The 144,179-nt window shown below is 39.5% G+C and overlaps 3 protein-coding genes, 1 long non-coding RNA gene and 1 pseudogene across 4 annotated transcripts in view; 2 read left to right on the forward strand and 3 right to left on the reverse strand.

Moving 5' to 3' along the window:
- Positions 1–15,581, reverse strand: part of LOC109430237 (T-box transcription factor TBX6) — a 436,935-nt gene extending 421,354 nt beyond the window's left edge. Inside the window, exon 1 of the mRNA XM_062852882.1 lies at positions 14,619–15,581. Coding sequence (XP_062708866.1) covers positions 14,619–14,700 — 82 coding nt within the window. The 5' untranslated portion in view covers positions 14,701–15,581. The remainder of the gene's footprint in view (positions 1–14,618) is intronic.
- A 12,360-nt stretch (positions 15,582–27,941) lies between these two features.
- On the forward strand, positions 27,942–114,827 carry LOC109622636 (adenylate kinase-like; annotated as a pseudogene).
- A 3,110-nt stretch (positions 114,828–117,937) lies between these two features.
- LOC134286769 (uncharacterized) lies at positions 117,938–120,204 on the reverse strand. Its single transcript, XM_062848440.1, has 2 exons — positions 118,052–120,204; positions 117,938–117,991 (listed from the first exon to the last, which is right to left on the reverse strand). Exon 1 carries the CDS (start codon positions 120,202–120,204, stop codon positions 118,231–118,233), a length of 1,974 nt encoding a protein of 657 aa, XP_062704424.1. The 3' UTR covers positions 117,938–117,991; positions 118,052–118,230.
- Positions 120,205–121,053: 849 nt separating this feature from the next.
- On the forward strand, positions 121,054–123,543 carry LOC134287249 (uncharacterized). The gene is made up of 2 exons (XM_062848917.1): positions 121,054–123,313; positions 123,374–123,543. The coding sequence occupies exon 1, from the start codon at positions 121,161–121,163 to the stop codon at positions 123,132–123,134; it is 1,974 nt and encodes a 657-aa protein (XP_062704901.1). The 5' UTR covers positions 121,054–121,160; the 3' UTR covers positions 123,135–123,313; positions 123,374–123,543.
- A 10,330-nt stretch (positions 123,544–133,873) lies between these two features.
- On the reverse strand, positions 133,874–135,263 carry LOC115263326 (uncharacterized). The gene is made up of 2 exons (XR_009997151.1): positions 134,804–135,263; positions 133,874–134,737 (listed from the first exon to the last, which is right to left on the reverse strand). It is a non-coding gene; the product is annotated as an uncharacterized LOC115263326 (long non-coding RNA).
- Positions 135,264–144,179: the final 8,916 nt, after the last annotated feature.

The following is a 144,179-nucleotide window of genomic DNA, read 5'->3' on the forward strand; positions in this document are numbered from 1 at the left end:
AATAAATCCTTTCATGTAAATCTGAATGAATTGAATCTGATTCTAATCCTAATATTTACGTACCGTCAAGTCGCCATTCACCGTGGGCCTTCGAATATGTTTTCAATATTTCCATATTACAATGGAATCGTATGATAATTTCACTTTAATTTAATACAACACTAATGAATTATTACCATGTCAAAACGCGGGTTAGAAACTTTTTTTAGTACCATTTTGACACTAAAGTGTGTTTACATTTATTAATATTTTCCTCGTTCACTGCATTCGTAATAAAAAAAAAACAAAAACTGCGCTTACGTGATTCAAGTGATTAACTAAATGCAGTTACGAAATTATGTCTTCAAGAAGCAATTAAATTCACCTATCAGGTATGTATTTTGCATTATCGAAGCAAGTTTACCAAGAAAGTACGATTCCACTTATTTTTTTAATTGAAACAAAAGGGCACGGTAAATGGGTACCCTAAAAATCAATGGTCTCCATTCACCGTGCCCCATAATGCCCCATGTAAGTATAGAAAAAAAATGAAAATTTGAATATTCGTTTTTCTTAATAATTCTTACAAGTTATTACTCAAAATGAATATAAACGAAAAAAATTGGCTTTGCCACGCCATATTGCACACATATTCCCATCAGTTTATACATTAACAGATTGCTCTCAGTTCGAAGCTCATATTCAACATTCTATGCAGAAAAATTCTTCAATGTAAAGTTCTGGGAAATTGAATAGAAATGTATATGTTTTTTTTTTACGTCGGATGTAATTTTTAGAAATTTTTGGTGTGCAAATATTGTGCTGATTTTTAACCTTCTTCTGGCACTTGGCCATGCAATCAAACCAACAAACGGAGCTTTTTCATGTGCACCTTCGAGAATTCCAAACTTTATTAAGTCAATAACGGTGCCGGACAAGTCCTTACGGTCATCGAGGAAGGTAAAGAATATTAGTGTAACGAGTGTTACTACTATAAACCGAGATCACCTCTACTTCTCCACAACTGACACGGGATTAGTTTTTGTTAGTGAGGAGGATGTCTTACTTTTTTAACAAAACAATTGATAAAAATGATTGTAGAATTCATTTTGTTCCGTCATTATAAGGCAAAGATTAGCAATTATCCCATATAACTTGCGAAGGAACAAGAAATTGTTCGTACACTCATTACAGAAGTAACTACAACACAATGAACCTCGCATATGACCGTAGTTTTCCGGCGTCAAGCGGCACTCTCTGCTGTTACTCTGTGATACAATTATTGTGGAAGCCATATTTTCGTCGGTTGTAATTACTTGCGTTTGCAATATTGTTGAGCTGTGTTTCTGTGGGCACAAAGGAAGCGGTGCGGCGGTGAGAGGTATGCTTTCTCATCGCAACAAAAACGCATGTAACATTACCGCCACCACGCTCGGTCCGTCCACGGAAGATTGTTACGAAAACGACGACGCGACAACGCATCAATGGAAAGCTTACCCCAAAGACCACCGACGACAAGACAGCAGGGGATGGCCGAGGCCTGGCTGCCGTGGCACCTTTCTTCCCGTGTTCAACACGTCATTTTTCCGGCTTTAACTCTTTTCTTTTAGCGGTGTGACCTCTGGCCTGGCGAGCACGAGTGCGCGCGCTCACATTTTGTCACATAATGAGTGACGAGAGGAAATGAGATGTTTCTTTTAATTATCTACGGGAAATTGAAAACCACGCATGACGTTCTAACACTGCCACCGAGTGCGTTTTTCCGCAAGATGCCGCGCAAGGTTTTCGAGTTTATTTTTCGCGTCCCATCGTTACTCACTAATGGGTTGTTAGTTTTTAGCACATGGTTGTTGTTTCACGTTTAGGCATGTGAAGTTAGCATAGTGAGAGAACATTTGGCAGGATGACGATAATGTGACAGGTTGATTGAAGCGTTCAAGTGCGATTGGCGCTTACATAATTGTGCGAATATTGTCAACATATTACTCACAGGATTATGCAGAATGAAGCATTCGGGCTCGGGCCCACTTGGTTTCGGTCCTGGGCCAAGCGCTTCCAGTAGTCCTGAACGTTTAGACTCCTTAGACCTTCCTCAATTGCATAAAGCCAACGTCTGCGCGGCCTTCCACGAAGTCAACGATTTCTTCAAGGTTCTCTGCTGAATATGGTTTTGACTTTAATCGTTTCTTCGGCATATGAGCTACGTAACCAGCCCACCGCAGCCTGCCGTGTTTTATTCGCTTCACTACATCCATCCGTCGTTGATTGACCTTCTGGAAAACTAGCCTGATATTCGCTGACGAAGAACTTCTTAATCGACCCAAGCCTGTTAAACAGAATTCCGGAGGAAATGTTGTACGCTGGATTGAGAATTGTTATATATTTTTCTTTAATTCGTGTAATCAATCAGGGACTCAAAATTCAAAAAGTTCAAAACATCAACTTAGAATTTCACATTGCAACATGTACCTGGGAAAAGGTACAAAACCTAAGAGGACGAAACTAGCAAATCGACATTCCTGTGTATGTAATCTCGTTCTGAATTGATATATCATCAATCAAAACTTCACTGTCCCCAGTCAAAAATTAATCACGAAACAAAAGTCAATCTCACGCCCGCATAAAGCGATCCCATCCCCGGGGGACATGGCGTCACAGTAATTTTCGAGTTGACCTATCAAGATCCTTGCCACGTCAAAAATTTGTTCACCCTCCATCAAGATTGACATTTCAACCTGTTAAAATTCTCTTCAGACGTGTTCATCGCTCACACGTTTGCCCTTTCACCCTTCTCTCTGATGCTAGAACAAATGATACCCGAGAAAGAACACAATATTAATTATCCCTCCGACACACTGTCAGTCTGTTTGCCTAGCCAAAGTGAATGAATTCTGGTTCTATTTCTTCGACCGTCCTGACTCCTGACACTAGGACCCTCACCCTTGATGTACCAAATTCCTGCTCTATCGAACGAATTCTTCTCGTTCGACACTCGATGCTCTAGATTCCCGAACAAACTGACGTGCATCCTTCGAATCGAACCATGCGTGCATGTTCGCATGCAACCCAACAAACCTCACCCCCTCAATTTTTCTTATTCCTCAAAACCTAAAACTAAATACCATTAATCATCTCCTGCGGTGAGGATCGCCATCATCATCGTCCGCATATAAGACTGCAACAACGTAAGCATAAGGCATGTCAAGCAACTAAAATATGCTCGATTTTGGGACCGAAACTCTTAAAATCAACAACAGATGAAAGATTGGGACGGGACTAATTTTCCGTTAAAACAAACAGATCCGGGACCCATGCGAGCGTACATTTATAAGGAAAAGGAACAACGGCTGACGCCAATTCGATTGGGTCTGGCGGTTTTTCTGGGTTGATCCTGTTCGATCCATCAATTATAGGAGAATGGTTGTACGTTTTCCGTAATCTTTGAGTGTAGGGAACTCACTTTTTTTTATTAAAACACCTATTTTCGAAGTGACGATGATATCAGTATAAAATTTAGCTAGTATAAAAAAAAAACAGTTTCACATTTTGTAACATTTTTGTTAGAATTACTTTCACACTCCGAATACCGTGATGAAAAACGTTACGCGGAATACCGTGATCAGAAAAAAGTGGGATCTAAAAGTTTGAGCAACTTGTTCTCAGTCGCCTGTGAACCGATTTTCAATTTTCTTTCAGGGATCTTTTACCAAATTGTTATTCTTTTATTTTATACAAAATTCATGTTTTTAGTGATGCTCATTTTTCCTCCACAATAGCGTGAGTAATGAACGTTTTTAAAAAATCAGAACTACATTCTTACGTCCTCAGTTTTGATCTAGATCTGCTGAAACTGAACTAGATAAAGGTCCCATTAGACATGACAAATGTTTGGCCAAACAAGCCCAACACCACGGCATAAATATCATAAGGCAAGCTAGTAACCTATGTAAACATCATTTTTGGATGTAAACATGTGACGTCGTTCTTATCGTTTTACGTTGATCGAATTGGTGAGGAGTACTATTAGAATAACTAACCACAGAAGTCCAATGTCGCGACTGTTCGTGTGACTAACATCTAATTTGCCACGCCCTTACAGCGTGAGTAGCGGTACTAGAAGTGTCAAATCAATTTTGTTTACCAAAACAAATGATCCTCTACAAGCTAAACTCTGAAAAATAATCAATTAATACAATTGAAGTTATTAATTTAATTAAATAGGAAAAGGGACTACAGCGCCATTGGAGTTTTAGTGTATTTCTATTGGAGTACTAGATCATTGTGTAAACGCCTATGAACGATTTGAATTACGTCATTAAAAAACTGTCAGATTTCCGGAAGGTATCACCTTCTAAATATTGTACACCGTGGCCCAACACATGACCAACACAAGGTAAATCATGGCAACCTCGGATGAATGCCGGACTAGAATGAAAAATATTTGTCATTATGACAAACAGTCTCATGGCCCATTAAGTTTTATCTCTCAATATGACGCTCTTGTATTATTGTTATGCATCTTAGTGGAATCTTCGACATAATGCTTTGGATTGGTTGGTACTAGATTCTTACGTCTTTGATTTTGATCTAGATCTGTTGAAATTGATCGAGATAAGTTTTATCTTTCGACACGACGCTCTAGTGTTAAACAGTTAAACAACGATAGTAAAATAAAAAAAATGTTGCTAGAATCGCTTTAACTTCTTGAGTTTACCGATCAAGCCCAAAATTGTACAATTTATAGCTAACTTTTTAAGGAACTAGCAGTTAAATTTATGTTGATAGTATTGGAGAGGTTGAGAATGTAAATCACTGTCTCGACGAAATTGTTAGGAAATACAACCTCATACGTGATCAATGTACCGTAAAACGGGGTATCTTTGATAATGCGGGTAACTTTGATAGTGCGGCAGGCATTGTATAGTTTATCTTATTGCGGATTTTTAGAAAAATTTCCACTCTGCGGTAGCCGCCGAGTTCTACCGCAGCTGTCAAAGTCCTACCGCAGGCTTGAAAATCATTCTATCATTGAAGCTAAAGGCTAAATCAAAGCATGCTTGCAAGGTGAATTGAACTGAAAACCAACAACAAACAATGATCATCGGCGTCGTATCCAAGGCTATCCAAGGCATCGCTAGGGCTCGCTAGGGTAGATCGATGATACATAAGTGAAAATCAGTAGTTTGACAGCTGCGGTAGCTTTTCGTTCTACCGTAAAACGGAAAGTTTTCTCTAAATTAGCAATATAACTATGATTCCTTCAACCAGTTAAGAAAAAGGCAAACGTAGATCAATTCTATACATATGAAAGATCATCTTAGATGAATTTTCATTAAAACCTAAATTAAATACAACTTTTTGGACAAAAAATAAAAATTGTTGATATTTTTGTCATTTGTCAACCCCTTCAAACAATCTGCTATACGACTTCGTTACAACTATTTTTTCAATGAATGGACTATTATTAACGATAGATTCATCATAGTAGATTCCAAATCTGGCCTTGAATTTCTTAACGAAGTGTGTTTTTACGAAATGGAAGCAATTTTGTAAATTGGGACATAAATCTTCATACATCGATAAACGCCTAAAAGTATGCAACGCTCTTGTAATATCATGAAGATAAATCTATGTTATTCAAAATTTGTTATTAAAACATTAAAAAACAATCCAAAATAAGAGAACTCACCATGAATAGCATGTAATCATATGTTGATGCACCGTTAAACATATTTTTTTACAAAGATAATGATTTTTGATAGCTAGTTTCACTGTGCTTTCCACTCAGTACTACACAAATACATTTCTATATGTAAAATTTAGTAAAAAATCAATGTTTTGATATAAAAATGCTATCTGATATATTTCACAAGGCTTCTCTCATCATGTTCATACTCCTAAGATTTCAATATGTGATTATTTTTCAAGATTTGATATATTTTTTCAGGACATTATCAAAGTTACCCCAAAATGAAAATCTGATTCTCGCTCATATCTAAAACTAAAAGTCACCCAAAATATTTCAGATTATCGAATCTTTTAATTGCAATTGATAACTGATACCCCAGCACTTGTTTTGAAAATATAAAACTTGGGGAAATACTGTTACATGGAAAAATATTAAGAAAATTCGCTGAAAAACTATCAAAGTTACCCCATTTTACGGTACTAAAATAGTGACAAGAGAAGTTAAAATAAAAGGGGTGCAATGTCCCTGGATGACTTTTAATTCATGTTATTTCTCGGGGATTTCGGCTTTCAGTCAAAGAAAAGCGTTGATTTTCTTATCTCATCGCCAACGTTTCGATCCAGATGTTGGGATTTTCTTCAGGGCCTGCGGTTTATTCGTTTAATTTGTTTAATTAGGAAGGTTTTACAAACTACATCTAGACTACACTTACTCGAAATTAATCAATTTGTCTGTTCCCGTGTACATCTCACGGTTGATTGTCTTGTTTTGAATTTGCACTGCACAAGTCTCACTGTGGATTTAAAGCCGTTAGAGAAGTAGTTTTGGGAACACGGGATATAAGGGTACAAACTTTACTGCCAGCACCCTCGAAGGTAGTGAGTGGGTGGTACAAAATGGGAGCTCTACACAAGGAGGATCCATGACACTTCCTTTAAGCAGTAGACGTAGTCTAAAAAGGCTCCAGACTGTGATAACATTCCTGTTAGCTTGCTAAAAGACAATAGTGCTACTTTTTCTAAAATTTTGTCTCAATGTTTCAACATCATGATCGAAACGGGTCAATATTGAGATTGCTTGAAAGTTGCTAGGTTGATTCTTGTATTCAAATCGGATAATACTCATTTACCTGATAACTATCGATCAATTGCTACGTTGTATGTATTAATTAAAAAAATTGAAAAAATGCTAGTAAATCCCCTATTGTCTTTTTTTTTTTTAAATAGCGTGATTTATAACTTGCAATATGGTTTTAGACAGGGTTGTAGTACCACAACTGCTAGCGCTAGTTGATTTTCGGATTAATGAAATTGATGCTAAAAAAAACTGTAGGAGCTCTATTTATTGACTAGAAGAAAGCGTTCGATACGCTAAATCATGACATTCTTCTGGGAAAACTAGAACGTTATGGCGTCAGAGGAGTTGCACTAAACCTAATCAAGAATTATTTAACTAATAGGCAACATTATGTTTCGATAGGTGATTGCGAAAGTACGTAACTGCAAACATCAATTGGTGTCCCACAGGAAAGTAATATAGGGCCTCTTCTTTTTTGGATTTATATCAATGATTTAGGCAATTTAAGGTTAAAAGGAGTTCCTTGTCTATTTGCTGATGACACGGCATTATTCTTCCCCTGTGAAAACCCCAGTGCAATTATTGATCATATCAACGAAGACTTGGTGATACTACAACAACTTTTACGTAACAATTTATTGACTCTCAATCTAGCCAAAACAAAATATATGGTTTTTTGGTCAGCTCGCAAATCATTACCTCAATTTTCTGATCCAATAGTTGGATCAACAAACATTCAACGCGTTTGCTCTTTTAAATACTTAAAGATTCATCTGGATTATATCTTGTCATGGGAATTTCATATTAAACATGTTGAAAAGGGTTCTATAACATTTACCTGAAAACCATTTACCCGAAAGACATTTACCCGAATGCGACAAATACCCGAATGCGACAAATACCTGAATGTGACATTTACCCGAATACGACATTTACCCGAATGCAACACTTACCCGAAAAATTAAAAAAAATGGTGTACTTAATCCCCATATAATTTGTCAATAATAAATAATATCATTTAGCAGGCTTTGGTTAGACCTAATAATCATCAGACTGAGTGATCATCAAGCACTCTGATACAGGATTGGGGCATCCATTTAGTACGTCACGCTAAAAATGGGAATTTTCAACCCCCCCTCCCCCCTTCGTACGGGGTTTTCCTATACTTAATACTTTGCTTGTCACACTTTTCAGAACCCCCCTCCCCCCTCTGAGCGTGACGTACTTTATGGATGCCCCCTAACTGGCGGTCACAATGCTGTTTTAATCAGAGGATTTTTTTTTTTAATATTCTGTTCTTTTACGGCTCCAACCAATTAACCCGAAAATAGAAATACACTAGAACTCCAATGGCACTGTAGTCATATTTCGTATTTAATTATTTTAATAACTTTAATTGCATTAATTTACTATTTTCAAGTGTCCATCTTGTAGAGGACCTTTTGTTATCAGTCACATGAACAGTCACGACATTGGACTTCTGTGGCTAGTTATTCTATTAGCCCAAACGCCAATCTGAATCAATCAGGAGATCGCCCAAAAAATGCTCGCTGTGGATAGCTTATTAAAAGTTGAAGAAAAAATAAGTTAGAAAAGGGTAATCCTTGGGGTAATCTGTAACAACGTTGTGTTTCATGAACAAGAAAGTTTTGCGGAAACGTTTTTAGCATAACTGAAGAACATCTGAATGTGATGACTTTTTCATTACCAAGCTATTACATTTTTTTTTAACACAGGCTGCTTTGAGCTACTTTTATACACGGTCATAAACTGGCAGCCATACTGCAAGTATTCTCCACTTCTTCTAAGATTTGCCTTCTTTTTAAAATCGGCTGTTCTTTCGAATTTACATTGTCCACCCGTGAACTGTTGATGAGTTGGTCGGCTGGTACTGGCTAAACTGGTAATTTCTCCATAGAAGTTATTCCTTCTATTCATGAGAGGCTACTTTTTCGAGTTAGAATGTTATATAGTTTGCTTGCAGACGAACTAAGTACTAACTCCATAGGAGATTTGTCCTTCTTTGAATAATAAGCTGTTCTTTAAGTTAAGATTTTCACAATTGACTGGTGGCCAAATTAGCAACTTTATCCGATATTTCCCTTTCTTTTAACAATAGAATGTTCTTTCGAGGTCTGCTAATCGATCGATCTTTTCGGATTCATTCGGCCTAATAACAATGATTGCTATGTTTGTATGCTGGGCTGCTATGATTCACTTGACATATAAACTCATTATTTTGATTGAGTCTATCAGTAAGCATTAACTGTGGTCCTATTATGATGAACTGCCCTGTGCTGAATCACATTTAAGTTAAAATTCTCTGCTTATTTTATAATTTTATTGAAAGTGCGAAAAAAAATGAGAGAGTGATAAAAAGGGAACCCGTGAATTCATCTTTTTACCTATATCCTTAAGGGAACTAAAATACTTATCTATCGGGGCAATGACTCATTCGGGGTAATGGCTTTTGGGATAATGTCCTATTCGAGGTTATGATGGCATTCTGGGAAATGTGGTAGAGTTTCTTTTACATAAATAGTGTCACTGAGTTGTTTGGTGGCCACACTATTACCTATTGTGCTGGATGAGTACAACTGGAATATATTGATTCCAGAATGCTGGCTTTCTCAGTCTTCGGTAAATCAAAACGGCAAGGGAAAGGCAAAACTTGCAGTTTTTATTTACCCAAGACTGAGAAATTATTACCTATCCTTCGAAGATTTTTTTTTCTTCTCTTCAAAGGCTGTTCTTCCGAGTTGCACTGCTGCATATTTTGTTGGTTTTCGAACTACTAGCTGCCCAACAATCATTGTTGCTGTACAATAGACGAATAAGCCATTTATAAGCTTATTTTTGAATTTTTGTTGAATAAGCTGTTATTTAGCTATCATTGTTAGGATGTACATTTTCAATTACACCTACATGTTTGAGTGATGGATTCCAAGTCAACATCTAAGATTTTTTCTTTCTTTCAGTAATAGGATGTTCTGATGGTGAACAATCTGCAAACTTCTCTGTCAAAAATGTTTTTCTCATGATATGTTGATTTTCCAAGGCCTGTTTTCTAATCGTTTTGAGCTAATGACCACTTGGCCTACAAACAGAGATTTCCCCTTTTTAAAATCATAAACTGTTCTTTACTTATCAAAAAACAGCTTATGAATCTAAGAAGGGTAAATATCTAGAGTGAATGCTAACAGCGTTAACACAAAAAAAATAAGATGCAGTGATTAGTTTCATTCAAGCATATGCTCTGTGAATTCCTATCGTGGGTCATTTCAGAGAAAATTTTATAAAATGGGTTCTTGAGGAACTTTATATTTAAATTGATTTTCTGATTCACAATACAAAATAATACATGTACATTTTGAATTGAACAAAATAAATGATCTTTATTCACAAAATCATAATTTGTTCATAGTAATAAACTATTCGGGTAAATGTCGCATTCGGGTAAGTGTCGCATTCGGGTAAATGTCGCGTTCGGGTAAATGTCGCATTCGGGTATTTGTCATTCGGGTATATGTTACATTCGGGTAAATGGTTTTCGGGTAAATGTCTTTCGGGTAAATGGTTTTCGGGTAAATGTTATAGAACCCACAATACCAGACAATTTGGACATTTATCACGCATAAGGGCTGCAACCAATTTAGGTCAGAAACGCATTTCATGTATTGGTCCATTTAAATATAATACCTTACCATTTGAGCTGAAACAAGTCGTCAATTGAAATCTGTTCAAAAGTCGCTTAAAGATGTACTTAAAATCTAAAATGAATGAATTTCTTCTCTAATATCCAAACCATCACAAAACTTTTAATTGAAACTTTTGATTATATCTGATAATTATTGAATTTTGTTTTACATTTGCTTTATTTTTGGTTTGTTGATGCTATTGAATCAGTTGCAAACGTAACTTGAGTAAACAAATTTGATGGCAAAAAAAAAAATACATTATCAAATTCCTGATTGATTATGTTTAACTGTCAAACAGCACTTTCCAAAATTAGTAGAAGACTGCAGTCAATTGAATGTTTTTATTATAAATGTGAAGCAGCAAGAATCAAGTGCTTTTGTATCCTGATGATTAATAATTAACATTTGCAGCTGGTATCTTTTGCTGTACATGGTGTTGCCTATATGTCCATCTGAGGTAGAAACTCGGCAGTCCAACACAACCGAGGAGTGTGAGCTTATGTACAAGCCGGCGACGCGCTGAACTGTTGCAGTAAAATTACACGAGTTAAACATTTTCCTATAAAATTTACAACTTTTCAGAGTTGACCGTTGTTTTTTTTTATTTTATTCACACTTTACCCCTGGGAGCATCTATCCCATTTGGTTCTTCAGATTTGTAGTTTAGGAGACAAGGATGGCATTGCACACAAAAAATGCGCACAGTGCAGCTCATTTTCATATTAAAACCGCTCACTATTGCTTCGTGGCCGTGCGGTTAGCAGCGGCAGCCGTCTAGGTGTATCGCAAGCTTTGAAGTGTGGGTTCGATTCCCGCTCCAGTCGGTGGATACTTTTCGTCAAACGAAAAATTCATCACTGGACTACTGGGTGTTTTATGTGTTGTGCGTTGTCTAGTGTAAGTAGTGTGTTCAGTCGGTGCAGCCTCTGGCTGAAGACGGTGTGAATTGTCTTTTGTATCTTTTTATGCACCATTTCATAATGTAGTTTTGATATTTCTTTATTCAGCAGCAAGAATGAAATTCATGAAGCAAGAAAAGATAATAGAACTATACATGAAATTATTAGAATTAGAAACATTCGCGTTCAAATTCAATTTCTTAATTTTGGAAACTGAAATAGTTTATAGAGCACATTATGAATTTAAAACAATTAGGCATAAAAGTTTCAAAAACTAGATCATTTTTATGAAAATTCACAAAAATCATACTGTGTCATAATGTATACCTTTTGAAATTCGTATGCTCAGTTGTCTGAGTGTTCAACACATAGGTGACAAGAATTGTTTTGATTTCGAATTTAATATAGTCGCATAAGATGCTCTATTACATCGCAATGCTGAACACCGAAAATCACATAAGATATCGCTTCCAGTCACAAAGCATTATATTGCCCTCTCAATGCACGTATATCACCTCCACTTTTGTATGCATTAGTTACTTTTGCTGCATCTTATACGATGTAACTTTCCCATATAACCCAGTCAAAGATACATAACCTTATTATTACTAAGTGTAGATATATACAATTCAAGATTATGTTATAAACTAGTGGGAAACAATCTTTGGTCCTCTGATTGAGAACTACGCGTTATCACTATTATATTGACTACATTGCCATTATATCTTATTAAAATTATATATGAAAGGGTTAGAAGAAAAGGGGTGTAAGGACTGTTCAATTTATAAAACGGACAACTTGCTTGTGAGATATCTTTTTTATTTTTCAATAAAATCATTATCAGTTTTTTGCATAACTTTCTATAGCTATTCTCATATGTAGGAAAAATATAACGTTAAGCAAAATGTTCTTTATTGTGTAACTGAAGCGGTTTTCGTAAAACATCAATAAAAACCCATTTCTCAAAATTCGACATAACTTTCCACATACTTAACATGCACATTTTCACGAGGTTTTTAATGAATTGGAAGCTTATACAATTCTACTAAAGGTAAAGCTCATTAGTTGTTCAAAAATAACGCACCAAGCAGTCTCCAGCTTGACATAGTGGATTAGTTTGTTTTCATAGAAATTATTAAAAAATGTTTATTTAAGTCCTGTGTTGCAATAGCATCACGGATTCGGTCAAAAATTTGTCCAGAGTAGTAGAATATTGCTCTCTGAATGATACAGAAGAAAAATTTACTTTTAACTGCATTTTTCATCAAGAATTTAATCCATTGCTCCATTGATGCAGATTTTCGACTCTAGCGAATCTTGTTATTATATATTTTCAACAAAGTTGATCCTATGTTATTGTACACCTTATTTAATAATAATCGGATGCAAACTTTTTATTTCCAACATTATTGTTATGCAAAATTGAATTGCAGCTCGAATTTTCAAGAGCACAAATCAAAAGAACCGAATGTCATTTTGCGCTGAAAAGTTGATCGATTCGTCACCACCAGCAGGTTACCAATCGATCAACTTTTCAGTACAAACGAACATTCGGTTCTTCAGATTTGTGCGTTTGAATAATCGAGGTGTAGCTTCGTTATATATTCACCTTAATCAAAATAAAGGCAAATCTCTAATAAACATGTCCACAGTAATATTGCCAAATAGGAACAACATCTAGGTTAAACCGATAAGTAAAAGCTAAAGCTAACACCATTCTACAAGTCAAGCCGAGCGTTTTTCAAAAGTTTAAGCCTAATTATTAGGTGCTGATGAATTAACTCTGTTGGTATGCTCTTCATACTGTTACAGTATCGTAGAGTTTGGTTCGAATCCAGATGAAAACGTTTATTTTTTCATAGTTGTCATTTCCGTGGTGGCTATATTGGTACTACTCAGTGCTTTCATTAAGGTAAAATGGTGCCATCCCCATCTCTATTCCAGTAAAATCAAATTTCTAGCATGAACAAATCACTGTTATTCCGCGGTCTCGCGCCCATAACTACAGAATGCAAAAGATGTCAACCCTGTGTATGGGAAATTGCGTGCAAACGAGCGTCTTCTATGATCAGGTATTTCCATTTTCGGGCCCGGCGCCTCTTTGTATAGTCATTTTTTAGGATTCCGTTGACCATGTTCTATTTAACGATAATGCCAATGAAGAAAAACTGTGAAATGACCACCTGACTGACTGATATAATTTGAACCAAAATATTCAACTGCAGCTGGTTGATTGAAGAAAATTGTAGTACAGGCCGGACTCGATTATCCGGAGTCGGGTTTTGAAGCTTCCCATCCAAATGTCTGGCAAACGGAATACTGAACTAAGCTATTTTTACTGTTTACTAATCTAAGTTAGCTTAAGTACAAGGTATTTGGAGTATTCTAGAGCAACGTTTTTTAGAACCGTTGAACGGATTTGGATCGAGTGAAATTTTGAGCAATGTACTCCAAATACCTTGTCCTCAACAAAACTTCAAAATTTCAGCATTATACAACATTTCGTTCTCCAGATATATGTTTGGTAAGCCTCAGCAGAACCCGACTCCGGATAATCGAGTTTTCACTAGTGAGTCTTTTTCTGTCCATTAAACTGTTTACAAGGCTGCTTTTAATATTTATCTGGCACTTAACTAGCTATTTCATTAAAAAAAATTCGGGACTTCGGCAGCTACTTGTCCATAAATTCAAACAATATTTTTCTTAAGAGATTTGCCTTGGTTGCCTTGGAGATTTTTATGGGAAACATCGGTGAGAACCCTGGCAATGAGTTTCGGGGAGACTTATTTTTCTTATGTCGAATTCGTTTTTGATTCAGTTCCAACCTGGGTTGGAACTGGATGAGATCACAGTTTCAACCCCAACTCGACTTCGGTTTCGCTTGTACTAAAGTTTGTTTGAGTTTGTTTGACGTTTGTTTGTTTACACATTTTCCGCCAATCCAGTTCCAACCCAGGTTCAAAAACGAATTCGACATTACTAAACTAATAAAAGGGCTGCACACCAAGAACATCTCGGGTCTGGGGCCATTTGGACAGAAAGACCTATTTTGGGCACTTGTTGCTATAACTTTGTCATTTTTTTAACCGATTGACTTGATTATTGAAATACGGTGAGGTTGTACAGTATCTAACAATGTCCAAAAATTGGAATCAGTTGATTAAAAATCAACTAAATTAACTTATGTTATCAACTAACTTTTGGGCACTTGTAGCTGCCCAAAATATGCCCCCCTGTCCAAGTGGTCCCAGACTCCATGGTAAAATTTCAACTCACCAGGAATCCTTTGCAGCATCTGCTGCCGGTAGATCTCGTGTGCAATATGCTGATGCATCCTTAGGTCAATCATGTCTGTCATTCTGATTACACCAATCGTATCCACCGATCAAAAGCTATTTGTTTATCCTTCTGTCAACACAGCACACCTGTCACTGGATTACGTGCGCATTCTCGTAATTGATATCACCAATATAACTCAGCGAGGCAGAATAAACGTGTATACACTCAATCATTCACAGTATTATTATGATAATTGTGTAATTCTTCCCTCGGTTTAGATATATCACCTCGACACTTGAAACTACATTCATAAAAATTCAAAAATAATCATTTGTCACGCTGACAGTCACACGCGCGCTACATACGTCCCCGAACCACAACGCCGTAGCCAAAGCACAATACTCTTCACACCAAATGCGACGATGAGACGACGTGCAACAATTGCCGCGATTGTTTTTGTTGGTTTATTTACTTCCAACGCACACCCACGCCTTCAACAAACCGAGCCGTCGCACATTAGTCCGAACCGCCAGCGCCAGCCGCATACGGGTTTCTTCTTTGCCTTCTTCCCGTTCGTCGCCTTTTTCGTTCCCGCCCGATTCGCGGTCCCTGATGCGACGGTCTATATTCTCGCCCTTTTGCAAAACACGCGTCCAGTCAGCGAAAAAATCGCTTCGCAACTGCTGCGCCAATAAAATAGCTTCACTTGCCATCCATGCTTGTGTACAATGCTCACGCTCACTCTGAGCTGCACCACAACGACACGGCGGCGACGACGACGACGATGGACGATGCGACGCTCGCGAAAAACTACTAAAAAGAGGCAGAAAACACAACAATAACAACCTGGTCAGTTTTCAGCACCATCAGCCTGCGGCCGTACAGGTTTAAGTGGCCGAAACCCTACGAAAAACCGCCCGGACGAAGTTGCTCATCAAAACGAAACGGACAATGAAAGGTGTGCGAGGTGCAGAGAGTAAAACCACACGGCCGTGCACCAACACAAAAGCACATGTGCGCAACCAAACTGTGCACTGTGCACAGACGAAATTCTCTTCGTAGTCACCATTGCCCTCAGCAGTCTCTCCCTCCACCACATCAACGCGAACACCACTGATTGGTCGAGCTAGGAACCGCCTTCTCTTTTCGCTTCTCCTTTTCACATTTCGTTTACACGCGACGGTCCATTCATGAAAATAACCACACAAACGCACAAAACTTGTGCACGAGTGGAACCCTTTTCTGATGCGTTCACCTCTTTCCGCGATGCTCTCGAGCAACGATGACCCCCCATCATTCTTCGGCAGACGAGAAAGGAACGAAATGGCGTGAAATTTGAAACGCTTTGCGCGCGATCCGCTGTACAGCAAGCAGCAACCGAATCGGTGTGCATTGGTCGGTAAGCCGACCACGATAATCGTTCGTCACCTCTTTCTTCTGATGTGTATAGTTTGATGGAAAAACGTGCCACGATGACGTTGGAATACAATATGGCGGTTTTATACGAATGCCGCCGATGATTGAATCGTGTTGCGGGAATTGGATCAATAATTAATTGGATTATTTGGTGTTTTGGGGCTTGCCTGGATGACTTTGTAACGTATGCTGTTGTGTACTGCTACAGTCGAGTATCGGCAAGCTGATTTATAGGGTTTGGGCTTTTTATTGATGGCTCGTCGAGTGTGATTTGTTCCGACAGCAGAGACGTGATTTTTACGGCTCGTAAAATTTCAATTAAGATACTACCCGAGCAGAGGAAAATATCAAAATAATAACAACGGAATCACAAAACCTGTTTTTATATCTCGGTTTGTTATTATTAACTTATTAAGTCATCACCGTTCCATAACATGTTCTGTTGGCTCTTGGTATATTTTCTTTAAATTACATTTCAATAACATGTTTTGTTGTAGCACAAATTCAGTTGTTATTGTGTCATTGAGACTGTACAAATATTTGATCATTAATATTACAACATGACTAGCTTTGCAATCAAAACTACACCATTCGAGATTTTCGATGTTCACAGCATTTCGTGAGGAATTGTAAGAGAAAATATTATTTTGTCATCAGTTCTTCTTCTTACTGACATTACGTTTTAACTGTGACAGTGCCAACTTATCAGCCTTTTGTTTTATAAGCACTTCGAAAAGTATACCTGTTTTTTGTTCCAGTTTCAGTTAGGCATGAATACGAAAATGGAGAGTGTTAGCCATTTTATGAAACATTTTGGATCAACTGGTGTAATTTAACGACGAACAACACATTTTCGACAAACACGTAAAAAAATAAGTCATCAAGAACTCCATTGATTATTTTTAGACATTTTTTTATTGATTTCACTGCATCGAGCCCTCTTAGTGAATGGATAAATGTGTCAATCAATGAGGTAATACTATAAATTAATCTTATAAACAATGAACCGCCTAATAAAGAGTTTCAAAACGACGGTAGCTTTTCATCGTAAGTTGTTTGGAAAATAAACGAAAACTATTGTTTCTCTCTGTTTTCGATAATAAATCGCTTGCGACAACAATAGCGTCCCAATTATGAATGAAACATTTAACAATATATCCTATTGTTGCGTATCCCATTGAATGCATATGGGACTTTGGAGGAGTTCCTATGCAACAGAAAAAAAGCAAATTTTGTTTTCAGATTGTTATCAATATCGTATTCATAACAAAATTTGTTATTGAAATATTTCAAAAATTCGCTGTTATTAAGTTGCTATTGAAACTAACAAAACATGTTATTAAACAGGTCTTCCAGGGACATTTTTTTGTTATAATTTTTGTTATTTTGCCGCTTATGACAGACAACTTTATAACAGGATATGTTATGTAAATAACATGAAAATAACTCTTTCCGCTACGCAGTTATTTTTCCAAAATAACACATTTTATTATGCTGTTGCTAATCCCTTCTGCTCGGGTAGGCCTAGAGCATAAAAATGAAATAGAAATGTCACTTTGTTTAGCTTTTCCCGACACCATGATTCTTCTGACTTAGTGGGTAATCGTACACATGCATAGTTATTAGTTTTTTAAATTAGGGAAACATATTGTGGATTTACCGGCTACTTGTATTCTACCGGTTACTTAAGGCGAAACTGGCTCCATTTCCTCACTTTTTCGTTTTTGATTTTTTATTAAATAACGAAGCGATATTTTCAAAATCGGTTTTCGTGCACATGTAGAGTATGGATCAGGGTATCTTCTGATTTTTTTACGCGAGAGAAAATGTTTTTCGTTTTTGCAGAAACCATTTTTGAACAAAATTTCACTAAAAATGGTTTCTGCAAAAACGAAAAACATTTTCTATAGCGTAAAAAATTCAGAAGATACTCTGATCCATACTCTACATGTGCACGAAAACCGATTTTAAAAATATTGCTTCGTTATTTAATAAAAAATCAAAAACCAAAAAAATGAGGAAATGCTTCCAGTTTCGCCTTAAGTAGCCGTTTTCATATAAAAATCAACTTGATTGTAAAAAAATGAATGTCGCTGAGGAATAGCGCATACAATAAAAATGTGTAAAATCATTTTTAAGTAACACTTAATATAAAACGGTTACTTTGGGAGGCCATACTGAAGCGACCGGTAGAATACAAGTAGCCGGTAAATCCACAATATAATTCTTATACAAAACACTCCATTTTTATGTAAAACCATGAATATTCTAAAGTGTGTCTATGTTCCTAATTCTGCGCACCCTTTTTTGGAATGTTCCTTATTCTGCGCATTTATGTTCCTAATACTGCGAACATGGAAAGAGCTCTAAAAAGATATCATATTGTAATGAAAACATGATAAATAGATCAAATTCAATTGAATTCTTCATTTTTAACTTTCATGTGACATTACGACCGTATTGGAACTTTGCATGTTTCCAACTACTCACTTTGATTATTAAGCAAATTGAATTTTAATCATGATATACAAAAGGATTTGATAGCATATTCGAATACTATACTATGTCAAGTTTTTTAGTTATCCGCATAATGTACACATTCATTAAGTTTTAGTAAAATATACTTTCATTTCTAAAGGCAACATAAACTTTTTCGCCATGACAAAGTGGCACAATCTTTGCTTGCAAAATGAGACTTGTCAAACTTCAGGGTTTCCTTTATTTAAGAAAATTCCATGTAATCTCACATCATATGTAGCATTTGACGAAAGCTTGCATGAATACATAAAATTTTCCCCGGGGTTGATGGAAAATGTTTGAAACAATTGTTTAATCCGGCTGAACTATCATATCAAAAAAGCAAGTAGCGTGAATAAGCCTTTAAAGTTTCACCGGATTGCTAGAAACTTAGAATATCCTAGTTATAACTTTGATGGCATTTATATGATGTGTGTTTATTATTTATATGTTCAAAACTTAGTGTTGAAATGTCTGAGCAGAATTAGGACCACCATTTGAAACCGGTTCCTAATTCTACGCACCCAAGAAGAACAATAACATGAAGAAAACAAGAATAAAACTCAATTGTTTTTTGCCGATTCTGATTCCTCGAAGACAGCAGTACAAGATGCGCATGGAAAAGTAGACATTATCTTCATTATATATTGCATTTAGCGCCTTCAAATGATGTTTTAGACAAATATGGCCTTCTACAAAGTTGTTCCTCATAATAAGCCCCTCTTTCCAATGTATATTAAAATTAGGGTGGTCGATTTTTTTACAGATATTAAAAATCAAACTTTTTTATTTGCAACAATAGCTATATGCATTCTTTGGAAAAGTTGTAGATCTATTAATTTTGAGCAAGTTAGAGTGATAAAACTATTTGTTCTAGCGTCACTCTATGAAAACTATGGGAAAACGCTCAAAATTTGGGCAAAACAGTTTTTTTGCTTTATTTTTTTCATTTTAATTTTCTTGTCAAAGTCGTCAAAGAACCATTTTTAGATCTTTCAAAAACGCATAGCAACATTCTCGTGCGCTGAGAATGTTGCTACGTCATTCCGCTCAAAAGATATTGATGATTTTCTAGAAAATATATTCACTTTTCTACTATTTTTTTCGTGAGTAACAAAAATAACACCTCTCTAATTTTTTGATATGTTTCATAATAATATTTCTTCTTTTGAATGCTGGCAAAAGATATTTTTCACCTTTGCCCCATCCTGTAATATCACCTTTTGAATAAACCATGATTTTTGAGGCAAAACGCTCATTACTTTTGAACCAAAAGAGATAACGATCGTCTCAGCGCACGAAACGACGCGTTTTCGAATGCTCTACAAGTGTTTCTTGATCGATTTTGATGAGAAATTGAAACTGAAAACGTTAAAGCCATAAAATTGTTTTTTTCCTAAATCACCCAAAGCTAATTCAAAATATATCTCTAGATCGGTCAATTTGAAAGCTACAAAAAAACTGTCTTCAGCAAACTTGCTCAAAATTGATAGGTAACTTTTCCGAAGAATGTATATAGTTAATCTTGCAAATAAAAAAAGTTCGGTATCCAATTTCTGTGAAAATATGAACCACCCTAATTTTCATGTACATTGGAAAGAGGGCCTTATTATGAGGAACAACTTTGTAGAAGTCCATATTTGTCTAGAAAAACATTTGAAGGCGTTGCATGCATCTTTTCTCGTAAATCTGGTTCGTGGACCATTGTGCATTGTTTCAACATCAATTTTTATCTTGTACCGACTTTTCGAACCCTCTAAGCAGAACACCCTCTTTGAATGAGTGTAATCAGTTTCGTACCTTTTAATTCCGCCCTATGTTGCTTATCCTTTGACAGATACGCGTATTTCGACTACCACTTGTAGTCTTCCTCAGTGTCATTTTTTAGATAATTTTTAAAAATGTAAATATGGTATCGCGCCACTTGGGCGGTGGCTTCTATATTCGTCTGTTTTCCACTATAACTCAGTCAATTTGTTTTCTTGAATGTATCAAGATTTCTCTATTTATAGTACTTAAATTTGATGATGTATTTTTACGTTCTGCATTCATGAAGAATCAGATTTCTCTAGATTATTTTGAGTATTTCTTCTGAATTTCTTGCTAGGTTTCCTTCAGAAAATCTTTCAAAAATTCTTTCAGAAATTCCTCTAGGAATTTCTTTGAGACAATCTTCCACAATGCCTCCAGAAATTCTAACAGAAACTCCTTCAGGAATGCTTAAAAAAAGAAATCAAAAATTCTTCTGAAGACTCCTCTCGAAATTTCTATAGAATTTCCAGGAGTTATCTAGGAATTTATTAAGAAATTGATCAAAGGTTTCCTTTCGAAGCTTCCATAGTTTCCTAAAGAAAATTCTTTTAAAAAATCCTTCAGGGATAAATTTGGGAATTTTCTTTAAGGACACCGTCAGAAATTTCTCCTCCAGATCGTCTAAGGGTTCATGCTTCTACTTCTCAATACTTTTATTTCACATTTGTGCCTTATTTCCCATAGAAAATCCTTTAGAGATTCCTTTAGAAAACCCTCCACGGATTCCCGCAGAAATGCCTCTCAGAATAAATCTCTCATATCGCTTAGAAAATCTTCCAATGATTTCTTTCGATTTTTCCATGTTCACTAACAAGTTTTACATAAATTTCTGCTGGAATCCCTCCAAAAAATCGTTAACCCTCTAATACCCAAATTTTTGATTTTGATCTAAATATCATTTTTCATCATCTAAAATCGATTTAAACATGTTTTGGAAGATGATTCTTTTTAATTCTCGATTTTGTGAATTTTAGTTTTTGATTTTTCTAATTTTTATTTTTGAACATCCCCACACTTTTATATTTTTCCTGGAAGCCAATTTGGGGAACGGATTTTTTGAAATGAAAACATTTTGAGATTTTATGATAATTGTTAAAATATTATTATTTTAAATTTTTTTCAAACAAAATTTTATTTTCCGTGTAATTTTAAGGAAAATAATTTTAGAGTGTATTCGATTCCCTTAAACTATTAAACAAGGATAGAATGATTTGGGAAAAATTTAAAATATGTTAATTGTAGCGATTCAATACAAAATAAACAATGACTTCTAAAAGGTGACTAAAACATCAATTTTTCAATGATTTTTAAAAAATGTAAATACGCTTTAAAATACACCAAAAACTATTTTGAGATATACAGAACAGTCCTAAATATCAGCCAAAAATATAAAAAAATTGATTTGCCGCGAAACAAAAATTACAAAAATGCTCAAACTATACCCCGTCTAAAGGCGGGATTGGGTATTAGAGGGTTAATTTGGAACTATTTCAGAAGTTTTCCCAGGCATTCCGTTAGAAAATCCGCCATTGATCATCAACAATTTTTCAAAAGGTTTATTTTGAAAGCTTTACATAAATTCCTTCAGAAATTCCTCTAGAGATTACTTCGTAAAACCTTCTGGGAAATAAAACAAACTCCAGAAATTCCTTATGATTTTTTTTCAGAAATTCCTTCGAAAAGTTGGAAGACATTCTATCAGAAATACTTCCAGTGGGTCTCTCCTAATTCTTATAGACATTCCTTCAAGGATTTCTTCACAAACTGTACCAGAAATTCCCGCATGAATTCCATTGAAAATTCTTGCTGAAATGTTTCCCGGATTTTCATCAGGTATTTCTCCGAATATTCCTGCAGAAACTCCAGAGATTTTTGCAGAACTTCATTCAGTGATTCCAGAAGGAATTCATCTATAGATTCTAACAAAAAACTCATAATGAAAGTTCTTTGGGAATTCCTCCCGGTATTCATCCATGTCCTTAAAATTAACTTTCTGCTGGGAAATATTTTGATTAATCTTCAGAGGAAACCTTTGGTATAGATATTTGGTAATGCGAATCAAAATTTGAATAACAATAAAGGTGAATCAAAAATATACAAAGTCGGATTCCTGGAAACCCTTGAAGACAACTAAATATTTTTGGAAACAAAAATCAGTTGAACAAAAAATCCTGCAAATAAAAAAAAACTGAACGGTTTCTTGAAGGAATTCATGCATAGTTATTGTTGGCAATCTGAAATGTAATTTCAAATTGTTTTGCTGGTGGTTATCAAATTATTTAAATTTAAAATGTGTTTGTACTTATATTCGAGAAAGAGAAATAAACTGTGGAAAATGTTTTGGTTATTCTCTAAAGAAATACACGAAAGAAAAACGCTCTAAGAAAAAAAAAAACATCGAGGAAAATTTGTTTCTTCGGGTAACCAAAATCTAAAGAAACTTAAAAAAAATAATAGCTACATTTTTTGCAAATTAAGGATATCCAATTGTCATGGGGCGCTAATCTGGATGCTTGCCAAGGGCGCCATGCGACCACGCTACGGCTCTTGTACGAAATACATGTTTATTGCAAGTTACTCCATCTTGCAACATATAGCATGAAACCCAAACTACCTACGATTAAACTATACTATCGCTCTAACACATTGCCATATCATGAGTTTTTAAAGTAATCGATGAAAAATTTATGGAAAATTATGTATACTAGACAACTGAAAGATGTCTTTCCATGATAGGGCTGATTGTTATTACAAGCGGAAGAGTATATCGTTTCACAACAGGTTCCAATACCCCTCAAATGTAAAATATTCATCGATATCGTGACACAGTACTGGTAAGAAAATGTAAAAAATGCTTAATGTATTTCCACGACAAGGTAGAATAAGCCTTTTATTGATACTCTCCAGTTTAAAGATTTTTTTGGGTACTACAGCTTAAATACAATATTTTAAACACTATTAAATTTTTTAAATACCAAAACCGTTAGCTTGGGCAATCTGATGAAATCAGGTTCAAAATTGATGTTGAAGGTTGTTTTAAAATGTCCATAAACTGACTTAAACTTCCAAAAAGGAGAACCAAGACTATAATTTGAATATATGACAGTCTTAGCAACTTTACAATATCAAATACAAAAAATAGTAAAATTGAGCGGGAATGTTGAAATGACTACATAACGGATTTGTTAAACGATCTATTATGATTGTTGAAAGTTACTCTATGGTGGTAGTCGAACATGATATTAATTGTTTGAGGTAGGGGGATTAGGGGCATAATGGACACCCGGGGCGAAATGGACACCCCTGTTTTTGCCGAAACCGTTGACTTTTATGTTAAAATTTTAATGTGTAAGTGTAAACGAACAAGTCATGGTTCTATTTTTCAAAAGTACCATATGTATTGCTCCAAAATAACCAAAATATCATTGAAATTGAAATATGTTTTTCATATGGTGAAATTCTTATAATTTCGAAGCAGCATCAAATAGGGTATAACGAGTGTTTAAGTGTATTTACCATAAAAACAAATGAATTGTTATCTTATCTACATGTATACGTAGATTTAGCAATGGATGAAGTATTTTATTTTTGATCAGAATTTACTTAAAATAGCAATTTTAATGTTATAGTCGATTCGGGGCGAAATGAACACTGGCAATTACGAATGGACGTACGCGCATTGCATACTGTTAGGCGTTTTAGATCGTTTGAAAATAATCAATCCGATTATTTTAGCCTAAAGTTTATTTAAGTAACTAAGATGTTATGTAAACTCGTCTAAGATAGAGTATTATATCTGTGGTATTGGTCTCCGTAGGCAAATTACTTAACTGGTCGATGTAACCAAAGAATTAGCATAAAATATGCAGGGGTGTCCATTATGCCCCGAAGGGTGTCCAATTCGCCCCGTACCTTTCCTGCCAGTCCTGAAAAACACACGGTTTACAATTCGTTATTTCTTCACAATGAAGACATTCTACTTGCTGTAAATGATTGAAAGACGTAGGAAACAAGTTAGAGGTGTAAGTCAACTGATAATATGTTAAGTTTTACTCTGTTATACAGGCCTAACGCACTCATTTGCTTAGGGTGTCCATTATGCCCCTAATACCCCTACTTAATCGACAAGTTTATCAAACTTTTGTGTTGCAGATACATCTACTATTATGTACCCTAGCTGCAAGAAAAGTCATCAGACTAAACGCACTAACAATAGGAAAGAGGTAAAGCACAATTTTCATACTAAGTTATCCCGTTTGATGGTAAGAAATCGTAATTTGAACTAGTCAAATTGTAATCTAAATTTGAACCTGAGTGGTAGTATTAACTTTAAAAGCAGTCAATAAAGCTCCCAGTAAACCACGTATCGTATAAAGATGTGCATACCACATCACATATTCATTCATCAGAAATCAAAATCATTTAAAATGACATCTCTTGCTAAAAAAAATGTTAAAACTTGCTGTATATGAATCATCCTTGAGATTTGTTTACGATTACATGAACTATGAGTAAAACAAGTTGTAAATAACGCAACTCAAACTCGTTCCAATTTATACTGACCGATAGATCATACACCGCGTCAGAATAGCGTCGAACGTAATCACAAAGACTTGGTGCACACTTTCCCCCAAAAGTCGCAAGTGGTGATTGACAAAGCACTTCTGATTAATAAACTTAGAGCCCTTGAAAACACTTTTTTAAAGCACATAGATAAAATAAAAAAATCCGGTGGTCCGAACTTGCCTTCTGTGTGCCGTGTTGGCTAAATTTTAAAGTTCATCGGCCACTAGTTTTGACTTCACTTGCACACATTCTTCAAAAACATTGAACCTCCCCCGTTCACCAAAATGCATCAAATCTCCGTAACAATCGTCCACTAGTTTGATATGGCTGGAACAAATCACTCCTTTTGGGTCTTTATTGATAGCAGCTCCAAATCGACGGTGCCGTCGGTGCTGGTAATGATCTGGGTGTGCTGCGGGATGCTTCGGGTTGATACTTACCGATGTTTGCGGATCTGCATCGCGCATCTCGGCGGGGTGTTATCCCCTTGTTCGCATCTCATCTGTTGGTTTTCCCGGTGAAGATGCTGCTGATCATGCTGATGAAAATTCACTGCATAGTCTAATTAATCGTTTAATAACCGGATTTCCACGGATTTCACCATGTTTTTGCGCGACGACGACGAAGACGACGGACGGACGACGACCCGCACGCAACGCTAATATTTTGATGTAAACAAAACTATGCTGCATATATCGCAAATCAAATTCGCTACAAGTTGTACAAATTGACAGCTCAAAATATGGTATGGTGCAAATATGTCTGCAGAGTTTCAGACAGCATCGCAATGACTTTGGCAAAATTATCACCAAATCAACGCATCAGCATTTTTAGAAAACCAACAAGGCAGAGTTAGCTGGTGTAGTGGTAGAGTATCGGACTAAGAATCTTGAGATCGTATGTTCGACTTAGATGTTAAATTTTTTTTTAATTTTTTTTTTTTTCGATCGATACGGAATGTCGTAGTGCTAATCATGAGAAGTCATTTATATTGTAATTTACGACATCGTATTATTTGTCAGATGAAGTTGAGAAAAGTCGTCAGAGGTATGTATATGGCCTCCACTTTGGTACGTATATAGCAGTTTTCTGCGTTTTATGCGATTGAATTGGTTTTTATATGGAGATGTATAGCGAAAATTATTCAGACCAAAATGTTTACTGGGCTTTCTCATTCAAAATAAATAATTGAAAAATCACTGTGATTTAACTCTTTTTCTCCCATAGGAAGCACAATTTCGGTACACTCCAAAAGCTCACGATACAATGCACGCGCAGTAAGAGAGCAAGTCAAATGAAAGCCTATTTTGCGTAGAATCGACCAACCGAATATGAAACCGAATTGAAATAAAGTTAATGTGAATCAGTGAGAAATACCCCAGAAATGGACAGACATGTGATATAAGTATAATAGGGTAAGTGTTCCACTTATGTTTATAGAACGAATTATTCGCCATAGTTGGTTTTCACCCTTTAACGATGTAAATCAACAAATAAAAAAAAATGTGAACAACAAATCACGTTCACAAAAGATGGTTGCACTCATGTAAACTTCACGTTTTGCTCAAATTATGGTAGAAATAAATCATTTTCCTTAAAATTTCAGCTTCCTTGCACCCTTTTTCGCCATAGTGTACCAATTATGGCTTATCCCATAAGAAATGCATGCAAATAGTGCGAAAAGGAACCGAACTTAAAAAATGCAGCCGTAACTGGTACATGGTTCCTATCATTGGCACATGCTGTAATAAATACTAAAAGTAGTTTTGGCTACGTTTCTATATTTTTCCTGTAAAGTATGGAAACTAAGCTATCTTTTAACATATTGATGATATTCGTTGGTCTTCTCGTTATTTTTGTATAAATAGTTTTCCTTAGGTAGTGCCATAATTGGTACAAGCACCCTATATTCACTGTATTTCATTCCTCAACTACTTCCAAATGTTTAATGATGTCGATGATTTTAAAGAGGATTTATTCAATGTGATACCAAAGTATGTAATGTAAGTAAATCTCGAAGGTTAAGATTCTGAATGGAAAGAGCGAGTAAAGGCGGTTAAGCCTAGACTTTATAGCCAGGGCACAAGGATTAAATTTATTTATTCTTGTATACTTGTGTCCCATCTTAGGAGAAACAGCATCAACATCATTGGAATGTACATTAATCCGCTTAGCTACATCGGTTCCAGCAATTCTTCAAATAAACCAAATCCCCCAAAAATAAAACGGTTGATACGGCTGTCCCCGTTTCTTCCGCTATTGCATTAAAAAAAATCGTCAATCATGTAAATCATAAGTGAATGATCTGATTGCCGTAGATTTTTGGATTAATAATTACCATGAGTCTGCACACTGGGCATGACCATTTTAATATTTATACCGTATCATCGCTGGTAGGGTCTTGTACCATTTGGGCAGGTGTACCTATTTTGGGCACTTGCCGCTATAACTAAGTCAATTTCAAACCGATTGATTTGGTTTTTTGTATGGAGTTAGATACTGTACGTGGCCAACTCTGTACAAAAATTCAAATAAATTGGTTTGAAATTGACTTAGTTATAGCGGCGAGTGCCCAAAATAGGTACACTTGCCCAAATGGTACAAGACCCTATGTTGCAAAATATATCAGAATAAAAATTGATATTTCCAGGATGCTTTTCAATACTGGCTGTGCAAGCACTGAAATAGAAAAATAAAGAATAGATCATAAATGTGTAAAGAATGAAAATAAGACACCCGAAATAAGTTGATAAATGTAAGTAAACAGCATAATGAATTCAACATCATCTTCTCAATAATCAACAATGCAACAGGAAACCAATAATTTTGTATATCGCTCACCGATGATGCAATGGTTTAAAATTTATTGGAAAAACCTTGCATTAAGTCATATACCTTCGAAACATAAATTGTCTCAGATGTCCTTAGGAACGATCTATTGCTATCATAAATCAATCTTCTCAAGTATATGAACCCATTCTACGAAATTCACAAACCCACAAAGAAGCAATGCGCGCTTCACAACATCCCACTCGATTCGCACCTGCCTTGCTGGCTGCCTACAATCTACATCCCGCGGAGTTGAACAAGCCGACCATCAGCCAGCAACCGAGCGCATCAGCCGGCAAAGCAAGAGGCCTCCCTATAATGTTTGTTTTTATCTAGATCGCTGTAAACTGTCCCAGAAGCGCCTTTTTTCACGATGAACGCCAAATTGACTCAATCTTCTCTTTGAACACGTTGACGAAAAAAAATGCTCAAAGGCGACACGCACCCCAATTTATGCTTCGCAGTCCCTCGCGTTGACTGACTCTCTCTGAATGGCTGCCAGCCACCGTTTGCCGAGGGTAATTGATTATAAATTTCATTTCAAGCGAGACCCTCTGGGCGCAGGAAGAGGGTTCTCCACTCTAAGCGCGCACCCATAAAATCAAACGACCAGATAATAGAAATTAGCTAATAAATTTTCCATTTTTTCCAAGTTGAAGAGGCTACAGCCAGCAGCGACTAGGTCATTCGTTAGTCTCGCTACAGGACCATTTTGGGACTTTGGGAGTGGATAATGAAGCCACCGAAAATTTCACCGAAACCACGGAACCGATTGAGTGGTTTGGCCTACACAGCTGCCCTCCCTGGTTTATTGGGAGAAGGGCAGACCACCTGCGCATGTGGTTATCTCTGGAGTGCCTAATTCAAAGCGCACGCACCGATCGATGATGGCGGCACATTTCCAGTAAAGTCATCATAACTGCAGCTTTGAAAGAGTTTTTTCGAAAGGATTTGTTTGATGCGCCGATTGCATCACCGCGCGCCGTGCCGACCGACGACGATTCAAGTGGGATAATCTCCGGTACAAATCGCTCATAAGTAGCGGAGAAGTTTTACATGTGTAATGATTAGACCATTACAAACTGGAAGCACCTTTCACCGACTGTGCGACTCCGGTATGGCACTTGAACGCGACGACTCAAGGCGGTACATTTCATCGCAGTACCTACGTTGTCAATGGCGCTGCTATATGACGGCCGGTCGCCATCGGTGTTGGCGTCTAGAAGTAATAATTTTCTCCGGAGAAATTGAAGTGGCTATGACAAGGAGATACATAAAATGTCTTTTTTAATATGTCACACAGCTACTACATGGATACATGAATACATTTCTGTGATATCAAAGACAAGCAGACGTAACATTGACGAAAATTCCGTACCATATATTTCACGATGTATCTCACAATCACTCACATATTCGACAACTCAGTAGGTAAATACTCACCACCCAATAATTACTCAACTACTTAACCGATTATTGAGAAAATATGAAGTTGAAGTCAGACTTACTTCGACTTTCGGCTCCGTTATGCCTTCAGACATCCGAGCCACATACATGAAAATCTTATAGAACGTTTCCAGGTCAACAACAAAAAAAACTAGCCGTTTTTTGACTCGATAATTTAAAAATTTGAATGAGTATTTGTTCATGCGCTGGATTTCATGAATCATTTACTTTTGCATCAACAAATAAACATTTCTCCTCGCCCAACTTTTGAGAAAGGACGTAAAAAACGTATTTTCTTCTTCAAATAATTATAACTGTTTATTTGATTGAAATAATGTCTTCGAAGATGTTTGAGCTTATTTTAAGAACTTTCAGAAAAAAAATGCACTGATAGTAATGTTCATCGCGGTTCTATGTAAGATGTAAAATAATTTCAATTATCCAAAAACCTCGCTCTTTGATTTTTTTTTCTATTTTTCTGACTTCAGCCTCAAAATTAGCCAAGTAGCCAAGGATAATTGAATGCTTTTAACCCAGGATTGCTAAATGCTTTCACTTTCTCGAATTTTTATTTTCCTTCGATTTTTAAAATAAGCAAAAGGAAAAAAACAGATTTTTTATGTAAAAAAGAAAGTCGCGTTAAGTACTGTTCCTTTGAATTCCACTAAGAATTTGCATCCTTTGACAGATACGTATTTCGACCTCAACTATAAGGTCGTCTTCAGTGTCTTGTACTTGACTCGACCTTTTATATCAAAAACAGATGCTACGCACAAGTTTTAATGAAAAAGCTTGACACCATTTTTTCTGCATTCAACCATACTTCTGAGGCATTGCCCATCTACAATCCGTAGGGACAAATTCACTTATATCTCAGGAATGTTATCCCGACCAGAAGCACATAACCAGATCATAACAAAAATATTATAACTGTTGTTATAAATAACAATAGTTTATATGATTCTGTTAAAAGTATTTATTAATGTGAATATCCATAACAAAATTATATTAACATTTGTTACAATTTCAGTAACATAATTATAACAAAACTTGTTTTATTATTTCAAACATAACAACTTTTGTTACATTATAAGATAATAACCTCTAACATAATTTCGTAACACGTTAATTGCAATATTTGTAATATTTTTTTAACAAAATTATTTCAGAATTTATAAGATTTTTTGTGTTGTTGCGAAAAAGATTGATATTTTTTGTTATTTCAGTCTCTCGAGCCAAGAGATTTATAACAAAACTTGTAACGTGTGTAATATATAACAGAGCTTGTTCTAATTTTGTTATGATTTCGCAAGTATAGTCTAACAAAATTTGATATAATCTTGTTATGATCGTATCTCAATGTTTTTTTTTTTTTTTTTTTGTCTGTATTAACGAGATTTTTAGCCCTGGGCTAGTTCATCTCGGGACCCACGTTTTACTTCCCTTCCGAAGGAAGAACTCACATTTTGTGAGTTTGTCGGGAGTGGGATTCGATCCCAGGTCCTCGGCGTGATAGTCAAGTGTTCTAACAGATATCTCAATGTATTATACATATTTTTGTTTTAATTGAAACGAGTTTTGATAGATTTTTTGTCTACTAACGGTACATGTTTAATAACAACCGTTGTAACACAATAACACAACCTGTAATAACTTTGTTTTTTCCCATTTAGTCAGGATAACAAACAGAAAGGTTCGGTCAAAACAAAGATAATTGATGTTTATTCAAGAAAATATATCATTGAAGCTATTTGTTTATGTTCTTCATACATTTTCTTTTTTTTTCGTGTTAACTTTCTTATAGATCTACACAACAGCAGTAAATTTTAACACCAACCCCTTCGGCATGCTTGTCATTTTTTTTCCTCATCTGTAGAGCCTTTTAACCACTGCGTCCATTATTTAGGAATATTGTGGTATCACCCATATTTATTTTGGTGCTAATCGATTATCCTGTCACAATTGAGCTGTGATGGACATTGGTTGATATAGCACTCGATCCCAACTAGGCACAACTCGTTTTATAAAGTCTATTACCCTGTTGGGATTACTTTGCCAAACTTCCAAAGGCTCTAATAACCCTTTTCCAAATATTGACAACCTTTGATTGAATAGCTCTCCACAGCTGCAGAGTAAATGTTCAGCGGTTTCGTTTTCACCTTGGCAAAAAAGACACTCAGATGATTGCATTTTTCCAATTTTGTGAAGATGGTACCTACTGGGGCAGTGACCGGTCATCAGGCCCGTTATTACCCTCAGGTCTCTCTTGTTTAAATTTAGTATGGTCCTGGCTTTTGCTGCACTAGATCTTATACATATTTTTGCTTGTCTGGATGTATCCGTGGCATTCCAATTGGTTTCTACCATAGACATTTCCCATATTTTTAGTTTCGTCCTAAGAGTACACTCAGGAACTCCACAGAATGGTTCAGGGCCTACGAAGCTCGATGCTGCACCCTGTCTGGCTAGATTGTCGGGGTTTAATTTCCCTGAATTCCGCAATGGCCGGGCACCCAGTCCCGAGCAGAAGGGAATAACAACAGCATAAGGAGCTGTGTTATTTGGGCAAAATATCTGAATAATAAAATCGATTAGTTTTAGGTTATTACCATAACATATTGTGTTACAAACTTGTCTGTCATAAGCGGCAAAATAACAAATTCCATAACAAAAAAATGTTCCTGGAAAACCATTTCAATAACTTTCTTTGTTAGTTTCAATAACAACTAAATAACAGTGAATTCGGAAAACTTTTCAATAACAAATTTTGATATTAATATGTTATTGATAATAATCGAAGAGCAGAATTTGCTATGATATTTATCAAACTTGTTACTAAATAAGTTATAATACTTATTATATAAAATTATTCGCTTTGTCTCACAAACCCGCCAATAACATGAGGTTCATCACTCTGACGCAAGAAATATTTTCAAATGAACGAAAAATACTATATTCAGCTTTTAATTCATTCTAGGAGATTTGAATTTGCAAGACAATCGAACTTTAGTAATTTCTATATTATCAAATACGACGAGCTTAAATTTTCCCCTGTAATTTATAAACTGTTATACTTTAATTGTTTTCGGAGCACGTGTGACCTTTGTTTTTTTGCAGCATAGAAACTCAAGAATTTTTAGAATGCTTATCAGTTTTGCAGAAAATTTTCGGGATATTGGGAATATTGTACAGATTATTACAATTTTCCTGGAAAGATTCTTTTAATTCCTCCGATTTTTCATGGATTCAAGAATTATGTCGAATATTCCTCCTGGATTCTACAAGAATTCCTTCAAAAAATTTGCTATAATTTCTCCTAAACTCCCTCTGATGAATCCTACAGGACTTTCACCAGAATTGTTTGCGATATTTTTTTCTGAAATTCCTCTGTTTATTTCTCTGAAGATTCCGTCAAAAACTCCATTTATGTTTATCAAATGACTTTGTCATAAAATTCTTCCAAAAATTTGTCGATAGATTTGGTCATAAACTTTTCCATAAATGACTCTAAAAATCTTCCAGAAATTTCTCCGAGAGTTCTTGGACGGAATCTTTCATGGATTTTCAAAGACTCCTCTAGAAATTTCTCCAGAATCCTACATAGAATCCCTTCAAGGGTTTCTTCAGAATTTCCTGTGATCATTAGTCCTGAAGTTCATCTTAAGATTTCTCTGAAAATTTTCTTGAGGATTTCACCATGAGTTTTTCCGAAGGATTCTCCAGGAGTTTTTCAAAAGATTCTGCCAAGAATTCTAATATTTGCTCAGAAGAATTAACTTCGGAATTTCTGAGAAAATTGCGTCATTAGTTCTCTTGAAGACTTCTCCAGGGATTTATCGAAAGGTTCCTCCAGAACTTTCAAGTGGTTATCCGAAAATTATTTAAGGAATTCTTAAAAGTAGTCGTTCAGGAATTCCCTCTTTAACTGAATACAAAAATGGAACAACACAAAGGGACAGGTCATAATTGTCGAATTGTTGCTGTGATTTCAAAACTTGTGATAAGCTGATCAATAGTACAACAATAACAAAACATGTTATTTAATTGCAATTTAGTTAATGTATATCAATAGCTTGATTATAACAAAATGAGATTGTCCAACTAAATTTGTTATGGAAATGCTATGCCTTGATAATTTAATAATAACAAAACAAGATGTAAAAACAGGTTATGTGATTTCGTAGTTATTAACTTGCTATTCTCCTCTGCTCGGGGTATGATGTTACTTCGTTCCTACTGGCCAACTGCTTCAGAGAAAGAATGCATTCTCACACAGCTTGGACTGGCACGTGAATGCCCTTAGCGCATTTAGAGCAGCTTGACTGTCTGAGAAGATGCAGATTTTAGCAAATCTGTAATTTCTCCACAGGCAAGTATTAGCACACTCTAATATGGCTTGAATCTCTGCTTGAAACACAGTGGGACTACATCCCATTGGTATACTATATATAGCTTTACTTATACCTGGGCCAAAAACTCCAGCACCAGTATTTTCCCCACTCTTAGACCCATCAGTATAAAATACAATAGAACCTGGACGTAAGCTTGGCCCACCAGAATCCCAAATATAGCGGCTTGGTTTAACCACATTAAAGGGAACATCATAGTTGGTTTTCGTTATCATCCAATCCTCTACTGTTTTAATATCTGAGTTTAAATTGAAGTCTTTGACGATCTTCAAATGTCCTACTAGATCACCTTCTAGCAGTTTGTTGTCACGCAGAAACTGCAGGGCACTTTTTGCCGCTTGCAGTTGAACAAATTGGTGCAATGGTAACACCCAGACAACCAGGAATCGCATAAGGATGCACGCTGTACATCGTATAAAGTACTATTTTAAGTCACTATCGCATACATGTACGGCTGAGGGACAACTATCGCATATGATGTTATTTTTTTAACTTACTGCGATGTATCTGACAAAATCATATAAGAGTGCAAATTACCTTTTATAATGCATGACTACATTGTAGTAGACGATATTCCGATGTTTTGTTGCGACGAACTTTGCTTATTCGCAAAAGCGTTCGACTGAACTCGCAAAGTGTCAATTGAATTCGCATAATTACGTACTGCGATGATTATACGACTTAGCTTGGTGCTTTTCTAATTATGTCAGTTTAACTCGCATTGGTGTACATATTAAATCGCATAAAAGTGAAAATAAACTCATTCAAATGTACATACAAACTCGTATAAGCTAGAATCGTTAACGTTGGCATATTGCGATGTGATACAGGTACTCTTCGATATGACGTACAAAAAAGTTCTCTCTTTGTCCGTTATATCCAAGTGTACGTTATATCGAAGCAGAGAAAAATTTAATATTGTTTATGCTAGTATTGATGTATTCGACGTGAAATTAATCAAAAATAATGATTTCGGTGAAATTTACAAAACCAATAATGAAAAACTTGAGTTTTGACGAAAAAGTCATTTCGTTTTTTGTGCTTCGATATAACGTACACTAAATTTTTCCCCAAATTGCGCTAATTCTGGGTAACAAGGCTAATGCTGCAACAAAACATTGATTCGAGTGATTTCGTAGTTTATTCGTGGGGAAAATAAAAATTTTCAATGTTGTACGTTATATCGAAGCAAAATGTACGTTATATCGAATTCGCTATATCGAGGGTACTCTATATCGAGGGTACTTTATATCGAAGAATACCTGTATGTGATTACAATGAAAGAGGTGTTGTTGAAGTGCCAAAAAGTTAAAAGAAAAAGTGAAAAGTTATCATTATGGTTACAAAACAAGTTACAAAGTCATCATTTTTGTTTTGTTGACCTTATAATTAACAATGAGTGGTGCTAGCAAGAGAGGAGTAGTGGTAACTGTGTGGGAAATCATGCTACATCATTTTGATTTCCAAAGAGCCTGCCGAACACGTACAGCGCACGTAAACCAACTGCATTCCAAGTGCACTGAGGTGAGTTAGAATGTCATGACATTTAATCAATGTGTTTCATAAGTAGTGTTTGATGCTAAGTGTGAAGTGCGGCTCGATAATCCAAAGGTTATTAGTTCGATACTTGGGTGACAAGATTTTTTTTATTTTGAATATTTTTAAGTCGCATAAGGTGCTATATTACGTCGCAGTAGTGCATACCGTACATCGCATAAGATATCGCTTCAAGTCATATAGCGTCATTATTTTCCCGTCAATGCACCTATAGCGCGTCCACTTTTGTACGCATAAGGCACTTTTACTGCATCTTATGCGATGTAACTTTACCGCATAAAAGTACGTATAACATGAACATAAACTTCATTATACGTGCAAATTGGTTGTCTGGGCATATTGAGAAGGGCATCTAATGCAACCGATGGTGTGCTTTTTATTGCCCCTGTAATTGATATACATGCAAGTCTTTGGGCTGCAAAACGGTGAGTCGACAAGGAGAGCGTCCAATATAGCTCTGGTCCTCACAAGTTCCTACCTCATGCTTCCACGGGTCAAGCGATTACAAAGACCGCCAGCTAAGAGTTGTGTGCTTAGCTGGTAGTGCAGCCTGGGCACTGTTGTCCTTCTGACTTCAGCTAGATTGAGGAGGTACGATCCGAGTGTCTGTTCACCAAGGAGGTGCGGCTCAAACAGCGTCTGTTCTGGCATCCAGCGGCTGAGTAAGAAACGCTGCACCACGCCCAGCTAGATCCAAGGTGGTAGCCCCATCAGCGTGGTCGTCCCAGTGTTGGTTGGGACGTTAAACAGAACTGGCACGATGGCCCTCCGGCGAGACAGGAGTGTTGGCGTAGGCCCAATAAGCCACCCGTAAAAATCCCCATTGCGAATAACATAGGAGAAAATACGACTCGATACAATCGGCAAAGACCCACGCGACGAAATAAGGACTACGATTGGAAACTTGGAACATGGAATTGCAAGTCACTAGGTTTCGCAGGATGTGACAGGATAATCTACGACGAACTACATCCCCGCAACTTCGACATCGTGGCGTTGCAGGAACTTTGTTGGACAGGACAGAAAGTGTGGAAAAGCGGGCATCGAGCGGCTACCTTCTACCAAAGCTGTGGCACCACCAATGAACTGGGAACAGGATTTATAGTGTTGGGCAAGATGCGACAACGTGTGATCGGGTGGCAGCCGATCAACGCAAGGATGTGCATGTTGAGAGTTAAGGGCCGTTTCTTCAACTACAGCATCATCAACGTTCACTGCCCACACGAAGGGAGACCCGATGACGAGAAAGAAGCGTTCTACGCGCAGTTAGAGCAAACATACGATGGTTGCTCGTCGCGTGACGTGAAAATCGTTATCGGCGACATGAACGCGCAGGTAGGAAGGGAGGAAATGTACAGACCGGTAATCGGGCGAAACAGCCTGCACGCCGTATCGAATGATAACGGGCAGCGATGCGTAAACTTTGCAGCCTCCCGTGGTATGGTAGTCCGAAGCACCTTCTTCCCCCGCAAAGATATCCACAAAGCCACCTGGAGATCACCCGACCATCAAACAGAAAACCAAATCGACCACGTTCTAATCGACGGTAAATTCTTCTCGGATATAACCAACGTCCGCACATACCGCAGTGCGAATATAGATTCGGATCACTACTTAGTCGCTGTATGCATGCGCTCAAAACTTTCGACAGTTATCACCACGCGTCGAAGTCGAACGCCGCGGCTCAACATCGAGCAACTTCGTAACGTAGAAGTGGCTCAAGACTACGCGCAGCAGTTAGCAGTGGTCCTACCAACGGAAGAGCAGCTTGGCGCAGCTACACTTGAAGATGGCTGGAGGGACATCCGATCCGCCATAGGTAGTACCTCGGCTACAGCACTAGGCTTCGCGACTCCGAATCACAGAAACGACTGGTACGACGGCGAATGTGAACAGTTGAAAAACGAGAAGAATGCAGCATGGGCGAGAATGCTGCAACACCGTACGAGAGCGAATGAGGCACGTTACAAACAGGCGCGGAACAGGCAGAACTCAGTCTTCCGGATGAAAAAGCGCCAGCAGGAAGAACGAGATCGCGAAGCGATGGAAGAGCTGTACCGCGCTAAGGACACACGAAAGTTCTACGAGAAGCTGAACCGCTCGCGCAGAGGCTTTGTGCCACAAGCCGACATGTGCCGAGATAATCACGGGAATATTCTCACGAGCGAGCGTGAGGTGGTCGAGAGGTGGCGGCAGCATTACGATGAGCACCTCAATGGCGACGTTGCAAGTACCGAAGGTGGCGGGTTAAAACAGATCTAGGAGTATGTGCACAGGACGAAAGACTTCCGGCCCCTGATCTTCAAGAGATTGAGGAGGAGGTTGGCCGGTTGAAAAACAACAAAGCCGCTGGAGCAGATCAACTACCAAGCGAGCTTCTAAAATACGGTGGAGAAGCACTGGTGAGAGCACTACACTGGGTCATTACCAAGATTTGGGAGGAGGAAGTATTACCGGAGGAATGGATGAAAGGTATCGTGTGTCCCATCTACAAAAAGGGCGACAAGTTGGATTGCGGGAACTACCGCGCGATCACACTACTGAGCGCTGCCTACCAAATACTCTCTCAAATTTTATGCCGCCGTCTATCACCGATTGCAAGAGAGTTCGTGATTAGACCGGTGATTAGACCGGTCGTCCTCTATGGGCACGAAACATGGACCCTACGTGCAGAGGACCAACGCGCCCTTGGAGTTTTCGAACGGAAGGTGTTGCGTACCATCTACGGCGGAGTGCAGATGGAAGACGGGACTTGGAGAAGGCGAATGAACCACGAGCTGCATCAGCTGCTGGGAGAACCAACCATCGTCCATACCGCGAAAATCGGGAGGCTACGGTGGGCGGGTCACGTCATCAGGATGTCGGATAGCAACCCGACTAAAATGGTTCTCGAGAGTCATCCGACCGGAACAAGAAGACGTGGAGTGCAGCGAGCTAGGTGGGTCGACCAAGTGGAGGACGATCTGCGGACCCTACGCAGAGTGCGGAACTGGAGGCAAACAGCCATGGACCGAGTGGAATGGAGGCGACTACTATGTACAGCAGAGGCCACCCCGGCCTTAGCCTGACCGGTAAGGTAAGTAAGCAAGTCTTTGAAGCTTGCTTAGCTTCTTTTGAGCGGTTACCTCGATTGTTTTAGGCCACCATACAAGTGAAGCATATGTAACTTTTGGCCGGACTAGTGCTGCATAAATCCAGTTTGTCATGTTTGGTCTCAGCCCCCAGGTTTTCCCTAAGGCTTTATTGCAAACCCAAAGGGCATTTGTACCCTTAGCTACTACCTTGTTTAAATAGATGAGAATTCCAATTCAGTCTTTTGTCCAAAGTTACACCGAGATGTTTAACTTCTTCCGAGAACTGAATTTGAACTCCATCTAAAGAAGGTTGGGTAAGATGTAATTTCTTCCTTCTAGTAAGCATGCTTGACATACAATCAGGCCTAGTAGTCCACCCGAGTACTTAACATTTTTAGTTTTATTCAACACTACAAGGTTCCTACAAGCTAACATGCTTAAAACCCTTGTCATGACAATTTTATCCGCATTGCTCTACCAAAACCTCAGGAAGAGTAAAATCTGGCCAGTTGGCCCAACCTGGCAAAGGTTTTGAAGAGTTTATATAAAAAAGTAGATTGGCATTTATAAAAGCCTTTTTTAGGCAACTTCATCTAGGCGCCTCCTACCTTCATCAAACATGAGATTTATTGTAACAATTTTCAATACATAAAATATAATGACCCAGAAAAAAAACTTGCCAAGCAAAATCTGCCAGTGGCCTGAAAACTTCACGTCAATTTTTTTTAAGTTGACGAAACCTAAATTTAAATGCCATTAAAAATATACGGTGAAACGTGTCAAAAAAGTTTCAAAAAACAAATGCCCCTTGAGAATATGTATAATTTCAAGAATAAAAATATATTTTTTCGAACGGAATGAAAAACCAAAAACTAATAAATCAATATGGCGGAAGCATGAATACAGTTTTTAACAGCATTGCTGTTTTACTTTTATAAAAGAAGGTATAAATACAAAATGGTTTAAAATCGCTTTTATAAAAGTAGTTATCATGCCAAAAGGTTACTGCAAAAGCTGTTAAAAAGTTGTTTGGTTGTTTTTCAGATTTTATGAAAACCAAACAGCACGCAATAAAATTTTGACAGCTGCGGCACTATAGTGTCAACATTGTAGCTGGTTGCTCAAGCTTTAACTATTTTTCGCGCATATTTCTCACATATTGGCAAGAATATTAGCTACCACATCAGCATAACATTTTGCAATGTGCATTCACATCATGAGTATTCCATCAGCCACCGTTCTTCTACCGATACCACCGTAGTTTAACCCAATAATGTCATGGAAAATCGAGACGTGTATGTGTTGCGCGCTAGTTCACGCCACCGATTCACCGTTCAAATTCAGTTTTCCCCGTATCACGAAATCTATTTGGCCTATTGGGCCGCGACGCGTTCCACTTGGAGTATAATTCCACCCGAGCAGAGGAGAATATCAAATTAATAACTACGGAATATCATAACCTGTTTTTATATCTCGGTTTGTTATCATTATCTTATCAAGGCATTAATTCTCCATAACATCTTTTGTAGGGCAATCTTATTTTGTTATGAGCACGGTATTGGTATACATTCATTGAATAGCATTTAAATAATATGTTTTGTTGTAACACAAATTTAGTTATTATTATGCCTCTCAAGAAAAATCAGAATATGGCGATTACCTGCCTCTCACTTCCGATATAAGCGCGATATTTTCTAATCATAAAAGCTTACCAGATTCTAAAAGTATTTTATTCCATTGTATGGGGTTTGATAGCAAGCACACTCATTTTACTGAGCCACTCTTGTCGTTCATAACAAATACATCCGAAAACATCTGTCACTTCGCGAAACCCACGTGCTTTTGTTTTGGGCTGGAACATGTTTTCTTTTGTATTGCCTTGCGAATGTCACTGCGGCTGTGGGACTCGCGGGCGTACGATCATTAATATCACAACGGTAACAAGTTTTGAAATCAAAACTACATCATTAGATTTACGTTGTTTGTAGCATTCCGTGATAAAGAACTTATGCATAATCTCTCACCTGTTCACCCGAGCGGAGGAAAATATCAAAATAATAACAACGGAATCACAAAATCTGTTTTTATATCTCGGTTTGTTATTATTAACTTATTAAGTCATCACCATTCCATAACATATTCTGTTGGGCAATCTTATTTTGTTATGATCGTGCTCTTGGAATATTTTCTTTAAATTACATTTCAATAACATGTTTTGTTGTAGCACAAGTTCAGTTATTATTGTGTTATTGAGACTGTACAAATATTTGATCATTAATATTACAACATAACTAGCTTTGCAATCAAAACTACACCATTCGAGATTTTCGTTGTTCACTGCATTCCGTGAGGAACGGTAAGAGAAAACATTATTTTGTCATCAGTTCCTCTTCTTACTTACATTACGTTTTAACTGTGGCAGTACCAACTTATCAGCCTTTTGTTTTATAAGCACTTTGAAAAGTATACCTGTCCCAGTTTCAGTTAGGTATGAATACGAAAAAAGAGAGTGTAATAGAGTGTTAGCCATTTTATGAAACATTTTGGATCAACTGGTGGAATTCAAAGACAAACAACACATTTTTGGCAAAAATGTAAAAAAAATAAGTCATCAAGAACTCCATTAATTATTTTTAGACATTTTATTTTTATTGATTTCACTGCATCAAGCCCACTTAGATACACTTGGATAAATGTATCAATCAATGAGGTAATAATGTAAATTAATCTTATAAACAATGAAAGAACCACCTAATAAAGGGTTTCAAAACGACGGTAGTTTTTCATCGTAAGTTGTTTGGAAAATAAACGAAAACTATTGTTTCTCTCTGTTTTCGATAATAAATCGCTTGCGACAACAATAGCGTCCCAATTATGAATGAAACATTTAACAATAGATCCTATTGTTGCGTACCCCATTGAATGCATATGGGACTTTGGAGAAAATCCTATCCGCTACAGAAAAAAAAGCATGTGCATGTGAATGTGCCTATATTTGTTTAAAACGTAACTATAGAAATGCAAACATATGTATCTTTTCTGATAGTCAAGCTGCATTAAAAGCGTTAAAATCTTTTACGTGTACTTCTAAATTAGTTTGGGAATGCATTCAATTACTACATAAGTGTGGTAACCGTCACTTAAATTTGCAAAGGCGTCTTACCGCCACAAAAGTCGTTAGCAAACTGAAGCATCTAGCAGCGTATCGCGCCGATCGCGCCAGTCTCCAAAATCCCACACACCAATACCCATTCATGCTCAACACCATTGCCGCACACCTCTCTCTCTTTCAACCACTCGTTCGCCGTTCATACCCCGACCATGCGGGTGTGTGCTAATGCTTGTGTCTGTATGCACCGTTTCATTGAAACGAGAAGCATTCCATTCCCGCTCAAACCAATACAACAAAATGCCGTCAATGGACCGCGTCGAACGAGCTTTCGCCTAAACGTCAAATAAAAGCTCGCTGCATCCAGATCTGGGCGATATCATTATGTACACGGAGAAAGTAAATATTACATTTCAATATAATAGGCATGCACCATTTTTTGCACATCAGTATTCTTCATAATCCACATCTTATCTACCACATTCGCTCCCTTCTCCACTCTCAAAAAATTAGTAAAATTTATTCTACCAAAATATCACTAAATGATCTCGTTTAAAGGAAACAAACCAAAATGAAATTGAATCAAATGCAATTCATGTAAAATTCTAATTCGATCCTAACATGATCGAAAATCTAACTAATATTTTTTTTTCAGTTTGGCATTACCTTTCACTTATTTATCATTTGAGCTTAACCCTTTAATTTTTTTCTGGCTTGACATATCGCAAGCATCTTTTTTTTTCTTAGCTTGAGCTGTCGCAAGCTTTTTTTTCTTTGGCTTGACCTGTCGCAAGCTTTTTTTTCTTGGCTTGACCTGTCGCAAGCATCTTTTATTCTTGGCTTGACCTGTCGCAAGCTTTTTTTTTTCTTCGGCTTGACCTGTCGCAAGCTTTTTTCCTTGGCTTGACCTGTCGCAAGCATCTTTTATTCTTGGCTTGACCTGTCGCAAGCTTTTTTCCTTTTGGCTTGACCTGTCGCAAGCTTCTTTTTTCGTGGCTTGACCTGCCGCAAGCTTCTTTTTTTCTTGGCTTGACCTGTCGCAAGCTTCATGTTTATTTTCTAGCTTGACCTGTCGCAAGCATTTTAACTGTTTTTCACTCACTTTTGCAGTTATACTCACCATCCGGGAGCATCTTGATGCTACCGGCTACGCCATTGTGGTAACCGTCACTTAAATTTGCAAAGGCGTCTTACCGCCACAAAAGTCGTTAGCAAACTGAAGCATCTAGCAGCGTATCGCGCCGATCGCGCCAGTCTCCAAAATCCCACACACCAATACCCATTCATGCTCAACACCATTGCCGCACACCTCTCTCTCTTTCAACCACTCGTTCGCCGTTCATACCCCGACCATGCGGGTGTGTGCTAATGCTTGTGTCTGTATGCACCGTTTCATTGAAACGAGAAGCATTCCATTCCCGCTCAAACCAATACAACAAAATGCCGTCAATGGACCGCGTCGAACGAGCTTTCGCCTAAACGTCAAATAAAAGCTCGCTGCATCCAGATCTGGGCGATATCATTATGTACACGGAGAAAGTAAATATTACATTTCAATATAATAGGCATGCACCATTTTTTGCACATCAGTATTCTTCATAATCCACATCTTATCTACCACAAGAAGGTATCTAAAAAATGTTCGGTAAACTTTTTCTGGGTACCTGGGCACTGTGGAATTGAAGGTAATGAAAAAGCAGACTGTTTAGCAAGACTTGGGTCATCAACTTCTTTCCTAGGTCCAGAGCCATTATGTGGGGCCGCAGAATGTACCTTCAAAATGGAATTAAAGAACTGGGAAAAGAAGATGATTGATGATGCCTGGCAAAAAACGACAGCAGCACGACAATCGAAACGATTTATAGTACCTAACAAAATTATAACACAAAAACTTCTTAGCCTGTCAAAAAAAGACTTGAATACTTTTTGTGGCCTTATAACAGGGCACTGTGCAAGTAAATACCATTTGAAACAACTATGTATACTCGAAGATGATACCTGTCGTTTCTGTAATAGGGACAAGGAGGATTCTGAACATTTGTTATGTACCTGTGAAGCACTTTTCCAACAAAGATGCAAATTTTTCGATAAAGGTTTTATAAAACCATCAGATGTATGGATGACTTCTCCTAGCAAGGTAATACATTTCATTCGATCTGTTATACCGTACTGGGATAATGCCTACAGTCAGCAAGTGGAAATCACTCAAACTCATAGTGATATGACACACTGATATGGGCAAAAACATTAAAACGGGGCCGTCCACAATAGATCAAAAAACTGGTCGCAGTGGAAAATGTACCCAACAGGAAAAAAAACGTATTCATATCAAAATTTGTTATTGAAATATTTTAAAAATTCGCTGTTATTAAGTTGTTATTGAAACTAATAAAACATGTTATTAAACAGGTCTTCCAGGAACATTTCGAGGAAACAAAACGATGAGTGATAGCGATGTCGCAGGGCAATATTTGCTGCGTCGGTTGGTGTGGTGGCATTTGTGAAAACAAAATGCTCTAATAAAATAATTTATAATGATATCTATGAAACCTCGTTCGAACGTTTTGTTCTGTTGACTTTAAGAGACACAGAATGCCGTTTTAAGCTTTGTCCAAAAGCCAAACGTGTTTTGACTCAAGCACCTGTCTACAAATCGTTTTGCGAACAGCAAAAATATAACATTTGAAATGCAGGATATGAGCATCCTTAAATGCATCGTGTAAACTGAACAGCATTTTTCTAGCTGGAATAAAACCATTATAAAATGCCACCAAAACCGAAAGGTTGTCAAAATGTTACTTGGGCAGTTATGGTAAAATCAGAGCTGGTTACTCAAGTTTTACAAATTTCAGGAGCCCCCTATACAGGTAAGCCCCATGGAAAACCCATGGAAAGATTTCTTCGACAATTAATTTAAGAATAATCAGCATTTTTTTTTCCAGGATTAGGTATTTCTTTAGGGATCATTTCAGCATTTGTCAACATTTTTCTGAAATATTTATATAAAACGATCAAACGATCAATTCTGACTATACATGTCAATGGTTGCTCCTCCGTGATTGATCTGAACTGGCACCAGTTGCACTGTGATCCAACTGAATAAGGGGCTGGGACATTCCACTTATTCTCAAAGTGCAATTTTAGCAGCTCATGCATATTTAATCAATAACGGCGCCGGCCAAGTCCTTATAGTCAGCTGGGAAGGGAAAGGAATGTTAGAGTGTAGGGTAACGGTTGAATTTAGGACCCCTAGAGGACATTGGTTTGAATTTAATTCAAAATCAAACAGATTCAGAGGGTATTTACACATAATGATGATGTTAGTATGTTCGTAAAAGCCTCCGCTGTCCATTAAAAATACCCACAAGGTCAATTCTGGCTGAAAATTTGATGAAAATAACTGATTTTTGAAGCATCAGTTTTCACTGTTTTGGACACCCCAATATATTTTGGACCCTCTTCAGTATATATTTTGGACACCCGGTATTTAAACTCGTTTGAAACTATTTTGGAAGAATTTGCCGCTTGAATATGCTGGATTATATCCTAATTACTTGATTGACAAAGGCAGATTAGACGAACTTTGCGAATTTAATGCGCTAGAATGATAAACGTTTTTGTTTACATCTGCAAGTTTCCTCAGCACCGCAATCTCTTTTTGTAAACATGATGCGACACTCGCACGGATGACTAAATTAGCAAAACATAATTTCAAGGCAAATAAGGATATTTCCAGTGAGGAAATGATTGCTGCCCGTGGAGAACGATCTTATTTAGCGAATGATTCTAAAAATTTCCGTCATCTCATCATTAAACCTGTGTAAGTTGTGATAAAAGGACACAGGGGGTCCAAAATATATGGGGGTCCAAATTATATTGGTTACCCTACTGGTTGTTGCTACTAGAGACCGAGAGCACTCTGCGTCCCACAACCCGCACGGACTGGGGTATTTGTTAGACGGAAAGGATGGGAGATCTGGGAGTCACCGTTGGCTCGGTGATGCGATCCATGGATAGGGTTATTTATAGTGTTCGTGATAGATTGTGTGGTGAATAAGGTGAATAAGGTCAAGCGGCACAGCACGCTTTGGTTGCATAACTTATAGGCGTTATATATACACTGTGCTGTGAGTGGAAGTTGGAAGGGAGGGAAACGACTTTTTTTCTGAAATATTTATATAAAGAAGCTTTTCGCAGGATTCCCTGGAAAAAAAATCCCCAAAACAATCCTCTTGAGGTTTCGCCAGGTATCTCTTTATATAATATATGCAGCAATTTCCCCAGAGATTTCTTCAGGAATTCGTCAAGGAATTCCCATTGGGACTTCTGCAGGAGTTTCAAAAGAAATATCTCAAAAGATTAATCTTGAAACTAGACCACGGGTTTCTTCAGGTATTGCTCCTGAGATTCTTGAAAAAATTTCTTCAATAATTGCTACAAAATTTCGATCACGTATTCGTTGATGTATGTCTTCAAACATTATTGAAGGATTTTTCCCCCGTATATTATCAGAATTTTATTCGAAATGAAAGAAAGATTTCTTTAAAAGATGCAATTTTAGTTGATCTTTTTCACAAAAATTCGGAGATAATTTTGTAAACTCCACTAGAATTTTCCATTAGAAGGATTTTTTTTCAGGAACTCCTTTCAAAATAATGTTAATATTTAATAATCTGCAGGAATTATTCCTAATATTGTCTGCAGCTTATATTTAAGAATTTCTCTGCAAAATCTCAAGAAATTTTACTGGATATACCTCTGGGGATTCCCCCAGAAGTTCCTCCAGGTACTACTTAGGATTTATTCAGATCCTTCTTAAGAGAATTTTTAGAAACATTTTCGATGATGCTTTAGAAATTTCTCTAAAGATTATGTTGTTCTTCGATTCATTTAAAAAATAATTTAATATTTTTGTATCTTTAAGATTCACCTCAAAAATTTCTCCAGACAGTACTTCAGGGATTTTGTGTACAAATCTCTCCAAAACTTGTTCAAGAAATTCTTCTAAGAATTCCTCCAGAAGTATCCCAAGGAGTTCTTCCAGGGATTCTTCCAAAAAACCTTCCAGGGATCCCTAAACAAATAATTGAGGGATTTATTCAAGTATTCAACCAGTCGTTTGTCTGAATTTTTTGCAAAAATGTTCAAGAAATTATTTCAGACATTTTTTTACTGATTTCATAGGAATCCCTCCATAAACTTTACAAGCAATTTTTCCTTGGAATTAGCTTCAGAGCTACTATACATTTTTTTCTTAAAAGTTAGGACTAGGAGGTATTTTAAGGAGTTTCTTCAATTTTTCTAACAGGCATTTATTCAGGAAAAAAATAACTTCAGGCATTGCTTTTTAAAAACATCCTCGAGGATTCTTCAAAGTTATCACCAGGAGTTATTAATGGATTCCTTTAGACAATCCACCAGGTATTTCTTTAGAAATTCCTTCAGGGTTTATTAAGGAAAATCTACCTTTTTTTGTATAACTTCTAAAAGAAATTGTGAAAAAAATCCCTTGAGAAATATTTGAATCCTAAAGAAATTCTTGGAAGCCTTGGAAGAAATTTTAAGATGAATTCCTGAAAAATTCCATGAAAAAACTTTTTAAGTAATACCTTGCTGAAATTCATTTTTTTTTTTTGTCTGTATTTACGAGTTTTTTCTCGGGACCCACGCTTCGCTTCCCTTCCGAAGGAAGAACTCACATTTGGCGAGTTTGTCGGGAGTGGGATTCGATCCCTAGCCCTCGGCGTGATAGTCACGTGCATTAACCATCACACCAGGTCCGCTCCACCTGAAAATCCTAGACAAATTCAAAAAAATCTGAAGAAGATTCTTGAAATATATTTGAATGTTAGGGAATTTCAGAAGGAACAAGGAAGAATTTCTGAATGAATCCCTGCCGAAGTTTCAGAAGAAATCTCCGGTAGAATCGCTGTAGAAATCTCAAGAAGGACTTTTTAATGAAACTCTAGATGAAAATCCGAAAAAATCCTAACAAAATTCATGAAGCAACTCCGGGTAGAGTTTTTGGAGTAACTCATAGAGAAACTCTCGGTGGAATTTCTAGAAAAGTTTAATGTCGAAATTTAAGTATTTTTTTTTTACTCTTGGTTGAAGGATTTTTGAAAGTAATCCATGAGCATTCTGTGTACGTATTTTTGAAAGAACTCCTGTAAATTACTTAAAGGAACGCCTAGATAAGCTTCTGTAAAAATCCTTAGAGAAAAACTCTTGAAAAATTTCTGTAAAATCTTGGAAGGAATTATTTTGTGTGGAGAAAATCTAAGAGATGTCTTTAGAGGAAATGTTAGAGAACTTTCTGACGAAATGCATGGAGAAATTCTAAAGAAGTCTCTGCTAGAACTCATTCAGGAATCTCTAGAAGAATTCTCGCATGAACCACTAAAAGTAATAATGCAAGAATCTTTGATCGAACTCCGTTCGAAATTCGTTCGGCGAATTTATAATGGAATACCTAGCGCGATTCTTGAACAATTATCTGGTGGCCTTTTGAAGAAATATCCGTACGAATTTCTGAGAGAATCTCTGAAAAACTTGTTGTAGAAACAACTTATACTTTTAGAAAAAAATCTTTGAAAAAAATTATGATTGAATCCCTGCAGAAAATTCTGAAAGATTCCTTAAAAAATTGAATACAGTTTTTCAAACGAATCCCAAGAAGAATTTCTTAAGTAATTCCTCACACAGTTTCATCAGAAACCCTTGAAATTCTTGAAAAAATGTCTGGAGGAATTCTTGATCTGGAGAAATTTCTTAAGCAATCATTGGGAGAATTTCTGAAAGAAAATTTGGAAAAATTTCTGCGGAGTATGTCACTGAGTCTGTGAATGATTTTCCAATGAAATACTTATGAAAATTTCTGGCGGAATATTGAATTATTGATTTTATGAAAAAAAAATTGCTGTAAGAATTTCTGACAAGCAAAAAAAACCGCGAGTGATATCTACAGAACTTTGTAGAAAAGCTTCTCGGAGGATCCTCTAGAGGTGTTCTAGGGCATCTTAGGAGCAATTCAGGGTATTCAGAGGGGTTACAATATGGCTGGACGCGGGAATATGAAATTGACTGTTTCGCAACGTAGACCTGGAGTTCCAGTGTTTCCGAAAACTGCGAAAGAGTCCACGGGTAACTGGAGAATTTGAAGTGTGAGAATTTAATTTCGGAGCAGGTTTCAGGGGTTTTTTTGGGTTTTCGTAGGCGTTTCAAAGAGTGTTATAGGATTTTCGACGGATTTATGAGGGTCTCAGAAACGATACAAAAGGTCTCAGATTTCAGGAAACTTCAGAAAAAAAAATAACGGGTGTCAAGGGCATTACGCAGGAGTTTTCGTGAGTTTCTGAGAGTCTCGGGTGCTTTACATGGAGTCCGAGGGGGTTTTTAAAGGGACTTCGCAGGCATTAGAAGAAGTTTCAGAAGATTTTCGACGGGCTTCTGAGGCGTTACGCAGGCGTTTTCGGGTGTTTCGTAAGGTCCATGCAGTGCTTGAAATACACGAAGGTCTTGTTTTGCACTCTTTTCTACACGACTTCTCGAAATAACACGGTTTTTCAACTTTCTCGTGCTAAGTGTCCAGAAGGGAACTCTGACTAAAAGAACAAAGGGGATTTATGGGGAAGGGTTGAAATGTGGTTGAAGAGTAGTTGGAGGTGGGGCGGATGATGATGTAAGAGGTCCGTAGGGTTCAAAAGGGATGTGTGGAGGTGGTGGGGGTTGGTCTGCTTGGTGAAGGTGAGGATTAGTGCATGGGGCGCTAGGAGGAATTAAATGGGGGTTTTCCTACAAGTAGTTCCTGGAGTATGACTCTGTAAAGAACTAGGTAATTTAAAGATTTTCTAGGTCATCCAAAAACTTAGGTTATCCAAAGATGAATTTTCGTGAGTAAGTGCCTTAAGATCTACAAGCGTAATAGAATCATTATCGTTACTTCCAACAGATCAATGGAGATGGTTCTGTAAAATACTAGTTTTCAATGATGTTCTAGGTCATCCAAGAACTTCCGCGAGCAAAGAATTTAAGTTCTACAAGCGTATGGCGGAGAAGGATAAACCACGAGCTTGCTGCACTTAACGGCGAACCCAGCATCCAGAAGATGGCCAAACCCGGAAGGAAACAATGGGCAGGGTATGTTGCAAGAATGCCGGCCAACAACCCTGCAAAGTTGGTGATCACGACAGATCCGGTTGGCACAAGAAGGTGTGGAGTGCAGAGAGCACGACGGGCGGATCAGATGGAGCGTGACTTGGCGAGCATCGGGCGTGACCGAGGATGGAGAGCGTGTATTATAGAGAAATATTGTTGATTCAGTTTTGTCTTCAATTTGATGTAATACTAAATAGAGGAATGAAATCTACAAGCATAATAGATAGTTTTTTGTTATATTTCTGAAACGGTATAACATTCTGCAGGTCCATCGAGCATAGTTATGTAGAGTCTTGGTTTGCAAAGATGTTCTAGGGTATCCAAGAACTTCCGCGAGTAAAGGCCTTAAGATCTATAAGCAAAATCAATGAATTATTGCTACATTGCTAATGCAGTGTAACATCCTATAGGTCCATGGAGCATGGTTATGTAAAGAATTAGGCACACGATTCTGTACACGTGTTCTAGATCATCCAAAAACTTTCGCAAGCAAAGACCTGACGATCTAATCGCGTAATGACCCAATTGTTGTAACATTTCCTACTAACAAAAGTAGCTGCATAACAGCTTACGGAGCAAACGCTATTGGAAGAAAGTTCGCTTGAACTCTTATACAGCAAAAGTGTTAGTTGGGTTACTGATGCGTTGTAACTTTCTATAGGTCCATGAAGCATGGTTCTGTAGAGAAGTATTTTCCAAAAACTTTCTTGATCATCCAAGAACTTTCGCAAGTAAAGGCCTTAATATTTAAAAGCGTGGTTAATGAGTTGTTATAACATTACTGATACATACATACATACAAGATGCATATAGTTAACCTAAAAAAAATAATTGATTTTGTCGATTGTAGCTAGGGCATCGAAGAACGGTCAAAAACTAACTTATGTAAGACCTTAAAGCGTTACCAGATATTTTCTTGGGGTTTTGTTGGATTGAGGGGCTTGCACAGCATCAGGATGTTGCGCAGCATTAGTAATTTAATAAAAATCCATGGATTGCCCTTGTAGATTTTGAGCCCTTAACTCGCAAAAGTTCTTGAAGAACCTGTAATATCTTTAGAGATTTGTTCCATGGACCTGTATGATCTTGCACCGTATCAGTAATATAAGAACAATCCGTTGATTACGCTTGGAGATCTTGTGGCCTTTACTCATGGAAGTTCTTAGAGGACCTAAACATCTTTAGAAATTACTTTTCTACAGAACTATTTATACTTCCTGGACCTGTAGGACGTTGCACTACATCAGTAATGTGACAACAAACCTTTGATTATATGGGGATTCGATTAAAAAAAAAATACATTTAATGAAGTGTACAAATTATTTTTTTTTTTTTGTCTTTATTAAAGAAATTTTCAGTTCAGGGCTGGTTCATGGTAATTACATTGAAAAACAGCTAAATTGGATTCCGGACAGCTTGAGCAATAACAGCGGGTGTAAGGTGGCAGTGTCTTATAGAAGATCCGAAAGTAATTGAAATAACGACACCGAAAATTGTTCATTCCAAACATCTAAGCGTCAAAAATAGCTTAGCCCATCCAATTTCATCCGCGTCAGTGCACATCAACTGCGAAACTGTCACCTTTACCAACTTCCAACTAGACGACACGGACCACACGCCTGAATAATTCAAACGCGTGAACCTCGACGCACTTCGTCAAATCGCCCGAATGTACTTAGGTTTCTCAGCTTTCACCCATCGCATCGCGTTCCTAAGTCATCATCTTGTGTGACTACTATATTCGAAGCAACAGGAGTCACCACACCATTAGATACCACCCTAGGTCTAACCTCGGACGGCAACACATCTTCCGCGTAAATGTGAGCAGGCAGGCAGTTGATCATCATCGATGCGCATCGGCGATGACGGCGGCATTCGTCGGCAACTAAACTAATTAAAACCATGCCAGCATGAATTTCTCCTGTAACACATTACTCTATACGAACTCGTGAAAGCGCAGCGCACGCGATTGGTACAGTAAACAACCCCGCGTTTATATTGTTCTGTTTTATTGAATATGCGCCACGTGGTCCTCCTATAGGGATTGGATAGAGCTTCACGCTAGTTTCAATTGCCTTTTAAAGATGGGGTTAACTTGCGCCATCATCAAGTTGAATGTAGGGAGAAGGGGAACAAATGTGTACTCTCTATTTTTATGAAGCGAATGGGTGAATCATCCCGGACTATTACAGGTCCAGTTATCAACCTTTTGTGCATTTATCGAAGAAGGCAATTGAAAAAATGTTCTTTTGACAAAATAAATAATACGGTTTTTTTCTAAATTGAAAGTTTACCCTGAAATATCCTCACATGTTGCATTTCCCATCAATTCCCTCCGATAGACAAGGCAGACAGCGACCACATTTCAACAAAATAAAGCCCATCATAGGACGACCCAGCCGCGCACTGAATGGGGTGAGTAAAGTGTAGAAATAAAGCGCGCTCGTGCGCGGATGAATTAAAATGTATCTAATGGATCTAATTTTACACTTGAGAGCATGCCGCACCACATTTTGTTGCCGTTGTTGTTGTTGCTGCTACTATAGAGTTATTGCGCGCCTGGCTGATGGCGATGAAAAATCTGAGCGTGTTTTTACACTCGGAATGGCTGCAGGAATTTTAAACGAAATCATTTGTGATCATTTGTTATGCGGGGCATAATTTATGATAGGGGATCGCAAAATGACACGCAATTTGGCTGTAAAATGTCAGCTAAACGTTGCTGTTGGGCAGAAAATATGTTACTCATCATTATGAATATTCATAGACCTGCAGCCAAAATTCCTATTGATTGTTAATTTTCGGCTGCCTTACATTTAATGCAAAGGAATTGTTGTTTGTGGTTTATGTCCCAAAGAGGCTTTTCGTAAAAAATCCGAAATTCTGTCGATACGGCTGGAAGATAACTGATAAATTACAGTCTTACCTTACCGCCCAGACTAAGGCCTGAGTTTCCTCTGCTGTACATAGGAGCCGTCTCCATTCTACACGCAAAAAAATGACGCTTGTTTAAAACAATAAAACGCATAGTTGATTTTCAAACTGAGAATTTACTTGTTCCAAAGTTATATTTATTTTTTTTTTAGAGTTTATCGATAAAAACAACCGATTACCATAATTTCATATAATGTCCAAAATTTCATTTGTTTCAACAAAATAAAAACCATAAACATGGTCCCGAAAGCACTCACACATCTATAAAATGCTTACCCCAACATCGCCACAACGAAGAAGGTGCAGCTAATCCATCACGCCAACTTCCAAGTGCAGCTTTGGCCGTGATGGATAACGCGCAGGTACTCACGACAGCATCCACAAAAAGTTGATCGGTTTCGCCTTTTTTGTCTTTTTTTAAGTCGATCTCCTCCCCATCCGCTTACCGACGGTCTGAAAATAGATTTCCGAGCTGCCGCAGTTGCTGCCGTCACCAACACAATCACATTCCGGGTTTGTTAGTGGCAAAAGTGCAGTCGTTTGAATCAATCCATTATTTCATGTTGAAAATACCATATCTCTGTTTGTTTTAACAAACTGTCAAAAATTTTGGCAAATGAAAATATTTGTATTATCCAACAATAGAACAGTTCAGTTTAAACTAGAAATCAGTTTGTCGCTATAGTAAACTGAAAAATCGGTTGATTTGAACTAGAATTTAATTGTGTTTACAATTTATTTTTCTGCGTGTACTTGGTCCTTGGCTGCGTTTCTCCAGTTCTGCACTCTGCGTAGGGTCCGCAGATCGTCCTTCACTTGATCAACCCACCAAGCTCGCTGCGCACCACGTCTACAAGTACCGGTCGGATGACTCTTGAGAACCATTTTAGTCGGGTTGCTATCCGACATCCTGATGACGAGACCCGCCCACCGCAGCCTCCCGATTTTCGCGATGTGAACGATGGTTAGTTCTCTCAGCAGCTCAGCGCTTTCTCCAATTCCCATCTTCCATCTGCACTCCGAGTCCAACAAAGTAAGCTCAGTTTCCTGCCACAATGCGTTTCTGAATTTCCCTGCTGGTGTCGTTGTCGGCGATCACCAGTGAGCCCAAGTACACGAATTGTTCAACCGCTTCGATTTCATCACCGCCGATATAATTTCTGGGTGGCGGGCGCGGTGATTCCTCCCTGGAGCCCTTTGCCATCATGTACTTTGTCTTCGACACATTAATGACTAATCCGATTCGCCTGGCTTCACTCTTTAGTCGGATGTACGTCTCCGCCATCGTCTCAAATTTACGAGCAATAATATCAATATCATCAGCAAAACCAAGCAGCTGAACGGACTTCGTGAAAATCGTCCCGCTCGACTCGTGTTTATCCCCGCTCTCCTTATTACACCCTCTAACACAATGTTGAACAGCAAGCACGAAAGACCATCACCTTGCCGTAACCCTCTGCGAGATTCGAAGGGACTCGAGAGTGTCCCTGATACTCGAACTACGCACATCACTCGATCCATCGTCGACTTGATCAACCGTATCAGTTTATCCGGGAATCCGTATTCATGCATAATCTCGCCATAGCTGTTCTCGATCGATTGTATCATACGCCGATTTGAAATCGATGAACAAGTGATGTGTGGGCACGTTGTATTCGCGGCATTCCTGCAACACCTGGCGGATGGCGAACATCTGGTCCATTGTAGCGCGTTCACCCATAAATCCAGCCTGATATTGCCCCACGAACTCTCTTGCAGTCGATGATAGACGGCGGCATAAAATTTGAGAGAGTATCTTGTAGGCAGCGATCAGTAGTGTGATCGCGCGGTAGTTCCCGCAATCCAACTTGTCGCCCTTTTTGTAAATGGGACACACGATACCTTCCATCCATTCCTCCGGTAATGCTTCCTCCTCCCAAATCTTGGTAATGACCCAGTGTAATGCTCTCACCAGTGCTTCTCCACCGTATTTTAGAAGCTCGCTTAGTAGTTGATCTGCTCCAGCGGCTTTGTTGTTTTTCAACCGGCCAACCTCCTCCTCAATCTCTTGGAGGTCAGGGGCCGGAAGTCTTTCGTCCTGTGCACATACTCCTAGATCTGTTACCACGCCACCTTCGGTACTTGCAACGTCGCCATTGAGGTGCTCATCGTAATGCTGCCGCCACCTCTCGACCACCTCACGCTTGCTCGAGAGAATATTCCCGTGATTATCTCGGCAGATGTCGGCTTGTGGCACAAAGCCTCTTAGCGCGAGCGGTTCAGCTTCTCGTAGAACTTTCGTGTGCCCTTAGCGCGGTACAGCTCTTCCATCGCATCGCGATCTCGTTCTTTCTGCAGGCGCTTCTTCATCCGGAAGGCTGAGTTCTGCCTGTTCCGCGCCTGTTTGTAACGTGCCTCATTCGCTCTCGTACGGTGTTGCAGCATACTCGCCCATGCTGCATTCTTCTCGTTATTCAACTGTTCACAGCCACCATCGTACCAATCGTTTCTGTGATTCGGAGTTGCGAAGCCAAGTGCTGTAGCCGAGGTACTATCTATGGCGGATCGGATGTCCCTCCAGCCATCTTCAAGTGTAGCTGCGACAAGCTGCTCTTCCGTTGGTAGGGCCACTGCTAACTGCTGCGCGTAGTCTTGAGCCACTTCTACGTTACGAAGTTGCTCGATGTTGAGCTGCGGCGTTCGACTTCGACGCGTGGTGATAACTGTCGAAAGTTTTGAGCGCATGCATACAGCTACTAAGTAGTGATCCGAATCTATATTCGCACTGCGGTATGTGCGAACATTGGTTATATCCGAGAAGAATTAACCGTCGATTAGAACGTGGTCGATTTGGTTTTCTGTTTGGTGGTCGCGTGATCTCCAGGTGGCTTTGTGGATATCTTTGCGGGGGAAGAAGGTGCTTCGGACTACCATACCACGGGAGGCTGCAAGGTTTACGCATTGCTGGCCGTTATCATTCGATACGGTGTGCAGGCTGTTTCGCCCAACCCCCCCGTTACTTGACAGATGAGCTCAGTTTCGCGTACCTACTTGCAAATCGCAGATGTCGCTACTGTTCGTAAACAACGGGTCCATCCTTCACTGACGCAACAATTTTTGTCCATGCGAAAACATCTTTTTGTTTCGTGGTAAGTGGAAGCCAATAAGAGACTAGCGTTTCGTATCAAAAGGACGTATTCAACAGAAGCGCAAAAACTAATGTTTATTAAATTGAAATTATTTTGATTTTTTTATTTGTTGTAAGAAATGTAATAAAAGCACATGTTTAAACGGTCTTCCATATTAATTGATTACTGCGCATGCTAGACCAAACCGACGATCAAAATCGAAAAAAAAAACATCTGCAAATGTCAATTTCTTGATTTTGCTTTGGCTGACCAAGCCATGTGGGAAATTACACTGTTGAAAATGCTTTGACATCCATGTGCACAACAGAACATGTGCTCGATGAACAAATTGAGATTTGAAATTATGAAAAGAAATCCACGTACTCCGGTGAGACTCGAACTCACGACTCCCAATTCGCTAGACGGGCGCTTCTATTCCTTCAAGCTACGGAGTCACTCGACTATCTCCGTCGCCAGCAGGCCTAGAACTGAACTCGATTCCACAATCGCACATGGTTATCTTCTTTTCACAATCCAAACCCCCTTCGGATGGGATTAGATGAACATCTAACACATTGTCTGTTGTGCACATGTATGTCAAAGCGGGAGAGAAGATAACCATGTGCGATTGTGGAATCGAGTTCAGTTCTAGGCCTGCTGGCGACGGAGATAGTCGAGTGACTCCGTAGCTTGAAGGAATAGAAGCGCCCGTCTAGCGAATTGGGAGTCGTGAGTTCGAGTCTCACCGGAGTACGTGGATTTCTTTTCATAATTTCAAATCTCAATTTGTTCATCGAGCACATGTTCTGTTGTGCACATGGATGTCAAAGCATTTTCAACAGTGTAATCTGCAAATGATTATTTTTAACTTCCATTTTGGCTTTGCCACCAGATATGTAGCTGTAAAATGTTAGCATAAGTAACCTAATTTATTACTTACTAATGCCTAATAACCGCACTAGAAGAAAACACGAGTTTCTTATTAATTTTATGAAAGCCGACTGTTTTGACTTTATCCGTTTCATAGATATAAATTGCGCTTCTAGTAAACAAATTCATCATGCCGCACTTAATTTGCATTTATCTACAACAAAAAATCGGAAACAACAAATTAAGGTTTCTGTTTAATGTTTTAATATTTTTTGTGCGGTTTGTTATTGTCGGTTTTCGTCTTTATTTTTAGGTACGCTGACGTTGTTCGGCAGCCGTCAAGAAGCTCCCGGGTTGGTTTCGCCCGATTACCGGTCTGTACATTTCCTCCCTTCCTACCTGCGCGTTCATGTCGCCGACAACGATTTTCACGTCACGCGGCGAGCAACCATCGTATGTTTGCTTTAGCTGCGCGTAGAACGCTTCTTTCTCATCATCAGGTCTCCCTTCGTGTGGTCAGTGGACGTTGATGATGCTGTAGTTGAAGAAACGGCCCTTAACTCTCAACATGCACATCCTTGCGTTGATCGGCTGCCACCCGATCACACGTTGTCGCATCTTGCCCAACACTATAAATCCTGTTCCCAGTTCATTGGTGGTGCCACAGCTTTGGTAGAAGGTAGCCGCTCGATGCCCGCTTTTCCACACTTTCTGTCCAGTCCAACAAAGTTCCTGCAACGCCACGATGTCGAAGTTGCGGGGATGTAGTTCGTCGTAGATTATCCTGTCACATCCTGCGAAACCTAGTGACTTGCAATTCCATGTTCCAAGTTTCCAATCGTAGTCCTTATTTCGTCGCGTGGGTCTTTGCCGATTGTATCGAGTCGTATTTTCTCCTATGTTATTCGCAATGGGGATTTTTACGGGTGGCTTATTGGGCCTACGCCAACACTCCTGTCTCGCCGGAGGGCCATCGTGCCAGTTCTGTTTAACGTCCCAACCAACACTAGGACGATCACGCTGATGGGTCTACCACCGTGGATCTAGCTGGGCGTGGTGCAGCGTTTCTTACTCAGCCGCTGGATGCCAGAACAGACGCTGTTTGAGCCGCACCTCCTTGGTGAACAGACGCTGTAGCATGGATTACTGCACCAATTTATACTGGCCTGCTTACTCTTACACGAAATTTTACGATTGAGAGGTGTCGGCACCGCTCAAACGTCAAATTTCCCGTGAGAGTATGCAGGCCAGCATAAATTCGTGCAGTGGACCATAGACTTGAATAAGATCGGTCAACATTTTTAGTTTTCGCGCATTCCCGATCAAGGCTGAAAGAAAAGGACATTTAAGAGACCTTAGAAGTTCAGGTTTATAAATTGAATGCATATCCCAGACAACCAATTTTCACGTATAATGAAGTTTATGTTCATGTTATACGTACTTTTATGCGGTAAAGTTACATCGCATGAGATGCAGTGAAAGTGCCTTATGCGTACAAAAGTGGAGGCGCTAAAATATTTGAAATAAAAAAATCTTCTCACCTAAGTATCGAACTAATAACCTTTGGATTATCGAGCCGCACTTCACACTTAGCACCAAACACTACTTATGAAACACACTGATTAAATGTCATGACATTCTAACTCAGTGCTTGTTGGAATGCACTTGGTTTCCGCGCGCTGTACGTGTTCGGCAGTCTCTTTGTTACTCACAGTTGGCTCACAGTTACCACTACCCAAGTAACCAGTAAGCATTTAAAATAGCATTCCTTCAGCATTATAGTATCCTTTACGACAAGGCGTTTAATGCTAATTAGCCGTATATGCACCTATAGTGCTACCTCACAGCAGGTTTTGGCAAAATAACGGGCTGTCTTAGTGCTATCCCTTCAGGAACGTCGTGACGAAGTGTCAAAGAAGCGTAACGCCTCGTCGAGCAAAAAAAAAACAAAAATAGATTGACGTCTGCTTCTCGTTCTCTCAGCCTGCTTCCCCGTTTCATCGTCCTTCCATATTCCAGCCGGTGCTAGGTGGTACTTTTTTGCTGATTTTTGTAGTGATGTAGGTTTGAACTTACGATCCGGAAATTGATTAATCATATCTGATTCGGATTCTGTTGCTCCTGATCCACGATGCTAAAGCTGTCCCGGTGGCGTGCGTTGATTTAATCGCCAATATAAAGAATGACTCGATAACAGCTTCAGATTCAACATCCAAAACTTGTTTTCATGTTGATATTTCATTGTGGTAGAGCATTACGATCCCTTCTTTTAAATATCTGTGGAATAAGATTATTGCTTCCCTCTTTCAAACAATCCTATGATCCACCAAAGCATTCGCGTATTCGGCACATATTTTCCGATGAAATGATAAATAATTGGTGCTGTTTTGATGGACAAGTTCCCAATCCAATCCAGCTGCAGTATTTTTTTCTTTGGTGCTTTGGGGAAAATGAAGAAACAAAAAAGATGCACAAATTTGTAAACAGAAGCATAGGATCTGTAAGAGAGAGACAAACTGTGTTGCCAATTGCGTAACATATCTCCCAACCTTTTTGCTCCTAGCATTTAAAGAGCAGTTGAAAAGCATTCTGTATGCTCCCAAGTGAAACCACTTCAAGCAGTTGAAATGCTAATTAACAGCCAAAAGCGTTTGAGCAGCACAGCTTATGCTAACTCAAGGCAGCTATGCACTGCTTATGTAGGGCAGCAAGCAGTTCGAATGCGTAATACGGGCTGATACACGGCTTATTCAAATGCTTAGTGGTTACCTGGGTACTCCTCTCTTGCTAGCACCACCCATTGTTAATTATAAGGTCAACAAAACAAAAATGTTGACTTTGTAACTTGTTTTGTAACCATAATGATGACTTTTCACTTTCTTTTAGCTTTTTGGCACTCCAACAGCACCTCTTTCATTGTTATCACATATCACATCGCAATATGCCAACGTTAACGATTCTAGCTCATGCGAGTTTGTATGTACATTTGAACGAGTTTATTTTCACTTTTATGCGATTTAGTTTGTATACCAATGCGAGTTAAACTGACATAATTAGAAAAGTACCAAGCGGAGTCGTAAAATTATCGCAGTACGCAATTGTGCGAATTCAATTGACACTTTGCGAGTTCACTCGAACACAGCAAAAAAATTCTTGTAATATCACATCTTTTTCGATGCACATCAGTCGCGTCGTAAAATTGATGTACAAATTACTTCCGTTCTACGCAGCAAATCAGCCGCCGCAGCTTGAAAGTGGGTCTAGCAATCGCTAGAACCGGAACGATTGATGAATCATATATAAGTAAAATATTGGCATGGATTCGTACACTGATCCGTTGATTGTGAGGCATATCCCTTACCTCTTGGCTATTTCACCGAGTTGGGAGGTGGATGATAAATATGATACTGCTTTTGAGTGTTTGCTGGAATGGATTTGTTGACACTTTCCGGTGCCAACAAAGGTGTACATGGTGAGTGTGATAAATGTTGGAAAACGATGTAACCGATTTAAATTACGTTCAAAAATGGATACATCGCCAGAAATTACGTGCCTGGATATTACAAAATTATTTGCTGTGAACGCTTTTGCGAATAAGCAAAGTTCGTCGCAACAAAACATCGGAATATCGTCTACTACGATGTAGTCATGCATTATAAAAGTTAATTTGCACTCTTATATGACTTTACCAGATACATCGCAGTAAGTTCAAAAAATAACATCATATGCGATGAAAATTGTCCCTCAGCCGTACATATATGCGATAGTGACTTAAAATAGTACTTTACACGATGTACAGCGTGCATTCTTATGCGATTCCTGGTTGTCTGGGTACTTGTCTGCTCTTGTCTGAAGGAAGGAGCAGGATTCAGTGGACTTTCGACAAAACGGATATTCCATTTGTTAAGCCTACCGCACACGGTTGTTATGCCTGAAACGTTGTCCACCATGTGCGAAGGTTTGATTAATGATTTAGATCAATGATGCAGTATTTTACCAAAATGAGAGGAGCAAATCGCAGCTATGTTGATTCGCCAAACAAGGAGCGTGCATTTTTCCACTCCTTAGTTTTTAGGTCAAAGCAACGAAATGCAAAGGATATTTTGAAGACTGGTCAGTGACTATACGCCATGGCCGGCCCACACCACTTCTCATTCACGCACATGCGGCCAATTTTAATCTCTGCATCGCACTTGGGGCCACCGTGCCATCTTAACACAATCAAGACTACACCATAAATTACCCGCCAGAGTTACGTCGTCGCCGGCATTTTGTGATGAGCCCTGACGACGATAATTTCCTTGCGCTCCGAAGGCCACACCACCATACCGTTTTGGGAGGGAAGACCAACTCCGCCATACCACTTTCCTCCCTTCCTCTCGAACGTAAACTGAAGGAAGATCTTTAAAATACGAAGCGTAACTAACGACTTGGACGTGTTGATAAGTAAAATTAGCTTTTAAATCAATCGAATCGTGTGCTGGGGTGAACGGTGTTAACGGAGTCTCGATAGATCGCTAAGAATAAGGGGGTTTCACTTAAGTTTCAGAAGGGTTCTAGATAAATCTAAATATTTTGAATGACATTTTGGTCCGTTCGAAACCTTTTTAAGGGACTTCTTGAGCTCGTGTAACTACTATTGTCGCTACTTCACTGGCTTCAAACACGTTTATAATACTCCATTTCAGCACATCCATGGGATTCTATATGACCACTCTGGCTCCAAAGAGTTAATATTGAAACCGTCCTTTGTCTCTGTAGACCATTTCACCCAGATCGCCTCCAAAGTTTGAATGCCCTGTGCCAAAACAGCGCACAGTGGGAAAAATCGACCCAAAAAACGGATCTTTTAACGCCGCTGGTTTCGGTACGTGAAGTTGACCATTTCTGACGTAAAAAATTACGAGAAATCGATTGGTGCTAAATTCATTCACCGCACGACACGGGAAGTGGTCCATTTTTCCCCATTTTGCCCTTTTTTCATACGAAAAGAGATTCAAAATGTACTTTCAAACAACTATCACGACTGTAGTTCATTGAAAATAGCTGCAGGTGTAATTGGAGGTTAATAGGAATCATAAAAGAATACATGAAAGATCCTTATAAATGCTTATTTTGCCTCATATGCCCCAACAACTGTCGAATATTAACAATTTTTCCTAATTTTGAATGGATTTTTAATGTTAATGACTTGAAGTTGATTTGTTTGGTATATACAAAAAGCGATAGATCTGTTATCATCAGAATCATCTTTGGGAGTTGTCCAATTTGCCCCATTTTGCCCTATTTTGCCCTATTTTCATGAAAAAATGAGATTTAATGAAAAACAAATACTGCTATGGAACGTTGAAATAAGTTTTAGGTGCAATTGGAAGCTATCAGTTGTCATTCGCATATATGAAAGATATTTTTCCTATTTTACCCTTCATGCCCCTTAAACTGCTGAATAATAACATATTTTGTATGGCTTTGTAATGTCGCTGGATGCAAAACATGAAGCCCTGGATCATTTTTGATATATACAAATGCGGTTTATCGATTAATACTACAATCATTCTCGGAATGGTATAAATAGCTGTTCATTTCACCCCAATTTACCCTGATTTTTGTCATGTAATGACTGAATCAATTTGCCCTGATTTTTTGTCAAGTAATGAATAAATTAATTTTCATTATTAGCATTGGTACTGAAACCAATGTTATCAAAAAGACATATACATATATAACTTTTCCATAATTTCAGCTTATGATGGGGAATTAAGGGCATAATAGGCATTTTATAAAATATGTCAAATATGCGCTGAACTGATTAAATAGGGCGTCTCAAAGCACCAAATTATATATATTTAAGATGCCTCATTTAATCAGTTGTGTGCATATTTGCCACAAATGATGATTAGGGTTAATGATTATTATACCCTGTATTCCCCACCAAAGTCATATGTTTTAACTGTCCTTTCGATAACATTGGTTTCAGTAACAAAAGTCCATCAATTCGGACATATGCAAGTGGGGGAATTCAATTCATTTATGAGGCGACAACAAATCAGGGTAAATTTGGGTAAAATGGACAGCTTTGTACCCTCCCGTGAATGATTCTAAACCTTATCGATAAACCGTATTTGTATATATGAAAAATAGAGACGAACCAGCCAAGGACTGAAAGTCTTTTAAATAAAGACAAATCAAAAAATATTTATAAAATGATGTAGGACTTCATGTATAGCAACCAGTGACATTACAAAACAATAGAAAAAATGTTATCATCCAGCAGTTTTAGGGGCATGTAGGACAAAATAGGGAAAATATCTTTCATTTATGCGCATGATAGCTGTTAGCTTACAATTGCAACTAAAATTAATTTCAATGTTCCGTTAGAGTATCTGTTTCTTATTAATGCATTTTAAATCTCATTTTCTATGATAATAGGGCAAAATGGGGCAAATTGGACAACTACTGAAGATGATTTTGGTGATATCAGATCTAGCACTTTTTGTATATGCAAAAAAAAAAGAAATTCAAATCAGTAACATTAAAGATCCATTCATAATCATGTAAAATTCACAATTTCCAGCAGTTGTTGAGGCATATGGGGCAATATAAGCATTCTAACATTCATAACATCCTTTAATGTTTCATATATGTTTATGATTTCTAATAACCTCTTATTACACCTGCAGCTGTTTTCAATGATCTACAGTTGTGTTAATTGTTTGAAAGTACGTTTTGATTCTTTTTTTTGTATGAAAAAAGGGCAAAAGGGTCGCAAAATGGACCACTTCCCGTGCCGTGCGGTGAATGAATTTAGCACCAATCGATTTCTCGTAATTTTTTACGTTAGAAATGGTCAACTTCACGTACCGAAACCAGCGGCGTTAAAAGATCCGTTTTTTGGGTCGATTTTTTCCACTATGCGGCGTTTGATTTGGCTGACTTGCTGCTGCCTTTGGGCTGGCAAGAGGCCAGCAACAAATTGAAAGTCGAGGGTCGTCATTGGACATTTGGGGCGCGATCCTATCGTACGTGGATGGATTGGATAGTGGAGTTGTGGCGGGTGATCTCCGTAGTGTGGTCCCGAGGAATAAAAGTAATTGATTTGTAGATCTTGGTGCGATGGCGGGCCAAATGTGTTTGAAGAGATCTCACCCGGATTGGATTGGATTGGGGGGCGCATTTCGATGACGATGACGAGGTTTAGTAGTGGTGGAGAGTTGCACGCGAGCGATAACCACGACGAGGAGCCAAATAAAACGATTTTAATGGTGGCTTTTAGAGATCATCGTAGCAGATGTTTTCTTGATTGAAAATTAGCCGTTGGCATCAGGTCCGCCGGGATTAACCTACAGCATACGGGGAGCTTTTAGGGATCGCTTTTTATTGTTATTTTGTGCGTGCCTAATTTATACTTCTGGTTTTGTTTGCATTTCAATTTAGATTACGCGGTGACTTTTCTAGACAAAATTATGATAGCCTGATGTTATCTTTCATTAGAGGAGTGGTTTTAATCAAATTCAGAAACTTCAACATTCAGACAGATTTTAATTTTATTTTGGCGTCACAATCAGCGTTAAATTCTCACTTCCATCTCATTCACACTAAAACTGTCAATATTATCATATGATTTAACGTTTCAAATACTTATTTGTTATGATCAGGTATTTTGACGACAACATCCACACCGTTCCACATTAAAATCTTCATCTGTTTCAAGCAAACCAGCAATAAAAGTTGATTACGATAAAAAATATAAAATAAGAAAACATCAAGCAAATTTAGAAGATAGATTGGATGTGTGTTTTCACGGAAAAAAAAAGTGGAAGCAATAGCAAATAATAATTTGGTATCACAGTGATTCAGGTTAATTTGTAATATCTCCACTACGATCTATCACCTGGACATTTTGGACCACCTGAAAAATAGTCTCAGCCCGAAGCGTCCAACATAGCTCTGGTCCTCACAAGTTCCAACATCTTGCTTCCACGGGTCTATCGGTGACAAAGACCGTCAGCTTAGTGGTGTGTTGTGTACTTAGTTGGTAGTGCAGACTCAGGGCACTGTTGTCCTTCTGCCTTCAGCTAGATTGAGGAGGTACGTCCTGAGCGTTTGTTCACTAAAGAGGTGTGACTCAAATAGCGCCTGTTCTGGCATCCAGCGCAGCGGCTGAGTAAGAAATGCTGCATCACGCCCAGCTAAATCCAAGGTGGTAAGCCCCATGAGCATAGTCGTCCCAGTATTAGTTAGGACGCAAAACAGCACTAGCTCGATGACCCTCCGGCGAGGGCAGAGGGCCGAATTGACAGATCTTCATCCTGGGCGATTGCCCGCCATCGTTTTTACCTGTGGACAGGTCAAATTTCTGTCGGCTTCCTTTATTTCTTTGTGGAGGCTTTGGGCCTGCCTCTGCTGCGATGTCCTGCTGGGTTCGCATCTAACACTTGATTGCAGATTTCGTTTACACCCCTGTCGATCCACCATCACTTTCGCTCCCGAATTTCTGTTGCTATCGGTTTTTGATGACATCGACGATAGAGTTCCACTTTGGGGATCAAATTGTTAGGCCACCATGCACGAATTATATACCTATAAGTATCTATTAATGAAGATCTGCAGCCGTTGAGAGTTCTCCACTGATACAAACCAGGTTTCATTGGCGTACAGCAGCACGTTTGAGTTGATAATTCGGATTTTAGTGCGTTGACTAAACTGAATGTTTTTCCATACTTTCTTAAACTCGCAAAAGCCGTCTTGTTCCGGGAACTATGCCAATCTTGGTGCCACCATTGGCCGCCATTTGGCTACATAACATAATATTGGAAGCTCTTAACATTCTACACTGCCTAGCTACAATAAAGCTAGAAAAGTTGACCGTGTTTACATCCAACGGTTTGGTCTTGTTGACGTTGATGATAAGACCTGCCGCAGAGAAGCGATTGGCAAGATCATTGAGCTTACTCTGCATACCGATTACGATAGGGAACAGTAGCGGTGATAGTATATACCCTTGCCTCACTCCAGCAACAACCCGGATCCCGAGCAGAAGAAAATAACAAGAGAATAACATATCAAGGTATTTATCTAAAATACTACCATACCTTGATATGCCCTTCATAAGGTGGTAATAAGAGGCAAAATAACAAAAACGAATACCAAAAATTTTGTATAAATAACACCTAGAAAATAACAAGTCTTGTTATTTCAATAATGAATACATACCTACAATTTCAAGTGCTGTATTTGTTATCCTAAAGTTATTGAATAGCAAACTAATAACATTTCTTGTTATTAAATGTTTTATTTGTCCGATGACTTCATGACGCAATAGCAAATCCTGTTATTCGGTTATTTTCACTGCTAAACCAACAAATACTACATCAATACCAAACTCTGCCCAAATACCTCCAAATGTTATTATGGGCTGCAAAACGGTGAGTCGATAAGGAGAGCGTCCAATATAGCTCTGGTCCTCACAAGTTCCTACCTCATGCTTCCACGGGTCAAGCGATGACAAAGACCGCCAGCTAAGAGTTGTGTGCTTAGCTGGTAGTGCAGCCTGGGCACTGTTGTCCTTCTGACTTCAGCTAGATTGAGGAGGTACGATCCGAGTGTCTGTTCACCAAGGAGGTGCGGCTCAAACAGCGTCTGTTCTGGCATCCAGCGGCTGAGTAAGAAACGCTGCACCACGCCCAGCTAGATCCAAGGTGGTAGCCCCTTCAGCGTGGTCGTCCCAGTGTTGGTTGGGACGTTAAACAGAACTGGCACGATGGCCCTCCGGCGAGACAGGAGTGTTGGCGTAGGCCCAATAAGCCACCCGTAAAAATCCCCATTGCGAATAACATAGGAGAAAATACGACTCGATACAATCGGCAAAGACCCACGCGACGAAATAAGGACTACGATTGGAAACTTGGAACATGGAATTGCAAGTCACTAGGTTTCGCAGGATGTGACAGGATAATCTACGACGAACTACATCCCCGCAACTTCGACATCGTGGCGTTGCAGGAACTTTGTTGGACTGGACAGAAAGTGTAGAAAAGCGGGCATCGAGCGGCTACCTTCTACCAAAGCTGTGGCACCACCAATGAACTGGGAACAGGATTTATAGTGTTGGGCAAGATGCGACAACGTGTGATCGGGTGGCAGCCGATCAACGCAAGGATGTGCATGTTGAGAGTTAAGGGCCGTTTCTTCAACTACAGCATCATCAACGTCCACTGCCCACACGAAGGAAGACCCGATGACGAGAAAGAAGCGTTCTACGCGCAGTTAGAGCAAGCATACGATGGTTGCTCGCCGCGTGACGTGAAAATCGTTGTCGGCGACATGAACGTGCAGGTAGGAAGGGAGGAAATGTACAGACCGGTAATCGGGCGAAACAGCCTGCACGCCGTATCGAATGATAACGGCCAGCGATACGTAAACTTTGCAGCCTCCCGTGGTATGGTAGTCCGAAGCACCTTCTTCCCCCGCAAAGATATCACAAAGCCACCTGGAGATCACCCGATCATCAAACAGAAAACCAAATCGACCACGTTCTAATCGACGGTAAATTCTTCTCGGATATAACCAACGTCCGCACATACCGCAGTGCGAATATAGATTCGGATCACTACTTAGTCGCTGTATGCATGCGCTCAAAACTTTCGACAGTTATCACCACGCGTCGAAGTCGAACGCCGCGGCTCAACATCGAGCAGCTGCGTAACGTAGAAGTGGCTCAAGACTACGCGCAGCAGTTAGCAGTGGCCCTACCAACGGAAGAGCACCTTGGCGCAGCTACACTTGAAGATGGCTGGAAAGACATCCGATCCGCCATAGGTAGTACCTCGGCTACAGCACTAGGCTTCGCGACTCCGAATCATAGAAACGACTGGTACGACGGCGAATGTGAACAGTTGAAAAACGAGAAGATTGCAGCATGGGCGAGAATGCTGCAACACCGTACGAGAGAGAATGAGGCACGTTGCAAACAGGCGCGGAACAGGCAGAACTCAGTCTTCCGGGTGAAGAAGCGCCAGCAGGAAGATCGAGATCGCGAAGCGATGGAAGAGCTGTACCGCGCTAAGGACACACGAACTGAACTGCTCGCGCAGAGGCTTTGTGCTACAAGCCGACATGTGCCGAGATAATCACGGGAATATTCTCACGAGCGAGCGTGAGGTGGTCGAGAGGTGGCGGCAACATTGCAAGTACTGAAGGTAGTGTGGTAACAGATCTAGGAGTGTGTGCACAGGACGATAGACTTCCGGCCCCTAACCTCCAAGGGATTGAGGAGGAGGTTGGCCGGTTGAAAAACAACAAAGCCGCTGGAGCAGATCAACTACCAAGCGAGCTTCTAAAATACGGTGGAGAAGCACTGGTGAGAGCACTACACTGGGTCATTACCAAGATTTGGGAGGATGAAGTATTACCGGAGGAATGGATGGAAGGTATCGTGTGTCCCATCTACAAAAAGCGCGACAAGTTGGATTGCGGGAGCTACCGCGCGATCACATTACTGAGCGCTGCCTACAAGTTACTCTCTCAACTTTTAAGCCGCCGACTATCACCGATTGCAAGAGAGTTCGTGGGGCAATGTCAGGCTGGATTTATGGGTGAACGCGCTACAACGGACCTGATTTTCGCCATCCGCCAGGTGTTGCAGAAATGCCGCGAATACAACGTGCCCACACATCACTTGTTCATCGATTTCAAATCGGCGTATGATACAATCGATCGAGAACAGCTATGGCAGATTATGCACGAATACGGATTCCCGGATAAACTGATACGATTAATCAAGGCGACGATGGATCGAGTGATGTGCGTAGTTCGAGTATCAGGGACACTCTCGAGTCCTTTCGAATCTCGCAGAGGGTTACGGCAAGGTGATGGTCTTTCGTGCTTGCTGTTCAACATTGCTTTAGAGGGTGTAATAAGGAGAGCGGGGATAAACACGAGTGGGACGATTTTCACGAACTCCGTTCAGCTGCTTAGTTTCGCCGAAGATATTGATTTTATTGCTCGTAAATTTGAGACGATGACGGAAACGTACATCCGACTAAAGAGTGAAGCCAGGCGAATCGGATTAGTCATTAATGTGTCGAAGACAAAGTACATGATGGCAAAGGGCTCCAGGGAGGAATCACCGCGCCCGCCACCCCGAATTTATATCGACGGTGATGAAATCGAGGCGGTTGAAAAATTCGTGTACTTGGGCTCACTGGTGACCGCCGACAACGACAACAGCAGAAAAATTCAGAGGCGCATTGTGGCAGGAAATCGTTCTTACTTTGGACTCCGCAGAACTCTACGATTGAATGAAGTTCGCCGTAACACGAAATTAACTATCTACAAGACGCTGATTAGACCGGTCGTCCTCTATGGGCACGAAACATGGACCCTACGTGCAGAGGACCAACGCGCCCTTGGAGTTTTCGAATGGAAGGTGTTGCGTTCCATCTACGGCGGTGTGCAGATGGAAGACGGGACTTGGAGAAGGCGAATGAACCACGAGCTGCAGGATGTCGGATATCAACCCGACTAAAATGGTTCTCGAGAGTCATCCGACCGGTACAAGAAGACGTGGAGCGCAGCGAGCTAGGTGCGTCGACCAAGTGGAGAACGATCTGCGGACCCTACGCAGAGTGCGGAACTGGAGACAAACAGCCATGGATCGAGTGGAATGGAGACGGCTACTATGTACAGCAGAGGCCATCCCGGCCTTAGCCTAATCGGTAAGGTAAGTAACACACCAAATAATCACTTTTAGCCATTTTGGCAACCCCCTGACCCCAGCACAATCTGGAATATCCCCGGAATGGATCCGGATATTGCATGACTACTTCAGTATAATAAACGAACATCAATTTGTGATCGATTAAAGGCGACTTAAAAAAAATCGAATGAAAATTGACAAAATGCCCTTGCCTCTTGGCTGTTTCACCGAGCTAGAAGGCATATGATGAATATGATACTGCTTATAGATATCTTCTTGAATGGGTTTGTTGACACTTTCCGGTGCCAACCAGGGTGTACATGATGGGTTCGAAAAAAAATGTTGGAAAACGATGTAAAAGAGTAAAAAAAAAAACGTTCGAAAATGGATATACCGCCAGAAATAATGCGCCTGGATATTACAACATTATTTGCTGTGTACTCGCCATCCGAGAGGAAAAAGCACAACTTGGAAGAAACGGATTGCGAGGAAATGGAACTTCTGTGCTGTGCTCTAGAAAAGTCTTCCAAAAGCTCAATGTATTCTACAACGGCCTTTCATCCTTGAGCCTTTTGATGGACGGACGTGTGGAGTTGTTTGAAAGGTGGAAGCAGTACTTCGATACACACCTGCATAGTGTGGCCCTGGACAAATGAGAAGACGACAAACCATTACAATAACTCACCTTGAACATGACGCATAAATATATGGAAAAATAAACAACATGCTTGGAGCGGACCTGGTGTGATGGTTAAAGCACGTGACTATCACGCCGAGGACCTGGGATCGAATCCCACTCCCGACAAACTCACAATAAAAATGTGAGTAAAGCGTGGGTCCCGAGATGAACTAGCCAAGGGCTAAAAATCTCGTTAATACAGATAAAAAACAACAACATGCTTATTTATTTATTATTTCTTGAATTTGTCATTTTCTACGATCATCACACTGATTATCCCTTCTTTCTTAGTTCATAATACTCTATTGAAGAATTTCATCATACTCCAATTTACCATTTTCATCTGATCAAACGATAAAGCTAAGTCCCATAAAACATGACACAATATCCACCTCGCACTCCAATGACCATTCTAAAAGCACTAAACACATCGTAGATGATCCATTCTACTGCGTCCTATTTTTGAAAAGTACCGCCACGTGATAAGACAACCCATTTACACAAGATGGATAGCAAACACGAGAAAAGGGTCAGTTTCGACTCCTTCAATTAACGCGATCAACTCACCCCTACCGGCAGAGAGGACACAAGCTTTCGTAGATCTTAGATCTTCCCACAACTCATCGACAAAGTTTTGAGAAGTACCATCAACAGAATCCATATGTACAGCCAACGGTCAACATCTCAAAGGACGCCGCCAAATTCCTGTGGACATTTCACAGCAGCTGAAGCCTTTTTTTCTGCCTCTTCCAATGCCTACCTAAGAGAAAAAAAACTCGAGTCTCAAAGACATGGGTCAATCGTCGTAACCTTATCTGCACAAAGCGAAGTGGAAGCTGAGAAAACTCTAAACAGTAGCCAAGAAGCTTTAGATAAGGATTCCATTATTGTCGCACAGGCGGCGGCGGCGACGACGACGAGAAAAAGCCTCACCGCCATTGCTGCTGCTGCTGCTGTGTGCTCCTGGCTCCGATGCGATGATGGCGGGGGCTGATGGCGAAAGCTGCGAAATCAAGCTAAACGTGCATAATGTGGGCAATATAAATGGGAAATACGAAATGCGGCGTCATATCTTTCCGCCTTTGTCTCCGCGGCGGCACGGCGTGGCAATCGACCACGCCACGGCACGGCACGGCCGCCAGCAGCCCAAATGCGGCGGTCTCCGTTTCATTTCGAGACGCTGCTGACGTTGTTATAGGCCGCAGGCTTTACCTCTTTATCAAACGGTTCTCAACTTTTTTGTCATTTTCCTCTCGGGTTTTTACGACCTCCAGCGATTATTCGACGGCAGAAAAAAGGACCGCTTCTGGGCGGTGGCCATTTCAGTGCGATTGGTTCGTGAAATTGAAATCGAGTGACTGAAATATTTAAAATTACTGTTTATACTTCTTTAGAAGTTTTTCCAGGTTATTAGATTCCAGAAACATCTCCAGAAGCATTCTGAAACTTCTTAAGGATCTTTCTGAAGCTTCTCCAAAATCATTCTAAAGCTTCTCCAGAAGCTTTCTAAAGCTTCTCCAGAGGTTTTCTGAAGTTTTTCCAGAAGATTTCTGTAGCTTCTCTAGGAGATTTCTCCAAAAATTTTCTGAAGCTTCACCAGAAGCTTTCTGAAGCTTCTCCAGAAGCTTTCTGAAGCTTCTTCAGAAGCTTTCTGAAGCTTCTCAAGAAACTTCCTAAAGCACCTCCTGAAGGCGGCATTAAAGCACCTTTAAAAGCTTTTAACAACCTCTTTAGAAGATTCCTGAAGCTTCTCTAGAAGATTCCTGAAGCTTCTCTAGAAGATTCCTGAAGCTTCTTCAGAAGATTTCTGAAGCTTCTCCAGAAGCTTTCTGAAGCTTCTCCAAAAGCGTTCTAAAACTTCTCCAGAAGCTTTCAGAAGCTTCCTTAGGAGCTTTTTAAAGCTTCTCCAGAAGCTTACTGAAGCTTCTCTAGAAGCGTTCTGAAGTTTCTCCAGAAGCTTTCTGAAGCTTCTCCAGAAGTTTTCTGAAGCTTCTCCAGAAGCTTTCTGAAGCTTCTTCAGAAGCTTTCTAAAGCTTCTTCAGAAGCTTTCTAAAGCTGCTCCAGAAGCTTTCTGAAGCCTCTCCAGAAGCTTTCTGAAGCTTCTCCAGAAGCTTTCTGACGCTTCTCCAGAAGCTTTTTGAAGCTTCTCCAGAAGCTTTCTGAAGCTTCTCTAGAAGCTTTCTGAAGCTTCTCTAAAAGCTTTCTGAAGCTTGTCCAGAAGCTTCTCCAGAAGCTTTCTGAAGCTGCTCCAGAAGCTTTCTGAAGCTGCTCCAGAAGCTTTCTGAAGCTTCTCCAGAAGCTTTCTGAAGCTTCTCCAGAAGCTTTCTGAAGCTTCTGCAGAAGCTTTCTGAAGCTTCTCCAGAAGCCTTCTGAAGCTTCTCCAGAAGCTTTCTGAAGCTTCTGCAGAAGCTTTCTGAAGCTTCTCCAGAAGCATTCTCAAGCTTTTCCAGAAGCTTTCTGAGGCTTCTCCACAAGCTTTCTGAAGCTTCTCCAGAAGCTTTGCGAAGCATCTGCAGAAGCTTTCAGATGCTTTTATAGAAGCTTTCTAAAATTTCTTCAGACGCCTCTTTATGCTTCTCTATAAGCTTCTCGAGATTTCTCCAGAAACTTTCTGTAGCTTCTCCAAACACTATTTATTGCTTCTCCAGAATATTTAGGAATAAGAAAAGTGCCAAAAATCGTAACATTCCTTACGATGACCATTCACCTTTTTTCCACGATATTATTCCACGCCACCGTTTTTTTTTTCTGGAACTGGTGGCGACAAACCATTCAAACTCTTTACGGGTCATATCAGTTGATTCCCGCGCCACCCGGCCGCCACCGGCCCGGCCGATTGAGACTCGGAGATGCAAAGAAAAAAGAGCTGTTACCGAACGTACCGGGAGCTGCCTTAATGGATTCGGAAAACATAGAGGTAGGGTATCGCGCCACTTGGGCGGTGGCTTCTATATTCGTCTGTTTTCCACTATAACTCATTCAATTTTGAACAAATTGACTTGAAATGTTGTACACGGGTAGATACTATACCTATCTCACCACATTCCAATAGTTGTGTCAATTGGTTCAAATTTGACTGAGTTACAGTGGAAAACAGACGAAGAGAGAAGCCACCGCCCAAGTAGCGCGATTCCCTAGTAGAGTATGGAAGAAAAAAAATTGAATGAACTTCCGTATGGTGAGGACAAAGCTCACGAAACGGCGACAGCCTACCCAGGATGGGCGAAGAAAACCTTGGCCATGAAGAGGCATTGAAGAACCGATAAGAAACATCCAGCAAGTTCCCAGCTTGCAGAGGTAGCCTGGGTAGCATCCCGATTCTCGTTCCGTCGTCGGTGCCGCCGCCGCCGCCGCCACAGCCACAGCAGTCGTGGTCGTCTGTTTTTATCCTCGGCGCTCAGTCGGGTTCGGGTATAATAAGTGGGTGAGGAGAACATGCGGAGAAAAAATCATTGAGATTATTTTTTATATGTTTTAACGCGTCGCGACAATTCGGGTCGTTTTATATGCATTGAGGAAGCCGCCGCCGCCGCCGTTGCCGCCACTACTGTGGACAAGGAGGGATCCTTGCAGACGACGACGACAACGATGGTACTTGGTGCTGCTGCACAGAGACAGATCACAGACCTGGGAGTGCGGAGAATGAGATATGGACAAGAGGTTTGCGAAAGAAGTTTTGCCGCCTCACAATCGGGATACGGTGGAGCGTCGTCTTCTGGATCAGAGAGTGACAATCTCATGGTGGGAGCTGTGCTGAAAAGGGAATAAATGCAAGCAACACTGCAGTATGACTTGGTTTATCTTAACTAGCAGCATAGCATTTATATTTGTTTGTATAGATTAAGACACAGTAGAAAAAAGTAAAAAATCGGCATCATTAACGCCGACTTTTTTTTTATCTGTATTAACGAGATTTTTAGCCCTAGGCTAGTTCATCTCGGGACCCACGTTTTACTTCCCTTCCGAAGGAAGAACTCACGTTTTGTGAGTTTGTCGGGAGTGGGATTCGATCCCAGGTCCTCGACGTGATAGTCAAGTGTTCTAACCATCACACCAGGTCCGCTCCACAATGCCGACATTCTAGTTCACGAGTCAGGAGCCAAAAACGTGTGGGTTCATTCATAGTTCTTACGTTCCAAGATCCGACTTAGTTATCCTTAACTTGTTGACAGGTTTGTTGCCGTTGAATCATTCCATTTGCTCTACTTTTGCTTTCCTTGGTGATTGAAGGTTTTCAGCAGGCTACGTTACCAGAGCCATGCTTACATCGCACTGAAGGGAATTTCTCTATCTCCACTACCTCTTAAAGCTATGTTTATGCATATTATTTTTATGCACTTAAAAAAAGGAAACCTACTCAGAACCAATAATGTATGTAATAATAACGGTAACTATTGCAACGCGTTGCAACGGCGGCCAAGAGATGTTTATAGGTACGTTGCATGCGGTCCGAAGGGTTTTAGGGAGATTTTGGAGACATGTCAGGAAGTTTCAGAGGATTTTCAGAGACCCCATCAAAATATCTTTTCAAACGCTTCTGGAATGCCCTTTGATTTAACTCCTTGTGCATTATGAAATGCCTCGAAACGACCCTGAACCCCCCGCAATCCCATTAAAACACCCTTGAAATTATTATATGAGTGGAGCCTCGTGACCGTGCGGTTGGCGTCACCACACGTGAAACCGTACTATGCTATTGGGTGAGGGTTCGATTCCCGCTCCAGTGACTACGAGGAAGAAACATTACTTGAAAGTTTATACAGCCTCTGGCTGAAGACGGCGTCCGTGTCTTTTTAACCCTCGAGCGATCGCACTGTTGTATTTTGTACAACACGTTGAAAAAATCTCGCTTTTTGTACTCAGCATTAGCGTGGTGCTGACACAGGTAGTCAACCGCGCGAGTTACGGAAGGTTAATATAATCAATTTGAAATACCTTTTGGACGCCTTTTACCTTCACGTACCAGACCTCCGACAACTAATTTTCAAAACGCTGGCATTTCGTCAGTTTTTATCCTCTTTTTTTTAAGTCACCCTCAATCGATCATTGGAGCAAGTTTATTACACTCAAGTGGCCACGCACTAAGGTGGCCCACACTTACATGAAAAACAAAAATTTCGAAAAATGCCAAGTCTTACTTCCTAAATCAGTTGTTTTGGACTCCCAGAAGCTACGTTCAAAATTTGAGCAAAATCAATTAAGCCTAAGGAGGCGCTCAAAACGCTTAAAGTTTGTATGGGAAAAATTGGCCAAATGTATGCAGAAATTTTAAGTTTTCGAATTTTGCCGCTAGGTGGCCCTGTAAGCGTTCAATAGTCAAACCCTTTTGTATTATTGTAGTTGACTATATGCCAAACAACTTTGTCGAAGACCGCAAAGTGATGCAACGTTTGTAAAAAAAGTTATGCCCTAGGTAAAGTGAGGATAAACTTTATTGTTGTTTTTCCAATACATGCACAATGGTCGGAAAAGATAAAGTTCGGCCAAAACTCTTTTTATGTGTTTAATCGAAGTTATAGGTTGCCTAGATATGTTATATAGTATTTTTAGTGTTTAAAAAGGGGTATTAAAAAATTACGTAATTTCAATAATTTCAAAAACGGTAAAAATCAGTAAACCCCATATTTTTTGCGTTTTTTGTTAGAAAATCAATTCGAATTTAAATAAATGATCATCTTTCGATCAAATCCAATCAAGTTTGCTCAAAACGTGTGAAAAATGTGGAAAGATAAATTTTATATCAGTAAAAAATGGAAAAATAGCGTAAACTATATGAAAAAACATGACTTTTTTAAATAGCTCTAATTTAAAAAACTGCAAATTTCTGCAAAATATTTAAACATTTTTAGGCAGCTCTAAGCATGATGTTCAAGATGTATTATTCGAAATTGCGGCGACACGTGACGACACGAACCGTTTTTTAGCTTAAAAATTACCAAAATTTCTAAGGTACAATATATGAAAATTTGAAAAATTTTGTGGCATATTAATTTTGCACCATACGTGCATTCAAACAGTCCAATAACAAGCTTTCATATGCTGGATAACTTAAAACATATATTCCATTCTCAAAATATTTTTATTTTACTTTTTTCGAATAATTCATTTTTCAATTTTATGACTTAGCCCAAGTAACAATTTAAATTCCTTTTAGATTTGTTTATTTTTATGGAAGCTTTATCATAGCATGAATAATTCATGAAACATTTATAGTTGTTTTTATCAAGAGAAAATAATCTCCGTTGGTATGCGGTTTTTAAGTTTTCTTCAAGTTAATTATGAAAATCGCGCATAAGATAACTTGATTCACTAAGGCATTTAATCTTATAATAAGTTTTAAGACGTATTTGCAGTTATTTTCAACACATAACATCAACAAATTTTATTAAAAGTTTATGCTACGTTTATTAAAGTACAATTCATCTGAGTTGTTCTCCTTTAAAAACTTCTTAAAGCTTTCAATTCTTGAGCTAGAGCCTCTACCCTGGAACAAGAACTAAACGGAATAATAAAACAACGAACTATCTTATTACTTCAAATAATGAATTATGCAACAAATTGGCTTTCTTATGCAAATATAAACACTCAAACATTTTTGCTCACTGGTAATTTAGCCGTTTTGGTGCTCAAAAGTAATCATATCGACGAAATATTCATTTTATAGCCAATCAAAAATGCGAGTAGTTTGCTGCTGTCGTCCAACCTTCAGCCAGTTACTCACACAGGCCACAGCAACTTGAATCAAAAATGAAATGGGTACTTACTGTGACCCTTCGCATGCTCATGCTAAATAGTGTAATACTAGTAAATTTTAGTAATGCACTAATTAAATACACGAAACTATAATATAATTGGCACTTCCTGACGCACAATGTACAGAAACAACTTTTTTAGCTCCAAAAAGGTAAACAAACAATTGTCAAAGGCTGTTACTCTTGAATAAAACGAATAAGTTTCATTTAAGACGAACAAATCTGCCTTAAGATTGTCACTAGTAAAAACAATCTTCAATAAATGTTGTAGATTTCATGCAAGGCGACTTGGTTCCATCATTGTTTTGAGGTGGTTTGGATCAAAGGTAATAACAATTGATGGCGGCTGCATGAGTTTTGTTCGCTTGGAACGGCAGCCATGTTTAGAAAGAATTGAAAAAGTGGCGTAGACTTTTGTTTTTATAGGAAATTTATGTCTTCGTATATTAATGAATGATATTATTTTTGTGGCGCTTTGTTATTTTCGTATGTTTTGGGTGGCATATCAACGACAAAGTGGGTATGGCACGGAAAATTTTAATTCCCTGTCATCAATGATCTGTTAGGCAATTTTAATGCTTTAGCCATTTCAATTTGATGAAAATTAATTAGCAGTTCATTTAACATTTCATCCATGAAACAAAACTAGTTCGCATCTGCATAATGCTTAGGTAAAAGATTTCATTTATTATGCACTATTAGCACTTTTGAGAAAGACAGCTAAAAGATCAACATGTCTCATGCTATTCTTGTCAACGTTTTATGAAGTTCTTATAATCAATCATCAGTGTAAGTACATAAATACAACTAGTTTCAAAGCAGTCTTCAAAAGCAGCCTTGGAGATCTCCTGAAGAGTGGGCCAGATTAGTCTTATGGATATTTTATGCCTATTTAATCTCGGATTTGCAGAACAAAGAGCTTTATTGCTAAGTTTTATTATTCAATCTTAGAAATTACTTAATTATTATTATTATTAATATTTATTAAAGACACTTTACCACTTATGTGGCATTCGTGTCTGAGAAATTACTTAAGGATTGCCACAAAAGTATAATTGTTACTTGGGAGGCCACTTTGGCAGTGAAAATGTCATTGAAATACAAAAGTTGGTATGCTTTAAATTAAGAATCATCACTTCACGGTCTTCGACAAAGATGTTTGGCATATAGTCACCTACAAAATACCAAAGGGTTTATTTATTGAACGCTTACAGCGCCACCTAGCGGCAAAATTCGAAAACTTAAAATTTCTGCTTAGATTTGGCCAAGTTTTGAGCGCCCCTTTAGGCTTAATTGATTTTGCTCAAATTTTGAACGTAGCTTCTGGGAGTCCAAAACAACTGATTCAGGAGGTAAGATTTGGCATTTTTTTCAAATTTTCGTTTTTCGTATAAGTGTGGGCCACCTTAATGTCCCCTCTTCGAAAAGTGTGCAAGTTGGGATCAACCAGGGCAAAACCTTCGAATATTGTTCACTACGCGGTGTAGAACGAGACAGATTGTGGGTCATGGCTGGTCCTCATGGGACACGTTTCGCAGAATAAGACAATCCAGTGATTCGTTCATGTTAGGTATTTCTGCACGTTTTTCGAGTTTTGCATTTATGACGATTAACGTCGATCAGCACCATGGTTATGAGGAGAATCTCTGAAAACGGACGTTGCTGCCACTGCGGTGGTAACTTTAGAACACTGGACGTGCTGCTTCAGTGAGAGGCTCGAGCAGTCCTGGGGTGATCATCGAATGATGTCACCTAAAACAGTGCTTACAATTGTAGATATTTAGAGCGTCAATTGCGGACAAAGAGATCACCGTGGAAACAACTGCTGCATAGATTCTAATCGGAAACGACTGTCCGTATCCAGGTCGCACGCTATGTCCAAAGGAAAGTATTATGAAAAATGAATGTACCTCATTTTTTTTTCGCTAGAACCATGTTTTTGGACCTCTAGATTCAGAAAATGTGTGGTTTAAAATAATCCATCTTGGGTTTTTTTCCCATACATTTTTATATGGGACGAAATTGGCCCTAAAATGACTTTTTTCGATATTTGTATGGAAAAACAGGAAAAAATTCAAAAATATCAAAAAAACCCAAGATGAAATATTTTAAACCGCACAGATTCTGAAACTAGAGGTCCAAAGCTACGATCCTAGACAATAAAATTTGAGGTACATTCGATTTTCATAATACTTCCCTTTAAACATAGCGTGGGTCGTGAAAGATAGAACGATTCATCCCAAGCCGTCTGCGATGTTTTATTCAGCATATCCCCTTGGAGCTCGATTATATCAGATCCAAACTAATCCACTGGCTCCGCAAGCTGCTCAAGCTCTTTGATGTGGCGCTAAAACTTTTTAACGATCTCGTGAAGGGATGCTTTTCGAGATCATGTGGTAGCAAACGCCTCATTGTTATGGCTATTATGGCAATCGACTGAATCGTGTTGGCAGGTTTACCCTTCAAAGAAGTACGAAAATAATGCACCTGGAAAATTCCCGTTGACGAATTGATCATTAATAGAATCGTTCCGTGGAAGATCACCCAGTTATTGAAGTTGCCATCGATCTCGGGGAGTGATATTGTCAGCAGCATAATTTCGTTGGCAAGAAGCTAAGGAGTAACAAGTCCTGACTTCACGCGAGAGAACAATGCTCAATCAATCTTCTAGGTGAAATTAGAAAGACAACAGTACCCAGACTGCACTACCAGCTAAGCGCACAATTTGTTTTGATTTATATGGCAAAAGTTTAACACTTTCAAAGTTTGAATTTGACTAACCCGTTAAATCACGCGGTCAATGAGGAGCGGTTTAGGGTAAAGACTATAGCCCATACATTTTTTTTGCATGGACAAAAGCCCAAGTAACACACATGTTATATAATAGTTACGGCAGCGCAAGTTTTGGTTGTATAGAAGTATATTTAACGTTATTTTAACACAATGCTAGAATTACGTCAAATTTACTTCTATACAACTAAAACTTGCGCTGCCGAGACTCTTGTATAACATGTGTGTTGCTTGGGAGACCACTTGGGTCGGAATATCCCGAAAAATGATCACGTGGTTTATGGACAGCTCCTAACGCCCAAGGTGTCTCTTAATTCGAATAAATTTGTTTCCAATAGTCAAGTTTCAATAAAATAAACATCATTTAGCAAATAAAATTGAAAATCTATGCTTTAGTTAACAAAAATTCTTCAATGTAGGATCTACACATGTGATAATTTACTCTGGTTTTGTTTCTACACAACTTTCACACTATCAATTGCATTCTAATTCTTATAGAACTTCTGGAAAATTTCCGAGACGTTTCCCGAAAGGAATCCCGAGAGGAATACATGAAACAATCCTGAAATTAACCTTGAAGAATCTCAAGAGGCGTCCCCAAAAATCGGGATTAGGGAAAAATCCCTAAAAGAATCTCATGAGAAATCAACTAAGAATCCTGGAAAGAATTCCGAAAGAAATCCTGGCAGGATTCCTTGAAACAATTTTGTAAGAACCTCGGGAGGAATCCGTTTGAGAATTCCTAGAAGCGATTGAACGGTTTTGTTGAACACTCCATCATTATAGCTGTCTACTTCTCCGAAGACAGCATGCTAAAATACTATGTAATTCTCTAGTCATTCATTTTGAAAGTACTGCAACTGAGTTTTCAAATTAAAAAAGAGACAGTTTTTAATGTCTTATCTGAAACGTATAACCAATTTAGTTAGAGGTGGATGACATACAATGTTCAAAATGTTACTTTTCTCACTGTGTCAACCCAAGGTACTTATAGAGACCACAAGAAGTAAACTAAAACAAACAAGAGCACTCGATTTCGGCATAATGCCTGTTGGTGCCTTCCTAAAGGAGAAAATAATTTAAATTAATGTTGCTATAAACGAGATTTGCATATTCTGTAGGCCTTGCACAGCGCAGCGAAGCTCTCGGACATTCTACGGTACCAGGTCTGATGGTGGTCTCGGGCCACCACCACTGCCGAGCGCCACCAGGGCCGTGATCATCAACAAAATGTGTGATCCTCGTCGCGGTTCAAGACATCCATCGGGAGGGTACTTCGCGTGTTTTTTCGCTCTCTCTCTCTCTCGCTTGTTATCCCACTTTGTTTCTCCCCGGTGCGGGTCAAACCGCACCACTACACCACAAGCCAATAACAACGAGACCATGCGCGAAATTGAGCCCAATACCTCCCGAGTAGTTGATAAGTATAATTAACCAGGGCCCCGCGAGTGGGTAGCAATAATAATAATGGACCTGCAGAGGAGAATCCCGGCGACCGACCCCCGTCGTCGTCGTCGTCATCATTGCTCCACGGACGAAAGAGTCGTGAATTGAGTGAAGATCGTTTTAAAAATGGACTTTTTCAGTTGCGAATATAGTGATTGACTGCGAGCTGGGGCCCCCAATTGTATGATGGATGATGAAACCGAGTGCAGCGAGATGACATATGGTTTAAGGACTTGTTCTTTCATTTCAACTTAATCAACAATAGGATGTATCTTACTAGTGTTGTTCTTCCTGTTGTACTTGTTCTTCTTTCTCATCTGGATATTCTTGTTATTTTTTCATATATTTATGAGCCTGTGGTCATTTTTAGTGATGTTCCGAGCCCGAAAATACAAGATTTTTGTGGCAAGAAACCTTGCAATCATTTCTGTAAACACTATTATTTGGTTTAGAACTAGTATCCTCTACCACTCGGGTCATCCTCATTGTCTGCCACTCTCGCTCTACTTCGGATTCACCAACTAGGCGCCCATCGCAAAAATGAAACCATTTGTTAAGACCTCACAATTGCCACCAGCAAGCAGCACGGATCCACTTTCGTCCACCCAGGCGGCGACTGACCGACCATTGACTAACCAGTAACCACCCTACAGCAGTTTTCCACCGCGCGAAGCTAGTGAAGCTCTCAACTCGACAACCCGATAATAATATGCTTCATTATTGGGACCTCACGCATCATCATCATCGTTATTATCTTCTCGGTCGCCAACCTACAGACCGAGATGAAATAAGTATCTACACCAAAGCTTACAGTGGAGATCAGAGATTATTTGACATAAAGTCAGGTTATTTAGTTTGTTAGACAGGGAAAAAATGATCGGGACAGGCAAATTTTTCAATTTTCAAAAAAATGTTCAAATAAATAGATGCAACTTTTTGGAAAGTGCATCACTTCTTCTTCTTTATGGCTCTACGTCCCCACTGAGACTTGGCCTGCCTCTCTCCAACTTAGTGTTCTTTGAGCACTTCCACAGTTATTAATTGGAGGGCTTTCTTTGCCAGCCATTGCATGAAATAGTATATTGTGAGGCAAGCACAATAATAGACTATGCCCACGGGGTCGAGAAAATTTTCCCGACCGGAACGGGAATCGATCCCGCCGTCTCCGGATTGGCGATCCATAGCCTTAATCACTAGGCTAACTGGAGACCCCCCAAAGTGCATCACATATTCTCAAATTTTCACTGTTAGTGAAACTCGCCAGAAGTAATCTTAAGCTATCTGAAATGCCCTCAAAATCCCCCTAAAACCCTCTCGGACCCCATGTAACGACCAACGGCTTTCCTGGAAAGCTGACTAGACTGATTAACTCTTATGTGGCCGACAGGGTACCCGGGTACCCAGCACCCATTTAAAATACACGGTGTAGAAAAAAGCAAATAGTTTGTCGGACACAACGAACAGCAACGATGGACGGTGTGCAAAACTGCGTAAGGGTTTCGTGTGAACTATCCAGTTCATTCGAATCTCACTGGGGACTGCGACAAGGTGACGGACTCTCATGCCTACTCTTCAACATCGCTCTGGAAGGTGTGATGCGACGAGCCGGCTTCAACAGCCGGGGAACGATTTTCACAAAATCCGGTCAATTTGTGCGCTTTGCGGACGACATGGACATTATCGCCAGAACATCTGGAATGGTGACAGAGCTGTACACCCGCCTGAAACGCGAAGCAGCAATGATCGGACTGGTGGTGAATGCCTCAAAAACAAAGTACGATAGACGGGAATACTTTCGAGGTGGTGGGGGAATTCGTCTACCTCGGATCCTTAATGACGACTGACAACAACGTGAGCCGTGAAATTCGGAGGCGCATCATCAGCGGAAGTCGGGTCTACTACAGGCTCCACAGGAAACTGCGGTCGAAAAAGATTCAATCACGCACCAAATGTACCATGTACAAAACGCTAATAAGACCGGTGGTCCTCTACGGACACGAGACATGGACCATGCTAGAGGAGGACCTGCAAATTTTTGAGCGACGCGTGCTAAGGACGATCTTCGTTGGTGTGCAGGAGAATGGTGTGTGGCGGAGAAGGATGAACCACGAGCTCGCTGCACTTTACGGCGAACCCAGCATCCAGAAGGTGGCCAAAGCCGGAAGGATACGGTGGGCAGGGCATGTTGCAAGAATCCCGGACAACAACCCTGCAAAGCTGGTGTTTGCTACTGATCTAGTTGACACAAGAAGGCGTGAAGCGCAGAGAGCACGATGGGTGGACCAGGTGGAGCGTGACCTGACGAGCGTTGGGCGTGACCGAGGATGGAGAGCGGCAGCCACAAACCGAATATTGTGGCGTACTATTGTTGATTAGGTCTTGTTTTGAATGTGATGTTGAACAAATAATTGTAAATATGTAAATGTATGTACCCCATGTAACGCACCTGAGATCCTCAGAAACCCTCGAAAACGCCTTCGTAACGCCTGCATAACGCATCTGAAACTCGCCAAAATTTCTCTGAAGCTTTCTGAAATGTCCTCGAAATCCACCTAAAACCCCCTCGGGTCCCATGTAACACACCTGAGACCCTCAGAAACTCCAGAAAACGCCTACGTAAGGCCTGAGTAATATTTTTGAAACTCGTCAAAAATCCTCCGAAGCTTCCTGAAATGCCATCGAAATCTTTCTAAAAACCCCTCGGACCCCATGTAACGCCTTTGAGACCCTCAAAACCCTCAAAAACGCATACGTTACGCCTGAGTAACGCCTCTGAAACTCGCCAGGAATCATCTTAAGCGGGGATGGGAACACTCACTTCGAATGAGTTAAACTCACTTGCTGTTTTCTCAGCTCAGAAGCGTGCATTCAAAAAACAATGTATGGACGACTTGTGTCTTGTAATTTTGTCTAAAAGTTTGCCGAATACAATAGGGGTCGCACATGCATATCAATGTCGTGAGGAAGCTGTGAAGGCAACTCTCCACTAGGTGAATGTAATTTACACTCATCTCGTGGAGAGTCGCTTTCATAGCTCTGTCACGACTTTGGGACTCGTGTGCGGCAAAATTTTAGACAAAAGCACAAGGCAAAAGTCGTCCATACAACGTTTCCTGACTGCATGCTTCTGAGCTGAGAAAATAACAAGTGAGTGTAACTCTTTCGAAGTGAGTGTTCCCATCCCTGATTTTAAGTTTTCTGAAATGCCTTAGAATTCCTTCTAAAACCCCCTTGGACCCCATGTAACGCACCTGAGACCCTCAGAAACCACCGAAAACGTCTTCGTAACGCCTGAGTAATGTCTCTGAAACTCGTCAAAAATCCTCTGAAGCTTTCTGAAATGCCTTCGAAATCCCCCTAAAACCCCATCGGATCCGCAACTGAAAATACCCCTGGAGACCCCCCTCCCCCCGGTGCAACGCCTATGACCCCTCCCCTCCCCCTCCTGAAACATCCATGACATCCCACTGAAACCCCGCAAGGCCCCCTTCGCCCTTCTCAAACTGCTTCGCAATCTTCAAATCCATTTAGGAGGTAATGAACTGAATCCATTTTGGTAAAAATTCTATTTAGGCAGTCGCGACTCGTTGCCTAAATGGAGGTTTTGGTGTACTTGAGAAATAAGCATGTCCCGCGTGGCCTCTGCTTGGGAACCACTGATCTGTGCAACACCACTTTGTTGTAGTACATGTAATGTACTCCTTGAGACGCAGAATCATTGGCGAAGCTAAGGGGGTTCCAGGGGTGCCTGGCACCCCCTAGAATAAATTTGGCACCCCCTAGAATTTTTCCGTTGACAATCACCTAAAATACAAACTTCGTACGATAAATCAACTATGTGTTAATGGCGCATTTGAACAAAACTCAAGCTAAACCCGGGATTACTGTGGATACTGTGAGAACAATTATATTCTTCAAATTGAGCACCAAAGAGATGCTTATTTCTACTAGCTTATTATTTTGTTTAGAACAACGATAAGTTAAACATTATCTTTTGGAAAAATGAAGTTTGGTGTATGACCAAAAATAACATTTTAATTTTGAACAATCAAACAGTTTTGAACAATCATACAGTAATGATTACGGGTTAATTAACACTAATGCGTTACGGGTGTTACGCAATTTTTATTGTTTTTATTTGTTTTATTTTTCTTTATCATAGAGGTTTTCAGTCCTAGGCTGGTTCATCTCTTAACAGTTACGCAAATTGATCAAGGCAGGCAATAGAAAATTATTACCAGATTAGCAATTTGGGCTAATCTGGTAAATGTACAGTTAATTTGGATCGATCTGGTGCTATTTAGGTTCAATTCACGGTAGATCCAGAATGACTTTTGTGACTGCTCTGGGTAGAGTCCCCTGGTGTCAGCCATTTGCTTAAAATTTGCTTGGTTACATATGGACCTCTCACAGTTGACTAATTTAATGGACAATAGACACTTTCTCAAACCAAATTTCAACATGGTTTCCTTCCAGCTGGTTTATTAAAAATTGTCTAGCTCTATAAGCTGCGTTGCAGAGCATTGTTCAATTATAACAAACTGAAATTCATTATTTATCACTCAATACGCCTCATTCAAAACTCCCAATGCTTTTCCAATTTTTGGGGTAACACAGTCTTTTTTGGGGTTTATTATCGAAGTTACGTGTCATTCCTTCAAATTTAGTATTTTTAGGGCAGAAATGTTACACTGAAATACTTGCGGATGCTCTATTCGAAGACTATGAAATCTTCAAAAAATCACGTATAATACAGGATATTTTAATATGTATTTATCGCGACAACCCGTTTGATTTTAACACTTATGTGGCCGGCAGGGTACCCGGGTACCTTTTTCAATTTCAAATCTCGATATTTTAATGGTTATTGAGACTAGGATGTTGGAACTCTGTTAGATCTTATAACTCGTGAATATACATCTGTTACTGGGGTTGACCAAATTTTAAAGTGAGGAGGGGCAGGGGGAGGGGCTCCTGCATTTTTTTTATTACGTGGAAGGCTGGCAGTTTTTCATCGATTTTGGAAATGTTTAGCTCATTCAACTCAGAAACTCATCATCTATCGGGAAAATATTTTTATTTATTTATTTTTATTTATTTATTTATATAACGAATACTTGCTAAGTAAGGTACAACCTTTTAAATTTTAGCAATCGGAATTCAACATTATTCATAAATCATTATTTTTAACTTAACTATATAAACTAATTCCTTCTACTGAAATGGTGTGTGCACTGCCTGCGGAACTCTTTAATACTAGTACAAGATTTTACGTCAGGTGGAAGTTGATTCCAACTTACAATACTCCGAACGAAGAATGACGCCCCATAATGCGATGTGCTGTATTGCGGAATAACAAAGTTTTGTACGCGAGCACTTTGGAATGCTTGTAGTTTGTCAAAAAGAAAACGAGGTGCCTTTGTGGTTATTATTTTGTATAACGTTGTACATGATCGCACATTAAGGAAATCATAAAAACCGCATCCAAGCAGTTCAGATTGGAGGTGAGTAACGCTTGAAAATGATGTTAAATCATAGATCCAACGCACACAGCAATTTAAAACCACCCTAAGTCTTTCAAGAGATCGTGCAGAAGCATTTAGAAATAATTCTAAACCATAAGTAAAATGAGGTAGTAATAAGGCTTTGAACAAACGTAATTTCACTTGATTAGTCAGCATGCTCCCAGTTTGTTTGAGGTGTCGTAGGCCACCAAAAATTTTACCACAGACAGCATCTATATGAGCATCCCACTCTAAATCACTCTGAAAGATGATACCAAGGTTCGAAACCCTATTTACGTATTCAATTTTTTGGTTATTTAAAATAATGTCAGGAAGAATACTAGACATGTTACGGGATCGTGAAATAAACATTATTTTTGTTTTGGATGAATTAATTGGAAGAAGGTTGTTGTTTGACCATGATAAAACACGTGACAAGTCGGCATTAACAAGTTGAGCTAACTGTGATTTAGAGTGATTTGTAGAGCAAATATAAATTTGCACATCATCAGCAAACATGTGTATACTACAGTGCCTCAGTATTGACGGCAAATCATTAATAAATAATGAAAATAACAGAGGGCCCAATACCGATCCCTGTGGGACTCCCGATGTAATACCGACAGTATCGGATAATTGACCATTTGCTTCAACTACTTGTGAGCGGAGCGTTAAATACGATCGTATAAGGCCTACTGCATCACTTGAAAAGTTATAAAGGGTAGATAACTTACGTAATAACCGGTAATGTGACACCCTGTCAAAAGCCTTAGAAAAGTCTATAAGAAGCAGAAAAGCTATACCCCTTTTATCGATTACTTCATGAATGTCATCATGCACTTTTAAAAGTGCAGAGGAGGTGTTGTGGCCTGATCTGAATCCAGATTGAAAGGGATGTAAGAGATTAAAAGTCGAAAGAAATTCCTGTATTTGGGTCTTCAAAATTTTCTCTAAGGCGCACAAAATACTGATTGGTCGTAAATTCTGCATGTCATTTTTCCGAGGTTTCTTCCTAATCGGCAAAATTTTAGAGAGTTTCCAGGCGGCAGGGTATTTACCAGTTGCGATTACTGTGTTGAATACGTGGGTTATTGGACTGATGATATAGGGTAAAACGAGTTTCACAAACTTGGGAGGAATTCCGTCAAGTCCAATAGCATTAGATTTAATAGAGTTAATTGCTTTAGAGACCTCATACTCATTGGTTAAAGTGAATTTGAAACCATTCTCATTTGGTAGCACTATTGATGGCAGATATTGGTCCACGGTGAAGTTAGAACTAAAGAAATTGTTGATTTCATCACATGAATTCGAGAATTGTATAGGTGAAGAATTGTTTGTAACATTTATTTCTTTCAGCCTTTTCCATAAAATCTTAGTCGAATTAGCCGAATTTGCTATGTGGGAAACATAATTGGATTTAGCTTCTTTGATCATGTTGGTTACACGATTTCGCAGTCTTCTATACAAATAATGATCATCTTGGGTTCTACTCCTTATCCATGAACGATAAGCTAGGTCACGCTCCACCATAGCTAAGGATATCGAATTATTGAACCATGGATTACAATTTTTAAATTTACGCATGCGGATTGGAACGAAAGTTTCATAGGTTTCGAGAATAAATTGGTTCAGAATATTCAAAGCTATGTCAGAATCATTTATCGCATAGAAGATAGACCAGTCAGTATTATTCAAAGCATTGTGTAGAGCAGTTTTGTCAATCCGAGAATAATCACGAATAAGCGCGACAGAATCTGGTCGTGTACGGAGAATGTTCAAGGATGAGAATATAATGTCATGATATGAGAAACCCGGTGCAGCTACTTGATTGAAGTTCAATATAAAATCAGAATCATTTACTAAGAGCAGATCTATCAAAGAACTGCTATCTGAGGAACAATGAGTGGGTTCAGATCCAATACAAGTAAAGCCTAAATTTTCAACAACACTGGGCAACCTATTAGATTTGTTATCAAACTTCAACAAATCTGTGTTAAAGTCACCAATGAGAACGCATTTTCCATATGATATTGAAAGATTAGTGAGTTTCTCAAATAAGAATTCTGCACAGTCATTCCTTGGAGGGTTGTAAATTAGTCCAAGTAAAAATGTCTCATTGTAGGCTACTACTTTAACAAACATATATTCAGTTATGTTGACGTCGTCTATACTGTAAGGCAGCTCCGACGATGACAATATTTTACAAGAAATGTCATTTTTGTAATAGATACACAAACCACCTCCCCGACTGTAGATGCGATCGTTTCTTATTAGATTATATCCTTCAATAGCAATAGCATCATCAGAAATTTTATCTGATAACCACGTTTCAGTCAGACAAACTAAATCTACTTTACTGTTATAAAAACATTGCTTGAATTCATTAAACTTGGCAAACTGGCGAGCACAGATACTCTGTATATTCATATGGCAAATATTCAATGTGTCAGAACGCAAAGCCGCATTTATGACAGCACGAGGTATATGAGATATCGTACTATTCGTTCGTGTATTGCTGGTCAACGTTTCAACCGACATCGATTACAAAAAACGAATTCGAGAACCTTAGGCAATACACACCCACACCCAATAGAAGGAACCTATTTACTAAAACGAACTCCGAGTGACGAGTTTTCATCTGGAAGAACACTTTTCAAGTTTCATTTACATTGCGATTCATATTCAAATTCAGTTCGTATTGATTCGTTAGGGGGCAATTAACGGCTAAAAAGTCTTTCATAGACCATTCAAAGCAAGAAAGGTAAAAAAAAACAACAACAAACGGCAGAACAGCAACCAACAGCAGCAACAGCAGCAATAACATCAGGATCAGCAACAGCAACCAACAGGGTCCAACCAACAGTCATCCAGGGCAGCATCGAACGATAACTTTTAGGAAGGAAGAAAACATGGATAGTTATAAGGAAAGGTTTCATGGACCATATTGGAAGGAAAAAAGAAAAACTTCTTGGACAGGTGTCATGTTATAACTTTCAGGAGAGGATGGAAGCAAGGAACATCCTAAGGAACGGATACAAGGAATAACTTGAAAGGAAACAGAAAAAAAATAGGAAAGGTTTTATTCAGCTAGTTGATCCTCAGCAAAAATTGGCCTTGGCGCAGCATCCGGTTTAGTTTTGATGAAAACGGTACCATTCCTCGTATAGACGGAGATCAATTTTCCAGCTTTCTTTAATTTCACAGCAAGCGCCTTAATCCTACGGGCCTCCTCAGTAAGGTTCTCATTGATAAAAATCCGTTTATCCACATCAAATCCCAGGTGAGTCAGCGAAAGGTTTCGAGTTGCCAAATACCGACTGTAGAAATCGTCCCTTGCCAGCTTAAATCAGGCCAAACATTTCAATAGGTCCTATCTGCATTTGAGAGACTCTCTTTGTTCACTTTCTCTTTCAATTATTGTAATGTAATGGTACACTTTTCAACTATTTTTGCAGTACAAATCAAAAGACGATTGTTTTGACCATCGTTCAATGCAAGGAGACAATCATAATACAAATAAACAGCTGAGATATTAACGAAAGAGAGGGAAACCAAAGAGAGCCTCTCTTCTGCAGATTGGACCTTTAGACATGTTTGGCCTGAAATGCAAATTGCAAAATTATTGGAGGGGTAACTCCTGCAGCAATTGGAGCTCTTGCCAAACGTTTGGCGTAGATGAGTGGAACACAGTCGTTGTCGAAACCAAGAACATTGGCAATCTTGGTGACGTAATCCAACAAATCTTCGGAAGAATGATAGGGGACTCCAGATAACAGCAAATCGTTCGTTCTTTCGCCAATCATAATTCGCTGCTTGTTAGATCGCACATCATTTGCGATTTCCATGACTGTGCTAGACAGACAGCGAATTTCAGATGAACACTCTGTTTTGATTTTTTGTACATCGGCTCGCAGAGTGTTTATCTCCGTCTGAAGATCCCGCTTGCAGTTCTCCACACTAGCCTCTATCCTGGTATTAGTATTATCGAACATTCGCTGCATACGTTGTAGAAGCTCATCTAACGATTCAACGTGATCATTAGGTTTCCCCATACCTTCCTTAGAGTTGGTTTTGGTAGACGCAGTAGACACTGACAGTGATGATTTACTGTTGTTTGTCGATTGTTGGGTATTAGTGTATGGTGCTTTCGTATTTGCCGACCGGGTGAACATTGAGTGCCCGTGCTAGTAGTAGTCGAGGTCCAATATACAACAAGAGCTGATGAGGTACAAAGATGTCAGCTCTCAACGATCCAACAGCATATGATAATTGGACAAATAATTCACAAAATATCCAATCCAGCAACCAACTTTCACGTTCAACGTTGAAAAAAGTTCTTCTTTTAAACTTTGAAGGGGTATGTTTGACTTTACAGCGTGAATGAATCGAGAAATTAAAACGAGAATCACAGCGTTGGGACTATCACTCGCAATTCACGACCATCCCTTCAGAAACTCCGAAACTCAGAAACTCAGAAACTTCAGAAACTTAGACCGATCTAATCACCGTGGTTTTCGGAAAATCCATATTTTTGGGAGCATGTCCTTATACCATATTGAAACCCACATTGTTAAGGCTTAGATACCTTAAAGTGTTTATGGTCAACCATGGCCTCACGGGAAGCGTGTTCCGAAATCACAGTTTCAAAGTGAACACGTTTTATGATTCCAGGCCGGTCAGATACAATATGCCAAAGCAATTTTACGATGCTTGGTACCGAAATTGCTACTAACCTACCGAAAATCCCGTATATTGTATTGTATAAAAACACGGATCCGGAAATCCGGATTTTCCGGTACCTATGGTGATCGGACCGGTCTAACCAAATAGGATCTCTATAGATAATGAGTTTCTGAGTTGAATGAGGCAAAAACTTTTAAAATCGGTGGAAAAATCGCTGAGATATGATCATTTCCATTTCGTGGGTACCCGGGTACCCTGCCGGCCTTCTACGGGTGTTTTTTTTTTGCTGGCCACACTACGGTTAAGCTTGAAAACAATCATGTGAATAATTTACCAGAATAATTGTTAGAAGTTTGAACTCTGAAAATTGCGAAATTCATAAAATTACACACAATACAGCAAACTCATATGTACAGTTCCAACTCATTCCAACCAATTTCTTGTATTACAAGTAATTTTATGGAGATACGTATAATACAGAAACTTGGTGTTTTGGTGGACCATTAATGATGGAGATGAACATTCATATCAACATTTTATAAATTAAATCGAACTAAGCATTTCTTTGGACACAGGGTGGGCAATAATTGCAACCATTGTTAACTTCTTTAACAATTAATTCGGTATTTCCATCAGTAACAAATTTGTAAATTGTGTCGACAATTCATTTGGGATTCGGTTATTCCTGAATTGCTTTGTGAATTTCTGAAGTAATGTTTTTGAAAATTGATGTTCAATTTCTTTGGGATATTTTGCGAAAATATATAAAGAAATGTTTTTGGAAATTCCTTTGTAACTCCTTCGTTATTTTTTTTTAAAGTTCTTTGTAAATTCCTTTATTTAAATTGCAATTTCTTTGGGGATCCCTTAGATCTTTTTCATAGTTTTTTTTAAGAATATCTGCAGTAGTTCCATTGAAATTTGATCAGCAATTTTATTGGAAATTGGTTTTGAAACTTGAAATAATTTGTTTTGAAACAACGATGATTCCTCTGCTATACCTTTGCCATTTCTTTTTGCAATTGTTTTGTAAATTTCTTTGGCAGTTTTATTGTGATTTGTTCTATCATTACTCATGAATTCTTTCTATTTATTTTCATTATTCGTAAACTGCCTCGAAAATTTACTTAAAAATTTGTCGGCATTTCTCTTAAAAAAATATTCGGAAGTTTCTTTGAGAATGGTGCTGGCTTTTTAATCGAGAATTTCTTCGGCGATCCTTTAGTGAGCTACATCGGTGTTCAGCACTTCCTTTGGAAGTTCCTACGGTAATTTGTTTGGAAAATACCCTTTAAATATTATTAGTAAATTTCATTGGTAACTTTTTCGGTCATTTCTCTAGTAATTCCTTAATCCATTAATTTGGGCAATTCCTCGGTTTATTTAGGGATTATTTTCACAATTGCTTTGGCATATTCTTTTGTGGCTCGTCTGTGTGAATTTCGTGGGGCATTCTTTTGGCAGTTTCTCACATAATTCCTTCGGAAACTCAGAAATTCTTGAATAAACTGAAAAAGTTTTAAAAATTAAGTTCGATTTTCAAAAGAATATTGAAATAAATGCTTAATCACAAAGGAGTTTTCGATGAAAATCTCAAAAGAAAATTCGAAGAAATACCGTAAACCGGGGTCAAATTGATCAGCGGGGTGAAATTGATCATTCGGGTACTACATTGTAAATCCATACTAGGAACTCTTAAGCGTCGTAATGATCTTAAACTTTTTACGTCATCTGGTTCGTAAATGTCTAGAGATGAGTGTAGAATTTTATTTTTTTAGAAAAAAGTTAGTTCTGCCTTATTTTTTTAGGAATTTGCAATGTATTACTCATTTAGCTGAAATCATGGCTACTAAACATTCGATTGCTAATAGGACTTCCCGTAAATTCTATGTTTTAACATTTTTGTGGAGTCTTGGTTGGAAAGTTATGTAGCTAATAAGAGCATGAAATAGTTTAAAAAAAAAGTTCATTTTATGTTGAAATAGTCATTTATTGTGATAGAAATCACTTATTTCAAATGAAATTTTCTACCTGTAAGCGTTTAAGGGGAAATTTCAAAATTTAATTTTGCATTTAAAGTAATAAATTCACTAGTTGTAAGATTTTAAACGCGTTATTCGTGTTTAGAAGAGCAAAATTAAGCGGTCAAGGAAATTTTCCTTTCTAACCGATGCTTAATTGTATACTGATCAATTTCGCCCCAAAGTGGCTGTTCGCGTACAAAGTACATGCGAATAGTACATCGTCCCGCCACCTATACGTCAGCTTGTGCTTTCTCACAGCATCAAGCAATTACGATCCTTCCATACTGCTATCATCATGGCCCCCATCGGAAAGTGCGATCTTTATCTTCCGGCAACCTTTCAATATGGAGACACCATGTATAAAAGCCGAATGATAATCGTGATCGGGTCTCTTTCTGCGACATCGACGCCATCATCATCATCGGCGAACAAGAACCACAACAAACCAGAAATTAATCACCCAACCCCAATTGTGTAGTCATTAAAGTTTGAATTTGTAGTGAATTAGTTTTTATCAATAAATAAGTAGTTAAAGTTAATAATAAGTGGACTGAATAAAGTTATGATGTGAACTTACCTGTGTTGAACCAATATAAGTGTGTAAAGGTGCCTGAAAAGAAATAAAGAATAACTTACCTTGCGAACCAAATACGTCCCCATAGTGAGCAGTGGTGAACTTCTTTTGAGCACAGAATCGCTGTTCTACTTGAGATATCGACAGTGGCATTTCCAATTTAATGATATTTGGAGTTATTTAAATTAAAATTTAAATTTGTTGAACAAAATTCTGTCACGTGGTTCCATGGAGATCCACTGGGTACTGATTTTACAGAAATTCTTTCGGCAATATTTGGAATTCCACTAATGCTATCCGCAAAAGTTGTTTTCAAGTGATCAATTTGACCCCGGATTACGGTACCCTCAAAACTTGCTGAGGAATTTCAGAACGAATTCCCAGATCATTTGCTATAAAAATTGCATTTCCAATGGTGTTTCCAAAGTAATTCCTATAGTAGGTAATAGCCAAAAGAATTAATGAATAAATTATGAAAGATGAAAGATGAAATTATGTAAACAATTGGCCAAATCCTACCCCAAAAAAAAATTGGTGAAAAATATTCCATAGGAGTTGCCGAAGCAATTTACGAAGGAATTTTCAATATTATGCAAATAGAGCTTCAGAGGAAATCTTTTCCAAAAACCATGCCAACGAAATTCTTGAATGACTTGTTGAAAAAAAACCATCCAAGGAATTTCTGAACGAATTTAAAAAGGGATTCGTCCAAATTGTGAAGAAATGTTCAAAAGAATGGATCACTAAAATAACTAAATCGCTGTCACCATGTTACAGTGCATATACGGTGGCGCTTTTGTTTTGATGCGGTGAGTGGCGGAAAAGTTGGTTTCAATGATTGATTGGCGAAGATTTTTTCAAAAAAAAATAAATGAATAACAACCGAAGGAAATCTCTAAGAATACGATTCCTGATTTGCCTGATAACATTTTCAAAGCAAGTTTCATTGGAATGGCCGAAGTATTCCAAAAGAAACTGTTGCAGTAATTCCTTAATTTATTAATGAAGAAATCTCGATGAATTATTTGTCTGATAACATTCACTGGAATTATAGACGTGAATTATAAAAGAATTACCCGAAAAGTTTTTAAAGTAATTGTCGAGAAATTCCTCAAATATATTATCAAAGGAATACATATTTAATTACAAAGATAAAATAAATTAAAAAAAAAACGTACCGAAGAAAATCCCGAAAAAACAGTGGGAATTGAAAGACTTTACCGAAAGATGTTGATACCGAGATACCGAGAGTTGCTGGAGAAATTGAATAAAATATCAAATGGGTTGGTGGCATAGTTAAAGGAAAAACTATTGAGAAACTTCCTTATCGATTGGTGAAGGAACACCCCAAAAAATCCGAAGGATTTGAAATGGCATTTAACAATCAGCCGCTTAAACTCCATGAACTTACAAATGAAATTATTAAAGGATATGTTGAAAGGTTTTCTTTTGTAACAAATTCCAAACTTATTCCTAAAGAAATTCTTAAAGAAATTATCGAAGAGGATACAAAGCAGTTGCCGAAGAAATTTGTCAATGTCAAAGAAATTACTGAGGGATTTCCAAAAGAAATTTGAATTGTGCAACAAATTGCAAAACAGTTTTCTAATAAATTGTCGGACAATTTTTTGAGGAATGCCGAAATAATATTTCCGAAAATACAAACTTCTTGTATTTTACGTACTTATTATTAAAAAAAATTGTAGTGTTTATGAATCATACTCTGAATTGCTCTTCAAAAATAAGTTCATGCTCACGTAGTAGTTTTCAATTTATAAAAGATAAAGACAGTCACTATTTATGTTGAGTTCAAACCGAAAATGCAAATAAGTTTCTCGATTTTTGGTGTTAAGTATTACAGTTGCTCTGGAAAGTTATGTTTATATTCAAATGATTGCTTGCATGCGATAAAACACAGAGTTTGCCGTAGTAAACGTGAAGTTTAGAATGAAAATACAATTTTCCTATATTAACCTTATTTTTTTTGGAGATTTTTTAGTTTCTGTGGTTTACTGAGTTTTTAGTTCATAATAATACAGCATTTGTCTAATAGACATTTTAAACACTTCACATTTATCTAGAAAGCTGAGTTCCACAATTTTGCAAATTAGATCAATCGGTTTGAGCGGCTGAAAAGCCACTAAATCTGGCACCCCCTGGGCACCCCCTAGGAAATAATCCTAGTTACGCCAATGCGCAGAATCCGAAAAAATCCCACCCTCTCCTAAAACTTTCGGATCTTGAGAAGTTTGCGTGGCCCGTGTCTCAAGATTGGGAGTTATCAAATTTTGCAGCTCTGCTGGTGGTAGTGCTTCTTGAGACGAGCAATTTGCGAAAGAGACGAATGCCCTAGAGGTAAAGTCTGTCTTAACAAAAAAAATAAAATAAATAAAAACAACAAACTTCCATTATACATTATGTATCACATGTTACTTGTTCCCGAATACCTGGTAACACCCAAGGAGCGTAAGTTATGGGTGCGTTATTTGGGGATTAGTGCGTTCACTGGGGGGGTTTGGCATTGTGTTTGGCACAATTAGAGTTAGCGTAAATGGGGGTTTGAGTGTATTCCAAAACACATATGAATACTGATATATAAGATGAAGTTTCAGCTAATTTCAAAAAAGGTCAAATCAATAGAGCGATTCGTCTGTTACTGAGTCTGATAAAAATTATATACGTAAGAGATCATGGTTGACTGCAATCGTTTGAAAAGTATTTGAAATAAACGTATCATTTATGATTAAATTGACTTTCTTTTCAGTTAAAATGAATCGGTTTTGCTTTTGTAAATGCGCAATTAATTCAACATTTCAAGACTATTTAAAACTAATAAGGATAAAAATTCCAGCAAAGTCAAATCCTAGACTAAATAGGTACTCACTATAATAACTCACATGGTCAATAACTCGGCCGGCAAATAATATCCAGTTATTTTTATTGTTCTAGATGCTGGCCCTTGTCGTCCTGCATCGAAAAACATCAAGAGATACGCCTGTTTAATACCAAACGCGAGATTTAGACTATATTCACATGATTAAAGTCACAAAAACAAGTATTGTGCTCCACCCAGCCATGAATAAGAATGCCAATAAAACGTTTCCTAAAATTATTTGTAAACTTCCTTTCGATCGCAACTGTAACTATACTGACAATCTTCGGTAAGGTCAGAAACAGAGCCTCAGCCGACCTGGCAGGGAGAGGATGTGAAATCCACTCGACGACTACGGGAAGGAGGAGATCCACTTGGGCTGCTGGTCTTGCTTGGGTCGTGGTCTCGATTTCCTACACACAAACAACCAGGCAGTCAGGCACTCACTGACCACCCTGGGTTGTGCTGGCTGGCTGGCTGGTTGGCTGGCGCTGACTGTGGCGACATAAGGTCCTACGCCCAGTACTTAGCAACTGCAACAACAGCCGTACTCTCCCCGGCTGACGACGATGATGATGAGCCTCCGCAGCGCACTTGAGATTGCGCGGGTACTTAAATGCTATCTTGTGCTCAGGGTTTATACCTTTCTCGTCTCTTCGGGCGCCTTCGGGTTCGGATACCGTCGCTGCCGTTGTTGTCGGGAGGCTGTGATGACCACTGAGGTGGGCTAAACCAACCCCCTGAAGAAAGCGCTAGTTCTTGAAGCCGCCGCCTTTGGTGGGGCGCCACAGGTTTGTTTACGAAATTTCAGTCTGCTGACCAATCTGCTACGTGCGGAAGCGAACTTTGTCGTGCGAAGATAAATTCGTGAGCGAAAAACGATCATTTCCACGTATTGCTCAATGGGTTCAATGTTCTTTGTTAAATTTACAAGACACACAAGTATGAAAATACATTTAACCCATTTAAAACAACACTAAAGTCAATTAAATTTGAATGTCGCACCTCCTCCAACAGAAAAAATCACTGTGTTTTCAGCCTTATGCAACCGCCGATTCAAATCAGCACCACGTCCAGCACCATATTTTTGGCTTCAATCCAGTTGTATGTGAATGACAGCCGTTTCATGGGGTTGGGCTAAACCTCCCGGATAGCAATACCTACCCAATGTGTTAACAAATGATTGTTATTTAATGAAGTTTTATTGATGCCGATGTTTTGCTCTGACAGACGAGGGTCAGTGCGGATGATTTTCGTGATTTCAAATCTGGGTTCGAAACGAGGGAAACAAGTGCAGCGGGCACTGTCGTTAAAATTAATGGAATTTGGTTTTATTTCCGGCCAAAATTGGAGGTGATTACTTTATTTTCGAGGAAACTTTAAAAAAGGAAACGACGAAGAATTAGGGTTACGAGCGACAGACGGCGGCCGAAGCGATGAGCCCCCACATGTATCAGAACGAGCGCTAAAAGTAACAACTTAATTGCAAATGAATGAGATCGTTCTGATGATTTCAATAAAATGATGATTGATTCTCTCGGGAATTGACATATTATTTTATTACTGCTGCTGGCAGGAAAGTCGTTTCACTGAAACGGATTTATTTCCATTTGGAAGTGATGGAATTATTTAAGCCGCAAGCTAGAATAAAAAAATTAGAACTAAAGATGCTTCAAGAGTTTGTTCAAGTACTGCCTAGCAATTTGAAATGTCTTTAAAGAAGTCTTACAAATGATTTTTTTTACGGAACTGTGTTACATTTTATTCAAACATACATACATTTTTGTTCCAATTCACGTTAAGGATAAGACATCTGAGGTCTCCAGTTTAAAAAACACGGACACGTTTAGTATTTCCAGTGAGCTGTTCGCTCTTTGATGGAAGCACGACACTAGACAACGGACTAGCATGCATCGCCCAGTGGCACAGCCGTGGGCAGCTGCGGCGGGAATCGAACCCGCGCTCCTTAGCACGATGCGACTAAATGCTTGGTGACACTAGCCGCACGACCACGAAGCCACACAATTAGCCTAGTGGTTAAGGCTATCGATCGCCAATCGGGAGACGGCGTGTTCGATTTTCGATTTCCTGGGCATAGTGTATTATTGTGCTTACTTCACAATATACAAATTCTTGTAATGGCAGACAAAGGAAGTCCTTCAATTAATAACTGCAGAAGTGCTTGAAGCGCACTGTGTTGAATACAGGCAAGCCAAACTCCAGTGGCAACGTAGAGCCCTACAAAAAAGAGACATTTAAAAACACCCTATAATACTCGTTTTACGGGTGTCGCTTTTCATTACGAAAAGTTTCTGAATCGACCGAGAATTGAACCGGTCACCCTCAGCATGGTCATGCTGAATACCAACCCTTTTAACGCTGTGGCTGTAGGTAACGAACGGCAATCAAATTCTGACATAAACACGTTCAAATACTGATAAATGAGATACATGTAGGTACTCCAAATCAAGACCTGCCAACACCTATTACGACACATTACACGAATAAAATTATGGCCGAATTTAAACCCTTTGAACCATGACTTTTTTCGACACTTTTGGGATGATAGAGGGCAACCATCTACCCATCTCTCCATCTCTCGATTTAGGTTGCCAGCTGTTAAAGTTCACCTGACAGACAAATGCAAAACAATCGTTGAAGGCGATTTTACGCTCGTAAATATCGCCTTCACTAACATCTACCTCAGCCGGAGAGTCCGCTTTTTAATTACTCGGAATCGAGCAAAGTGAAGGGATACAGGCTATATTGACGGTGTACACGTACAGATTTTTTTCTGATTGATATAACCTTTTCCATAGTTCTCTCAAGCTGCGAAGATATGCTAGGCTTGGTTGATTCACAATGATTTGATGTCTTTATCAAGCATATATTTCATTTAAATGAACATCACTGAGCACCAACCATCAAATGCTTAATCCAAGCATAATATGTTAATATTTGAGCCCGTGTTGACCGAGCCTCCTAGCCTCATGAGGTTGCCATAAGTACAGATTTATCTGTATTGTACAGATTTGAGGGCATCTGTAAAGATTTTGTTTCATATGAAATACAGATTTTTGAACTGAAGGGACTATTTTATTTTTGTATCGGATACAGAGAGCATGAAACAACATCCGAAATCAATGCAATCCTGTCGGGAACTCTCGGTTTGGAGAACGAAACACAGGTTCCGCAGATTGCATATTGCGAAAGGAAATTGTCACTGGCGCGGGCGCCCACCTCATGAAGCTGGCGAAATAGGGCAAGTTGGTATCCAATGATCTGGTGGAGGACATGATCGACTTCAATCTGGACAAACCGGAGTGCAGAAATGGATTCTTCCCGAGCGGTCTGCTTTGGACGGTTGTGAAAACCGAGAAACTGGACGACCTGCTGGAAAAGCGCAAGGCCGGACTGGATATCCAATTGGAGTTCGGATTCGACGACAGTTGCTGGTGTGCCGTACCACTGGTCCATAAGGTCAGCGGCCGGTGATATCACAAAGCGTTTACCTTACCGAAGGTCCTTATGACGAAAGACGTGACCAGGGAGCTCTTGATGCGCCGAGAAGACGATAATACCTCAGCACTGGTGAAATGCCTGCAAGCCAAACAAGCAGGCCAAACTAAGCCGACTACGCTCTGCGTGGACTGCTATTCCGCGTCAATGCTATCAAAAGTAGGTCACGAATATTCCAGAACATTAACGGTGTCTTCACCACCCAACGGAAAGTACGGTTTGGGACTGGAAGAATCGGTGGCGATCGCATCAAAAATGAAGGTCAGTTTCAGTCAGTTGTTGCGCGTTTGATTTTGTAATTAATAAAACTTCATTTTTTGCTAATCGAACCTTCCTGCAATGATAGTAGGGTAAGGGAGGTATTTTGGACCCCTTAAGGAAGTGGATAGACAATTCAGCGAAAAAAGAAGGCTCCCACTTCAAAATATGAATAATTTCAGTAGGCTTTACGTAGAGCAACATGTTTTCTGTCGAAAAAGGCCTAACAGAACTCAAAATTGTTGTAGTAAATATAAGAAATATCAAAACTCCTGAAGGATCTCGGGCTTCTATTTTGGACCACCTGGCTTTATTTTGGACCATCAAGTGCACATATTTTGGCCCACCAAATTAAACTTCAATTGATTGATGAAATGAAAGCCACCTCAGCAAAAATTTAAACATAGTTAAAACTATGTGAAGTTTACATCTTTTCTATTCATTTTTTTGATGCAGGGAACGTTTAAAAATTACGTAACGGTAAAAAAGATAAAATTTTGTTGCAATTGTCAGTTTTTACGCATTATAGTATGATGTTTCGTTAAAAAATGTTACGCAAAACGTGTATTTATTAACTATTGCATGACGTTAGTTACCATGTATAAATTACGTAACGCTTCATAGGAAGTGTGAAAGTCCAGTGATTTTGCAAAATATAAAGGCATTCCACACATATTGTAATGAGGTAAGGTCATCAAAAATTAAGTAATTTGAATGATACTTAATTTGTTAAACATGCATTAGATATCACATTGTCTCAGTCATCAAATAATTGCAGAGAAGGACAAGTTTTATAAACTGGATGACTGAACACCTGAAAATTTCAACTTGTCGAAAAGTTGTTAGGACACAAATCGAATCGAAATTTTTAACTTAACGAAAAGTTGTTAGAACATATCGAACCCAAAACACCCTCATTGTAAAATAAACGTATAACAACCCAGATCATTGGAGGTCCCAACTTATTCTGTTTATCTGTTTTCAAAAATATTTATTTGTAAAAGTTAATACCTCTTCGAAGCCAACTACAAATTTGTCACTTTCTTTGTTTTTGGTGCTTTTCGGTGCGTTTCGTTAGAAGTGAAAACATTTTCTCTATTTTTGATACTGAACAGCATATTTAACAGACATCCAAAATAAAAGTCATCACATAGTTGAATACTTTTCGTGTTCCAATAAAAAATTCCCAAGATTTTGTAGAGATTATGTGATAAATATCATAAAACTCCATAGGTAGGCCAAAATACCTGCCCGGTCCAAAATACCTCCACTACCCTATTGAGTGCAGTGTGTTACAATTAGAAGATATTGCTCTAAAATACAACCATTTGACCTTTTTTGTACATGCTCAAAGCAATCATCCGATATAGTTAGTTTGTAAAGGGTTAAGTTAAGCATAAACATGCTTGAATCTACCATGACAATAAGCCAGCTGTCAAACCTTCAACAATTAATATTGTTTGTTGATATTACATACCATAATATGATTGAATCAACCATATTTCTGCTCTAATCAGATCAACAATTTTGCTCATTTCAAGCTTCTGTTATGCTTCGTCCAATGGCATCATGGGTAAGGATCAGGGGTTCCATATATACAGATTTGTCTGTATTATACAAAATGTTCTGTATTATACAGATTTTTCAGCATCCGTACAGATTTCATTTTATATTAAGTACAGATTTTTTAGCTAGATGAGCTATTTTTTATGTGTATAGGATACAGATTTTTCACCCAAATTTTGTAAAAGATACAGATTTTTGAAAAAAAAATAAAATAGATTTAAAAAAAATCATCTGGCATCCCTGGTAGGAATGTTAACATAAGGCAGAATTTCGAAAGGCTGGATGCACATAAAGCTGAACACAAAAGGTTGAAACTATAGAATTGAAACAAAAGGCTGAGAACAAGAACGGACTTGATATGAGCTAGGGATGGGTTTAGTAAAAAAAAAATAATTATGTATACCAAAGTTACAAACCTTCTTATTTTTCTTGGCGTAACGTCCTAACTAGAATAAAGCCCACTTCTCAAGATCGTTTACTTCACCTTGGCTCAACCGGTCAGCCAGGCTTGCTCCTACAGTTGAACCTTGTTTAAAGTCAGAGTGAAGAAATTGGCCCTTAGTGTTCTGTGAGCACTTCCACAATTACTATCTGAGATCTTCCTTTCTCAATGGTCACTTTCATACTCAATGTCAAAAATATACCCTATGCCCAATGGAGTCGAAACTATTTTCATCACAAATAGTCCCTGGGCTGGTCAGGAATGGAATAAGAAACTCTCAGCATGGTCTAGCTGAATTCCTGCGCTATTGCTTCGGCTATATGGGCCATGTGACTGGTATTATTTCAAACAGCAAGGGCCTTTCTTTCGAGCTATTGTTGGCATTATAGTTCGGCGAAAGATCTAACATAACAAATTTTGATCATGTAATTTCTTAGCTTTGTTCATTTAAATGAAAATTCAGGAAAATTCAAAGATCACAATTTGTTCTACTTTTCTTTTCTTTTTATATTATGTTTTTTTTTTTTTATTTTTAATAGACCATTTGTTTCAGGAGGATTCAGGTAATTTTTGTCTATGTGTAGAAAGATTTATTTCCGTAAATTATGTAACTGTTGTGAGCCTATCACCATTTAATACTATTTTCTATTGATGTACAGCGGACAACACTGCAGACGGGACGACGAAACATCCTTCATATTTTTTGAAGGGCCAAAATCGCCATATCAATCGGCAGTGGCGGGTAGACCACGTTGTTCGCGTCGTTTTTCTTCGAACCGGGTGTCGTAATGTCGCGCTTGTGAATGTGTGTGTTTTTTTATTGTTTTTTTTTGGATCGCAAATTTTTTTTATTCGTTTTACGCAATCTGATTTTGTTTTTGATAAATTGAGATGTTTTATGTTGTTGTTTAACGCGATTTTTTGTTTATTTTTTTTTTTCTTTTATTCTACCTATTTTGTTATTTCTGGAGTCGCTATTTTTTCCTAGCGTTTTAAACATTTTTTGCAAAGTTCCGATGACCCTGGAGGGATCGGTTCTGCTTGTGTTCGTGTTTTTTACATGATTTTTTTTATAAATTGAGATGTTTTTTTTTTCGTTGTTTTTGCGTTTTTTATGTAAATTGAGTTTTTTTTTTATCATTAAAAAGAATGCGCAATGAATGTGGAAAGATTTTGCTTGGCTGGGGGAGAAGCACACTCGCATTGAGATTGTGCGCGGTTGTGAGTGAGGGATGCACAATAAATGAATGATTTTGTTTCCATCCTTGCTTGCAGGTTGTGGTAAGAAGGCAGCTTATAAACTGATAGCGTTTGAAAAATAGTCGAATTATTTGTTTAGCCTTTCAACATTTTGAGTTTCAACCTTTTATTATTCAGCCTTTTGTTATTTCAGCCTTATGTGATTCAGCGTTTTGTCCGTAACCCGTGCAATAACTTTGTTGTTTTCTCCGTTACAAGGATTCATCCCGGATTTCCACCTGTGGTTCGACCATGGATTTCTCCAAGGATATCTCCTGAAAATGCTTTCGAAATTCCTCCAGGAATATCTGGGATTCCTCTGGAAATTCTGTTTTGGAACTCTGCAAGGAGTTTCTCCATGGATTCCTCTGATAGTTCCTCTTGGCATCCATGCGCTGATTTTTCCAAGGGTTCAGAATTTTTCAGGGAATTCCTCCACTGGGATTCCTGTAGAAATTCCTGCTACGATTTCTCCAGAAAGTCAACCCAAGTGAACCCAAGTGAATCCTCTTGAAATTCTTTTGAGTATTTCTGATGGGATTTCTCCAGGAATTTTGCTGGTATTCCTCAAAGATTTTTTGCTGAAAATCATCCAGGAAATGCAGCTCCCAAGAGCAAAAAGCTGTAGGAATACTATTCTGAAATGGAAAAATTCCACCAATAATCCCTTAAGAAGTCCTAGTAGCAGATCCTGACCGGAATTCCTGGAGGCATTCCAAAAGAAATTCCTGAAGAATCCCTTGAATTTATTCGCTTGCGATTCTCAAGGAACGCCGTATGGTAAACCGGATAGGATTCCTCTAGAAAATCTGGCTGAGATTACTCCAAGGTTTCTTGTGATTGCTAGAAGGATTCCACCATAGATTTCTCAAAGAATTTCATTAGGAATTAATTTAGCAATACCAGTAGAAATTTGTGCAAGGATTCCTTCAATGATTCCTACTAGGAATTTTCCAGGAATTCCTGCTAGGATTTCTCAAGCACTTGGTAGTGAGATTTCTGCAGTAACCTGCGGAACCCTAACAAGACTTCCTGGTTTTTTCAACCAGTAATTCCTGAATAAATCCCAGCAGCAATCTCAGCAAGAATTCATAAAAGCATCTGAACTAAATTTTAAGCAGAAATTACAGGGAAATTTTCAAGAAGCATATCTAGAAGAACTGAGTCCCAAGATTCCTTCAGAATTTCCTCCACAATTCCTCTTGCACTTCCTTCAAGAATTTCTCCAAGGACTCCTTCATGTTGAGGTGTAGCGCAGTTCCAGCGGGTGCCGCAAACCAGATATTGTGACGTACGATGGTTGATTATATCCAAATTGTAACCTGCTGCTGTATTGTTTGAGAAAAAAAAAGTTTGTGTTGTAAAGTTTCACATGGCAGGACCTTATGTGGAAAGTAGCAAAGTGGTTGAACAAACATCAAACCATTTGTAATAAAAACCTCAACAAACCATTAAGCTCATTTGCATCTCGACTAAACTGCTCATCAAACACACGTCATATTTTCCGGCTCACAGAGCTTAACCAACAATCGTTAACGAGAGCTAATTATATTTATTAACTCTGCACGAGATGCTGATTTTTACGTCTCCATCCATCATCACCAAGATGACGCCAATGGTCAGGACTGGGCTGCAAAAACAAACATCACGCACTTCTGCAGTTAGGTAGGTGCTCCTTCGTATGCACAACCGACAGAAGCCACACGAGCCTAATTTGAGCTGAAACGGAGCCTAATTACATCGGGTCCCTACGGTTCGGTACCAGCCCGTCCAATCTGTACGTGATATTATGTAAACATTATAAAAATTTGCCGCACACCACAAATTATCCAAAATGGCAATTCTGGGAAGCGCGCATGCAACGCACATATGTGCCGTGAAATCTTCGAGAAGGACATGCTTTTCGCGTTACGGCACCACAAGAGTGATAAAAGGCATTCGCAATTTTTCACCATATCAGTGATGGCTGACTTTACGCCGGCAGTGTAGAAGGTACCTACCTACCCTACATACCCGATAAGCATAAACCAGTTTAATGTGCTTGTCGCCTCGAACGATGAGGACAACGACGACGACGGCGACTGACGCCGCCGCAGACCCTACCGCGAGCCATTTAAAACGAATTAATCATTTAATTAAAAATCAATAAATATACAAATTAATGCAATAAATTTTCGCCGACTCTGGCGCTCTGTGGTTCGAGCTCCATGCGTATGCTCCCGCGGTGCTGTTACCACGAATTATTCCACTTCTAGTTTACCGAGAATTGCTCGAAGATGGTGGTGATGGGTGCGACGACGACGACCGACCTACCGACGATTGCTTGAGCGAGAGTTTGTGGGAAATTTATCGTGAAATGAAATTACCTGTATCAGAAGGTGGGATTGGATGGACGGTTGTGGGTTGGGTAGTGTAGCGATATGGCTGCCGCGCTGGGTGTTGTGTGGGAAACGGATCTCGAACGGTGAGTTTTGGCTAAAAGCTAAGACGAAATTGTGGGAACCCCGAGTGAAATTGGGAAGACCGGGTCAGAGTTCCAGGAATTGTAGGCAAACGAGCATAATGGATCGAGATGATTGGTAATATCTGCCGGTGAGGAAATTCAATTTGCATGATGATAGTCGATAGAATCGGAAAAGCAGTGGTGTCATCGAAGGTCACTCCAAGTTTGAAAAATCGATCAAACATGCATACGAAAATTTTCTCCAGAGATTTTTAGAGTTTTTTACGGGGATTAATTCAGGTATTCCATTAGATATTTCTCCGAAACTTCTCTAAATGTTAATTTAGAAAATCTTGTATGGATTGCTTCAACAATCCTTCAGTGATATTTTCGAAAATTCTTTGAGAAGAAATTTATTAAGAGACGCATTTGGAAAACAATTGAGGGGGTTAGAAGCAGAGGGTGTGACAAAACCCCACTTTCGAGTAACTGAGGTTTAAAGTTTTCCACCAATTTTTCATCCCATACGGAGGAGTAAAGAGTTTCAAAATCGACCCAATTTTCTACGATTTATCGTGTTTTTTTAATCATCGTAAAAATTATCTTAAAAATGCTTGAAATCTAAAGAACTTATTGATATACTCAACTCAAAATCGACCTAATGATCACTTACACCCCTTTGATTCTGGGCCCCTCAATTCATGGATACCTTCTGACATTACTCCTTACTTCATAATTTTATCCAAATTTGTTTTGAGATTACCCCAGAAGCTTTTTAAAGAATGTCTTTATAAACTTTCCTTGGATTCCGTCAGCAATTGCTACATAGATTACTTAATTACTTAATTATTTAACCCTTTGAAGCCGGAGGGGTCATACATGGCAAAATTGTTGCAAATTGGGTCCTCTGTTAGAGAAAAATGTATTTTTTGTATTTGGGACTTCATTGATATCCTAGAACATCCTGAAACCATGAAATTTGAGGAAACGAAATAATTGACATACCAGTTGTTCTAATAGCTAAACTTGGATGTGTTTTACGTTTATATATATTCATTTAGCCTTCGTCAAGAACATCAAAAGGTGTTTTTTATTCTGGGATTTTCTAGATGTTCCAAACTGTCGTATAATGAAGTCCTAAAAATCTACAAGAATAATTTTATGTATTTTCGCCACGAATAATAGAATTGCATATAATGATCAACCTGGGCTTGTTAGAATTGCATAATCTACTGGAATCCGTGAAGCTCTTGACATCACATCAACAATGCCATTTATAGATACAATAGGGATATTCCAGGTCAGCCAAACCACCTTAGAGTTCAAAACTTCAGGTTTACACTCGTAACAGTAGCCATATTTTGTACTGAGTAACGTTGCATAATCAACCGCAGCTACTGGAGCAATCTGAAGTTTACTTTTTTTATTATAAACCTTTGGGATATTCAGGTTCGTCCAAACTGTTCTATAATTCCTTCAAGTCTACAAGAATAACTTAATGTGTTTTCACCATAAATAATAGCATAGCATAATCTGCTGAGATCCGTGACGCTCTTGAAATCTCAAATGTCATTTAGAGACACCATGGGAATGTTTCAGGTCAGCCAAACTATCTTTGAGTACAGAACTTCAGGTCTACACTCGTAACATCAACTAAATTTTACATACTGAGTAACGCTTCATAATCAATCGCGGTGACTGGACCAATCTGAAGTCTACTACATATTATTATGAACCTTTGGGACATTGTGGGCCGTCCAAACTATCCTAAAGTTTAGGTCTTGATAGTAACAGTAGTAATTCTCACAATGAACTCTAAACTGTAATATGTAATTTCCCTGATATGCCATAAGTCATTTCAAGATAGTTTTGAAATAATCCAGATCAACAACACTACTCCGGAGACCATAGCTTCAGGTCTACACTTGTGATAATAGCTTTTGCCAATACGTTAAGTAGTCTTACATAATCCACTGTTCTTACCAAAGCAGTTAGAGGAACAATGACCGTTGTTATATATTTTTGGGATATTATGGGCTTCCATACTGTTATAAAGCTTAGCTGATAAAACACAACCACTGTTACTTTCAGAAGACTTACTGGACATGATAGATTACAAATCATAGCTTTGTATAATGAAGAAGTTACCGTTACACCTGCAGACTTTAAGATCGAAACTCAAGGACAGTTTGGATATTGTGTATTAACCTTTCAGAAGACTTACTGGACATGATAGATTACAAACCGTAGCTTTGTATAATGAAAGAAGTTACCGTTATACTCGCAGACTTTAGGATCTAAACTCAAGAACAGTTTGGACTTTCATAAAAAAAAAGATCAAATCTGACTATACATGTCAATGGTTGCTCCTCCGTGATTGATCTGAACTGGTGCCAATTGCACTGAGATCCAAATGAATAAGGGCTGGGACACTCCACTTATTCTAAAAGTGCAATTTAAGCAGCTCATACATTTTTTATCAATAACGGCGCCGGTCGCGTCCTAATAGTCAATTGGGAAGGGATAGAAATGTTATTATGAAAGACAAGCGGCACGGCTTTGGTTGCATAACTTATGAGCGTTATATACACTGTGCTGTGGAAGTTGGAAGGAAGGGAAACGAATTTTTGTAATTCGTTTCTGGTTCTAGCGATGGCTATGAACATATGAAAATACCTTCATATATTTGTTCAAGGATCGAAAACTTCAATGAATTGCTTTCCAAATCCATGGAGCAGTGGATATTTTTAGAAGGTGTCCTCCCGAATTTCTCATGAATTCCTCCTGAAACTCCACCAGGGATAGCTTCAGAACTTCTTTCAGGGATTCGTTTGGGAAACCCTTCAAGGATATCGTCAGGGATTGTTTCACAAATTGCAACAGGAATTCAGAAAGTATTTCAAAGATTCTTCCATAAACTCATCTAGTGGTTTCTTCAAACAATCTTTCAGAGATTCATTCAGAAATACGAATAGGTATTTCTTCTCCACGCGTACGCAATAAATTTGTTCAGGAATTGCTCTAAGAATTCCATCGAAAACCCCTACCAAAATGTGGCCAGGAACATCTACAGGGATTCATCCAGAAAATCCAGCAGGAATTCCTCCAGAGATTCCTTCAGGAGTTCATACCGAGATTAATTCAGATATATCTCCATGTGTTTCCCCAGAATTTTCCGGCATTTCCTTTAAGGATTGTTCTGTGGATCCCTTAAGGTTGAAGGATTCGTCATTGACAAAATGGTCATCATTGCAAATTCAAAAGCAGTTTCCTCGCTCAAAACTCAAATGTTTGCATTGAAAATATATTAACTGTATTCCATTCTCCACCCGCAACACAGAGAATACAATTTCACTGCGAAAACTTCAGATTTGAAAGAGAAAACTGCTTTCAAATTTTCGATGATGACGGTTATGTCAATGACGAATCCTTCAACCTTAAGGAATTTATTCAGAAAGGTTTCTTAAGAATTTCGACAGGAATTTTGTTTTAAATATCTCAAGAGTTTTTCAAAGATCGTTACAGAAGCTTATCTAAGCGCTTTTTCAGATTTTCTTACAGGAATTCCTTCAGAAATATATCCACAAATTGCTTCAGATATGAAGAGGTTTCGAAGTAAAGGGGTGTATGTGACCAAAAACGCACTTTCTAGTAAACGAGGTTTAAAGTTTTTCACCATTTGTTCATCTCATACAAAATGCATGAAGTTTCAAAATCAATCAAATTTTCTATTCATTGTAATTTTTCTAATCATCGTAAAAATAATCTTGAAAAAAAAATACTGAAAGCTTATAATCTGCTGAATTTTTAAATATGCTCAGCTCAAAAGCGATAAATTGGCCACTTACACCCCTTTGCATCTGAGCCCTTCAAATACTTTCTGAAATGCTATCAGCAATTCTTTAGGAAAATCAAAAAATCTGAATTCCTTCAGAAATTTCTTCGGGGATTTCTTTAGAAAATCTTCCACATACTCCATCAAGAATTTCAGGAATTTTCTTGAAGATTACTTGATAAATTTTTCTAGGAATCCTGCCCAAAGCTGCTCCGAGGATTTTCTCCAGGTATGTCTCTAGGAAGTTTTCTAAAACTTCCTGCTGGGATTTTTTCAAGAATTTCCCCGGGTTCTCTTCAGAGTTTCTCTTGAGATTCCTAAAGTTTTTACCGAAATTTCACTGTAGATTTCTTCAAAGAAAAATCCTTCAGAGATTCTTTCCGAAATTCCCGCTAACATTCCTTCCGTCAGGGATTCTTTCAAAAATATCTTCAGAGACTTCTTCAAAGTTTAACGGATTTATTTAGGAATTTCAGTGCGGGATCGTTTTTCAATGGAGTTTTAATGAAATTCATTACAGACATTCTTTCGGGTTCCTCCAAAAATTCCATGAGAAATTCTTTCTGGGATTTCTGCAGCAATTCCTACACGATTTTTTTTTAAAGAAATTGTTCCATTGGCTCCGTCAAAAATATCTTGTGGGTTTCAAAGTTTCACGTAGGAATTGTTTCAGATATTCCTCCAGAGATTTTTTTAGAAGTTCTTCCAGAAATTATACAAAAATACTTGGAAGAATTCTTAAAAGAATCTCTGATGGAAATTCTAAAGAAATCGCTGGATGGTAATCTGAATCTGAATTCTTAAAAAAATCCGTATTTTAACTTTGGATACTCAAAGAAGATTTTTATTTGAAAATTTTCTGGAGCAATTCCTGGGCCAGTACCTCAAGAAACTCCTAAAAATACTTCTTTGATTCCGAGAAAAATAAATCATGAGAAACTTCTTGAACTCTTAAAGTAGATTCTAGAACAAATTGCTCAAAACATTTCTGAATAAATCATTTGAAATGTCTGCCAAAATTTCTGCAGAAACTGAATACAAAGGTACTGGTGGAATTCTTGTATAAATCTATCAATAAATTTCTGAGGGATTCCCGGACAGATTTCTGAAGGAATTCTCAAAAAGATATCTCTGGAGAATTAATAGAAAAAATCAGGCCAAACATTTCAATAGATCCTATCTGCATTTGAGAGGCTCTCTTTGCTCACTTTCTCTTTCAGTTATTGCAATATAATGGTACACTTTTTAACTGTTTTTGCAGTACAAATAAAAAGACGATTGTTTTGACCATGGTTCAATGCAAGGAGACAATTTTAATTCAAATATTGCGCAGTTCCCACCCCACTGGACCCCTTTCGCAGTTAGTATAAGTGCGGGATCGTGAATAAAACTGCGATTTTGCATCGAATCGTTTCGGTGTCTTCTGCGCACTTATTCAGCACTTTGTAATGCATAAGTGCGCAGAAGACACCGACACGATTCGATGCATAATCGCTGTTTTATTCATGATCCCGCAGTTATACTAACTGCGAAAGGGGTCCAGTGGGGTGGGAAATGCGCAATAAACAGCTGAGTTATTAACGGAAGAGAGGGAAACCAAAGAGAGCCTCTCTTCTGCAGATTGGACCTTTAGACATGTTTCGCCTGAATTATAAAGTTTCTTCAGGAATAATTACAAAACGATCCCTGATAAAAAAAAATCCTGCATGAGACATTTCTAAACAAAATGCTACAGAAACAAAAACATCCTGGAAAAAAAATTAGAGATATATTGAATGAATTTCTAGATTTTTTTAAGAATATTTGAAAGAATAGCTGGAAGGGTTCTGGGTCGTTTGGCCGAACGCCGTTTGGCCGAAAAACGACAGATGAACTCAAGTTATCATGCCGCATCAGTGCAACCCGGAAGAACAGCCTATTATTTAAAGGAGAAATTTCTGATAAAATATTGACAGTTCCAGCGCCAACTAATCCCTGAATGGTAAAACTATAAAGAAAATCCTATGATCAAAAGAAGGAATTATTTCTGATCATCGTGATCATGTTAGCAGATATAATGTCAAAAAGTTCCTCTGCATCCTTTTGCCAATAATTCTGGTCAATCGACACTCGGCCAAATGGCGTTCGGCCAAACAAAATTCAGTCCAATAACCGCACACCAGCTGGGAAAACAGGAGAAGAAATCTTTGGTGGAACGCCTTGACAAACCGTTGGAGAAATTTCTAGAAGAATTTTGATAGTATTTCTAGGGGGAAAATTCTCACAGAAATGTGTTAAGAAACACATGAAAGAATTCATGCACGAACTTCCGTAGCAACCCTTCAAGGTATTTCCTAAATAATTGCCAAAGGAATCCCATGAGAAATTTCTAAACGAATTTCTGAAAAAACTGGTGGACAAGATGATTCTTATGATTTTTTTTTTTTTGAGATACTTCTGGCCCTTGGACGATTTCAGTTCCAGAAGAAGTTTCGGAAATAATCTCTGGAACAATGTTTAGGGGAATTCTTGTATTAATCATACTAGGACATCCTGCGAGAATTTTCTTTCTATTAAAATATCGGAACATTTGTATAAATCCTGAAAGAATCCCCCCTCGCCCACCCCACCCCACAAAAGAATTTCTGGCAGTGTCCCTGGAGGTAGCCATGAAGAAAATTCTTGAGCAGTACAGGGCAAGGAATAAATTCTAAAAAGAACTCTCGCAGAACTCATAGAATGAAAACCTGCTAGAATGCCTCATTCCGCAATAATTACAGAAAAAATAGTGATTTTTTTTTTATGTATTGGTTTTTCCGTAATAATTCTTAATTATGCGTAATATTGAAGTCATACCTATGGGGGCTCACCAGTTAAGGGAGCACTGAGATTTGTAAAGCTTGAGTAACCCGCTCTGATTTTATCATGATAGCATTGCGGAAAAGTCGAGATTCCAAAATGTTCATGGTTTTGGCATGGAATTTTGAATTTTACAAATAAAACACTTGAATAAATTAAGAAATCAAAAATTTTATAACACTACACTGCCTGTTGGATATAAAAGTAATGTCACGTGCCAAAGGAGTTAATAATAACCGTAATCAGTTTAATAATTGAAAGAAAGAGTGGATAATGTTGCAATTAACAATAAACAATAATCATAAATATAACAAAAAACGGAAATCTTCATAAAACTACACGAAACATATATTAATTAATTGTTCCTATTCATAACTCTTTCACGCACGACTAAGCGCAACTCAAACTTGTTATAATTAGATGCATCCTGAAACAAGTAGCGTGACACGATTACAAAAGACCCATGTCAACACACATGCATCCAGGCACACACGTGGGTTCCCAAGATACCAATTAATCAATATATTCCCTTGTTCCGAACCAAACGCTCAGACAGACGCAAGTTCCTCCCAGACAATCAACCGTAAAACAGCCATTAACCGAAATATTTGGGCTGTAAAAGTCGCGCTTCGCTGCAACAAGTGTCACCAGATTTCACCCTGAAATACATCATCCAAAATGTACAACACACACCCGATATCTACATGATGAAAACGATCTTCGACTACCTACTGAACACGAGACCGGCAGCATTACCCACCCATCATCCTGAGGGACGTCGTCGTCGTCGTCGTAACATATATCTTCCACCGAAATTCCCAAAGTGCGGCACCGATCGTCGTCGATATGCAAATGTGCTTCGGAACGTTCATTCAGAGATTTGGGATTCCTTTCCCATGCATATGGTCCGGCTGGAAGCAGAGGAGCAAAAAAGAAGCAGAGCTCACACACTGACTGACTGAGACGGAGCCGAGCCACCCCGTTGAGCTGTTGTCGTCTGAGCTTGACGCCAGTTACGGTTTTCTTGACGTGACGCCGGCCGGCCGTGCCACCGACCGACCGACTGGCTGTTTTCCGAAAAGTCAAGTGTCTAGCCGTCCCAGGAGGTACGACCAAGTACGTCACACTTGTTGCAAAAGTTTATGGAAATTGAACAAGCAATCCCTTTTTCGAGAGTTTTTTGCTTGTTTATCGCACATTTGTTTACCCTGGTTGTGCCAAGTCATCGAACAAGAGTTGGGAATTTTGGCGCGACGACGACATCCGGAAGGGTCCAAGGCCCTGTCTATGACGCCGATAGTGTCAAGTGATGATGGAAGCGAAACTTCACAAAAAAGGCAACGATGAATGAGACACTGTCGGAATCGAGCTAATTGCTGGCTGCAGTCCGCAATCCGTCATGGAGTATAATTTGTTTGCACTTGCCAAACAGGAAACGAAATGGGAAAACCCAGGAATGTGCTGTGGATGCTTTTTTCCAAGGGTGGTCTTGTCTAGGCCAAAATCTTGATCTTGACGCTATGTGTTATTTTTCAACAAAGCAGCAAACTTGAAAAGGTGGGATTTCACTCAGACTGCAGAATTGCTTCTTTAATTGTTTTAAGGGTAGGTGGCGGCAATGGATACAGTTAAAGGTTTGGGAAGTAGTCCCTCCTCACTCGGCCTCAGAGTAGTCCCTCCCCATCCCCCGACGTGCCGTCATGGGACCTCCCCTGTCCCGACCTTGTCGGGACCCCGAGCTCTGATTCAACTCAGTAGACCGACGCCCTGACAGTAACGCTACCAGAATGATCTCCCGGGAGCATTGCTACTTTTAAGACCAGGTTCGGAACTTCGTCCGGACCTGGGGCCTTACCTACGCTAAGAAACATTGCAATCCTTGCAAATTCCTCATCGGTGACTCTCTCTTCATCGCCGAAAGGAGGTCAAGGACTATGATCATGGTGCGAAAAAGTTCCTCGATGATTCCCTCCAACATCTCTGAAGAATGCATTGTAGGAGGCGTTACACTTCTTGTCTTGGCCATCACAATCCTGTAGGCATCACCTCACGGATTCACATTGATACCCTCAAAATAAGCCTATTGGCTTGCCCTTATCTGGATTTCCAGCGTGACTTTGGCAGCGGCGAACACCATCCACCGTTCATTTCGCTCTACCTCATTCCGTGCTCGCTGCATCCGCCTCAAGTCCGCAATAGCTTGAGTTCAACAGTGAGCTTGTGGATCTCCCATTTCTAGGGTACACTTGCCTAGGCATGGTCGCATCGCACGCACGCAAGAGCACCGATCCCAGCTCGTCGCCGCTGACACCTAGCACATTGTCTCATGTTATATGAGAATCCCAGTCAACACACGATCGCATATGATGTTGAATAGGATGCTAAAGTGAGGGCAATATGTGTACACTTTACACGCGATTAGATGGAAGCATGTTCGCATATGGCCTCCACTTAAGCATCCTATTCTGCATCATATACGACTTCGTGTTAGCTGGTATGGAACAATTATGCGTAGAACGGCAGTAAATACCTCGTCGTTGAAGTATGATGTCTTCCTTCTACAAGGGCATGATCTTGGCCTAGTCACTTATTTCTCTTCCCGCTGTCTGATGTTGTTGTAGCGTATACTGTAGCGAATCGCCAGGTGATCACTGTGAGTGTAAAGCTATCGTCCACTCTCCAGTTCGAACTACTTGTTAAGCCAGGCCATCAAAAAAGTAACGTCAATAATCGACTCCACACCGTTCTGACTAAAGGTACTCTTGGTATCGACATTAATCAGGTCGACTCGACATCTAGTATGGCCGGCCAGTGTCTCTATCAGGATCTAACACCGCTAGTTCGTAAAACGGCTTCCCCATTCCACGGCCCAGGCATTAAAGTCACCCGCTATTGCCACCGGCCTTCGCCCTGTTAGCACGGTCGTCATACAGTCCAGCATATGCGTGAACTGCTCGATTGACCACCGTGGAGGCGCATAGCAGCTATAGAAGAAGACCCCGTTTACTATGGCTACTACGAAGCCCTCATAGGTAGTGGACACCAACTCCTGCACGGGGTATTTACCCGTCGTCCATATCGCCGCCATTTTCCTGGTCCCATCCGAGACCCAGTTGCCGTTGCCGGCGGGTACTCGGTATGGGTCCGAAATGATGGCGATATCCGTCTCCCACTCAGAAACCGCCTGACAAAGCAGTTGCTGAGCCGCATCACAGTGGTTTAGGTTCAGCTGCGTTACCTGCACTGTGATTTGTTGTTCACTGCGGCTTTCTTGAAGGCCGGGCACCTTGGACCACTCGTTGGATGTCTGTTGTTCGAGGATTTCCCGGTACAGATCATACAGATGGGTGGACTCGTGCAGCTTTGGGCCTTATGACCTTCAGCGCCGCATCGCCGACACAGTTTGCGCCTGTCAGGGCCTTTACAGTCCCACGACTTGTGTCCTGGTTCCAGACACCTAAAGCAAACCTCTGGTGGCTCGTGGAATGTCAAAGGACATACGCACCAACCCACCTTTATCCGCCCTACTTTAACGGACTTTTTAACGTCCGCCACAGGTAGCTGAACCAGAGCTATCTGTGTCCCTGCTGGCCCCTTCCGCAGCCTAACGGCTGTGGCGGCCACCTGAACATCGCACTGTTGCCGCAGTGCCGTGACGAGCTCTCCCGCTTCGGTGATCTCGTCTAGGTCTTTGACCTTCAGAGTCGCCTCATGCGTAAGAGCCCTCACCTCCACTCCATCACCAAGGACCTCTTCTGCCAGCCTCTTGTAGGCGGCGCCCTTGTGATCCTTCTCGCGCTTAAGCTCCAGGATCATTTCGCCCGTACGAGTACGTCTGATACTGCGTACGTCGGCTCCAAGACCCTCAAGCTTGGCGTCGCACCTCATCGCCTTCAAGACGTCCGAGTATTTCGACTGTTCAGTCTTGATGACGAGCGCGTCACCTTTCTCGCGCTTGGCACGTACCCTCCTGCGCCTTGGCTTGGCGCCCTGCTCTTCTACCTGCGGATTCCTTTTCTTCTTCTTCCGCTCAACCTTTGTCCAAGGAGGGTCCTCTCCTTGGATCGCCCTGCTCTGTGGCTGCTGAGGGCCCACCAGTGGTCGTAACCCCTTGTTCCAATCGTTCCGGGACGGGCCAGCCTTTTCAGGCACACCCTTCCCAGCTTTCCGGGAACCCCGGCTGGGGTCCGACTTTCCGGCATTACCACCGGCTTTCGGGGTTATTATACGCCTGGCCTTGCGGGCGCCGCCAGTCAGCTCCTCACCTGACGGCTGCCTCGCCCGCTTCTGCGAATGCTTGTCACCTTTGTCACGAGCATTCGCTTCCACTCTCTTCGGACTACCCGCGAAGGAGAAGGCCTCCGTTTGTGTAAACTTAGACGCTTTCTCCTTTGCGGGTTCCGCCGCTGCTGCAGCCAGCAACGCGACCGCGTGCTCCTGCTTGGCCTCATCGACAGACGCTCTAAGCCGAAGCAAGGCCGTTTTCAGGTCCTTGCTTATATTCGACTTAGTTGTCGCAAAGTCGATAATTTTGCCAAGCTGCTGCTCAGCTACCTCTAATGCGGGCCGTCCTTTTCCTACTACTTGGCTGATGGCCCTCAGCAACCATGCTCCGTCCATAACCTCCGCCGGCTGGCTTGCCGTGGAGTGGACAGGAGCTCCCACGCTTGAGCTGCGTGTGTGTGTGTGTGTGTGTGTGTGTGTGTGTGTATGTGTGTATTTGTGTATGTGTGTGTGTGTATGAGCGTTACAAAAAAAGTCACACACGTTTCTCAGCCGTCTGTCAACCGATTTGAGTTCTTTTGGAAGCAAATGAAAGCTACTATATCCTAGTAGAACGCTATTGATTTTTTTTTCGATTGGACGTTTGGTTACCGAGATATCTCTCGAAGAGTACTTATGAGTCATACATCTAAACTTTTTAAGATTTTCGACCAAGTGTATCATACGAAATATTTCGGCCGTTTGTCAATCGATTTGGATTCTCTTGGCACCAAATGTAAGCTACAGCTTCTAGTAGATCACCCAGAAATTTTAGCTGGGAAACGTGATATTCTCGGCCTTTGCAGTCTTAAAGAGCAGCGAGAAACGATATTCTCTCTACATCCGACGGTTTCGGTAATTTATTTTACCTTTTTCAAGGATTCTAAAATTTTGAAAAATTAATTTGCAGTTCATGATTTCTGACTCACCCTATTGCTTACAGAGGTTACGTTCTCTTGTACATGTATAGTAATGAGCCATTTTACGAAGTGACAACAATGTTGATGATGATATTGGTTTTCACGGGTTATTGGACACAACCTCCTGTCAAAATTCATTCATAAAATCGGCTCGTAAAATAGACTATGCTCTACATCGGATAGTCTAGGTACATGGGTTTCGAGATGGCGCCCGTTGCGGCTGTGGACATTATAACATCTTAAATATAGTTTTGTCTGGTTTTAGTTATTTCCTACTTACTGCATGTGTCGCGAAATTTTTGCGAGCTACTGTATCGTGGGAGGCTTTTTGCTATAAAAATCTAGCTTTTTGGCTCGCGTTCTATGCTATAATCGCACTGTTTTATCGCCTACGCTTTTGACCTAAACAGTTTGTGGCTGTTTTCGCTAACTTTTGTTTGAGTATGTGTTAGTGTTGGATCATCTGGAATTTTGTGTTGTGGTGTGGGTGTGTTCTTGTGTATCATGCCTATTTCGTATTTTGTTTATATTTCCTATTTCGTAAATGATTCCAGCGTAAATCGCATGTGGGCCTTCAGTGTCTGTTCTTTTGTTTACACAATTTTTGTTACTTGCTATGTGGCCCATCTCGAGAAACTGTAGTGTGTGTGCGTTTACATTTTTGTCTAATATCTTCACTTTTTTCAGATCAAATCGATGTTGTTTGTTGATGCTGTGGTTCATCAGTGCAGTTTTCTCCCCTAGAGCAACAATTTGTGGGTCGTTTGCATCGCTTCCTTGTTCCAGCAGTTTTTCCAGAGTGTTGTAATGTGTTTGGTGTCCGTATATTCTAGTTTTTAGGCGGTTGGTTGTCATACCAACGTACGTAGCTTCACAGTTGCTGCATGGAATGATGTAGACGACATTACTCTGTTGCTCTGGTGGGACTGGATCTTTCACCATGGTGAAGAGCTCTCTGGTTGACCGGACGTTGTATTTTGCGAGTCGTATGCTGCCGTAATCTCGCTGTAGAACCCTGTCGATTCTGTTCGACAGGTGTGTTATGTATGGAATGCGACGGTAGGTATATTCCAGGTTTTGTGGCTGCTGTTGGTGTTCATCGACGTGCTCATTCATCCTGTTTGCGATCCTATGTCGTAGCGGTTTTGGATAATCGTTTAGTTGCAGCTGTGCATCGATTATTTTTGCTTTTTCACGGTCGTCTAAATCCGTGGATAGCTGATAGACACGTCTAGCGAAATTCTTTGCCATGTTCAGCTTTTGGCTGAGGGGATGGTATGACCTGAAGTTCAGAAATCTTCCACTTGCAATGGGTTTCTGGTACCATTGTGTGGTTACCTTCTGGTTGCTGTGTCTGGTTAGAAGCATGTCCAGGAAGGGTAGTTTGTTATCCACTTCCAGTTCGTAAGTGAACTGGATGTGGACGTCATAGCTATTAAAAGTGTCTAGAACATGTTGCAACTCGCTGATAGGGATTGCTGTTATCAGGTCATCGACAAATTTTCGCAGGAAGGGCAATGGGATATTGAGCATTCGGACGACAGTATCCAGCAAGGTTTCCATCACCCAATCAGCTATCGCTGGCGACAGCGGATTTCCCATCGCGGTGCCGAAGATCTGTTGGTAGTGCTGCCCGTCGAATTTGAAATAGCTAGCATCTATGCAAAACTCAACTATTTCAAGGAATAGATCCAAACAAATGCCAGTATTTGGTCTGATTTCGTCCCACCTCGAGATGATGCTACTTATTGCCAGCGATTTTGGAATGGATGTGAATAGCGATTTCACATCAAGCGAGATTAGCACATAGTTTTCGGGTAGGGTAACGTTGTTGATAAACTGGCAGAACGAGAACGAGTCCTTGATATTGTATGTGCTTACCAGTGATTGCTGGAAAATTTTGCCGATGAATTTCGACAGGTTGTACGACGGAGCAGTGATGTTCGGTACGACGGGTCTCAGCGGCAGGCCCGGTTTATGTGCTTTGGGCTGCCCGTAGATCCTTGGGCACACCGCATTGTACCTGGTTAGCTGCTTGGCCGTTCTATCGTCGATGATGTCCAGGTTTCTGATCCTTCGAACTATGTTGTTGTTCAGTCTTTCGTACCTGGAAGTTGGATCGCGTGGGATTGGGGCGTAGGTTGTTCGATCCTGTAGTAGTTCAAGCATCTTCTTCTTGTAGTCCTCGGATTCCATCAGGACCGTCTTGTTGCCCTTGTCCGATCTGACAACGTAGACGTTCGGATTGTCCTTCAGAAATCTACGTGTGACTGCTTGGGCATTTTCGCAGAATTTTGCTACTGGATCTACCGGAACTGACCTGTTTCTGCTGCCATGGATGTAGTTCATGATGATGTTCGCTACAGCGCATCGGTTACGATCCTGCACTTCAGGAATGGGATTTGTCTTTATAATCTGCTCCACATCAGCCATTAGATGTAGGAATGGGACACGGTCCGCTGCTGTGACCGGTAGAGCGAACTTCAGACCAAGGCTCAGTAGAACTTCCGCCTCCGGTGGTACCACTACCTGTGTACCGTTGTGAATGGCCGTTAAATAAAATGGCCACCATTTCCGGCGCCCACTTCTTTGACGAAATAGCCAACAATTACGGTGCAAGTGCTAAGAACATGCTTAAAGACTACGCTAACAACACCAGAAAACTCGGAAACATGATCAGCAGAAAAGCTTTCCTGATCAGATGCCGAAGAAGAGGAGTATTTCCGGCGCATTTCGCAAACAGTTTTCGATTCACGTACCCATTATTGGAGGAGAATGGACCATTCTCGAATAAGGTTCAGAGGTCTATCAGCAGATTCATGAAATCTATTCTCAACATCGAGATCAAACACACGTTCCACAAGATCAAAACGTTTCAATCGTGTAGACCGAGTCTGGGATATTCGATGTTCGGATGCCTTCTGCTACAGACGTTAGTCTCGATTGAAACGTTTTGATCTTGTGGAACGTGTGTTTGATCTCGATGTTGAGAATAGATTTCATGAATCTGCTGATAGACCTCTGAACCTTATTCGAGAATGGTCCATTCTCCTCCAATAATGGGTACGTGAATCGAAAACTGTTTGCGAAATGCGCCGGAAATACTCCTCTTCTTCGGCATCTGATCAGGAAAGCTTTTCTGCTGATCATGTTTCCGAGTTTTCTGGTGTTGTTAGCGTAGTCTTTAAGCATGTTCTTAGCACTTGCACCGTAATTGTTGGCTATTTCGTCAAAGAAGTGGGCGCCGGAAATGGTGGCCATTTTATTTAACGGCCATTCACAACGGTACACAGGTAGTGGTACCACCGGAGGCGGAAGTTCTACTGAGCCTTGGTCCGAAGTTCGCTCTACCGGTCACAGCAGCGGACCGTGTCCCATTCCTACATCTAATGGCTGATGTGGAGCAGATTATAAAGACAAATCCCATTCCTGAAGTGCAGGATCGTAACCGATGCGCTGTAGCGAACATCATCACGAACTACATCCATGGCAGCAGAAACAGGTCAGTTCCGGTAGATCCAGTAGCAAAATTCTGCGAAAATGCCCAAGCAGTCACACGTAGATTTCTGAAGGACAATCCGAACGTCTACGTTGTCAGATCGGACAAGGGCAACAAGACGGTCCTGATGGAATCCGAGGACTACAAGAAGAAGATGCTTGAACTACTACAGGATCGAACAACCTACGCCCCAATCCCACGCGATCCAACTTCCAGGTACGAAAGACTGAACAACAACATAGTTCGAAGGATCAGAAACCTGGACATCATCGACGATAGAACGGCCAAGCAGCTAACCAGGTACAATGCGGTGTGCCCAAGGATCTACGGGCAGCCCAAAGCACATAAACCGGGCCTGCCGCTGAGACCCGTCGTACCGAACATCACTGCTCCGTCGTACAACCTGTCGAAATTCATCGGCAAAATTTTCCAGCAATCACTGGTAAGCACATACAATATCAAGGACTCGTTCTCGTTCTGCCAGTTTATCAACAACGTTACCCTACCCGAAAACTATGTGCTAATCTCGCTTGATGTGAAATCGCTATTCACATCCATTCCAAAATCACTGGCAATAAGTAGCATCATCTCGAGGTGGGACGAAATCAGACCAAATACTGGCATTTGTTTGGATCTATTCCTTGAAATAGTTGAGTTTTGCATAGATGCTAGCTATTTCAAATTCGACGGGCAGCACTACCAACAGATCTTCGGCACCGCGATGGGAAATCCGCTGTCGCCAGCGATAGCTGATTGGGTGATGGAAACCTTGCTGGATACTGTCGTCCGAATGCTCAATATCCCATTGCCCTTCCTGCGAAAATTTGTCGATGACCTGATAACAGCAATCCCTATCAGCGAGTTGCAACATGTTCTAGACACTTTTAATAGCTATGACGTCCACATCCAGTTCACTTACGAACTGGAAGTGGATAACAAACTACCCTTCCTGGACATGCTTCTAACCAGACACAGCAACCAGAAGGTAACCACACAATGGTACCAGAAACCCATTGCAAGTGGAAGATTTCTGAACTTCAGGTCATACCATCCCCTCAGCCAAAAGCTGAACATGGCAAAGAATTTCGCTAGACGTGTCTATCAGCTATCCACGGATTTAGACGACCGTGAAAAAGCAAAAATAATCGATGCACAGCTGCAACTAAACGATTATCCAAAACCGCTACGACATAGGATCGCAAACAGGATGAATGAGCACGTCGATGAACACCAACAGCAGCCACAAAACCTGGAATATACCTACCGTCGCATTCCATACATAACACACCTGTCGAACAGAATCGACAGGGTTCTACAGCGAGATTACGGCAGCATACGACTCGCAAAATACAACGTCCGGTCAACCAGAGAGCTCTTCACCATGGTGAAAGATCCAGTCCCACCAGAGCAACAGAGTAATGTCGTCTACATCATTCCATGCAGCAACTGTGAAGCTACGTACGTTGGTATGACAACCAACCGCCTAAAAACTAGAATATACGGACACCAAACACATTACAACACTCTGGAAAAACTGCTGGAACAAGGAAGCGATGCAAACGACCCACAAATTGTTGCTCTAGGGGAGAAAACTGCACTGATGAACCACAGCATCAACAAACAACATCGATTTGATCTGAAAAAAGTGAAGATATTAGACAAAAATGTAAACGCACACACACTACAGTTTCTCGAGATGGGCCACATAGCAAGTAACAAAAATTGTGTAAACAAAAGAACAGACACTGAAGGCCTACATGCGATTTACGCTGGAATCATTTACGAAATAGGAAATATAAACAAAATACGAAATAGGCATGATACACAAGAACACACCCACACCACAACACAAAATTCCAGATGATCCAACACTAACACATACTCAAACAAAAGTTAGCGAAAACAGCCACAAACTGTTTAGGTCAAAAGCGTAGGCGATAAAACAGTGCGATTATAGCATAGAACGCGAGCCAAAAAGCTAGATTTTTATAGCAAAAAGCCTCCCACGATACAGTAGCTCGCAAAAATTTCGCGACACATGCAGTAAGTAGGAAATAACTAAAACCAGACAAAACTATATTTAAGATGTTATAATGTCCACAGCCGCAACGGGCGCCATCTCGAAACCCATGTACCTAGACTATCCGATGTAGAGCATTACTATACATGTACAAGAGAACGTAACCTCTGTAAGCAATAGGGTGAGTCAGAAATCATGAACTGCAAATTAATTTTTCAAAATTTTAGAATCCTTGAAAAAGGTAAAATAAATTACCGAAACCGTCGGATGTAGAGAGAATATCGTTTCTCGCTGCTCTTTAAGACTGCAAAGGCCGAGAATATCACGTTTCCCAGCTAAAGTTCCCACAGTCGAAAGCAACCATTTCCAGAAATTTTATTTCGATTGGACATTTGGTTACAGAGATATCTTTCGAAGAACACTTAGGATTTATACAACTAAACTTTTTGAGATTTTTGACCAAGTGTATCATAATAAATATCTTAGCCGTCTGTCAACCAATTTCGGTTCTCCTGACACCAAATGAAAGCTACAACATTCTAGTAGAACCCTATACAATTTCATTAGGATTGGACATTTGGTTACCGAGATATCTTTTAAAGAGTACTTGGGAGTAATACAGGTTAACTTTCTGAGATTTTTGACCAAGGGTACCCCTTATAAATATCTCAGCCGTCTGTCAACCGATTTGGGTTTTCTTAGCACCAAATGAAAGCTACAATATCCTTGTAAAAGGCCCTGAAATTTTATTTCGATTCGACATTTGATTATTGAGATATCTTACGAAGAGTATTTCAATATTTTTTTTTATTATTATATTCACTTGTTATCTTGCATGAGCTTTTGACCAGTCCACATTGGTCGGGCTCCATACAAAGGAACGGCCAAAACTCTCAAAAACGAAATCGATATTTTTAAATTTTATTTCACCTTATAACAAAGATAATGTATTGTAGTTTAATGATTCTTAATTAAAAGCATACCAGCTTTTGTATTTCAATGATATTTTCACTGCCAAAGTGGCCTAAGTCATAAAATTGAAAAATGAATTATTCAAAAAAAAGTGAAATAATAATATTTTGAGAATGGAATATATGGTTCATGTTATCCAGCATATGAAAGCTTGTTATTGGACTGTTTGAATACACTTATGGTGCAAAATTAATAAGTCACAAAACTTTTCAAATTTTCATATATTGTACCTTAAGAATTTTGGTAATTTTTAAGTTAAAAAACGGTTCGTGTCGTCGCAATTTTGAATAGTACATCTTAAACATCATGCTTAGGGCTGCACAAAAACGTTTAAATATTTTGCAGAAATTTGCAGTTTTTCAAATTAGAGCTATTGAAAAAAGTCATGTTTTTTTCATATATTTTACGTTATTTTTCCATTTTTGACTGAAATAAAATTTATCTTCCCACATTTTTCACACGTTTCGAATAAACTTGATTGGATTTAATCGAAAGATGAACATTTAATTAAATTCAAATTGATTTTCTAACAAAAAACGCAAAAAATGTAAGGTTTACTGATTTTTACCGTTTTTTGAAATTATTGAAGTTACGTAATTTTTGAATACCCCTTTTTAAACACTGAAAATACTATATAACATATCTAGACAACCTATAACTTCGATTAAACACATAAAAAGAGTTTTGGCCAAACTTTATCTTTTTCCGACCATTGTGCAGTCTAGGGGAAATTATTTTTCAATCAATAATGCTGACCTCATACAAAGTGTATACTAGCAGGTTATTGTTTTCATCCTCGTCATCATCCTCGACTCTGCCGACCTCCAAGAGGACATCAACACAGTGTTAGTTTGGTGCAGTGATAACGGCATGCGTGTAAATAACAAAAAATGTAAAATCATATCGTTTACTCGCTCCCACAATCCCCGTCACTACCGTTACAATATGGATGGAGAACAATTGGAACGTGTAACGTCAATCTGCGACCTTGGAGTCGTCGTGGATGAAAAGCTCAGCTTCAATGAACATGTAGGAATTGTAACAGCAAAAGCGTATTCTGTGTTAGGTTTTATACGTCGGCATGCTTCAGAATTCACCGACGTGTATATCCTTAAAACACTGTACTGTTCGTTAGTGCGGAATATACTAGAGTACGCATCACTGGTTTGGTCTCCACACTATATGTGCTCCATATCACTAGCGTAGAGCGCGTGCAGAAGAAGTTTCTCCGTTTTTCACTGCGGCTACTTCCGTGGAACGATCCAATTAATCTCCCTCCTTATTCGGAAAGATGCAAACTGATAGGTTTGGAAACACTATCGTCCAGGCGAGAGAACACGCAACGTTTATTTGTCTTCGACATAATCACGGGAGCAATTGACTGCTCCTCGCTTCTTGAGCAGATTCCGCTCAACATTCCACCCCGTCGGTTCCGGCATTCTTCTCTTTTGGCTGTCCCCTATCACCGAACAAACTACGGTTACAATAATCCACTTGACTCTTGCATTCGCTTGTTTAATGATGTTTGTGATGTGTTCGATTTTAATACCGTCAGTGGGGGTGTCATTGGGCCAAAACTGCATAGTCCATCCCTTTGTATGTCGTTACAACAATACTTTAACTCTAAATCAATGTTGAATTTGGTAGACACGTTCATTTATATATTGTTTAGGATTGTTTAAAGTATAAATGCTTCAACTTTTATTTTGACAATAATATAGAGTAATTAAAATTGGCCCAATTTCACCCCTTCTAGGGGGTGACATTGGGCCAAACGCTAAAATTCAATCCAAATAGTTCAATGTGAGATAATATCGCTTGCAAATCAAAACTAGTGAATATATAGCTGCTTGCGCACAACCTATCAGTGCCTAGTCACTTTAATATAACATTACAGACAAACAAACATGAAAGTTTGACCACATTCATTGTAAACGATCATTGATCCATTACAATACATCCGCTATCCCCTGGATATAACTCCAACTAGCATTCTCAAAAGACAAAAGAAATATTTTCTCATCATCTACCTATAAACTGATATGCGTGCATTTTTAATTTAGCATGAATCTTACATTTATTTCTAAAACAAACGCCGTTTTATGCATGAAATAATGTGAATACTTGCAGTTGTTTTAATTCACATTTGTAGGGTTCTCGTACTGACTGCATTGCTTTTATATGGCCCAAAGTCACCCCCAAAATGAGTTATTTGCACTACAGCTCGAATTAATAAGTTTTTCATGCAAAATAGCATACAAAACCAAGAAAACTAATATTACTTCTCAAAACAACTACTCAATATATCTAGAAAACAGCAGTTCATTACATATCCGATGTTCAGCTGTTTTCTAATGGACATTTTAAAACAACGATGTTGTACAGTACGCTTAACCATGATATTCACATCACGTTTTCTTAATGGAAAATTAACAAAATGTGACATTTTTCTACAGCGGATGATCAACGCAAGTTATATTTACCATATGGTATCAGCTTTTTGATAATCAGTTCATTAATGTTAGTATTTTGAGCGAAACATCTTTTTTTTTTTTTTTTTGAGTTTTTCCATAAATACTTTATTGTGAATGGACATCCAGTACGTTTGCTGAAATATTTCTATCATGTTTTAAACCAAACTCGCTCTTTTGACCCATTGTCATTCCCAACAACGGAACTTGGTAATCAAATATAAAACTAGATAGATAACTAGTCTAAGTAGAGACACAGTGTAGTATTGTGAACACTTGTGATTATGAAGCAGTTTTTAGTGACTGCATGCGTACTGATGGTTCTTTTCCAGTTCACAGACAAACCAACAAAGCGTCAAGGCCACAGGGAGTTCAAATTCGTTTTCCCAATTTTTTTTTTTTTTTCTGCGCTTTATTTACTCAAACAAAAACGTTACAAAACTTACCAAATAAAACTCACATAGTTGCCAAATTCCTTATCAAAGAATTCCTTATTTTTATACAATTCTAACCTAATCACTGACCTGAAGTCATTAACATTACTGTTTGCGTAATTTTTCAAATTGTAGTTGATAACTTGTGCTAGTATCCAAAGTGCCAATTTTTCATTATTTTTTCCAAGTATTTTATCCAAAATCTCAACAGGATCTACAACATTTATTCTCATTTTGTTTATTATTATGATTTTAGCAAAATCCCACACTTCATATGATTTTTTACATTTTTTTAAACGATGGTCCACATCATCTACTTGATCACATATATTACAAAGATTATTGTCTGTACCTCGAATTTTATGCTTGAACAACTTGCTTCGAGTTGGTATTATACTATTTACATAGTAATACAAAGATACTTTAAGGTTTGAATCGAGAAACTTTTTGTTTAGATTAGGCCACACATTTTGCCATATTTTGTCTAGATTTTTTAGTTCAATAGCTGGTTGGATGTGCATATTTTCAATAGAGTAAGTGTACATTTGCTTGGTGGAATTTAAATTGGTAAGCCTCACAAGATTTTCTGCATCTCTAATATAAATGCCACAGGTTCTTCCTAGTTTAAGATTTTTTCTATTCTTATATAGAAAATCTTGTGAGGGCAATGAACCATTTTTAGTTGATGTATACAAAATATTACGGACAAAAAGAGCTCTTATTTTATAACCTACATGAATCAATCCTAACCCTCCTTTCTCTGCATCCAAATACAATTGATTTCAATTTATTTTAAATAAATGCCCCATCCACAGATAATTTCCTACTACCTTAGTAATCTCCGCAATAAACTTATTGGGGGCAGGTATAATCTGCCCAACATACCATAGTTTGGACAAAATATAGTTGTTTAAAATCCATATTTTTTGTATTATATTTAAATTTCTAAATTTTGCAACGAAAACCGATTGTTTGTTTTTTTTAAGCTGTATCTCGTACATATTCAAAATAGTTTTATCCCATGATGTTCTGAAGGTTATACCCAAAACTTTCAACTCATTAACCTTATTAATCTCTCCACATTCTAGTTGAAGATCGTTAAAACACAAAATATTAGATTTTTTTAAATTTAAACTAATTCTTGCATCTTTTGAAAATAATCTCATGACTTCAAATACTTTTTCAAATTCAATTTGATTTTTTATAATCAAACAAATATCATCCGCATATACTACCATCTTAATAAAATTACCATCAAATAAAATACCGGGTATTTCCACGGAGAGCATTGCTAGCAATGGTTCAAGATACAGTACGAAAAGGACCATGCTTAGTGGACATCCTTGTCGTACTGAGCGATTTATTTTGATTTTATCAGTTAAAGTTCCTGCCACAAGCAAACTTGAAAATGCTTCATTATAGAGATTTTTCAAAGTATTAATAAAGATTTCAGGAAATCCATATTTTTCCAGAACTGCCCACAGATTTATTTATTTTATTTATTTATTTATTAAAAATTACATTCATCGGATTTTATATCCTAGTGAACATTACTAATTAAAACATATATAAAAATTAAAACTAACATTCATTATAAATTTAAAGCAAGAACCTTATCCCTAAAGCTGGCTAACGACATGTTAAAATTAAAAAGCTGCTGCACTTTATTGAATTCGTTAATCATCGCAGGAAACGGCGCGTAACTTCCATAGTTAGTCCTATGCAGACTGGGGCGCAGGAGAGTGTGATTACGAAGGGCCCTTGGAGGAACATAAACAGGAAGTAAGGAAAGAAGCGTACAAGAATCAATGTCTCCTTTCAAAAGCTTGGCAACAAAAATTGCTTGGTTCACGTGACGTCGGTGCTCTAATGTATCCAGGTTGAGTAACCGGCAACGATCTCGGTAGGGCGGTAAATTGGCTGGGTCCCTCCATGGTAGGTTAGCGAGGGCATGTCGAAGAAAACGTTTTTGAATGCCTTCGATACGTTCAATCCATGTAGACTGATACGGAGTCCATACAACATCAGCAGTTTCGACTATCGATCGTACAAGTGAGCAAAAAAGAGATTTCAAACAATAGGGATCCTTGAATTCACGAGAAATTTTGAAAATAAAACCAAGCTGGCGGTTGGCCTTATCAATGACAGAGCTCCTTTGCTGTTTAAATGTGAGATTACTGTCCAACAAGACCCCCAGATCTCTTACAACTGATGATCTTTCAAGTGGAATATCATTTATCTTATAGTTAAATATCACAGGGTTCAACTTTCTATGGAACGAAATCACTGAACATTTACAAATGCTCAGCGACATATGATTGCGTGAACACCAAGCAGCAAATTCATTCAGTAAAGTTTGCAACAATAGGCAGTCGTTTTTACTCCGAATGACGACGTAGATTTTAAGGTCATCAGCAAACAGTAGTCTGCAGCCATGAGGAAGAATATTCGTGACGTCATTGAAGAAAATGGAGAACAATAATGGCCCTAGATTGCTTCCTTGGGGAACTCCTGATGTGCATGAGAATTCCCGCGAACAGCAAGAACCAATTCTTACTCGAAGTTTACGCCCAACAAGGTAGCTTTTAAGCCACATTACAAAATTATCAGATGCGCCAATTTTCCTGATTTTCTCCAAAAGAATGTGATGATTGATCCGGTCGAAGGCGGCGGTGAGGTCGGTGTAAACCGCATCAACTTGCAGTCCTTGCTCAATACTGGTGATGCACGTGGTAGTAAATTCAACCAGGTTCGATGTTACAGATCTTCGTGGAAAGAAGCCGTGTTGGTCGGACGAAATGTATTGTTTAACTTTAAAAAACAAGTACTCATTTACGACTATCTCGAAGATCTTAGACCCAGCACTCAATGAAGTTATCCCACGATAGTTGGAGATGTCCCTTTTCGATCCTTTTTTAAATACTGGAAACATGATGGAGCTTTTCCAAACCTCTGGAAACTTACGTTGCCTCAAAGATAGGTTGAAAATAAACCGTAACGGCGCGAGAAGGCACTCGGCACACTTCTTGTAGATTACCGCAGGGATACCATCCGGACCAGGTTTATAGGAACTTTTTAACTTGTCTGTAGCGCGTACGATCATCGAGTCGGTTACTTCAAAAATATCAATATCCACAGCGTCTGTAGCAACATTATTGGTTGCTTGTTTCAGTTCAAAATCGGTACATGATGTATTGTTGAACACACTACAGAAGCGTTCAGCAAATAACGAACATTTATCACTAGCCGTAGTACAGTGCTTATCGCCAAAGAACATGTTCACTGGAAAGCCGTAGTCTTTTCGTTTGCTGTTGACAAAAGCCCAAAATGATTTCGGATTCCGACGGAGATGGTTTTGAGTTCTCAGAACAAAAACACGGTAGCGATAGGTGTTCATCGTCGTATAAGCTCTGCTGATAATCTTAAACTCGGTTCTCAGGAGCGGTGTACGAAATTTTCGCAGTTTACGTAGCGCTGCATTCTTTCTGCGCTTGAGGGTCCGCAATTCGTGATTTTCCCAGGGAGGTAGCCGTGGCTTACGTTTAATTGGAACATGTTCGACTAACCAGTTATTCAGCACACATAGAAAATAGGCAGTAGCTTGATCCACATCACTGCAGTTGTACATTGGTGACCAGTCAAAGAGGCTGAGATATGTTACGAGAGCATCAACATTTGTCTTTTTGAAATCCAGCTGCTGATCTTCATCATTGGTGCATACATCCTCAACGTAAAATGGTAAGAGTATTTCAAGCGGTGGGTGATGCAAGTCCGGTGCGATAAGTACATCGTTGGTTTCAGACACAGAGAAGTCAATTGAGTTGGAAAAAACCAAATCGAGAGTATGTCCATTTAGATTTTTAGTTGGATTGATCTGATGCAGATTGCAGAAGGCCATTCCATCAATTGTCGAATAACGTGCATGGTTTAGAGAAGAGTTTGAATAGTCAATTGTAACTGAACCTTGTTCATCCTTCATCCAATGGATTTCAGAGAAGTTGTAATCACCAAAAATGAGAATTGTGTCGTCACAGGAACTACAGGAGTCAATTTCACGTACTGACTTTAGATGAGATTCAATGACTTGTGAATCGTTCGTCTTATCAGGAGGAAGGTAAAACGAAGAAATGTATAGGCACTTGTTGTTGAAGTCGAGCTTGACCCATACTTGTTCCAAGCAGCTATCACAGATGCTGAGCTGCACAGAAGAAAGCGTCTTCTTTACGGCAACGAGAACTCCACCTCCCATGCGTTTAGAGCTGTTAACTCCGTTTCGATCGCATCTGTATACATCATATAGAGGCCCAAATAATTGGACGGAATGTATACGGTTATCCAGCCATGTTTCAGTCAGCACAATAACATCAAAATCACATCCGGTCACGGCAAGAAACCAAGCATCGATTTTTGTTCGAAGACCTCGAACATTTTGGTAGTAGACTTTTAGAGATGAAGCGGCAGATGCAAGATCAGTGATAGGATTATCGCTCAGATGACTAGGTCGTGGATCACTGCGAGAGGAAGACAAATCACCAAGCCGAAAATGTTCAGATAAACGATGGTACTTGCCTGGAGAGGCATTTTGGATGCCCCCTCCCGGCCCTTCGACGGCTGAGGTGCCAGGACGACTTTGTGTGTAACGTTGATCAAAATTAGCATTTAGGTCGAGGTGGTCAGGGGCATCCAAAGTGCTTTTTTGTGTGCGTCCTGGAAGGCCTGTGCTGGGTTGTGACATGTCAATAAGGCTGGTGGTGTGAGGATGAGTCGCCTGGCTAGATATGTGGAGCGCATCTATGACAGCGCCACAAGCGGTGGTAGTGTTGAAGTAAAGTTGTCTGGGAGAATAATATGAATCACCGGACGGCGGATGCTCGGAAACAGATCTGTACTTGCCTGAGGAGGCATTTTGGATGCCCCCTTCCGTTGTTCCGACGGCTGAGGTGCCAGGACGACTTTGTGAGCAGGATTCATCAAAATAGGCAGCTGAGACGGAGTGGTCAGGGGCATCCAAAGTGCTTTTTTGTGTGCGTCCTGGGAAATCCGAGCCGGGTTCAGGATTGGTAGTCCAAGGATGCTTTATCTGTCTGGTCGTTTGATTGGATTCAGCGGTAGTGGCGTAGCAGCGGTAAGAGTATAATCGACGTTCACTGGGAAAGTTCAGCAAATCAACGGACGGCAAATGTTCAGAAACAGAATTGTACTTGCCTGAGGAGGCATTTTGGATGCCCCCTTCCGTTTCTCCGGAGGCTGAGATGCCAGGACGACTTTGTGAGCAGGATTCATCAGAACAGGCAGCTAAAACGGAGTGGTCAGGGGCATCCAAAGTGCTTTTTTGTGTGCGTCCTGGGGAATCCGAACCGGGTTGCGTTCCGACGAAAAGTTTAGTAGCCCAAGGATGATTCAGATGTTTAGTCGTATGGTGAGGCTCCGCGGTAACTGTGCCGCAGCTGTTAGGGCATACTCGACGTTCACTGGGAAAAATCAGCAAATCAACGGACGGCGAATGTTCAAAAACAGAGTTGTACTTGCCTGAGAAGGCATTTTGGATGCCCCCTTCCGTTCCTGCGACGGTTGAGATGCCAGGACGACTTTGAAAGCAGGAATCAACTAATACGGCAGCTGAGTCGAGGTGGTCGGGGACATCCAATATGCTTTTTTGTATGCGTCCTGGAGAAGTCCGGTTGAAGAAAGTACAATTGAACTCATGATAGCCTGGAGTTACTAAATGGCTGGTCGAATGGAGCAACTCTATAACCTGGCCGGCGTAATCGGGGGTGGGTTGTTTTTTGGGGTGTGGTCGAAGATTCGTACAGTCACTCCATCTGGCCAGTACCAGGGGTCGCCAATTACATTAGAGATAGACTTGTTAACGGTAACTTTGAACGATACGAAAGTTAAGTCGTTCAGTGTTTTTCCTCGAGGAACAAGTTTGACTACTTTGACAGTAGCCGGATTGACGTTCGTGATATCCTGAAGGTACGTTAACACATCCTCCTCCTTCTGATCAGGAGTGAAAGGAGTGACATAGAAATCAGTCGAGTCTTCGTCAACTGCTCCAATCCGGGCAACGCTTAACGGACCAGCAGAGGGTCTACGTGGCACATTTTCACGTTCGCGGCTGGAGCTCTGGTCGGTGTCTACCGAAATGGAATCAGACTTGCTTAGTACTTGCTCATTTTTTTGCGATGGAACAGCAGGAGTGGAGGCGCGATCACGTTTGTTGGTGGACTTCGATGTGGATGGCATTGGGTTAGTCACGATCTGGACCCGCTTGTTACCTCCGACGACAAACTTCTCGGGAGCTTGACTAACCGTAGCATTAATCTCGTCGAGGATTTCAAAAAAGGAGGTGTCATCGCAAGACCTGGAGCGATTCATAGGGACGTCAGAGACTGTGTCGTCCAGGGTCATCATGTCGATGGTCTGATGGAAAGTTTGTAGCGGCCATGGGCCCGCTCGGAGTCTGCTTCTTGTTTCCAGCCCGGATTTTTAAACAAGTGGCTTAAGCGCCACCTCCTAGGAGGACCACCCGTCGTTTTCTACGATGCCCGGCTAGATACTGACCGAAGAGTCAGCTTCGGAATAATCAACAATGCGCGGGAACAAGCGAGCAGACTCATCATACAAGGACTCTACTTCAATAGCGGAAGCCACACAGACATAACCAACAAATTCCCCCAAACGACCGATATCCCAGAACTCGACCTTATCCTGTTCTCATCACGGGCAAAGACTCCCCAACCACTTCAATCCCATTCCGTTTTGGAAGATGGATGTTACAACAAGACGGACCAAAAAAATACGGAACGAAACGTGAAATGTACTTGAACTTTCTTAACGATCACTAACTAACACATGTTTTCTCTTAGGGAAACAAGGACTATATATTCAACATTTATTCAATTTGATAACCTAGGATAATCATGGCCTGAATCAATTTGATAACCTATGCATTTCTACGGTCGCGTCCGACCGGCCTTCCTTCTTCTTCCCCTTTCCAAACTATGGCCCTATCTTGTGCGGTTGTGGTCTACGCTAGCGCTTTTGTGTGTGTAGGTGCTAATTCACTTGCATGCAAAATTTAGTGGAACGTACTCACGAGCTTTCGATCGGGTGCTTTCTACGACGACGCCGATGACGTTGACGATAGTGTCGACGATTGGTAGATCGGTACCTCTACGGTGAATTCGATTCACGGCCACGCACGAGCTTCGTGGAGTGTTTCTCGTGCTCGTGACCAAACGAGCGGACGATTGGCGAATGTCGCTTGCCTTCGGAGTGCGTTGGTGACGTTCGCGACTCCCTTCCGGCCTGGAATCGCCGGGCAAACTTTGGCCCCAGGACGCAGGGTGGATGCGCGACGTAAGGTGGTGGGCGAGACGCTCTCGTTCTTCGCTTTGTGCGATGTACGTGCTATTTTTGGAGTAGAGGTATAGCCGTCGCTCGCGCTTGGCTAGATGACACAATTAGCACATAAAATACCACACAACACAAGTCGTTTACCTTTGAACTTGGTACTCGGGTTCAACACGCACAATTCACCGCACAACCTAGCTATTGAACTTTTGGCCTAAACGGGGATACACAGAGACAATTAATACTCGTTGAAGTACTCTTCACGTTTAAGTTAACTCACAAAATCACACCACGGGAAAGACACTACTTCGCGATCCTTCTTCTACCACGATCTGGGACAAAGTGGACGAGAATATCTTTGTGATTCCTCAGATAGGATCTCACGGTATGGTTCCCGGAAATGGAAGCCCGAAGGTCTCCGTTGATCAGGTCTGTATGATTTCGGATAAAGAAATCTCCCTTGCCTTTGAATTGTCTTTTCATCTCATTCCGTTACAAAGTCAACTATTCAGAAGCTAACTACTTCGGGGTTCTCTAACAAGGTAACGAGAGCACGAACAGTGATACTCATTGCAGCGTGTGCTTGCGTAGCGGATAACCTATCTACGCTTCAGGAAATTGTATGCAATTGTTGGTATCATTTTGATTCAGCTAATGTCCATGCTATTTTGATGCTAAATCTTTTATTTATCAAATTTTATACATTTAACGTGAATTCTAATTATTGAACAATGAATTAAATAAGAAAATAACAAATAAACAAATAACGAAAAAGGGCTACCGTTACAAGTTGTATGGTCAAGCGAGAGATTGGCCGGTGGGGTCCATTGCTGAGAGTCGTAGAGTGCCTTGTTCATCTTTCGCAAGCTTTCTCCATAGTTTCCTAAACGGGTGTCCATGGAGTCGGTTCGTATCAGGAGCTCACGTAGAGCTTTGAAGATTACCTTTTCACGATCGTGTACAGCAGGATCAAAGTTCAAGCGGCATGAGGAACAGAACCAGTAGAACCCGACGTTCGCCGTCCAGGATGAAAGTTGAGTTTTCGTCAAACCCACACAAGAGTGGTGGAAGGATATACCACAGGATCCGCTACACGTTATTCGCTTGTCGGGGCTGATTCCACTCGAACAAATACGGCATGAGCTCATGTCGTTGAGAGGATATTTTTTTTGCAAATTAAACGGCGAATTCAAACGTACAGATGCGCCTTCTCTTATGCAATTCGATAAAGCGTTGCCGACTGCGTTTATGGTTGTGTGACGTTTATGATCTCTGTTTACATTATCGAAAGCTTTCTGAAGATCCAAACTCAAGAAAGCAATTTTAAATGATCTTTTTTTGTTTGACGATGCAACCAGATTTCTCAATACTTTCAGGTTGTCTACACAAGATTTCTCTTTGTGGCATGCTGCTTGAAATGGTCCAGTCAACTCTGGTAAAATGTGCTGAATTCTGGTGGCCAGAATCTTTGCAAAAAGTTTATAATCCGTATTTAATAACGATATTGGTCTGAAATCATTGACCGACGGGTTGTTGCATTTTGGAATAAAAATTACTACCCCATCTTTGAAATTAGAAGGTGGCACCACCCCATTAATAAGATAATCGTTGAATAATTTCAAAAGATCGCGGTTAAGAACTTCATAGTTTTTCAAATAAAACTCATATGATAGTCCATCGACTCCAGGTGATTTTTTCTTCGCTGCAGTGCCTAAAGCTTCCAATAATTCCTCTTCAGTTATGGGCTGAACTAAGTACCGTTTCTGTTCTTGATTCAATCGTTTTTCTAAGTGATTAAGCGACGGAAATTCATCTGAGGTCGAAAATTGCTCTTTGTCTTAAAAAATGGCTGTATAATGTGTTATGAACTCGCTTCTGATTTTGTGGCTATCTGATACTATATCGTTTCCTATCTTTATTCGTGACGTTACTTGTTTTCGATCATTGTTTTGGGCAATTTGAAAAATTCCTACTTTCTCATTTTCATTCAATGTATTCGGTTGAAATATATGTGAAAATTCTGACAACTTTGCTTTTTCAATCTCGAACAATCTTTTCTTCATAAAATCCATTTCTTCGTGAACGTTTTCACCTGCGTTCAACCTAACAGAACATTCTTGCATTGCTCTGTAGTACATGCTCTTCTCATTCATCACTTTTATATTACGATTTATAGTGTAACTCCTGAAAAAGTTCCTAGTTGAAGTTTTAAAATCTGTATTCCACCACAAACTAAAATTCCTTAGATATTTTTCTCTAGTTTTGCATTGATTGATCTTGTGAACATAATCTGAAATCAGAGCCTCGTTTTTCAAAATCGCGGAGTTTAGCTTCCAATAGGCTGGCTTTGAAAATGCAGCGGGGGGTAATTTATCTACTTCAATTTTAACTATGACCGAATGATGGTCTGAGAACGCAAGTGGAACTGTTTGGACATCATAAACTTTGTCAACTAAATTCGCAGAGAAATAAAACCGATCTAACCTAGAAGCGCTGTTTCCACGAAAAAAGGTGAATACAGGCTTCTTAATTTTATGTTTTGCTACATCTTTAAGCTTCATTTTATCAATCAATTCTGGAGCTCGATTTGAAAAGGTCGTATGTGCTTTTGTCGATTAAAAATTCGATCAGTTGGATTCGCTTATTATAGCAAAAACCGTTGAAATTGAACAAAGTTGATACATACAGCAGAATCATCACAAAACAGGCCTTCCGTTCCATCATTAAAAGTCTCCAAAATATCTTCCCTAATGCTACAATAACTTAAATAAACTGATCGAATTTTATATCGACAAATGTACATACGACCTATTCAAATCGAGCTCCAGAATTGTTGCAAACCTTGACAAAAGTTGTTCGCTCCTCTACAATCATTTTCGCTCAAAACACAATTAAAATCTCCACCGATGACTAAACTGTCGAAATGCTTATTAAGATGAATTGCTATGCTCTCCGTGAAAAAATCATTTCGTTCCTTTTTATACTGGGAACCTGACTGCGCATAAACATTAACGAAATTAACTCCATTCACAATGAACGATATTATTCGACCACTTGGATCTACCAACATGTCGGAGTATACAAAATTTTTCCTGATAGCTACTGCTGTAGATCTACAGCTATTTGTGTAGCTCAAAATAACATCATGACCTGGCAAAAAAGATGTTGAAGTCATACTCATCTCTTGAAAAAAGACGATATCTATATCATTCAAATTGACGAAATCCCTCACTAATGATTGCTTAGCTTTACACACGATCCCGTTCAAGTTGACTGTTGCAATTCTGATTGAAAATCTACTCATTTTTGAAAACTCAGAAGGGAACTCAGTTTCCGTTTTTTCGGATCTACATCAGATATCTCGTTCTCATCATCAACTTCGGATAGGTCAGCAAAAGTGTTACCTATCAATACATCTGCCACTAGATTCTCGCTCTTCTCGCTTTTACCCACCAGGGTGCTAGGACGCCATCTTTAAGAAGCCAACATGTTGTATGTAAACATTTGTGTATCCACAAAGGATTCCATTGTGGATACACGATAGATGTTGGCTCCTGTCAGATGCATTAGATAAGATTAGGGCTGCCACATACGTGCTTTTACCTGATTGAGAGGCACCTTCGGATGAACCTTTGTTCACAATCGAGGACCCATTTCGGTTGACCTTGGTATGCACGTTCACCCAACCACTAGCATCCCCGGACTCAGCATCCACATCTACAGCTTCCGATCTCGATGTATCTCTCTCCATGACCTTGTCAGCAGCTCCCATTGTGCTGGCATCACCACCACGCTGAGCGCCGGCGGCATTGTTATCTACCCTTCCTTCCTTGCTCTCCTTTGCACCAACTAGACTGTTCAGATTTGTAAAGTTTAACGCTATTGATTCCTCTTTCTCCCGAACTCGTTCTCGAGGATTCAGGGACCTTTCCGCTCGCCGGGGGCAATCCGGCTTCAAATGGTCTGTTGCTTTGCAAATAAAACACTTTCCCTGCATACCAGAGTAGTACACACGGCATCTGTAGTTGCAGATGTAGACTTGAGGGGGTACTTCCTTGTTCACATCCATATAGATGCCCCTCACCCCGGAGAAGCAATTAAATCCCGATCCCATCGAACGCTTCTCGTGGACGATCTTCTTCACTACCCCAAACTTTTTCATAAACTCCGCGACTTCCCTATCCGGAACCTCCGGAGGGATGTAAAACAAACGTACGTACTTAACCTCCTCATTTCCGTCCGTAACCATGACCTTAGTACCCTGTCCACTGGAATATCCAAACACTTTTTCACCGATGTGCTGTTCCAGACACATTTTCATCAGCGTTTCGTTGATGAACTTGATAACTATGCACTTTTCATACGGATCATGGTAAAGATGTGACACTTGTTCTGGTTTTATCCCCAGGCCCCTTACGACAAAGGTGACCATATCGCTGTCAGATGGAGATCTGGCTTGATCTCCGAATCGAACTTTGACCGTATTCTTCCGCGCGTATTCCATTTTGGCGGCCATGATTTCCCTTTCCACGATGTGCACTATTGTTTCCGAAGAAACTAAACCTACAAAAAAATAGCTCTGACACTCAGCCTCAGATGTACGTCCGATCGCTTCGAGCTACAGGCTCAAACTGAATCTAATGGACATTTTAAAACAACGATGTTGTACAGTACGCTTAACCATGATATTCACATCACGTTTTCTTAATGGAAAATTAACAAAATGTGACATTTTTCTACAGCGGATGATCAACGCAAGTTATATTTACCATATGGTATCAGCTTTTTGATAATCAGTTCATTAATGTTAGTATTTTGAGCGAAACATCTTTCTTGATATTTGGCCCAAAGTTACCCCCCAGGCCCAATGTCACCCCGACTGGCGGTATGTCAAAATCTGTTTTTAAAGCCCGACTTAGAAGAATTATTTAGATCTTAAGATAAGTTAATTGTTTTAGTATATAAGTTCAGTCTGTACGATGTATGTCGAAGACGGTGATATAAATTAAAAAAAAAATTATAAATAAATTAATTACAAATACACAGGAATTCTATGAAACCTAACAAAATGTTCAATGAAAGCTTTGAATTTAAATATTGTCGGAAAAATGCAAGAACCGACAACCAAAATAACTAGTTAATGCCAAAACTGATTAACTTAGTAGATATATAATTTTTGTCCTTTCTACATCATAACCATGAATACCAAGTACTTCGGAGCTAATTTAATCGACTGATTGAGAGATATTAGACAAAGTGTATCTCGCTAATTTTCTTACCCATTTGTTAATCGATTCAAGATCTTTTGGCAGTTAACAAAAGATACAATATTCCAGAATATGTAAGCTATTTTTCAAACATTCCATACAAGATTCTAGGAGGTGTCTGGCATTTCTGGTAGTTTAGTCCATGATCCATGATGCTATTTTGGAAACCAATCCACTAGATGCCAAATCCACAATATTTTCTAGAACTTTTGGTCAATTACACAAAATAAATATGTTAAATACAAATAATACAACAATAATTTTAATAAGAGTAAGAAGGGTTCTGTTCACCATACTGCCCATAACTGCATAACAGTCACATTCGACAAAAGTAGGCATTGGGGAAAATGGAGTTTAAAGTTTGCAACATGCGCTAGTATGGAGACGATACGAAATTTCAAAAATTTGTCAATAATTTAAAATTCATCCTTTTGCAATGAAATTTTCTACAGCTCTTCTTGTATGCTGGACGAATAGTTAAAAAAATAATCAGAACCAAATATGATTGATATTAGGCTTTGACACCAGTGTGTATTTCCAGTGTGACTGTTATGCGGTTACATTAATTAATTTTAGCTAATGAGACAAAACAACTTGGTATTTTTTTCACATTTTGCAGAACAAACTTATAAAGTTCATTTGGGTGGATGAAAGTACTGATGATTGGGAGATGTTCCCCGGTATTAACTCAGTATTGGCAAAAAATGCAAATGTTACAATTATGCAGTTATGGGCAGCATAGGTGGATTAAATCGGGTTTTTTAGAATATTTATAACTTCGTACAGAATAGTTCGATCTTCTCCAAATTTTGACCACTGATACACAACTAGTTGATCAAATCACAGTGAAAATATTTGATGAACTTTTCAAAAAGTTACAGCTTATTGAACATTTTTGGGAAAGTGAAAATTTTGCCTATCGTGATCATTTTTTTGTCTATCCCCTGCAGTCTTCAAGGTGCAGCCCCGCGCGGATGTGTAGCCGTGCTCACACTCTCCAATGAATATTAGCTTCGAGTTCATGCATGCACACGTCGGGATGAACATGCACTCGAGCTCAAGCTCAATCGACTTATCCACCGATGAACCGAATTCATCGCGGTCTGAGAATTTTGACACTAGAGCGGGGTCTGTTCCAATCAGAATCGTCCAATTCTGATTGGAAACGGCCCCGCTCTAGTGTCAAAATTCTCGGACCGCGATGAATTCGGTTCATCGGTGGATAAGTCCATGCTCATGTTTTGCACCGCGCTCGCAGCGGCGCTCACAGCCGCGCTGAAAACATCGGTGTTTGCAGCTTCGCACTCGTTTTGGGTTTGCACTGCGGTCAAGAAGCTGAGAAATGTTCTAACGGTTCAATGCCACATTTGCAGTCGCTGTCGTCACAGTTGTTGATGGCGTGATTCACCGGTGATGATAATTTTCTTTTTCTGGTCCATTTCGATTAAGTATGGGTTGTTTTTTTATATTTAATAAACACATTGCTGGTCGCCATGACGTATTTTAGGCCTCCAGGCCTAGGCTGGGTTAAAATATTGTAAGTTATAAGCAACATTTGTAGTGCTGAAGGTCGCTGTCGATAGTACGTACTAGAGTTGTTTAAGGAAAATTACAATTTGTCGCATCAACTCGGGAACATTTCGTTTTTTTTTAATTATTATTTACGTGTATTTTAACTTAGGCTAATTTTACACTTACGGAACATTTCGGTCCTTCTTAGCGTTCCAAAATAACCGTGGGGGAGGGGCGTTCATAAAGCACGTAAACTTCTAGATAAGAGGGGAGGGACAGGGGACTAGCCAAAGTATACGCTTAATTCAATAAATTTTCAAGTGTTTGTGTGATCAAAAGTCGTCGGGGGGAGGAGGGGTCTCTGAAATCACCAACATGCAAAACATGAGTGCAAATTTTTATGTCTTCACGGTAAAATCGGATAAAAAAGCCAGCAAAACCGGGAGTAGACAAAATCGGGGATTTACAAAATCTGGTCAATGACACTGCGATCGAAGATCTTATCTATTTTTCTGTTGCATACGCAAACACTTGGGATGTGACATTCATATAGATAGCATAGCATAACACAACATAAATACTTGCACAAATCTTGGATGGGTGTGATATTCATATAGATATGATTTAAGAGCTTAACCCTCATGCGATCGCGGTGTTGTATTTTGTACAACACATTGAAAATATCTCGCTTTTTGCACTCACCTAACAGTGGTAGCAAGCCGCGCGAGTTACGGAAGGATAAGTTAATTAATTAGGGGGACATTTAGCCACAGCTATGAAGGCGTGGGAATTCAGCCTCATTGAACTGGCTGAGAAGCAGGCATTGTTCCAGCAGATACGTTAAAAAAAGAGTTCCGGCTATTACCAATAATAATCAGAATAATCTCAAATTGAACCATACGGACTAACGATCCTAACGAATAGTCGACGAGCAACTTAGTTATCAATAACAAAATGGGTATTAGGCCGTCCCTTATTTTGCAAAATTTAGAAATGTTATAAGTTCGTTAGTGGAAAATGATCGTTTTAGCCAAAAAATGATCGTGTCAAAATTTGAAGTCCGTATCTCAAGGCTAAGTGGTCCCTCAAGGGGCCTAAAGTTGCCAAAAATTGTATGGGACCAAAAAAACATGAAATTTTTTTCGACTAAAAAATACGCTATTCCACTAAAACCTGTGATTTTAGGACCCAAAAGGGCCAAAAATGTGCTTAGATTTGCGATATCTCTACTCGTTACCAAGATATTGACAAAAAAAAAACAACTAAAAAATCAGCATTTTTGACCATTTTTTTAGATTCCGAAGGAAACTTACCCTATTTTGTTCAATAACTCAAAAACGAGTAGAGATATCGCAAATCTAAGCACATTTTTGGCCCTTGCGGGTCCTAAAATCACCGGTTTTAGTAGAATAGCGTATTTTTTTTGTCGAAAAAAAATTCATGTTTTTTTGGTCCCATACAATTTTTGACAACTTTAGGTCCATTGAGGGACCACTTAGCCCTGAGATACGGACTTCAAATTTTGACACGATCATTTCTTAGCTAAAACGATCAATTTCCACTAACGAACTTATAACATTTCCAGTTTTTGCAAAATAAGGGACGGCCTAATGGGTATACATACTATATTAATTATAAATTTTTTAAATCGGGGATCTGTAAACGAATATTGTGTCCATGTACTGGTGTATTAAGATAAGATCATGGTGATGAAATTTGTAAGCATGGTAATGTGTCGGCATGGTAATCGGCGGCAGCGTGAAAACCATGCGGCTAAAGAGCAACAGCAACAAATCCAGGAATCAACTGCGACATATCAAATTTAGTCACTAAAAAATAGTAAACATTGTTCTCGATCACTTGAGAAACCGCACACCGGTGTCACGCAGGCAACGGCAACCCACCTAGCTTTGCCACCGCGCACCGCCTGCCGAAGAACGATAAACACAAGTTGGTTAGTAGGCTCGCACACACAGCTTAAACACTAGGCTTGAGCCTGAGTTTTGCGCTTGAGCTCGAGCCTGAGCTCGAGCGCGCCGTGTTCATTTTTTCCTTGCCTGCTCGATGCTCTCGACAAACACGAACATGAGAGAGAATGCGCGCTCGGGATGAACGCGCACTTGCAAAATTGAGCTCAGGCTCAACGCGGCTCGTGTTTTTGGGAAGACTGATCCCCTGTATGCTTTTCATTGAGTCTTCGGACAAAGTATGTTATTTTTATGTAATATGAAAACATATGTATAAATAGAGCACCTGGTACGAAAAGGGGTAAAGATGGGAGCCTCATGGGAGCGATGACAAAGACCGCCAGCTAAGAGTTGTGTGCTTAGCTGGTAGTGCAGCCTGGGCACTGTTGTCCTTCTGACTTCAGCTAGATTGAGGAGGTACGATCCGAGTGTCTGTTCACCAAGGAGGTGCGGCTCAAACAGCGTCTGTTCTGGCATCCAGCGGCTGAGTAAGAAACGCTGCACCACGCCCAGCTAGATCCAAGGTGGTAGCCCCATCAGCGTGGTCGTCCCAGTGTTGGTTGGGACGTTAAACAGAACTGGCACGATGGCCCTCCGGCGAGACAGGAGTGTTGGCGTAGGCCCAATAAGCCACCCGTAAAAAACCCCATTGCGAATAACATAGGAGAAAATACGACTCGATACAATCGGCAAAGACCCACGCGACGAAATAAGGACTACGATTGGAAACTTGGAACATGGAATTGCAAGTCACTAGGTTTCGCAGGATGTGACAGGATAATCTACGACGAACTACATCCCCGCAACTTCGACATCGTGGCGTTGCAGGAACTTTGTTGGACTGGACAGAAAGTGTGGAAAAGCGGGCATCGAGCGGCTACCTTCTACCAAAGCTGTGGCACCACCAATG

The sequence above is a fragment of the Aedes albopictus genome, chromosome 2 (assembly GCF_035046485.1).
Source record: "Aedes albopictus strain Foshan chromosome 2, AalbF5, whole genome shotgun sequence".
In the NCBI taxonomy this organism is placed as follows: Eukaryota; Metazoa; Arthropoda; class Insecta; order Diptera; family Culicidae; genus Aedes; species Aedes albopictus.

What these genes read in the sequence shown, in the direction of transcription:
- LOC134286769 (XM_062848440.1), bottom strand. Translation starts at nt 120,204, where the DNA reads ATGGCTGATGTGGAGCAGATTATAAAGACAAATCCCATTCCTGAAGTG.
- LOC134287249 (XM_062848917.1), top strand. Translation starts at nt 121,161, where the DNA reads ATGGCTGATGTGGAGCAGATTATAAAGACAAATCCCATTCCTGAAGTG.